The following is a 144179-nucleotide window of genomic DNA, read 5'->3' as shown; positions in this document are numbered from 1 at the left end:
GTAGTCCTAAATTAATTTGCTAAATGCTACCTTAAATACAGGAACCGTAAGTTCTACTTACAACACAATAGGTCTTCTATCCAAATTCTGATCAAAATTTCATTAAAAAGGAACAAACCAGTTCATTTCCATTTTCATAAGGGGTTGATGAGGCTTCCAAAGCATGACTATGCACAAAGCCCACTGTGCTAAGTGGATCTTTGGGCATCAAAACCAACAGGACAAACTCGAGTAAAATGTTTTTAAGAAATCTTACCTATTCTAACTTCCCTGTACTGGATTCCCAGACTTTACCACTTCAACAATAATAAATCCAGCTGATGACAGGACCCCAAAAGCCTGGGTTGTTTAGAGTCAGTTTATAAACTCCATGAAAATCCATGCTGATAAGTTAATTTTGAAGAAACAGAAGCTATAATTCTGACATTTAGCCTTAAGCCTTTATCTTAAACCATATTTTCAGTGCCTACCTCACATTTCTGTTTCTTGGATTAAATTAGAATATGAGGAGAAATGAATCAGGAACACAAAATTTAATGAACTGCTACTTTTTTCAGGAAATCCCTACAGCCTTACCCTCAGAAGTCAACCCATATTCATTGAGTTTCTTGGCCTTAAGGTTAAAGTCTATTTGCCCTCCAACTAATGTATAATTAAGTTTTAAAGTCCCAAACACCCTCCAGAAGCACTGGTAAGTCAGACAGTCGGAGAGAAGGAAGAGGCTGGAGCCGGAGGAGGGTGCAGAGGAGGAGAAATCCAGGCTGAAAACGGACATAGTAAAACCCACGGTGCAAAGCAGAGTGGCTGCTGTGGCTGCAAGGATGCAGAGGGAACCCAAGGCACAGCCCTGTGACATCCTTCTGCTCTGCAGTGATCTCATTTGAAGGCACAGGGAGCAAACAGCAAGGACTGCATAGCAGTGACCTGTAAACACGGAATCATAGAATGCTTTGGGTTAGAAGGGGCCTTAAATATCATCTAGCTCCAATCCCCCGCCATGGAGAGGGACACTGCCCACTAGAAGGTCATGGACAGTTACTTTAGTGAGCAAAGACTTGAGTAAGATCAGGGTCTCAGTTGATGCTGAGTTGGAAACCTATAGATTGCAGATTACTGTATTATGACATAACTCCCTAATTACTTCTGATTATGCTCAATAGAAAAAATAAACCAAGAAAAGCAATCTGGGGGAGGGACAAAACTCTACCAAAGTATCTCAGTAACCAATTAAAAATATTTGCTTTTAACTCCCTTTAAAATATTTAAAAAGAAACAGGAGAACTAAAAAGCTTTAATTCAACTTCAGCCAGTAGCAGTTTATTGCAGGGAAGGGCCTGACTTGTTACGCATGAGGTGCCAGCCAGATGTTCTCCCTGCCCATCAAATGCTCTGCACAGCAGTGCCTGTGTCACAGCAGCACCCCCAAGCTGCTCCTGGGGCCAACATCCCCTGGTACAGGCACGTACAGCCTGTCGCTGCCACACGAGCTTCAGCCCAAGCAGGCAAGGGGCAAAGGTGCATCTGGGCCAAAGGAACTGTGTGTGGGCAAGTCTGCTCACGAGTCAATATCCCTGCATCAGAGGGAGAAACTGAAGTGGCACAGGAATATCTTCCTTCAGCCATCTCTTAACAACAAAGGTTCATCTTAGTTGAGTCTGGCTGGCGAATGTGTTGACAGGGCAGAAGCCTGAGTGAACACAGTTCTTTTTTCATGGCTGCCTCGAAACTTTGCAGTCATACAAGTCATCCTACGCCAAACAAAATCCACCTGCTATTTATGGTCAAACACACACACAGTGTTTCTGCAGAGTTTTAGAAGTGAGAATGGCTGCTGAGGATTGAGCTCATTATTGAAGGAGTGACATACATAACACTTTAGCATTGCTGTGTACCAGTTTTGATTTTCATCCCTTATTTAACTGTCCAAAACAAGCAAGCTTGTTGTTAGTCATTTGGAGTTTCAGTCTGATAAAACACTAAGGAAAACCTGAGAAATGATGAGTGGGATTTCAGCCACTGTAAAATACTTGAAGTATACTCTGTCTTTTGCTGGTCCCTGTACATCACGTCCTGGAAATGCTCGGTTCTATAGGTCTTGCCTAAGATAAACTCATGAAGCTGTGAATACCATAAGGGGTAAGAATCACCTGAACACAATTGCACAACAATTATGCACAATTGCAAAATTACTTATTTCCACAAGTACTTTGAAACACAGAAAATCTTTTTGATGTACACAAAGTGTAAGATGAGGGCAACAATACTAGAGATCTTACAGGTTTTGTGAAATTGTGACAGAGGGCTAAGCAGAATATTTGTTCTCTGCTTCCTGAGTCTTCTCACAGGGACTGCTGGGCAAGTATTCAAAACTGGGCCAGCACAGCAAACTAGGTAGTTTCAATATTAAAACTGGAATTCCAGTTTTGAAGCAGAAATTGCATTACTCAATCCACTAACTAGGACACATGACTTCAGTCAATGCAGTGTCCAGGTAACAGCAAAATTAATCTGAAAAGCAAAGAAGATGAAGGTTCACACCAGCATCTTTTCAAACAAAAATTGTGAATAACTGCCACTGTCCTGGGAAAACTGTCCCATTAGGATTAGGAATCTACTTAGAGTGTTGTCTAACACTGTGATACAATCAGCTTTTTATGAAGTTATGATTCCCAAAGCACACAAAGTCAGTGCATCACACAGGTTACAAGAATTAAATATGATGGAAATGTGCAAGTGGTTGAGGGATATGCAAGGACAGTGACTTGCTGCCAGTGAGTTACACAAACTTGGGAATGGTAATGACTGAGGAGAGGCAAAAAATAAAAGGCAGAAGGCTAGGTGAGGAAGGGACAGCTCTCTAACCCAAGTCCTGTCCATCTTTTCACTGAGATGTTGCTGGCAGAACTTCAACCCGAGATGAATACTGAAGTGACAACACAAAAACTCCAAAACTCTTGGGTTTGTTATAGTCTTTGAGTTTGGCCCATCTCTTACAGAATATCCTTGATATCCTCATAGATATTTATATCCCCTTGCCATGGGCGGTACTTTCTATAAAGTCTCTTTCGACTTACTTGAATGATCAGCCACATGAAATATATTTTTACATTAAAGGAATCAATTCCTTTGAGCTATTTTTCTTCTTGAAAGAAGTATTTCCCCATGAAGAATTTTCTTTGTTCTATTAAAACAAACAAAACCCAAACTCAACAGTTTATTTAGACAAGCCTGAAACAAAGTCAAGTAATTTCAAAACTTAAAAGTACCACCTCTGGTTCTTGTTCTTTTGCCTGAGCTGAATTTCAGTGTTGACAGGGGATTTAACACTGTGTTGGTGCAGTCATAAGTAATAGGAAGTACTGTGGGATAAAAAAAAGCTTATCCTCAGGGAGAAAGTGGGGGAAACAGAATGTGGGAATGCAGTAGTGGTGAAGGAATGGGGAATGAGGAATAAAAGCAAGCAAGCAACCAAGCAAAAACCCACGAATATCAACCAAACTCCTTCCAAAACCAGGAGTCTAACAAAGTCCCAAATCCAGTATGTGCCAAAAAGACCTGGACAGCAACTCGTATGCAACAAAAACAGCGTTTCTGGATCAAATACTGTTGTGGGGGTTTTGCCCCTGTAAATTCTATCTATCTCAGTTTCTTGGTGAATTATTTTTTTTTAATTCAAATTTTGGAATTTTGGGTAGGAAAAAATACTTTCTTTTTCACAGCACCCCTCCATTCTTGTAATTATCTCCATCTCTTTCAAGAAACAGCCAACACCTGCAAAGGCATATACTGCAGAATTGGATTTGCACAGCTGAGAGTAACTTTAGCAAAGAGGTTGTTTTGCAGCTCAGAGTACAGAAAATATGCTGTCAAGACAAACTACAGCTGTTTAAATCATTCCTCTGTGAAGCGATGGTTTCCCGCAGGGAGAAGTCCCAAAAGTATATTTGTGCATCTGCAAATGCCTTCGCTGCTCCTCTGCCCAGCACAGCGTGGAGAGAGCTGAGAAGATGAAGTCATGATTCCACAGCTTGTGGTTTGGCTTGTTTGTTGTTGCTGCTCTTTGAACAAATACTTCAGAAGAGGAAAAAATATTCCTCCCCGTCTCAAGCGCCCCAATAAAACCGGTGTGTTTTAAGTGGCAGTAAGCGTTTGAATACGGCCCAGACTCTCTGGCTGCCAGTGTGCTCCTGATGCTGAGCCCCACATGCTGCAGCACATCACGACCAGATGGATGTAAGGGTAGCTAACAGCAACACTGAGAAAATGCTTAGGGATATTACATCTAGTTTTGCTCCAAGGGACTTTGATGCCTGGACAAGGAAAACCTTCTGGAGATCTGTATGGCTCTGGGCCAAATCCTATTCCAAAATGCCCTAAATTGACCTGGACCTGGCTCCTGACAGCAGATAGTGTAGGGCAGGGATTGCTTCTGCACATCCTTATCCATGGCATGGCTTTAAGCCAGACTGTGCTCTCTTGACTCTGGAGACATAAGATCACAGGTTGGTTTGGGTTGGAAGAGGCCTTAAAATCATCTCATTCCAGCTTCCCTACCATGAGCAGGGACACCTTCCAAGGTGCTTAGAGCCCCATGCAGCCTTCAATACTTCCAGGGACAGGGCATCCACAGCCTCACTGGGCAAAATGTTCCAGTGCCTCAGTGCACTCACAACACCATCATCTCCATTAGAGCAGTCTCAAGACAAAAGTCAGACCTAAAACATCTGAAATATCTGTAATTGCCAAAACAGAAAAGAGAAAACCTAGAAGTTTGGGGGGGGGAGGTTTGTTTGTTTGGTTTTTTTGTTTGTTTTTGTTGTTTTTTTTTTGTTTTTTTTTTGTTTTTTTTTTTTTTTTTTTTTTTTTTTTTTTTTTTTTTTTTGTGTTTTTGTCAGGCAGGGCCAGGACATAGTCTATAGCAGAAAAGTAGGGACAGGAAGAAAAGAAAAATTCAGTCAGGAATAAGGAGTCGGGTAAATTAGGAGAGAAAACACATTCAAGTCTGTGCGCTAGGTGCTAAGGAAGAGGTGCTAAGACCTGTCTGTAACAGTGAAAGAAGAGTCTCTGAAGCCGCAGCTGGAAATTCAAGAGTTACTGTGGGAGTACAGCTGAGCCCTCAGCTTCAGGAGCAGGTGTTCAGGTGTCGACTGCCACTCAGGAGAGCACCCTTGGTCCAGATGCCTCGAGGCAGCTCCTGACAGCACAGGTAGGAAGAAACCCCAAACAGCAAACAAAAATCCCCCCACATTTCACCCCCTGCCCCTAAACTACGCATTTCCAATTTGCAGAAATTACTGCAATCAGGAGAAACAAGCAGGAGCTCTGGTTAGGCCTTGGATTTGGCTGTGCAGAGACATAAGGACGCAGCAGGCAGCACAGCCTGCACTCCCCCAGACACATGCTTGTCAGGATTTGTTTTAGAAGTCACCGATGCAGACCAGGGGCTCTGCCTGTCTTGGCACATCAGCTCTTGGCTGTCAGTGCCAGCTCTCCCAGGCACCTCATCTCCTTGAGCTGCTGCAGCCTGCCCTGACAGAGGGACGAGGAGCATGCCCAGGGCTGTCAGCAGACACCGGGGAGGGATGGGCACTGGTGGCTCTACACTGCCCAGCCTGACCTCCTGTAAGCTCTGGGCTGTGTCCAGCGGACCCAGAGCTGTCCAGGGCTGAGCTGGAAAGGCTGAAGAAACACTGCAGGTCTTCAGGAAAGTGCTGGATTAGGCCAGATTAGCAGCGGGGATTGTGGTTGCACATAATGAATTATGTAAAATGGGCCTGTTAGTGTGAAGCAGATGTACGACCACATGACTTCAGCTGCAGGCACAGCCAGGAATAAAACAGAGTAGATTCAGTTAGAAGGATAAAAAACTGGGGATTTCATATATTTCCCAACATGCACTGTGTCCTACTGCTTTTGCAGTGATATTTAAAAACAACACAATACAGTGATTCCAGCAAGGGAAGCTAGAACAGGTTCCCCACTTACAATTAGGGGAAACCTAATTGTTTTTCCTCTGCCTCTCCATTCACAGTCACACAACTCAGGAAACACCATACGAGTCTCCAGGAACAGCAAGCAGCTACAGCCACTCCTGAAGAGATACTGAAGATACAATCTAATATTTTCCATTTAAACAAAAATGCTTTCACCTAATAGGATTAGCCTCTGCATTTTGATAACATGCTTCCCTTCAGAGTTCAGTTTTCTATCAACTTAAATGAACCCAGCTGCCAATTAAACAACTAACACATAGACAGTCACAAGCCAGCAAGGATAAATATGGGAAAATTAACCACTGGGAAGAAGGAAAGATAGGACATCTGACATGTTCCAAAAAAAATATATAAATGAGATTAATTTAGATTGAAATGTGGTCAACATCCCCTTTGGATAATACACATGAAAATGCTAATTTTGGATAATACAACCCACAGCCAAGTGATATCAGACATTTCTTTCCACAGGCAAACTTCACACAAGCAAGTGCTAATTGATGTAAAAATATACAATATAATAATTTGTCTGCAGAGACTTGATAAAATGGCAAACACAGATGGATACTCTGTACAGACAGGTAAAATCATGTGATTTGAGCATTCAGAGAAGACCCCTTTCCTTCTACTGCCAGTTTTGGTAGATGGCCTGGTCACGGGGACCTCCCCAGTTGCTGACCACTATGAAGACTTTAATTCCTGAGCAGTCTCATAAATGATCCTGCCAAAGCACAGCCACCAGTTCTTGTAAAGCTTTATACTTTAGGTCTGCCCTGCCTAAGTTTAGGCTAAGACACAAAACTGAACATATGTTGATGGACTGTCAGAAGAAAGAAGACACACACCCACCTCCATCCCCACCTTCTGTGAGGCTCCTGCACTAGCCAGTGACAGGGAAAGTGTGAACTTGCTGTGTGTTTGCCAGACACAAGGGACAGGGCTTTAGGGGAATGTCCTGAAACAGTTTTAGCCTTTCTGGAGAGATTCCTCCCTGTGAAAGGATATGCACCCTCCACTAGGAAATTCACTTACTGATCACACCAGAATCCAACTTCTACCTGTCCTTTCAGCACTTATATTCAGTCACTAGAAGAGGTACAGAGACTCCACCGCCAGCCACATGCACACATTCTATTCTTTGGGATTATTGAATTTACTGCTACTGCAAATCTTCTGGATAAGATCAATTTGTAAAGGGAAAACAGCCAAAAAACCTGAGGCTGTTCAGAAGAATACAGAATTTAAACAAATGCTTTCTTTGTTCCATTGCACTTCATGTTAATAGAGATATGGTTTAAACATGATCACACAAGCTTTGCAGTGAGTTTATACCCATTACTTCGCACCGTGCTATGTTAGAAGTGTAACGTAGCAGTAATAAACTAATGCTTCCAACTAGCATGGAAAAGAATGCCAGCATCAACACAGCAGCTGCTTAACAGCCTTCTGGTTATCAGCAATAATCCAATAATACTATATTGCTACCACAGATCTTTGACAATTTTGACACTAGCTCTGCAAAAATAGAAAAAAAAAATCCAAAGGAAAATGTTCAACAGTCTGAGCAAGACAAAGACTTCATAGCTGTCTGTATCAATAAATTGTGACAATAAAGATTCTCTACTCCTTCCAAACCATAGGTTTTGGATTTAGTTTTTGCCTTTCAAATAGACGGCTTTCAGAAAAATGTATTTTATATTTTCAAAGAAACCAGCATCCCCTGTATGAGCATGGAAGAGGAAATAGTATTATGAATGCTACTTAGTTCAGAACCTAGATATTTGTCTGCAAAAAATAATAGTACTTTGATTGAGAAAAGATTTATGAACAAGCAAATCAAATGGCATGGAAGTTGCCTGGAAATGTGCGCTGCAGCATTTTCTATTGCAGAATTCAGAGTTGCCTATGAGCTCTGTACATTTGGGCGATTTTCATTGAAATTCAGTGCACTACGTTGCAGGCAGGGACGTCTGCCAAAGATTTTATTTTTAAGATACAGCAGCTACATGACCCATTTTTGCCTTCCACAACTAGCAACTTCTCCCTCAAAAGAAAAAGGAGACATAAAACCCAGTGCAGATTTGAGTACCTGTGTTTTGCTTACTCCCACAGAGATGATGTAGAAAAGCAGCAAGGATTAACAGTGGATAGCTACTGAGATCTGGCTCTTTTTCTTCCTTGTTCTGTTTTTAATCTCCTCATGTCCAGGAGAAAACGTGAAAGACTACATGCCTGTTATTGCTGAGGCCCTAACAAAACCAGAGATCTTATCTGACAGCATCAGGATGACAATGGCATGTGCCATCCCCTCCAGAGCAGCAGGGTCCTTGGCCGCCCTCATACACAATCCAGTTCCTGCTTTGGCTGTGTGACAGTCAGCTGGTCCCCTCACTGCAGAGATGGCAGAGGTCTCAGGAGCCCGGTTTTTATTTATGTAACACCACAGCGGAGGAGAACAGCCTGTTCCTCGGGCTTCCTATGGCTCACAGTTCCAGGAAGAACTGGACTGCCCACGGGGAGAAAGAAAGCAGTTTGTCCAATTCCTCAAGCTGTGATGGACATGGCGAGGTTGGAAAGTGTGAAGTGGAAAAAAATAAAATATAACTGAAAACCCCAAAGTAGCTGGAGCACAAATAAACACGGCAGTGCTGGGTCTCACTTCACACATCAGTGGGGAAAGAAGATGTGCTTGTTGTGCCTCATTAGGACAAAACTCATTGTGATTTCCCCACTTGAGTCCCCCAGCACACACACAAATCTAACCCACAGCTTTAAAACCAATCGTAGTCATGCCAGACCTTTAAACCCCCTCCAGTGCACCCACTTCATAATAAGGTAGACTAAACCACTGTTTTTATAGTTATAGTTTTTTGTCTGCTTGGAAACTGTCAGATTAATTTTTTCAATCTTCTCTGCACTGCAATCAGTACACTTGTTTGGTTTCTTTTATTTTTAAACTGAAAACTGGGACTCCATGTGTTTGTAACAGCAGGAAGAAGCTAAGCTCATGGAATTTTTTGCAGGAGTATAGGTATGCCTATTTCCACTGCTTCAAAACAGAAATCTCAAATTCTGTGTATCTGCCAAGTTAAATTATTACACCTGATTATTTAACACTGCAGTAGATGAGTACTCCAGACTTTCTAGGCAAAAAGAATGGAAACTTGCACCATGGTTTATAAGGAGTACACAAAAAATATATACAATAAAACTGCCATCAAAAGGTGCAACTGCTTGTGGCTCTTTATGCACACTCTAATAACCCAGAGGACACTCAAGATCAGGAAATAGGCATGAATATATGTGTATTTTAGCAGCTAAGTTTACAGATGATCTGAAAACCAGGAATTTGGGACAGGTTTCTTGCTGTGTGATGCCTGCATTTACCCTCTGTTGCATATACAATATCCTTATTATAATCCTATTAGTTGCTCAAGCACACACGTAAAGGAAGACCTTATTTATGATCCAAATATGTCAAAACATCACATTTTGGAGCAGATTAACAGATTAGATTCTCTGCTGTAGACATGATTTTTACTCAACTAAAGATTAACACTTCCTGATCACTGCTTCTCTTGACTAGAGCTCCAAGAAAAAAATCCAAACAAACAAACAAACAACCAAAAAAACCCCAAACACAAAACAAAACCAAACCAAACAAACAAAAAAAAACCCCAAAACATTTATGTACATTTTTATATATGCACATATATGAAAGCAAAATAAAAGAAAAATTAGGAAGGACACTGCAGTGGATGACTTCCCAGAACTCATTTGGCTGATGTTGTGAAGACTGACAGGACAAGATGAAACACAGGTAATGTAAAGCAGTCCAATTGAAAAGGAGGGACTCCTCCTAACTGAGAAGAAAGAATCAAAATTAATTCACTTGTTACTTTTTCGAGGTTGAGTTCAATCTTTACTATTAATTTCTACCATTTAAGAAATGAGGCTTTCTTTTTGTTGTTTTACCAGAGTACAGCAGCTATGATTTTTTATTGTGGTTTGATTCCAAAAGGGAATTTTCTTAAATAATAGAGAAGTATCCCACCCAAACTCACAGATTTTTCAGTTTCCTGATACAGATCTCAGAGACTCAGTGTTCATCTTTTGTCCTAACTCTCAGAGCAGTCTAATATTCAGGAGCCTTCTGGTGGTTCACACTCTACAATCATAGACAAAGAGGGTCCTTTACTGCCTCAGATGTTGCTGTGTATAAAATAAAAGCTACCTGCACACTCTTGCCCTTTTAATCAGATTTTTCCAGGGCCTTTCTGCTGTGTTTGCCACTACAGTGGTTCAGAGGCGTTCCTAGGAACAACAATGTACAACAGGCACAATGGGTATCTGAGAATCCAGAGAGACCAAACATCACTTGAAGCAGCTCCCTAAAAACATCAAGGGACAAAGATCAGTACAACTAATAATAGTCAAGCTGCTACTGGGATGAAGGGAATCAGACCTTCAGAGAGCTCTAACAATGTTGTCAGGCCTTCTTTACTTCTGAATATCTTTCACAAGGTCAGAGCAATGTAAGGAGGGAAAAAAAAAGGAGGACTCTGATTTGGGTTCAAGATGGGAACTACTAAAAGTCCCAAAATACAGACAAAACAACTTAGTTATTTTAGAGAAGAAATGGCAGCATTTTAAAATATGTCTAAATTCACAAGATCACTGACAAAGAGTCTTTTTGAAAATTTTACTTCAAAAGGTTGGATTAATCTGGATAGAAAGCAAAATCAACCAGTTGTAAGAAATAAATAATTGGCAACCAGTTGTAAGAAAAAAGACTGAAGAATGCTCAACACCCATTTCTCCAACAAATCACTGGGCCAGAAATCCTGGTAATTAATTCTGTGATTGCCCATAAGTTTTTGTATTCCTGAGGATGCAAGCCAAGGAATTTTGTGACTTTGTGCACAGCAGTCTGAAAAGAGAATTCCCCCAGTGTTTATAAAATATCTGTATTAAAATATTTGCTATTTTAAGATAGAATAACGCAACAAAAGTCAATAGCATAGACTGTAGCAGAGGTTACTTTGGTATTTTTGGTATCCAGCAAACAAACCCATCCTTGTTTTGGCTGGCTAAGCCTGGAACTCTCTTGACCAACTACTTGAAATCAAGCACATTAAGGAGTCCTGTGAAAGGTAAAAACAATTCTGTGTCCTGCAATATCTGATATTCCTTCTAGTTCCATACAGTTCTGTTCTCCACAAGTTTCTTACTTGAATTTTAAACAGAATTATGGCAAAACTTTCCATTACCTTCAAATACACCTATAGAATATATTCCTTAAAAATCCTTGTAACTGCTATATAGTAATTTTAGACAGCCACTTAATGCTTTTTGTTATTAAGCAACCTTGAATTTAATGAGCCCACTCAAAGTGTCTAAACACTCAAATTACAGAGCACCAGATCTTTTCCTCAAAACCCCTGCAGTAATCCTACTTTTTTCATATCCTTGGGTGATGGAGTAGTGCTTCACTGTATTTTAACCAGGCACAACAGTCTGAAAAGGCAGATATCACAATGTAATAGTCTCAAATGGATCCAATAAAGTTCCTGCAGTGAAGCTGGTTTAGTTAATGATTACTTTAATCTTATCTATATTTTCTTTCATGTTAAACATTCATTTGCTCTGTGCTACTAAAACAGCAGCAACAAAAAGGATTTTGCTATTTTGTTTTACTTTATTTTCTTCTATGTGCAAAACTCCCATGTTTTCATTACAAGAACACTTCAGCAACAAAATATTTTTTCCCCAGAATTTTTTCTTTTAGCAAGCAGGTTATTGACTATAGCATTGAATTCTGAGAGCATATTGAGTAGTTGACTTTCATCAATTCTGCTCTCAAGTTTCCCATATTCAACTAACAAAGCTGGTGGAACAAACTATCCAGGGAAAATATAAAGACACTTTTCTTCTTTTTCCAGTGAAATTCTGCTGACACAATACACTGATACAGAAAACACCAAAGACACCCAAGGCACAGGATCAGCTACAATAAGAAGACACCCCAGCACCAGAGGAGAAGTGCACACAGAGAAAACATGCAAGAAACTGGAGAGTCAGAGTGCTTATTTTTTCCAGAGGAAACTATGTGTTTTCTGGCTCTCCTAGCTACAAGGGAACTGAGAAAAACCAGTAGGGATGGCCTGTCAGGTAGCAGAGAGGCTGGAGCACACAGGAAGCTCAGCAAGGACTAAAGAGCCAACACCTTCCCTTTCACAGAAGGCTCAGGACGAGCAGGAGCCTGTGCAGAGCTTCCCCGGCTCGCCCTGCTCAGAGGTCACACCAAGGAACCAAAATCTCTCAGAAGCAAGAGCACTGCCTGGATGTGGATTGACAACAGCACAGTGACACGTGTAGCTCTAGGCCAGGCACAGAACCATTCCTGCAGCTGAGTCATAGCACCAGGGAGCTGTGAGTGGGTGTGAAGCAGTTAGAAAACCACAAGCCTACCAGGGGATGACTGTCAGAGATGACTGGTGGTTTTTGCTTTGAACCAGTCTGTGAGGAGTGCAGATATATGAATGCTGCTGTTTCTTTTACAAAGATAATGATTGGAGCCTTCTGGAGATTGTGTCCCTTTGTCTGTGAAGTCACAGTCACTTTACCTGTGAAATATGGGAGGTCAAAATGACTCAACATGAGATGACAGAGTCCACGACCAGCTACTGCCTTTGTGATCAGCATGCAAATATAAAAGCGTTGAACCACGGTAACAAGCACCTATTGAAGTGAGCCCAGACTTTTTTTTATGGAAACACACATTTTAAAACAGAGAACAAATGATGGGTTGTGGCAGCAGCTCTCTGACCACAGAGAGCAAGCACAGACTCTCCGAGGCATTTTCCTGAGGAAGGCTGTGAGAAGATCAGTGAAAAGAATGAGAATAAATTCTTATCTCCACTTGTTGCACCTGCTGTTGTGCGCATGTGGAATGTGTAATGGAGATTTGTTTACCAAAGGGTGATTTCTTAATTAAACACTAGATGGTGTTCAGATGGATTGACCAATTAGGTCAAAGCTGTATTGGACTGGCTGTAAGGGTTACTGAGTTTCTGAATAAATATAGTATAAGATGATATAATAAAGCAATTAATTAGCCTCTGCAATCATGGAGTCAATGCTAATTATTACCCAGCTGGGGGCCTGTGGCCACAATGGGCTACATGAGGAGGGTTGCTCTCCGGACTAGAGAAGGTTCCAAGGAGACCTTATAGTGGCATTTCAGTACCTATAGGGCAGCTACAAGAGAGCTGGAGAGGGACTTTTGACAAGGACATGGAGTGATAGGACAAGGAGGTATAACTTCCAATTGACAAAGAATAGGTTTCAATTCGATGGTAGGAAGAAGGTCGTTACTGTGAGGGTGGTGAGACACTGGAACAGGTTGCCTAAAAAAACTTTTGGATGCCCCATCCCTGAAAACATTCAAGACCAAGTTGGAAGGGGTTCTCGAGCAACCTGATCTAGTGGGTGGCATCCCTGCCTGCCCACAGCAGGAGGCTCGGAAGCAGGTGAGCTTTAAGGCCCCTCCAACCTGATTCTATTTTCTGATTTGCTTGAGCCAGGAGTAGTCGGATACTGCATGTTATATGGCACTGCTCCAAGGCTGAGTTATTGTCCTGCATATGACAGAAGCATACTGAACACTCACAGAATCACAGAATGGTTTGGGTTGGAAGGGACCTCAAAGACCATCTGATTCCATCTCCCCTGCCATGGGTAGAGCCATCTTCCACTAAACCAGGTTGCTCAGAGCCTCATCCAACCTGTCCTTGATACAAAACTTTTAGTGTAAGAAATAGCACCCACCATCCAAAAGCAGTAGATTCACCTGACCTTAGGAAAAAAAGATGGAACCCATCCAACACTATCATTATGGAAAGAGCTATTTGCATTCATATTGGACAGACCAATGCAGTGGATTTCTATCTTCTCTACTTTTAAAACCATACTTTTTGGGTACATCCATTAGAAACCATTCTAATGTTAGAACCATTAGAAAATCATGCTTTTTGGGTAGATCTTGGAAGAACATCTGGATACGCTGTGCATGACTTCATATATTACTTTTACCTTTTTGGGCAAAAAACCCAACTAGACTAGACATTTCATAAAATGTTTTTCATCCATCAGGACTTGCTTGAGATGAGATTTGTTGAAACATATGGCATAACAGTACCTCCTAAACAGAGGTATTTATTAAAGAAAACAGTTATAAATAGAGCTCCAAATAAACAGCTTTCAGTAAGAAAAGCTCTCCAGCTTTACCTCCAGGCTAGATCTTCCTTGGAGCACTGTGTGCCACACAGACACCAACGGCTGAATAGTAGTGCAAAATATTACAGTGTCATTATGGTTTGCTTAAAACTGACTTTATACTGCTCCGGCTCTTCTTTTTCAAAACCAGTCCTTGGCCAAAACAAACTAGCAAAGCAAAAAAAGCCCACTGAGAACAGAATTTTTTTATTCCAAAGAGGGTAACTAGAAAGACGGAGGAGAGGCTGACTGCTGGCATGGAAAATGGCTCAAAGACATCTGTTGAACAGCTGACCTCCACCCACTACACAATGGACTGAAACATCTACAAATTAGCTACTGAAACCCCCAGTTTACAGCTCAGTATTGTTTTAGTGCATTAAAGGGCTGTGGGTTAAACTGCTGGAGTTCAGCAATGAAAGCACAGGGACAGGCCAGAGTACTGGGGGTGCTGACCTCTTTAGTCTCACTATTCCCACCCACCATCCAGAGCTAAAATATTTTGAGAACCCAAGTTCAACAACCGTGCTCCGTACATTTAACATTGCCAATATAAGCAATACTGAAGCATTTCACTGGTGCAATGGGATTCAGGGAGAAACACTGCTAAGGCCTAAGCTGCTCTGGAAACAGGTATGTGCAATGTACAAGAAATGTAAAATGTACATTTGCAACCCAACTTTAGCAACATTCCAATTTTACAAGCACTTTATGCAAATTAAACTGAAGGACTGGGACTGAGGTGCTTGCCTTACCACAGCAGTTTGCCTGCAGTCCCATGACAACATTGCAGCAAGGCAGAGTAATTGATGACTTAGCTTTATCATAGCAACCAAATTCTTCAAATTCTATTTTTTAAAATTTATTCTACTAAAACCAGATAGGGTTTGGAAGGATTGAACACCTGCCACTTTCTCTGTCCTTCACTTATTGCCCATCTGCAGCTGACAGAAGTGTTAAAGGATACAAATAGCAGAGGGAAGAAAAGCAGAGCAGCAAATCTTTTCTTTGATTTGCATAGTTTCTCCAGGCATAAATTCAGCAAAAAGCACAGATTTTCTCTCTAATGGTTTCCCTAGTCTAACAATTTGCAAAAGAAGCTAAGTCTAGAAGAATGGAATCTCTCATCCGCGATATCATGGGCATCTCAAAGGTTTCCACCTTTAATGCAGCATGGACTTCAGTATTAACTTCACACACAGGTGTAAGAGAACTATGATATAAAGCTACCAAATCCCAAATGCCCAGATCAAACGAACACATACTCTTTAACTCATAAGGACATGGATGTAAAGTAGAAAAATTCAGGCCCTCTGTCGGCAAGATGTGCGTTTAGGACTCAAGAGACAAAAGATCATATACCACCTCTTCCTACCTAAGGTGTGACCTACAGCATCTTAAATTAGGCTTCCTCTTCTAACCCATTGGGAAGCCACATCTCCCTACCTTTGCTCTGTTGTAGTGATTACCTAAGTGAGCCTCACTGGCCCCTTTTCTTTTATATACAGACAGTTCTGACTGAAGAATTTTTTTTGTTTCCTTTTTTTTTTTTAATAAAACCTGGAAATAAACATGTATGCCTCCCTCTCATAAGGCTCAGGTTCAGCTTGTGGTCTCTTATCACTAGCACTCTCATTATGAATGATTCAAGGCTGCTCCTGCCACAGAGGTCACTACTCCATCACAGGTCATTTGTCCAGCCTACACTGTGCTTGGCAGTTGTATTTTTAAATTGTATTTTTAAATTGTATTTTTGCATACTTGTAACAACTCACTGCATTAGTTCACTCAGAGCAATGGGACCATCTAGACATCAGGAACATAAACCACTTTAAATATTTGCTATTGCAGAATAACCCCAGTCTGGAGTGCATCCACTATGAAGTAAGTGCCCTGGGTAACTTCAACTGTAAATCTCTTTTATTCTTAAATAATTTGTATTATGACTTACCATCTGATGCTGGGGGCTCTAGAAGAAATGGCATTGAGCCTGAGTGGGCAAAACACAGATACCTAGAGAACTCAAGAACAGGACAGGAACATCTTTCTTTCCCTGCTTTAATGCAATAAATCTCTCTGGCTCTCTAGCTCAGGCCTCTGCTCTGTCCCCAACACAGATAAAAGTGACCTCCATGATCTCATATTGTTCTGACCAAAACAGAGACAAACTCTGTCACTGAAGTGTGATCCAGGGCCTCACAGACAGTCCATATAAACACTTTTGGATCTTATCCTGCCACATCAGTATTTCCATCACCATGGCTTTTAGGCACCACTCTTAAAACTCACACAAAAAGGCTCAGCCCTAGACATGCTCCTTCATGATCTGAAATCTTAATTCAGCACATTTGTTTTGTCCTCTTCTTTTCTTCTGAGCCAGAGTTAAGTTCCTCCAAATAAAGACAAACCTAAAGAAACTCACATTTAGGCATTACTGAGAAATTGCCTTACGAATGCCCATTAAAACTGACAATCCAGATGAAGCCTGACCCAGAAGTCCCTAACTTGCTGATTGCTAGAAGCTAAAAGAGCTGTCCAGGAGAGTTCTTGCTGTTCTTCCCTCAGCACTTAAAAGGCCACTGTACAGGATGAAGACAATTGTATCTCAGCTGAGAGTGTGCTTACTTTGTGTCTCATCATCACTCGAATCTTTTGAGGGAAGAGAAAATGGTCTTTTTGGTCTGTATCTTAGTTCTTCCTGTATTCAAACAGTGTCAAGAAACAGACCAAATTTTCAGCATTGTGGTGGGGAAATGACACCTTTTCATATCCCAGAACCAAAAAGAAACACACATTTCTAGGATCTGTCCCAAATTTTGAATATTCCAATGTTTAAAAATTGGAATAAAATCAGATTCTCATGTTTTCTTACAAGTCACTGTAATTCCACCATTTCAAGAAAAGAAGGCAAAAAAACTTAACACAGACAATCACAATAAAAATAAGAACACTATTCTTTGAAAAGAACAGAATTTCATCAACTCCAGCTTCTCCGAGTGAAGTTGAGTACTCAGCACTATGACAACAACCTCCTGGCACACTGTTCAAGGTCAAAAGAAACTAGTGAGTGCTTGTGCAGTCTCTGAGAAGGGAGCAGATCCCACTCTCACCATCTGGCTGGAGCTCTTTGCAAGACAGGCACTTCCCATACAGAATCTCCAGGTTCTCCATTCGAGGTGGGCAGGCAGAGCACAGCCTGCCTCACTCTGACAATCCCCAGAACCACGCAGACCTTCAATTCATTACACCAAGAACCTGCTGCTGAGGTAATTTCGTCCACTCTATTCATTACCAACCTGTCCCAGAGGATTTTGCCAGGAAGAAGCTGAAGCACAGTGTTTCTGCTCCTGGGTGTTTCATTACTGCACAAGTTCTCACCTGAGTGACTTGCCCCTAAAAGAGATAAACATCTTGTTCAGCTGGAACTTCCTCGATAGCCAGAGCCCTCAGCAGGGCCAATCTTTTGTTCCTGTGACAACTATTGAGAGCATGTGTGGCTAGGAATTTGGATAAATTTTTGATTAAACATTAATGATCACAAGTAACACGCATGTGGGACAGAGTTTGCCTATCTTTTCCCAATAAAGTTCAAGCTTATATATTCAATAAACTGATTTTTTGTCCAGGTATTCTTTCTACTACACACACAGTTAAGACCATATTGTCCTTGCCAAACAACTCTGTTTTTACTACCTGAAAACATCAATCTAATTCTCCATTCAGGGAGCCTTACTACACAATTATGATAAAATTGAGTGTTTTCTTTCCACCCTATAGAGAAAGAATCTCTTGGCCTGTGGCTCCAAATCCACTCTCCTCTGTGTTTCATGGCTGTTTTTTAAACTGTATTTGTTACAGCTATGGAATTGACTTTGTACCTTACAATTACTGCTGGCTTTGACAGTCACTACACACAGTCACTTAGGTTGGCAAATATTCTCTATCTGAAGCTGTAAATACAGATAAGTATTTTATTTTGAGTCCTTTAATATCACCTGCCTGGCACCCAGCAGCAATGCTAGGTATGACAAAAGCATCACAGCAAATAAATCCCTATTTCCCAATATTGCAAGTCATCCTTGTAAGGCTGGTATGCACATTCAAGAGACATTTTATAATTAAGCCGTTACAAAGATAACTATCTGCAACACTTCTCACTATCCAAAGCTTCAAGCAAAACGCCTGTCAGCAAGATGGAAACTCACCTCTGCTTTTTGCAGAGGTACTATTCTTGTTTCCCCTCAAATACATTTTAATATCATAAAACTTTTTTTCTTTTCTTCCTCCGACATAAAAACAACCACCTTCCTTTCTCTACAGGCACTAGGTTCAGACAGATGTAGTTCTAGATGACCTTATGCCCACAAGTCATAGTTTTAAGCAACTATAAGTAACCTATGATATGGAAATAATCTTGCTTTCTACTCTAACGGTTTTAGGGCCATTAGCAGGGGAGGTTTTAGATCCCCATCCAATGTGCAAGCCCAACCAAAACCACATTTTTAAGATTGTGGATGCTTATGTTTCTTTTGGTGTTTAGGAAACTTATTTTGCCACTTTGCCATGAGGTTTTTGGCCTAAACTTTGCAACACATAGTACATCAAAAATCATCCAAGACGTGCCTCCTTCAATCAGCACTACTTCAAGAAACTTGAAACTTTCATTCTGGGCTCCTACATGAATTTTGTATAAATGCAGCAATTGTTATGACCAAAGTATGAACACTGAAACAAACTGCTCCTTCAGACTATTTGCTGTAGTTTGCTTAAAATAAACTTAATTATAATACAATCTTAAAATGCTTAGATCAGTTCAGCCACGCAACTGCACATTCTTCTCAGTTAAGAGAGAACCCCACTGCCTTACGCACACATCACATTAAACACACACCATGCACAAGGCATGTACTGCTGCTCATTGCCCACAGCTCCTCACAAACTGGTTCCACTCCAAATGAAGAATATCCAGAAACACAGTGTTTCTCTGGTATTTACCCCAGCAATCAGTTAATCTCAGAAATTCTGTGATGCATTCCATCTATTCCTTAACACACTATATTAAAATTAAGCAATAAGGCCATGCATGAGTTATTCTTGCAGTGAAGTAAATCCTTCTCTGGGCCTAACTAAAAACTGGAGTGACATCTGCTGTTTCGCATGCAGTTTTAGAAAGATTTTTCATTTAGCAGCTATTTTGATTAAACAGATGCAACATCTTCTTAACACCTAAAACCAGGACATGTGCACTCACATTCCCCTCAGAATTCTGGTCTTCTGAAAACACTCATATAAAGAACTCCTTGAAGGGGTTTTGCATTCACAAAGACATCAAGTGCATACTGCTTTTATAAATTTTATTTGATGCTATAATATTTCAGTACCCAAAGGAGGGTTTTGCACAGCAATTTTTGTTATTAGAAGTCTAAACTAATTTCTCTGCTGCTTTTCTTTGGGGATAAATTCTTTATTTGGAAAGGAAAAAAAAAAAGAAAACTGTATTATTTGATATAGGGCTCAAGTATTCCCCTTTCTTAGCATTTTGTATTATATTCTTCTAATTAGTTAATGTCAAAGGTAAGAAACAGCAAGGGCATCTTCAGCTGTCTTAGCTATTACCCAAATAACCTTATTTCAGCTGAAAACAACTTTCAATTAGAAATGTTCCCAGCTGTAGAACATTAACACATTTGACTGGCCAGACCAAACAGTTTATGGAACAAACCAGAATAATTTATGGACAAATTCACAATTACAAGTAAAGCATCGTGACAGGACAGTTCAAAACCTGATTCAGCTAAGATATCTGGGTCAAACACAAAGCATGGAAGTCAGTGCCATGCTGATCACAACTACATAACACTTCAGTGATACAGGGACAGGCAGTTTCAAGACATGCTTCCTAAGATCATGATTTTGAATACCCAAAAAGAACTCAAGTAAAAACAAAAAAATCTAATTTTCTTTTCCTCACCTCTGCTGGCAATCCCAAAGAAACACATACAGTATGCATACCAGGGTTAAGGTATGCAAAGTCAAGTGAAGAATTTGTCCTACCTTCATTAGTTACAGGAGAAATATTTCCTGGCTTGCTTAAAAATGAAGCAATGGAAAGCAGAAAAAAAGAAAAAGGGCTGGCATAGACAGACAGCCATGTGACCAGCTACCTGCTTAGCAGATATAGTGCTGGTGCAAAGTAAACGTAAATAAATTAAAACTCACTTTTCAGAGTCATCCCATGGACTGCAGCTCACATGATGATGGAGGGGCCATGGGTCAATCCTCTGTCTCTCTCCCATACATGCTGGTGTCCTCAGACCACTCCTGAGGAGACTTCACAGGTGTGGGTAGGTGGTTGTACCGTGGGAGCTCCCTCATGAAGCATTGCTGAGCCTTTCCCCTCTTCAAAGCTACTGGGAAGCAATCTCACCTTCCCAGAAAGTGCCCAAATCTTAGAAGCTCCCCAGTCTTTCAGCACACCATCGACCCTTGCTTCTCCACAGGTGGGATCTATCTCTGAGGGGAGCAGGGCAGCCTTTCACAGCTGCTCTGTGTAACAGCCATCAGGAACCATCAGCTTTATACCACCCTTGTCAAAGAGGAGCCAGGTTTTTCTCTGTCCATGACCTTTTTGAGGTCAGCTCTCTGGCTGGCTCATCTCCAGGGTGCCTATCCCTCCGGAAGCACTCACTGGACAAGGAAAAAAATCCCATTTTCCCAGCACCTTTCCCAGGACTAGGCTTTGCTGACAGCCCCAGTGCTCCTCCCTGGCTCCAGGTTTCATCAAACTCAGTGATTTTTGCACACCCTCCAGCAGCCTTCGTGAGGCCTCTCAAAATGGCTCCCTGTGAGGTACCTCAGGAGCTCATGGGGCAGCGCCTGGCTCCAGCAGCTGCCCCAGGCCTGTGGTGACTCTCCTTAAACACATCTGAAAAAGGGCAAAATGCCACTTTGCAGTGAGGAATTTAGGGGAGAAGAGTGGGAAACACAGCAGGAGAGGCTTATCTGGACACAGAAGGTTTTTCATCCCATTTCCTCCCTGTTGAGTTGAGGCATGAGCAAGTGGCTGGGCTGGCGCGTGGCAGGAGGAATATTAGTTACAAAGATTAATAAATGAGGGTGAAATAGCTTTGGTTCTGGCTCTTAAATGAGTCACAAAGTCTTCCAAGAACTGAAGGTACCACAGTCCCTACAATTCCCTGGAAAAACCATTCAGCCATTGCCTGAATGCACCATCCATCAGCAGGGCCTGCATAGCCCACACGCAAATGGTAACTCAAGGTCCTTCGGAGTCATTGCTGCAGATTAGGGAACTCCGTTTTCCCCAAACCTCACAGTTCTTTTATCAGGGATAACATATTAGTCTACCAATGTCAAAAAGCCTTAGAGACTAGATTTAATGGATTATAAAAAGAAGGTTACCAATCAGGAATAGTTGTTGACATCACAGTGCTGCCACACAAATGCTTAGCAGACATCATGTAATAGTATTTAATTGAGGAAAAAAAAAAAAAAAAAAGCAAGCAGCTAGTATTTAATGTGTACCTGAAGAGAGCTGCTGTTGTCTGGACAGAAAATAACAAGGACACTAGTAATCAGTTTCCAGAAGGCAGACACAAACAGCTGGGGTCTTCCAGGCACATGATAAAAGCTTTAATAAGAACTTTTCATATGCAAGCAGATTTAAAAGCTCAAGTTTATAAAGATGTTTGCAGTAAGGTATGAAAATAAAATGTGTTTAATGATTAGGTCATGCAGCCCAATCCTGGAACCTGTTCCACAATTAATTTTATTGGTGCCTGGAATAATGATATGGCGGCTCGACTTGCAAACACTGTAACTACATTTCTGCTTCCAGCATAGAGAATAAATTTGTATATGCATTTGAGCTTATGATGTGCAAGACTCATTTAAACCAGGCAATGCATACAGACAAAAAGCAAAGGTATTTCTTAATTGAGAATTTAAGATCACAGTGTTACATAGCTGACATGGCTGGAAATGAATGTTCGTACTTTCTGTGCATTATCAGTAGAATTATTAAAGTTTAATTTAATCTCAGGAATCTGTGGAAATCAGACATGACCAAGGTCATGATCAGAAAACACTTGTCTCCTAATACTTACGTAGTGCTAATTTTTCCCACTGAACTTCAAATGCCAAGGGGAACAGGAATAAAACCAGAGTGGCTTCTCAGAGGCATTACAGCTGAGGATATTTCATTCTGTCAGCTTTAAAACACAGGGGAAAACCTAACCGTTTTTGCACCCAAATTTTATTAGAAAACATCAAGTTCAAAAAAGTTACTTTATGCTGCTGTTAGATTAAGTCAAAATTCTTTTTACTTGGATTTTAAAAAGTATCCAAATCTGTACTCCTCCTGTGTTACCCCTTAAAGATGAGGCAACACTAAACACTAAAGGTTCAAGCCTACTGTAGTACAACTGAGGACTGAACCTATATTGTCCATGAACAGCAGAGCAAGTTTCTTATCTGTCCTTTTTAGTCACAGTAGGAGGCAAAAATTCATTGTTATTAAAATTACCTATATATGAAAAAAACTTTAGTTCAGGTATAAATGAATTTTTAGCTACTTACCAAAAATTAAATTTAATTATTTCATTTTTTGAACTGTGACTTTCTTTTTCGGGGAGAATAAAAACCATTGTCAGCTCTGATTCAAGACCTGTGATTTGACCTTTAGACACCAAGACAAAAGAACACTCACAACTACTTCTACTTGAATATTGTTTTAATTTTCACTTCACAGCTGTAGTCACTAAACTCAACATTTTCCACGCTGCATAACAAGCTGCTATTATAGGAAGTAAAACAGTATAATTCAGCACTCTGATCTGGAGAATCATAATTAGATGAAGTATTACCAAGATTCTTCTGTGCCTTAAGATATGCACCATCATTTGGCTTCGTTATTCCTGATGTTTTCATATAGTTCATGGCATATGGGAGGATCAAGATATGAAAACAGCCTTATTAGCTTTCAAGCCAGCTTTCAGCAGCCGCCATTCTCAACCCCTGTAACATTCTTGCACAAGTCCCCAAAGGATGACTTACAGCACTGAAGCAATAATTTCAGGTCATAAAAAGATAAAGAGCTTTAAATAACTCTTATTTTTTTTTTCCCAGTGAGAAAATGATTACTTATGTTCTCAAAATTAAAAGGACTTTGTACAAAAGGTCTGGAAAGATCTGGTTTTAATTACATGTTTCAAAACTGAGTTATACATAACAACTCTACTGCTTATATGCAGTAAAAAAAATATATTAAAAACTTAAGAGACCAAGAAAAAAATAAGCAGACTAGACGACAACTGACTCGGATGTTTTCTGGAAACGCACTATGAATGATTTGTCCCATGTGACTGAAAACAAAGAAGAAGAAAAGTGGCAAAGAAAATGAGCTTAAGTAAGAAAATGTAGCACCCTTTTTGATCTTGCATGCAAGCTGAGAATAAGTTTTGAACATTCAGTCTACAGTCTTATTTAAAGATCAAAACAAGTCTATGCAGCTTAAAGCCTTACTTCATTAAAAGAAGCCATGCACAGTCAAAGAGTGAATTGAATGGTAAGTGGGACATTCTTTCTTGCAGCTTTGCTTAAATGATAGAAACTTCATTACAGACTGCCCTGTATTCCCCAGAAGACAATCAAGGTCCACTTGACAAGAGTTTTTTCCATCCACTGTGCTATTTCTTTTCAAATCTTCTATTACCTACCTGCTACCTTAAGAGCTCCAGGTTGAGTTTCTATAACTTGTTAAATAAATTACATATATGAATTTAAATCTTTCATTGATTTAGAAATAGAAACTGCATATACATATAGTATACAGCGACAAACACTTCAGGACTAAATTAAAAACAAGTGGCTCAGTGTATTTGCTAAGCCTTTTTTACCTACAAAATTAAAAATACTAGTGATACAATTCTGCTGCAATATAAAAGTCTCTTTGAACGTGTAAAGCTTTTGCTGAGACTTCATAAATCCTAACACATAACATGTTTTCTCAGCAAGTGAATCTATTTTTCCCATTCCTTTGAAGATGCAACAGAGCTAACCAACATCCAAAACTTTCCTTAATGCAGAGGGAACAGGTTGAACATTTGAAAATGCTTGAGAGCACAGTAGGTTAACAATTTGAAAAGTATTCAATGGCCAGCTGTTGAACTTAAAATTTCTGTCTACTGTCCACATTCTAACCTATTCAAATATTTTAACACATTATACATTACCCTGCCTTCAATTCAGTATTGCCTTGCTATACAACTCAAAGAGCTAATTTTGATCTTCAATTATGTATGAGAGATCCAAAATCAGGCTGGCTGTCTCCAGAGCTACTTGCAGGCCGCTGCACTTGGCAGCAAAGCAATCCAGAGTCCGGAGGTCAGCAACCTTTACTGAGGGCTCTTTAGGACAGCCCTGTAAAATGGTAGAGCCAGACTGGCCTTGCAAAAAGCTCCAGCTGAGGTCCTCTGTGTTACCATTCACCCCACAGCCGCATTTTGAAACTAAATCTGACCACCTGGAGACACAGGGAGAACCTGAGGGAACAAACCAACAGTGTCCATAAACCACATCTGTCAGAACTTCTTCACCATCATGACTCAGAGAGCGAGCTACAGTCTCCAGGGAACGGCAAAACCCGTCAGCAACCAATTGGTACTGGGTCTGAGAACAACCCAGGTCTTTGAAAGTGCTGGCAGGCAGACTAGAACTCTAAAACAGAAACCAGAACCAGGAAAGCAAAGTTAGAACACTGTTTCACAGAAACAATTTAAAGCATGTATCATACTGCTGCTTTTATTCCCCCTAAAACAGATGGTTCATTTCTAATTAAAAAATGTTTAATTATTATCCCACAATAGGAAAAGTCAAAGCAGAGTTCTGCATGATCATCTTTCCATATAAAAACTCTACATATTTTCAACACTTCAAAACATGCCTAAAGATCAATGAGTACAAATATAGTGTTAAGTTTAAAAGATATAATTAAAACTGAGTGCTTCAAATAGACCCCTTTATTTTATATTAGTAGTTAGTAAAAATGCCACATTAATCTAGAAAGAATTTTACTGTTGCCGTGATTCTACATAAATTCTTGTTTCTTAAGTATATTAAGCATCTTTAAAACCCTTATGTCTTACATACCTTATGTCTTATGTATGAAGCCAGGTGAGTTTCTGTACAGCCCCCTCCTAATAATGCCCAAGGTTCCTTCACTGTTAACTGTAACACGTGTTCTGCAGTTTCACAGACACGCTGAAAATCACATGAAATTCTTGTCAGACATACCACGATTAATAGGATTTGTCCCCATTGAAAAAAAACACTGGAATAAAATCTTCAGTAGTTTCTGGTACAGATTCCATAAACTTGAATTACATGTGGATATAAAGCTGCTGAGAGATTTCCAAGACCTTGTTCACTTAATGAGAAATTATCTTTATTTGTCCGCACTATGGAAAGGCAGAAATAAAAAGCTACATTTTAATCCTTCTTTTTCCAAAATAGGGCTATATATAAAAAGTCAATCAGTATTAATGACATTTCCAGACAAACTGTTCAGTGCAAAACAATGCTTGGCTATCATTGTATGTGTTGCTACTGGCTTTTTGTTAAGCAGTTTTGATTTTTATCTTCTCATAGACCAACTAATGAAAATGAAAATATTTATCCAGCACTGGCCTCAAGAACAGGTAAAAGATGTACCAGTCCCTAAACAACTTCCTGTATTAAAACAGAGGTATTAAATGAACATGAGCACTTCAAGGATTTTGAAATTCTGGAAACATATGAACTTAATTTATGTACTGAAAAAACTATGTTTATAAACTCAATCTATTTAATATTTCTCAGTATTTTTCCATTAAAAACTTGACTTTCCAAGAAAAGACTTGAAGAAAATTTGCCTACCTTCAATTCATCCCATGCTGTTTCACTTCTGTTACAGAGTATCAGGCTGCAGATAACTGTGTCCTCAGGAATTAGATGTAGAAAATGCTTTGAAGCAAAACTCTCAACGCACAAATCTTTCAAACTGCCGTAACAGCCAGGAGACAATGAATGTATGGAAGCTATAGGCTGTGAACCTGTCAATTAAAAAAGGAGAAAACAGTATGTGGTACCATCAGAACAGCTAGCTGATGCATTTCATAAAGCATAAACTTTATTCCTCTTGGCTTTTTAACTTCTATACATTGTTCAATACCTGTCATTTCAATTCACACAGGAAATCACAGAAACCAACACATTTTGAGTGCAAGACTTGGTGGCAATTTGAGATTAAAAAATAATTTTTTCATTTGTCTTGAATCAGTTTGAAAATAAACTGGAATTGGATATCCCTCATGCAGCAAGAAGTAATAACACCTGTGGTATGCCACCATCAGGGTCTGCACAGAAGACTTATTCATCTTGAAAAATGGTTTTTAGACTAGAAAAGAGCAACTCTTGCTCGGCAGCTGAGGTAGAGGAAAATAAGAGACCTTCCTCTGCAACGACACCACCCCAGGTGACGCTCTCCTCACAATGACAACTCCAGGACAATGGTTTAGGCAGAGAACTGGTCTGTTACCTGTCACATGGCCCAGGGGCTCCATCAGAGACAGCCCAGCCCTGTCCACAGCCACGACACCGTTCTCCTTCAGGTACTGCTTCAAGGAGGGATGCATCACCTTCTGGCACACCACAAGGCCCACCTCATCCTTAACCAGTTGCTTCCCCACATTAAGCAACTGATTCAGCTCTGACACTTCCAGAGAAACTCCATGATGGACTGCTATAGTTCCTTCCTCAGGGTTAGAGCCATCACCTGACATGGACACACTGAAAAGTGCAATCTTGATCATGTTTGAACCAGTCCTTTTGACAGCAAGTGGTTTTCCCAGCTGGATTTCTGGCGCTTCTATCAGCAGTCCAGGAAGAACTGCAGAATCCACAACTCTTCTACCTTTCACAGGTATCACCACACACTTCCCTAAAACAGCATTAGTCTCAACATGACATGGAACAGTAAATATAAAAGCCTTTAAAACCAGCGAGGTGAGATGATGAACTTCAGTTTTATTAAGCATGCAAGCAGGTTTGCTTGTTAAAATGCTCTGTACCAAACAAACAAGAGTCTCAACACTGCTGAAATCCACAGACACCCGGCAACCACAGGCCTCAGATTTCAGGTGGTCCATGCACAGACTCAGAAGATGCTTGCTTATTTTAATGACAGTAAAAGGTGCAACGTTCAGGCTCCTGAAATTTTCAATGAAGCCACAGCAAAGAATGGCAGTGAATAAGCCACAGTCACTGAAACGTGACACGTGGTTCCGTACAGAGGCTGTCAGGACACGCAGCACAGGCTGGCTGATGGAAAGGTGCCCCAGGAGGGCTGAGGATTGGGAAGTGGTACAAACACAGCCCCCCACACCATTGTGGAGCTGTTTGAGTCGACCAGCAGGACCGTAGGAAGATTTTAATATCCCACTCAACAGACACAGTGACTGACTCACTGCATCTCTAGTTAAAGGCTCACTAATAAATAACGGAGGCTTTTTAGCTTCAAGGCGAGACATTTTGAAGGCAAGATTTTAATTCTAGCCAAAAAAAACATTTCATTTTTGCTTGGATCTATAATTCATTGCACTTTTATATTTTAAGAGCAGTACATTTTAATTATTTGCAGGTAAGGATTGTTATTTTCAGTGTGAAACAGTGTATATATAACATTCCTGAAACCACTCATCACAGCTCTCTTAAAACGAGGCTTAAATCATGTTGCAAAATGGATAAATAGCAGGAAGCTATTTCATTCCAGACGATCTTTTTTAACTACTGAACGAGACTGAGCAGACTTTTTCGCAACATAGTTTACAAGCATGCTTCCTATATGGACACCTATAAGTGACAGTCCTGCCACAAGCAGAAAGTTCTTTCTACTCCAGGTAGTTTTCTTCATCTTTTCTGGCAACAGTCACAGATGAAAACATTCAAGCTTAGTTACACCTACAATAAAAACCAGAAAGATATTAGAATAATCTTATGAAAATATTGTATAGCTTGACCTATTTTAGTTTTAACCAAAAAAAGTCACAGAAGGACAAATACTGCATCAAAAACGGTTTAGGTTGGAAAAGACCCTTGAAGTCAAGTCCTACTGTTACCCCAGCACTGCCAAGCCACCACTGAACCATGTCCCCAAATGCCACATCTATGCATCCATTAGATGACTCAGCCACCTCCCTGGGCAGCCTGTGCCAGTGTTTGACAACCCTTCCTGTGAAGACAGTTTTCCTAATACCCAATCTAAACCTCCCCTGGTGCAACCTGAGGCCACTTCCTCTTGTCCTAGCACTTGCTACTCTGGAGAAGAGACCGACCCCCACCTTCCAGGTGGTCCTAGAAAACAGTAAGATTGCCCTGAGCCTTCTTTTCCTCAGGCTGAAGACCCCCAGCTCCCTCAGCACTCCTCACAGGACCACTGGCCTTCTCAGGAGTCATTCAGCACCTCAGTATTCTCTCTGAAGGCTGGTGTCCCTCACCAGTGCCGAGCACAGGGGACAATCACTGCCAGCACACGCTGGCTCATGTTCAGGTGCTGTCACCAGCATTCCCAGGAATCTCTCCAGCCACTCTTCCCTGTAACTCAGCATGGATCTGTGACCCCAGCGCAGGACACAGCAGGACACAGGCCTTGTTGAACCTCCACTGGCCTATGCATTCTCATTTTTAACTGAGAAAATCTACTAATACGATTTTACTACAAACACAGAGAGTGCACCAATTATACCTATTTATTAACAACTTCAATTCTGACCACTGGTCTGTACTGTTATCAGCAGGTCTATAAGTAGCAGGCTACCATCAACTTCACTGAATTGCACTGAAGTATCAAAACTACAGTGATAGCCACCTGATTTTACTCAAGAACAAAAGAACTCAACTAGTCAGCAGTGCTTACCAGGCAACAGAAACAACAGCTTTTGATGTTCAAACAAAGGTTTCTTACTTCAAGAGGCCCACAATGAAAGTTTTTCAGTTCTTATAACAGTAAAACTTAATGCTTATTTACATTTCTATGTGAACTCTACAGTATTTACACTCGTACTTCATTTTGTTTCATTCTCTGTTGTAATCACCATCCCTACTAACACAGAATATGTTACTATGTACAGTCACAATTATTTCTGGGCAGTTTTAAGCCTGAAAGGACACTGTTATAGATCCAGTCACATGAGTTTCATTACTGTCCTGAAGTTACTGGAGCTTGCTTTAAAGTATCATAAGACACATAATACCCTCACTTAATTGAGCTCATCATGTGGGATTTAACAGTAGTTTTTGAGATTTATGATGCACTTTTTGGGTCCATGTAGGTACAAAAAATTAACTTAGTTGCAAAGTAGAATAAAACTCTGAAAGACTAACGTTAGAACACCAAGGCTGTATGTTTGAAAATTCTCAATTAATTCATCTTCTGCCTCATAGACACAGATACAACTAGTTAGACAACTTACCCAAAAATCAAAGTACTAATGCTATTTTTCGTTACTTTTGCGAGCACTTTGCATCATGAATGTCAGAATGTCACGTTCTGGAGAAAAATCCTCCGTCTTCACTTGGAAAATAGGACTGGACTTCAAGTAATACCATCCCCAGTGCACTAGCCCCAGGCTAGCTCCCATAACAATCAGAACTTTGTTGTCCTTCCAGAAGGTTTTAAGACCCATTGCAAACTGGCATCTACCTAGGTAAAGATAATTTATTATTTTAAACATATTCTAGAAATCCTTTCTTTTTTTGTTACTCTAAAATAACAACACTGAACAGATGAAGCTGAATGTTAATACCTTTAATTGCAATGCAGCAGATTACTAAAACACTAAACAAAAAGCCTTACTTTGTGAACCAAAAAAAAAAAAAAGCACCTCAATTCAGACATTTTGAAATGTTAATTGCTGCATTTGCTTCGAGCTTTGGCATGCTAAAGCTTAAACACAACAAAATTTTATCTAATTACAAGCACTACTGCCCAGATGGCAAGCATCTGAAGCCCAAAAGCAGGTTCAAAATACACCTTCCCCCCCCTATAGTTAATACAATCCAATGAGTAGCTGAGCTCCTAAAGAAATACAGAACTTTGAAATTGCAGGCAAAGCAAGGTGTGAAGCTCCTGAAACCACTTTACCTTTGTGCAGCTTTGCCTGACCACCTTATAGTATTCAGAAGCGGCACCATTACAAAGAGAGCAATAAATTAATCCTTATATAATAAGAAAGTGGGGGAAAAAATACTTTCCATAGGATTTCGCACGTATACTAATGTTTTATACCAAAATACCTCACTTGTTTGAGCGGCCACAAAGCTGTAACTCGGAGAGGAAAAACTCCCACCCCCGCCCAACTCTATGCCCCTGACAGGTGTAACCCGGCCTTCCAACCACCCCTCCATCGCCACGGAGCCCTCCCAACCCACTCCTCCTCCTTCCCCGCGACCCAGCGACCTTGAAGCGCGGGCGGCTGAGGGGGCAGCGGCGCGCTCGGGTACAGACCGCGGGCACGGCGCACCTGAGGCTTCTCCCGCTCTGGGAGCGAGAGAGAAAGGTGCTACCGAGGAGCCTTGCCGGGGAGGCGAGCACTCACCCACCCCCCACACGTTCAAACGCCCCTCGGCAGGAAGCAGAGACAGCGCAAGAAGCACGGCCCCGGACGTGCCGTGCCGTGCCGTGCCGTGCCGCACCGCCCCTCGGCGCCCGCCATTAGCCGAGCGCAGCGTCACTCGCGGCCCGGCCCGCCTCAGCCGGTGGCGGCCATTTTGCGTGCGGGCAGCGCGGGGCGGACGGCGGCGACGGGCGCGGCCATTTTGGGTAGGGCAGAGGAGCGGCGGGAGGCGGGTGTGGCGTGGGGAGGGGTACGGCTGCCTTGTGCCGCCCGGCTCTTGCGGCCGCGCCTGGGGCTTCGGCCTCGCTTTTCTCCTCGGTTAAACCTCTGAGGGGATGCTCAGAGACCCGGGGCTCTGGCGGCGGTGCCGGTCGGCTCCCACCGAGCCTCCCTCAGGCGCCGTCTCAGCCGCTCTTTCCCGTTCCTCATCCCCGTCCAGCCTGCCCAGGCATAAAAATATATGTATATATCTCTGATTTTTCTTCTTTGCATACCCGCTACTGTAGCCACTCTGCCTTACACCTGCGCCTAGCTGTCTGAAGCTTCCTGTGGGCGGGCAGAAGTGCCCCGGCCAAAACAAGTTCAAATAACTTTGTTCCCTGAACACCGCTTTTCGTTAGCTCATCTGCTTTCCTGTATTCACTTTCCCTGTATTCATTCCTGTAAGTACCAGAAATACTCCTGTGAATACAGTTATACTTCTCCTAAGTTCACTCTTCTCTCTACTCCTGCAGTTGCTGTCAAGAATATCTCGTTTTATATTCATTTGTGAATGAATGGGTTTGTTTTCAATTTCGTTTATAGTTGCAGAGTTTATGACTGTAGCCAAAAGACAAATATTTAATGCCTGATCTCCATGCAGAAAGGAGTATAATTTTTTTAATTGTATGGTAATTTTTCATTGCTAATTATATTCAGCTGTTCCACAAAAGTTAAAAAAGATAATAGAATCTGCTTGTGGCCCTCTGATGCTCCTCAGACCCTCTCCTCCCTCTAGTTCTAGGCAGTTCTGTGGTGACTGGGTCGTGTTTTGGAAACTGAATTGTTGAGCCTTAAAGTTGAATGGACAGTTTATGAATGAAGGAGTATGAATAACAATGAGGAGAAAAGCTGCTGACTGGATGGAAGAGTATTTTTCAAGGGTTAAGTGGAGTAACTGGCAGCAGTGGGCATAGAAATCCTGGATGGCAGATGGGAAGATCGTGGTGTGTCTTTTCAGAACTGTGGATGCTTTACTGGGTGTGTGAGTAGCTGAGCATTGCACTGCTCGTCCCAAGCTTAGGATCCGCTCCCAGAAACTGATAAGTGCTGGATGGGAAAGTTCAGAAAACTCCTCTTTTATGTTGTGATAGTTCATTTCGTACTACAAAAATAGTTAATATCAACTTACCCTACAGAATTCCTTAATTAGCGTTGTTCGTTTCTGCCGCTTTCAGGTGCCCCCTCTCTCCCATCTCTCGGACATGGGCAGTGGGTGAAGCTTGCTGCTGTATCTCCAAGTGTGTGCCAGGAGTTTTCAGTTCCTCCTCCGTCCCGAGCTCTGTATTTCCTTTCCACAGGAAGCTGCTTTGCTAAGGTAAGATGCTGTTCATCAGCTGGCAGAGGACACTTGGGTGACCATGTTTTCTGGCTTCTCCTGAGTACCCACTGCTCCATTTGACTCAAATTTAGGGAAGAAATGTTCTGCCGCGTTATTTTTAAAGCGTGTCTCACTCTAGCTACAGGCAACCTACGTGTTTGATTCTAAATCATGTGTTCGTGCCCAACATTTTAGGTCTTGGAATACTACACATGCCGTATCAGGACGTGTTTTTAGTATAAAAATATATATATATATATATATAGTCTTGTGAGGAGTTTTTCTGCCATATTTGCTTATCTTCATATGTTTTTATGTGGTGTTTACTTTAGAGGTTTGCAACAGAAAAAGCATTCCATGAGACAGAATCTTGCTGTCAAACAGCAGCAGTTGTAACAGATCTGTGTTTTTGGTGTTTGGTGTTTTTTTAAACACAGGAAATGGCAAAGTATTTTGGGGCTAGTTGTTTTTTTTTTTTTTTGCTTGAACAATTGGCGAGTGGTTTTCCTCATCTTCTGATGTCTTAGTATTGAGTATTTTTTCACCTGTGCCACTTCAGTGATTTCCCTGATGGTTCACACATAAAATATTTTCCTTTTTGTTTTCTGTGGATTTGCTTACATTTTGTCTGTCTGCTGTATTTCCTTTGTCTTATCTGTGTGGTCAGTGCAAAGAATGGGATAGTTGGCAAACTCCCAAAGTCAGCTTACTCCCAGTAAGAGCAAACTGAACCAAAGCTAACTTTTCTTGTGCATCCTTTTCCTTTTTATGGTTTTCTTCTATTATTTTGTAAATTGTATGTGGAGGTGATTTCTGCCTGCCAGTAGTTTTCACATGAGTAGTAGCAGATGTGTTGCAACAGTATTATTCTGGAAATTAAACTGGTACCAGAAGGAAATCGGTGATGTCAGGCTAAGCGGAGCTTACTACATGACTGAACTGAACTAGGATGTCTCAAGTGGTCCAGAGCTCTGTCCTTTGCATTGTGTTTCTCAAAATTGCCATCAGTAAAGTTGTCAGGATTTAATCTGATAAAATGGAGACGTTTCCAGGGCTGTTTGGTGCAAGGGAGAATGATAGCGACATGGCACAAGGCATGATGGTATTCCAGCTTCTGTGTGCAGGACTGTTAAGAATCTTAAGATTAAAATCATGTGTGCTACAGAGTGTAGTCTTAAAGTGGGTGTTTATTTATCTTGTTTTGCACTTTTTTGAAGTTAAATAATGATAACAACTGAATTTTGAAACACATAAGCATAGTGCCTGACAGAGACACGTATCCCCAGCCTGACGTGTGTCCTGAAACATCAACAGCTCTATTGCAGTACTTAACTATAACTTGAAGTATGCAATGAGAAATGTGTACACATTCCTCAATTTTTAATATTTGCACTCAGGATCCCAAATTAAGTGATTTAGGTCCTGTTTGGGATAAGCAAGGGAGGAGGATCTCCAAAGTTCACTTTACCTTTTTGCAAGCACCATAAGACTTGGGTTATGCTGCTTTATGTGTGTAGTATAAAATTTTAAATCTACATAACGTGGATGTCTGGATGGACACCAGGTGAGCCAAAAGCTAGAGTTTCTTACTTGAAAGAATTCTTTGTATTTCCTATGTTGGATGCAAAGTGCCTCCGAAGTTATGAGGTTCACTAAAAGAAACCAACACAGGTAGCTAAGTAAATGTCCTTGAAATAAGAGTTTTCCTTGTTTTTCTAAAAGCAGAGTGTAGGGTTTGAAGAACAGTAGTCATGAAGGAATGGGCCACAGATGTAAAATTCGTTCTCGATTGCTGTAGAGATCTGAGTGTTTCTCCAGTGCTGATCACTTTTAATTGGTATTTTTATAGGACCAGCTTACACTGACCTATCATGGCATCCAACAAATTTGTCATTAAGGTAAGTAGAATGTCATAGCTTTAAAAAAATAATAAATCTGTAATACTGCTTAGACCGTGTCTGTTGATACTAAAAGCACATCCTTCAGGCTTCTGGTCATAGAAGCATACTTTACATGAGCTTTTTTCTCCCTCTAGAAGCAAACTAGGAATTGCTGCTGTATCATGGCAGAGTGTGTCTGGGGTCAGCTGAGGATTAAAAGGCTGTAACTAAAAATGATAAGTTGTGCAGTGAGAATTAGAAACTGCATGAATTCTCAATAAAACACTATTTGCTACTTGAAAATCTGAAGTAAAATTTTAGGTGGATTCTTTTCTTACTGTAATCTTGTAATACTATTTATGTACTTCCCAGGTCTAAGGGTTCCTGGTTAAAGGTGTAGCAATATTCTTAAAGTATTAATTTATTTGTTTCTTTTTTTGCCTCTTTTTCCATTTTCGGGGATTGTTTGTTTCACGTGCAGTAAAATGCTATTGAAGTTCATTTTGCAAACAGTCCTAGACTTTTAGTTACGTGCTGAAGAGCAAAACTTTTCAAAACATTCTGCAATAAGCATAACACTTCATAATTCTACTACTGTGACTATACCAACTAATCTATGACTAATTTGTGACTATACCAACTAATTCTACTACTGTGACTATACCAACTAATAAATAAACCCAATTGTGATTAGCACAACATATTATTCTCTTGGAAGTGTTTTTCCAGGAATTTTCATAAGACAACATGTTTTTGTTCTGTGGGTATGCATGGAATTTTTTTGGAGGGCAGCGACAAAATCCTTGCTGACTGATCAGGCTGTGGAAACTGTCAAAGCTTGGTTTCGTGGGTAACCAACCTGTTTAATGAGAAGACCAATCACTTAATTTTTGTGTGCTAAGTGCTCTTTTCCAAGCAAAACTGCTGTCATTTAGTGGGATGTTTGCTTTGTATTTTTACTGTTTAACAGGATTGTAAACCTTCAGAAGGTTAACAGTATCATATTATTCAGTGCTGCTGAGTTGATAGAGGGACTTAGAGGAGAAATATATTTGATTTTGAGCGCATTTTAGCTGATACTCTGAGTCTGTGCACCTCTGGTGTGGATAACAGGAGCTGAGGCTGAAGGCATTGCTTTTCTTTACTGAGAACTCTCAATATCATCAATATTCATGTAAGTGCCCAATAAGAAAAGTGTTGTGAGTTGGAATGTCTTTACTCAATAAAAAGCCTGAAGACTCTTGGTTTCTGACCTGCATCATTACAGCTTCATTATTCAGCAAGGATGTGTAACAGGTATTCAGCATGGACCTTGCAATCACCATGTTTAGCATCCCTGACTGCCTTAGCAAGGGCTAGGTTCTCATTGAGCATGTCTGTAGGTAAGCAGTATCACAGATAAAAGCTTTTGAAAATGCTAATGAAATACAACTTTTTCTTTCTTACAGTATTTGCGAAATGAGAGTAAGTTTTTGCATGTACCAAATGCTGAAAATTAACTTTGCCTTGACCTGATTGAAATTCACTTTGTGCACAGATTAACATATTACTTGTTAGGTCAGGGATTTTGTATGTCAAGTTTTGCTTCTTTAAATTCACTGGATTTGTATTTCATGTGACTATTTTCTAAGACTTTTCAGCTTTCACATAAGTTTTGCACAGATGATCCCCATGCAATAGATTCTCCATTAAAAACAATTCCTACTTGTCTCTGCAGGCAGAGTACAGAAAATACTATATTCTTTATTTTAGATTCCTTGTGCTTAAAGCTGATGGGAGTATTTTACTGAGTCTGAAAATGAAAAGCAAGTCCACAGGAGTGACATGAAGATAGAGCCCCTCTCCTGTGAGGAAAGGCTTAAGAGAATTGGGATTGTTCAGACTGGAGGAGGCTTCAGGGTGACCTAATTGTGGCCTTCCAGTACCTGAAAGGAGCCTACAAGAAAGGTGGAGAGGGGCTATTACTAGAGCATGTAGCGACAGGAAAAGGGGGAATGTTTTTAAACTGAAGGAGAGTAGGGTTAGATTAGGTATCAGGAAGAAATTCTTCATTATGAGGGAATGGTGATACACTGGAACAGGTAGCCAAGAGAAGTTGTGGATGCCCCAAGAGAAGTTGTGGATGCCCCAAGAGAAGTTGTGGATACCCCATTCCTTGAAGTGTTCAAGGCTACTCAGAGCCCCATCCAGTCTGACCTGGTCTAGTGGAGGGTGTCCCTGCCCCTGGCAGAACGATAGAACTGGAGGAGGTATGGTTTCTAAGGTCCCTTTTAACCCAAACCACTCTGTGACTCCATGATTCCATGTTTCAGGTGCCTTGCCTTGTCTTCTATATTCTCTATTTTTAAGCTTTTAGATTTTGTAAACCTGTGTATGTGAATCTTTTGGTAAGAGAATGAAAAGTTCAGGTTATCAGTCTGTCAAATCTTAGCCGACTATCAAGTAATTAAGTAGAAACTCCCTCTGATTTGTTTAACTTTGCTTCTTATTGATGTGTGTTTTTACCAGCGGATCTGTGCACCCTGGTGTAATGGTCGGTGACTTCCAGTGGAGGGAGCAATTGGTCTGTTTTTGAGATACGAGCCTAAGCTTAGCTTTATGGTCCATTAAGAGAGATTAAAATAAACTAATTGATGCAGTAAAATAGCTTTAAACGTTAAAACAGAAACTGCACTTAGGTCCTAAACAGACATTCTTCACCTACCAAGCAGCTGGATGATATGGTCTTGTAATTTGCAATAGATAATACTTTATGCAAGTTAATTTGATCATCAGTTTTCTATTTTATATTGTTATTTCATAAGCAGTGTGTGGTAAAGTACCCTCACCATATGAATTTAATTAATCTTTCTCTGTGTGTTGCTAAAATGTTTTACTGCTGTTCTGAGAAATAAATCTTAACTTTAATTGGTGAGGCTTAAAGCAAAATCTTGAACTCTATATGGATTTCAAAAATAATATCACTAGGGCCTTGTTTAAAACTTTGGACAAAGTAGAAAGAATTCCTCTTCCAGAATTGTGTAAATTGACTTTATTCATGCCAAGTTGCAGAACTAAATATAGTAAATTTTATGGCTGCAATAGAAAATTTTCATTTACTGTTTTCTGCAATTTGTTCATTTGCCAAAGACAGATGAGTAACTTGTTACTACATTTCAATAGCTCAGCTCAAAGGGAAGCTTTTTTTTTTTTTTCTCTGTTTCCTACGTGGAGCACTGTTCTGTCTCAGATTTGTAGGCCTTAGATTAAGATAATTGTAGTTTTAGTATTCCTTCTGGTCATTCAGCTCACTCTGCAATTGATTCTTCAGCATTCTTGCTCCTTGTTACCAATTTAAATTATTGCATGCTGGACATATATGTAACTTTTTTGATCCTTCCTACTAATATTTTGCTTGCTTTAAGTGGCAAGTTCATTTCAAACAGCAAGCACAGCTTCTAGTTTTATATTGGGAACAAAGATGGAAATACTGGATATGATTGGACAGGAGAATGAGAATTGTAGTATGATCAGCTTGTGTACTTTGTTTTTTTACATTGATGTATCTTAATGTAATCATTAAGATACTGACTTACAACCAAAGGCATCCTAATATTGGTCTTTTGAACCTTAGCAGTGCTCCATGAAAGAAAGTATGTGTAGCAAGAACATTGATTATAGAAAGCCATGTTCCTGTCAGTGTCCCAGTATGGACTGACAGCCCTGGCTGGGTCATTTTAGGGTCTGCTCACACACTTGTGGATTGTCTTGGGTGTGGAATAATAACACGAGAATTAATTTTGATATTTGCAATGTTTTCTTTCTTTAGCTACCAGTTGAAATGTAATACAGTAGCAGTACATTGGCAAAGATTTCTCTACCAGTTGTGCCCATCTGGATGATTCTTAGGTGACATCTCAGAGGGCTTGACAGATAAAAGTGCACGTTTCTGTGAAAGTGTCCATTGAGATAGGTGATCAATATTCCTGTATACAGTTAAGCCATAATATTTTTGTAAGAAATTGATCTGTTTTCTTCTTCTTGGGAGTTGCTTGGAGAGAAAAAAAATGGAGATGAGTAGGTTTTCTTACCTGATTTTTTTATTTATTTCTGATCCCATATAGTGAGTGATAAAGGATAACAGATGTGTTTATGTAGTTTACATACTATATTAAGTCCACAGACACATGAGTGCAGTGCTCTTAAGTGGAGAGCGAGGATAAGGAATGTTTGCTGTTTGTATTTAAAGTAAATTTTTATATTATTGTGACTGCTCAGAGTTATGAGACTGATTCTACAGCTGCTTTTTTGTGTACATAGTTGTGAGCATGTTAGCATTCTGAGTTTTGGTTTGAGAATTAATCTTTTTTTAGAGAGTACTTAGTTAAATTAACCAATAAATACAGGATTTCTGATGTTCATTTCATTTACCCTTCACTGCAAAATGAAGATATTTTGTATGTGAAATTCCTGTGGTTGGAGTACTTATTTTGTTTTCAATAGAAACATGCTAAGATTAGGTTTCTGTGATTTAGATAGAGTTTTTAAAAGTATTCTAAATCTAAAACTGAGGTGCTGGTGTTCTCCAAACAGATTAAGGGTTGTTGAGTTTTGCATGTATTGTGTGTTCTTATATTTGCTGTTTGGGTCTTTAAAAATTAAGAAATGGTTATATTAACCATTAAATAGTGGTTTTCTAGGGATTGAACATTCCTGAAGTGGTATTGCTCAGAACAGTTGGAAATACAGGTAGTTGAAATTGGTATTGTCAAGTAGCATTGCACTTCACTCAGCTGTCATATTTGTTTCTGTATAAATGGATAAAATAGGATACTTGTCTAAAAGAGCTTAGAAGTCTTAAACAAGATGATGAAAAAGGGGCAGGAGGGGATGTGATTTAAAATAGGAAGTGCAAACAATAGTAATGGCTAGAAGGACATCTATTTAGTTCTCTTTCTTAATGCTCCAGTAAATTCCCAATTTCATGGGACCAGATATGGAACGGCTAAAGTGATGAGTAAATAAGTTCCAGAAGAAACAAAAGAGGAAGTTGGGAGGTAGAAGGGGGAGAAAAATTAAGTGTACAATATAATTCTAAATCTCCTGGAGTCAATGGATGTTTCCTCACTGACCTCAGAGGATTAATTTTCAAGCCTAGGGAAATGATGAGTGGATGAAGAGTTGAGAGATTAAAGTGTTAGCAGAAGGGGAAAGGAATAGGAAGCCAGAGGGATAAACAACAATAGTGGAAACACTGCTTTCACAGGGATCACTTCAAATAAAGAATAAAAGGATCATTCAACTTGTATTACTTCTTTTGGTAATTCAAATCTGGTTAGTTTTTAAAGTACCACTTGTGCATGAAAATCAGTTTTTTTGCTAAATGTGAGCACTGTACTGCTGTGGCAGTGATATGGCATTGTAAATACCCACCATACTAAGAAGTGTGGGGGTTTTTTTTAAATCTAATTAATTCAAAGATTTAACTTCCATGATACTTGCCATGTGCTTTATTTCTGACCAGCACTGCCAGATTTTACACCTCCACTGTTCGGCTTCATGGAGATCCTGATGGTGCTGCCTGTGTGACCCCAGAGTCCAGCCCTGGAGGAGGAAAGGATGGGAAACTTAGAAGCAGACTTGAATCTCCCTGAGTCCAGCAAAACATAAGGGCTTAGCAGTGATGCTGCATGGGGTCACCAAGTGCCTTTAGGTCCTGGGAGAGGCTTCACCTTATACTGTAGGTGACATTCTTCAATTCTTTCCAGTGGGTTCAGATGGAGGTTAGTAGGCTGGGAGGTAAACAGATCCATGTTTCATGCATTACCTGGTACAAACAGTTTCATGATGGAGAAATGCAGATTTTGCTCTTGATGGTATAATAATGAAAATTTATTATGTTTTTTGGTAATTTTTTATGTAGCCTCTCCTTACTTTGGACAATGTAGATGGATTCTAGTATGTGGGAGCTATCTGAATATTTGATGTAAGAGTGTATTCTGACAGGACTGCGGAGTAAATGGGAGAAGAGTGACTGACACCACATTTTCATTCTTTCCTGATGTTTCATCCATGTAGTTCACAACTTCCTTAAAAGGCATCTATTTTTAATAGCAAAATTATTGCTTTGTTTCAATTCTCAAATAAAAGCTTTGTTTCTGGACATTTTGTGTTCCAGTTTGGGGACATTTTGTGCTCCCTGCAGAGCTTACTCAGCCATGACTTTGCAGTATTTTTCTTGAGTCAGTAGCTAGACTTTTCCTTAAATAATGGTACCACAGCACATGGCCCCGTTTCATTGTTGTGCTGCAGTCATGGCTGTGCACAGGCACCTATGATGCTCAGCTGTTGTGAAAACCCTTTAAACTGCTGATAAAATGATGACTCATGGTCACCTGATGAAAACAGATTCATTACCATGACTCCAGAAAGTTTAGCTCCCATGAAGTGTTTCACTTCCCATACTAGTTCTTCTAAAAGAGATAATGCTGCATTTATTTTCTAACAGTTGACAGCTGCCTAATTAAGTGCAACAGTGTGGTTGGAAAAAATTGGAATTCCAGACTTCTTTTAATAATGGTTTAAAGAACTAAAATCTGTATGAGCTGCGAAGCAGTCACCAATGTTCTTCACAGTGTTACTTGAAGTGTTTTCTAATCAAATTATACATTTTGGATTTAATTTACCACTACCGAATTAAATTATTTTTGCAGTGGATCTGACCCAAACCACACTGGAGTCAATGTGTATTGGATCAGAGCCTGTAGGAGTATATTGGTAGCACGCTGTAAGGACACACTAATTTATTCCATAAATGGTCTTCCTCAGTCCAATTTATCTGTGTTTTTAATGTATTGTGTTTGTATATAATGTCAGTGTGTAAGGAAGTTAGGTTTGAAAAATATGGAAAATAATACAGCCAAATAATAAAATATAAATGGATTTTAATTCCAGTATGAAAGGAGTAAAATGAAATCCTCTGTGTTGCTGACTTGTGATTCCTCAGGGACTGTGAAAGGATGGGTGAATTAAAATAGAAATATGAAAAAAAATCTGTTACATTAGACTTGCAGGTGGATGATTTTATGTTATAAGGCAGAAAAAGGTTCTCAACAAGGATTTGAATATAGGGTAGTGTGGGATGGCTCATTGACTCTTAAATGATCAGGAGTTTGGTGATTTTTGTCCTTATCTAGTTTCCCTCTTTTGACTGGAAATATTTCTGACACACAATGCTTAAGAAAGTCACCATATTAAATTACTCCTAACATATATGATTGAAACTTGCTACAATGACTAATATAAACAGATGTTGGCTAAGTAATTAATGCTTTAAAATTTAACATGCAAACTCCTACATTTTTTTCTTTGTTACTTCTTCACTTCTACTTGGGTTTTTTTCCCATTTATTTTCCAACTGATTCATTTTAAACTTAGATGATGAACATCATGTGTTTATTTTGTGCCAAAAACTTGCCTAGTTTGAAAAAGAATGATCTCATCAGAATTGAAAATTAGCTTCAGATATTAAAAAAAAGATACAAATAAGATGGATTTCTCAGCTGTTTTAATCAGTCATACAAACTTTGTCAACAAATTACATATGGAAGAGTCAGGGCTTGTTTGCATGGTGGTGTTTGTTTTTTCCCTGAATACCTCTCCACCATATTCATTACCACAAGCAATGTTGTAATGGAAAGGCAAAGTGTTGGAGATCTAATAAAGAAATTAAGTACATTAAGAAATAATGTTAAAAACCCTTTGAAATACAAGCCCCAGAATGGAGTGAAGAGGTCTCTTGATTGACAGAGGAGAACTCTTACTGCAGAACACAACTCCAGTACAGTGTGTCTGATTCAGGCCCTTCTGCTATTGTGTGGTGGTGTTTTTTTACAGAATCCATCTGCTTCTGCCTTTGTTTAATGTTGCTTGGCCAAATGACAGAAAGAATAAATACCTTTCAATAAATACAGGGCAGCTGTATGTGTTCGTTTACTCAGAGAGAGATGTGTGAGTGAAGGTGGCTCTTGCCAGGCTGTGGTGTTTGGCCCTTGGCATGTGAAGCTCACCTGTTGTTTATTTCCCTGCTTCAAGGAGTGCAGTGCTTTGAATGAAGCCTACACGAGAGGCAACTTTGCCGTCTTACTACACAACAGAGTTTGCAACTAACTGAAAGCTTTTAACTTGGGAAAGTAGGAAAAAATAGTTTGTGATCTAGATCATGTGCTGACATTTTGAACCAAAGTCTTCACTGCTGTGATTTGAGTTTTTTCCTGTTGGCTGTGTACACTTTGCTAGGGAAGTAGGGTCCATTTATGAAGCCTTAAGGGCAAGTGCCATCTTTCTTGGGTTTCTACTTTTTTGTCTTTGACCTTCACTGGGGTTCTTTGCTGGTTTTGCTATAGGTGTGTTTTACAGACAGATCCTCTTGCAGGACATCCTAAATCTCCAAGTTTCGGCAAAACTGAGATTTTATTCCTTTTTCTGTGTAACTTGCTGTGTACTATGAGATAGCATTCAAGTGTAGAATCACTGTAAAAATATTGCATCAAAGCTGGTTGGAGAATAGTCAGTTGTTAGTCTCGAGGGAGAATGGGAACAGAGATAAGGAAGAATGACACAGTGGTTTCCACCCAAGAAAATGTGTCATAGCCACAGAACATTTTTCTCAGCATTTTCATATCTTTGATGACTGAGGTTTGTAATGTTACTTCAATAATTTTATCCTCATTTTACTCTAAAATGTTATGTGGTAAGTAAGCCAAACTAAGCTCTGTTCTGTGTGCAAGGTCCTCTTTGCACATCCCTGGTTAGTTTCCAGGATTAGTATGATGCCTGGCATATCTGAGACCACTCGGCTGGTGAAACAATAGTTTATATAAGGTATAGTTAAATACAGTCTTTCAAGCTTGAGCCAATATTCTCCTGTTGTAAACTCCGAGTGTCTTTGTTCATTGAATAGCCCAGTGATTTAATAGCACTCATAATGGACCAAATATACAGGGCTGTGGTTTATCCTGCTTTGTATCATACAGATAAAGTCTTAGAGAAGAGCAACATATAGATCTGAACAGAAAATATTTGCTGAACTTAAGAGTTGGGAAAGAGCTAACTCTTGGGCCATTAAAGAGGATCTGTTCAATGCCAAGATCCTAGGATGTGACAGTTAGTAGGGTCGTGCAGAATGTAACTTTCCCTTCTTTATTTTGACATTCCTATTGCATAAAAATAGGAAGGAGAGTCATTTGAGCTGGAAAAGAGTGTGCTGCCCTGCCATAATAAGGTAATCTTCAGCAGTGGAAAACAAACCTACAAAGAGTTATTCATTCCCTCCGTGGTATTGTCTGCAAGTCTCTGGTTCTCATTTGCCTGGGTGTTAAACTGACACAGTCACAATCCATGGTTCAGGAATTTACAAACAACTTGGTTGATAGGATTAAGCCTGACACATCAAAAGTTGAAAATTAATCCCATAATTTAAAAAAGCAATCAAACAACAAAATATTCTCATCTAAAACAATGACTACAGAGTGTTTGAAACATAACATTAAATAGCTGAATAGCAGAAAGCAGTGATTAAATCATTGGCTACCATGTGTGGAATTAAAGAGCAGCATTGGTTTATAGATGTCTTCAGAAAATTGATAGAATTTGTTACTAGGTTTAAATGTTCGTATGTCAATTTATGTGTTGTTAATGTGCTTAATTAAATTGAATTGAATATTTAATTTTGCTTTTATTATTTGGTGGAAATGGGTTGGTGTGTACAGATGACCTCAAAGGACAAAAAAATGTTAAGGAAAATGTGTCTTTGTCTATATCCCTTCACCCTGATAATTGGCAGGAATTTTGATTTGTAGAATATTTGGAGGATACAACTAGGGGTACTTTTTGATTATGAACTGGAAGGAGATTTAATTACAGATGCTTTGCATATTCTACATAGTTCAGAAAACTCTTTGCTAATTTGAAGCCATTTTCTGTAGGGTTATTAGAGATGGTTCATTTGTTGTTGCTATTTTGGAGAGGCCATGTTATTAAGCATGTAGGAACTGTTGGGATTTAATCTGGTTTTATAAATTCCTATTTGAACTATGATACAGATTTTGGGAAGGAAAAATCCAGTGATGAAGAATACAATTAAAAATATTGTAAGTTCAGAAGTGAAATGATACTCGGTATTGCTAGAACCTGCCTTTCTTGTGCAAGCATCAAGGAATCTCACAGTATTTCAACCTGTACACCTAGAAAATCACTTAAAAGTTCTCTTGTTGGTAGCCAGTGCTCTGACAAGGTGAGGTAACTGGTTTTTATGTACCATTAAGAGGCAGCATTCACACTCCAAGCAGAGAACCTGAAGCTGGCAAAATATGATTTCCAGATTTGTAAGTAGGCTAGGGTATTTCAGCTGTTACGAAGCGGTAGGAGTACCAGTGATGATCACAGATTCTTAAAACCTAATAGAATATTTGATCTTCACTGTGGACTACAAATATAAAACTAGTTTAGGAGAGAATACTTCAAAAATCTTATCTACAGAGATACTGGTGACTTTAACTTGATACAAGTGGTAGTTTCATAAAAGGCAGGGTAATAGTACTTAAGAGGACGCCAAGATCGTCTACTCTGTAATACTGCCCAAATCCAAATTATCTCTGCTGCTGCTGGCTGCCATCATATTGGTACTTGGTTTTGAAATACCCCTTCTTTCTCTTTGGACTGCCACACAGATTGGTGCTTAGGCCCTGATCGACAAGTGGCTTGCTCATTTCTCTCATTTGACCATCTGCAAGTCAGTTCAGTGACCCTCAAGATGTTTAGATTAGTTTCCTTGTGTTCTCAGTAATGTGTTGGATCTCCTCAAAGTGTCCATATGCTACTTGTTTAAATGTTAAAATAGTTAGACATTAGTCCAAATCTGTTGAAACAAAATTCAGTTTAAATGCTGTGTTACCTATTACCTTACTAGTGTGGTGACAACCAGCAAGGCTTTGTAGTTTTCTTGTGAGCTGTGTGATGGAGGTTCCTGTGTATTTAGGGTGAGAATTCCAGGTTTTTCCACAAAGTGAAAACATTGTGAAAATTCCCTTCTGTGAGGGCTCATTCTCAGCAGCAAAGATACCCTTTGCTGTTATTGTCATGTTTCCAGCAGCACTGTAAAGAGGCTTAAAAAGTAGACAGGAGTAGGGGAAGGTGTAAAGTGAAAAGTGGCAGGGTCAGGGTACAGGCTGTGGAAGGTCTGTCCTATGGGCTGGGAGCAACTGTGGCATCAGCTGTCACCTGTACAACTGCTGTTGAATTGCAGGGGAGTCTGTATGACTTTTAAAATTGCAGATAAATGCAGATAATAAGCATTAAAATGCAAAAAATTGCCATTAACTTCCTGAGGAACTGATGGCACATGAACAGATGATGGGATTGGAATGAGTACTTTGCTACCTGAAGAAAAAGGCAGTCTTGTACTGAATGCTTGTGTGTTCTGGAGTTTCCCTCTGTGACTTCCACAGGAAGGTTTTGCTGTCTGGCATTGAACAAAATGAATTCTCAGGCCTTCCTTTGTTGTTTGCAGCTATCTTCAACCAATCTATTAATATTTCTGGACTAATGCAAAAGCTGAATATTTACGAATAATTCCACACTGAAGAAATTATGCAGCATAATGCTTTATTTACCAAAAATTATGGGTTCCAGCAGCCAGGCTGCAGGAGGCAGGCTGACAGCCAGTAGAGTTGTGGAAATCCGATAGTGCTGCTTGGGTCTTCCTCCCTGGATCACTTGAGCCAAGGAGCCCCCTCCTCTAAGGAGTGGGCAGTGGGGATAGCACACTGTCATTCTGCCTGGTTACAGAGCCGCACTGCTTCCTCCAGGAAGCTCAGAAGGACCCCTTTCAAGGGTCATTTACAGTTTGTGTTTGCAGTGAATTACCCTTCATACATATTTCTTTTCTATTGGCTCCTCGATCACTTCTCTAATTTGGGAAGTGTACTTTGAAAGACTTTCAGTGACATGTTTATTTTTCTTAAATGCTTATGGAACAGAAACTCAGCCTCATGAGGGATGTGTGTCCCAAATGGAATTAGAATGATCCCACAGTGTTAATTCTATTCATCAGTTACGCTTCTGATTTTTTTCTCTTCTAACGTTAATCCTGTAATTTTAGAGAATAAACTGTTTTGAAGAACTTTACTTTCTGTGCACGTATTAAATTATCAATAGGGTGTAAGCATGGGGAAAACTTAAAAAGTTATTTTTCCTTCCCCCTTCACCTTCCCACATATGCAGATGAACAATAGGACCAGAAATCTGTCTCAAACCTTTGGACAGATGCATTCTTGGTACAACCTTGTACTTTGAATTTTTTTTTTTTTTTTTTTTTTTTTACTGAAATCTTAGGAATTTCAGCCATGGGTAGTGAGGTTCACAGATAAATGCTGGAAGGATGAGGGCCTCTGCTTTCTGTTGCTGGCTGTGGCAGGAAGTGTCAATTAGTGTTAAAAATACTGAGAGTTCATGCACTGAGTGATTGAAGTAAATATCTTTTGTTTATTCTGCATATTGCCTTTTAAAGTTGCATGTTTGATTGCTAGACATAAGGAGTGGGAAGGTGGGGCAGTTTGATGCCCTTTACCTATTGGCAGTTCTTAGCTGTGTGTGAATGGTAAAGCTACTAATTGGTTTCCCTGTAGTACAGGGAGCTTGCATCTTCTTAATGATTTCACAGTGCTCTGTTTCCTCTGAAAGGCTTTGCTTTTTATTAAAAAGAAAAAAAAATGTTGCAGGAGATTTTTCCAGTGATTCCTAAGTAAATTAGTAGCAGCAATTTGTAGTAAAAATCAGCTAAGATTCAGCAGATTAGACGTTTAAGACAATTAGGAACTAGAGCTCCTAGCTCCTAATTGTATATAAATTAGAGTAATTTAATACATTTAATGTGATAAAACAGTAGAAGTGAAATTACCATAGTTTCAGAATGTTTTGGCTTTTAGCAATGATGATGTTTGCTATTTTTAATTTCTAATTTTATTTTCCTTTCTAAGCAATGTAAAGAGAAGAAAACTTCATTTTTGTGAAATATGAGTCCTTTAATTACTTTTAGAAAAGCTTTGTTTCTTTTTTATTTTAATTGATTTCTTGTAGAAAAGGAAGTAAAAACTTTGTATGTAGGTACATGTATGTTGTAATGCTCATTTTCAGAAACTCAAATCTCAGTGCTTCTAATATTTGCAGTCTGGCATTGATTGTAAGCATAATAGGTTATTTCATGCTACTTCTCTTTAGATTCATGGTTATGATACTGAAATGTTAAGACCACACACAGACAAGATCTCCAGCCACTTACGCATGTAAACAGTCTGGCTTTTTACAAAGTGGAAAAATATTTCTTGTGCAGTATTTTTAACATGATCAGCACGTTAAGACTTAATCTGCAACTGTGTCAACATTTCTTTGGCTGTAACCATTAGTTCTGTAGCCTTTTGATAATATGTAAAATGTGAGACTGGTTTGTTTACTACTGGGATTTGTCAGCAATTACTGTCTGCATTTAGCTTAGTGCTTTCAAATATATGATAAATCAAAGAGTTATTTTGCATCATCACTGTGGTTTTAGTAAAACAAAGGACTTTTTTTTTTTCCCCAGCTGGCTTTGGGACCTTCAAAGGGCCATTGGAGCAATAATTTTCAAGTATTGTACTTATACCTGTTTGATACTGGTAGGCACAGGTACAATACATTAAATAACCTTCTGCAGCTCCTGTTTGACAGGAATTTAGCTATAGGACAGGAATGTACATCTCTTTCAGCCTCAGTTATTGTGAGACCTGGCATAGCTTCAGCATAGCTGGCAATTTTTGTTTTGCTTATTTTTGTGTAATTAATGCATATTTTCAGCATTCTTCTTACCATCAGGAACTGCAAGTGCAGTGGTCATGTGCAGTGTTATCTAACTGCCATATCATTTTCATTACAAGTTCTGATAGACAAATTCTTCATATGGATATGTATATATGGAGCTAATTAAGAATAAGAAGGCATAAAAGCATTTTAATGGACAACATATCTGTTCAAGTAATAAATATTTGGGTTTATATAGTGCCTTTATCTGTGTTCTCAAAGATAATTTATTAACATGTTTATGAATTTAGTTTCAATGTACTTTTGTGTTTTTGCAAGTAACAAAAAGAACAAACTCCCAAACTTATCAGACACATGTGCAGAACTTTGGTAACAATATTTTTGTTTAGTTAAAAGTAGGCTGTAAAATCAGTTAAACTTACCGCTGCTCCTCAGAAGATTGCCATTAATTAATTCTGTGATCTCAGGGGCACTTGGTTAAAATATTTCACCTGAGCTTTTTCTGTGACTTCGTACAATTCTGACATGTTTGTTTTTCTATGAGTATTTTACTTAAGATATATAAATAATGGCACATCAATCCATAAGATCGACTTTAGAAATCTCAAAATGCATATACTGTAATATGGATAAGGGAAATTGTTGGGGGAGTTCAGTTTTAGGGATAGTCAGCTGACAGAATAAGCTTTTATATGAAACTCTTAAAAGGCAAACCTGCATTTTTAAAGTCACTATTATAAAGTATTTAATAAATGTGTCAATATTACTGAAGGTGATTAAGAAAGCTGTCAGTTTGCAGATGACTATCTTTTTATTTTTAATACTTAAATGCTCTCTGCTGCTTAAATTCTGTTGCCATTTCTAAGCACCACTCACACCAGATGTTTTGTTAAATTTGAATTAATCTTTTACCCAGTAAAACCCTAAGATACTGTTCTCCTAAACAGTATATTAACAAAGAGAATCGGTGTGTTTCATCATTCCTGTTCTGCTATCTGGTCTAGTTTCATTTCCTCTGATGAAAAAAAGATAAATATAACTTATAAAGTGAGGCAGCAAAATTATCTCTATCAGTTAGTTAAAACTAAATTCTTGACAGCAATTTTGTTTTCCAAAATTTTAAGCATTAAATATTAAATGTAATAACTTAAATTATGAATTTCCTGCTAAGAATTTGTTTAGTGAAATAGTTGAGTTTTTTACTTTTTTTTTCCCCTGCAAAGGTGTTACTTTGGTCATATTTACCAGCTCTGTATCCAAGTCTTTTGCATGGTAACAAATCCCAGGCTTTAAGAAGCAGCAGTAATTTTAAATGGGGTTTTGTGATGAGCCCTTTGCCCTTGGTTTGGATCTCTCCCCACCAAGTTACAGTTTTTAGATTCACTTTCCGTTTAGGAAAACCCTCTACTGACAGGGAATCTCCTGTGATCTTGGTGGCTCCTGCTGCACTGGTGATGAGAAGGGGGGAGATTGAGCCTCTCCAGTTTGAAAGTAAGGAAGAGAAAGGGTGGGATGATTTATTTAAACAAAATAAAAATTAAAAAAAAAAAAAACAAAAAAAAACAAAAAAAAAAACAACAAAAAAAAAAACCAAAAAAAACCAAAAAAAAAAACAAAAAAAAAAACAAAAACAAAAAAAAAAAAACAAAAACAAAAAAAACCCAAAAAACACCTGCTGAAGATCCTTGTTATTTATGGAGCAGAACCTGGGGGTAGTTGGCATGGGAGTGGTCTACAGGGATATTCAGTAGTTTGTGTGAAGAACACAGACTGATGATTGGAGAGCAGTGGAGCAGGAATGAGGGGAAAATGGATGTGGATGTCAGTGCTGGAACAGGGATGTGCAGGCAGTGTCAAGCTGAGAACTGGACTAAAGGTATAGAGAAGGTTGGGAACAAGACAAAGTATGGAGCAGCAGGAGTAAAACAGGAATTCATAGTGGCTTGATAATGAGATGAAGATTAGGAGTAATAAATGATACTCAAACTGATGAAAAACCTCGAGTGGCAAGATTAATTGGTTGAAAAGCTGTTTTCAGCCACTTGGAGCAGGGAGGAGATCAGGAATATCCAGATGTCGGAAGGTGTAAATTCTGAGGGATGATGGGCACATGTTTATGTTTCATGCTCCCCTTTGCACCCCGAAAGGAGAACCTAAGGCCCCTGAGGTGTCACAGAGTGGCAAAATGTTTTCCAAAGAAAGGCTGATGGTTTACTGCACGTTAATTGTATTGATTCGGTCAGGGGAGATGTCTGTGGGCTTCCAATCCTGCCTGTTTCCCTGTGGGAGTCAATGTGTCACCAGATGGCAGATTTTCCTTAATCAGTTTTCCACCTGCCCTTTCCAAGGTCATATTCAGAGACCGTTTAACTTCCTAAGTGTACTTGCAGTCATCAAGGAGCGTTCCTGGTGTCCTTGGCCTTTCTGGAAGTCTTTCTGTAGCATATTGTGATTGTGTTTTATTATAGCACTGCTTCACTCTGCCCATTTTCATACAGTCATATAAAACATTTCATACAAAAAGGGTGAATTTCTCATGATGGCTTTTAAACACTTGCACATTTACCTGAATTTTTGGAGAAATACTTGGTTGATAAAATTGAAGTTTTGTTGTGGGTTGTTGTTACTCTTCAGTATTTCTCTGAAGACCTAATGAAGGGAGGTTGAAGAGCATATTGAAAAACTTTAAGGACAGCAAGATTTGGAGCATCTAGCACTCCTACCATGTTGTAGTCATTAATAATAATGAATTAAAATGTTTACACACCCTGATCTCTATTGTTCTCTTTGATGTTAATTACATTACAGCAGATCACGAGTTCATTCTTTTTATCCGGCAAATAAGGAAATATTTCCTCTTCATTTATCTGTGTCCCTTAGCAACACAGTAGGTCTTATGAATTGTTGAATAACATGTGGTTTTGCTGCCTTTGCTATATACAAATGCTTGTCTTTCCATCTTTTTAAAAAGCCCTGAGTGGAACTTGGTTAATAATTTCAAGCAAAAAATAATACAAAGATATAAATATATAGCCATAGGTGACTACAACAAAGCTTAATAGTGTTCTTGGAGATGCTAAAGCCATGTTTTTTTTTTCTTTTTGTCTTGCTCTTATTAATGTGACTCAGATTAAATGGATGGTGTGATCACTTGTTCCTGTCTCTGTGGTTCTTGACATCCAGGAGCTGTAATCTGTTATGTGCTGTCATCTCTGTTCCTTCATTCCTTTTACCAAAGACAGTTGTGCAGCTAGCATGCTATCAAGTTAAAAAATGAGCTGTTGCTTTCCAAAGGGTAATTCCCTCTCAATCTGTAAAGTAGGTATGGTTTTTTGGTTTGTTTTTTTCCCCTGTTGAATTTAATGGTAAAAAAAATGTAGGTTTCTAAACTTAATTTATCCAGGGTACATGTTTCTATGTGGCTCTTAAAAAAGATGCAGACTTGTAGGAAGTGAAATCTCAGCCATAGCTGTTCTAGCTCTGCAAGTATTGTTAAAGTTCCTTAGTTGGCACTGTCTTTGGTAGGTGATTTTTGCAGCATGTGAGGCTTCATCCTTTGGATTCACTCCTGTGGTTTTCACACTTAAAATTGTATGACAGGATTGATTTTGTAACTAGTGAAATCACATTATATTTGTAGCATCTGCTGTCAGCAGACAAATATTTGAATATAGTAGCAGTAGCTACAAATATTTTAATATAAAATTCCTGACTTCTGCTAGGCATTGCTTAGGTTCCATCCAGAAATGTTATTGCTGTGTACAAAGAGGCCTTTCTCCTTGTGAGCGTGATCTCTTGAACACAGTGGATTTCCAGTAGAGTGGGTACAGGTCAGGATTGTACCAGGAAGGAAAGAAACTTTTTGCCCTGTAATATGATCTGTCAGTTGGAGAAATGCTTCACAGGTCTGTTCATCTGCTGCCTGCACAGGGTAAATCCTACTGCTGCACTGCCTTTAGAAGAGAGGGGAAGTCTATTTCCTACAAATCATCGGAAAAATTCATGTCTGAAGGTCTTCAGCAAAATGTATGTGGAGTTTTGCTGTTGAAGCTTATTGCAAAGTTTTTAAATGTTGAGAGTTGCACGTTTTCTGGGATTATTGTTAATTTTATTTGACCGTTTGAAAAATTTAATCAGGAATGTTAAACTTCTACTGGAACTACAAGCCTAAAGATACTGAAGGATAAGTTTTGTCCACAAGTACAACAATTGACAGTCTCTGTCTGTAAACTTGTTCTGCATCTATGCAGAGCTGTTACAATAGCAGAATCTGACCATGTATTTTAAAAATCGGTTCTTTTCCATTGCTTCTACTATTGGTAATATCCTTTGTTTTAGTGAGATGGATCATTAAGAACATTTTTTTAAAAATAGTTTTTTCTGAAGCATCTGTATCCAGAAGTACATACAGAAATCTTTATTATCGTAAAAGAAATTGTGAGAACAAGGTAATTAAACATAATGCAGACTGTAGTCTTAAAATCTGCTTCTGTACAATGCCAAATGGATCTTTAATTCTGCTGTTTCTATATGAGTGAAAGTGCTGTTGGCAAATAAGGTTTATAGCTATAGATTCACGTAGAATTTTCTTCTAAAATTCCAGTTCTAACATTCTTTCTTATGATATTGAACTGTAAGGATATTTAAAGCAGTTACTACTTAATTTCCCATGCATATTGAGTGACAGCACTGTTTGAAAACCCCTGGCAAAGAGACCTAAATACAAATCTTGTAAAATCAAAATTTCAGTGGACTCTGGCAGGTTACATTTCTTTCATACTTCTGTGTTTCCTTTGAAAGAAAAACTTTCCCAGATGGTCATTGCAGGGTGCTGAATGAAACAGTAGTTTTATGTAAGCATGTAAGTTCATAGCCCTGACAGAATTCCTTATTTGGGTGCTGGATTCTTTGCAGAGGTTTTTTTTTTTCATTTTTATCTTTACACTGTTAAATGAAGGCAAGTTGAGGGTAAGATTATCTGCAAGGTCACAGAGAAACTTAAGGCATGATGGGCAAAGGATCCTTTCCAGGTTGGAACTAGAAATAAACACAGAAAGAGAAGGATAGGGCCATACTGATAGTTATAAATTAAGTGTCAAGGTCTCAAATCTGGGAAGGGATCATCAGAATTTATAAAGTTCTATTTAAATAGTCCATTCTCCTCACTTCAGACATCTGTTACTGGTTATTGTTTGAGTGACCACCATGTACATTATACACAAAGGAATGTGTTTTTTGTAATATCTCTGCTAATGTGGCAGATAAAATCCCAGTGTTTGATAGCAGTGCCAAAGGGCAAAGAGGTGCTGAACAATATTCCTCATCTTTACCATAACTTTCCTTCCTGGAAAAACAGGATTTGACAGAGGGAAAATGAAGACCGAGATAAGGAGAAGTGGAAAGAGGCTTGGGAACTGAGCATGATATATACCAGAACTTGAGCAAGCAGGGGGAAAAGTCTTCTCTTGGGCTGATGCACCAATTTTTTTTTTAATTTTTTTTTTGGTTGATTACAAATAGGAGTTACATCTGCATGCTATGGCAATAAATTGAAAGGACTAGCAAGCTAAGGAACAGTTGTTTTTGTTGGCATGGAGTGTAATCTGGGCCTAGTTTTTACATCTCTAGTAACTGATTGTTGCTTTGTGTAAAGTAAAATGCACTGGTGGTTTCATTAATGCAAATGCTGCATCAGTCTCAAAATTTCATTTTTCAAAGGAGCAGTATTGGAACTGATGATAATGATTTGCTTACTCCTCAGGAGAGATGAAGCAGCTGACAGTGATGATTCTCTCATTTTTATTGATTATGGGCATTAAGTTTCAGTACAGCAAGCAGGGAAGTTTGTGGCCTTTAAACTATTTCTTTCACCCTTGGAGAACTAAGCAGGTAGATACAGGTTATAGAAAATTAGGTGCGCTGCAGACATGTTAAGTAATTCAGTTTTAATTTTCAATTTTAACATCTTGCTGGGCAGACAAACATTGCAATTAAGCAAGATTTAATTCAGCCAGGTGACAGATAACCAATAATAGATGGCATAGCTGAATGTATTGAGCTGCTTTGTGCTGTCTGTTTTACTGTAGCTTTTGCCTGTTTAGAAGATGCATTAAGGAGGAATTTTGACCTTGGCAGGTGTGGAGAAAGTCTTGAATTTAAATTCAGGAAAATTTTCATGGAAGAATTAGGTAACCTACAGGAGTTTTGTGCAATAGGGTTACAGGTGGAGCAGGGAGAAAAAGAACCTGGTGAATGTACAAATATATGTAATTTTTGATAGAAAATTATAAAAATAAGAATTTTAAGGGACTGTTTTACAGAAAGTAGGTTTTTTTTTTCCCCAGCAGTTTAATTAATTATAGGGGGAATCTGAAAGACAAGTGAAGTTCAGTCAGCCTCCTAAAGGACAAGGCATTAGCTTAAGCATGCACACAATAGGACAGGATGCTAAGATGCATTTGTAGAGTTTTGCTATTTACTAATATGTTAAAAAGCTGACCTTTTTGAAACACGTGCATTAAGTTTGGAAACTAATTTTCCGGTGTTATCATGTTCTCAGCTGCATAAGAAACAAGAGGTATTAATATAGTTTATGAATTTATTTAGTTTTAGTTAATTTGTACTCTGCACTGGAATAAATACACAGAAAGCCACCTTTTAGAATATGTGTGAAGAATAAATTTCGGCAGATGTTGCTTGTGTTAAACTATCCTTGCTCTACATATGTGAGAGTGCCTTGAGTGATAGGAATAGTAATTTGTCAATGCAGTGTCTGACATCTGTGTTGGGCAAATTAGCACAAACTCCAGTGGGGCAGAATGAATGGATATGGGGATCAGTGGAACACACTGGGAAAAAGTCAGAACACCCATTGTAAACAGAAGTCACATGCATCACAATCTTCTGGCACCTTTACAGGAGAGAGTGAGTGTTAGGACAGGGAAATATGGTTGCCATAACCCTTTCAGATCATCCAGAACGGATGGACAAGGGCCTTCACCAAATGCTGTTAGGTGAGCTGAAGGAGAAGGTCTGTGCACAGATCCCTGGCTGAAGGATGGAGGCAATACTGGAGCTGAACAGAGAGCTCTGCGCAGATGCTGGATTTGTACTGGACCTGAGCAGGGAGCCGAGGTATGAAAGGTTAAAATGCAGCTGTACAAAAAGTCCCCAGTATTGAATGACATGATGGTGAACTAGAACATATGATTCTTAGTACACTGTGGTAGGATTTGAAAATATTCAAGCAGTTCTATAAACCAATTCACAAATTTTGGGAGAAAACAATCACTGATGACTTCCAAATAGAGATGCAGCCTATGAGATATAAAACCCAGGGCCTCATGTTGACAAAAATTTAATGCATCTGCTGAGGAAAGTATCATTATTTGCTTATGTTTTTAACCTCTTCTGTAGACTTCTTGTTGCTGTAAGAGCATACGGGTCAGTATGGACCCATTATAATGTTTTATATATTTAATGTCTACATTTTGTTGCATAAAATCAATGCTATTTATCATTTTCAGTGATTTTAATGTTTTCCACATGTATGAGGATTGGTGCTAATTATCACTGGAATTTTTCTAAGCATAATTGTGGGAAATATTTCCCACATATTTCCAATTAGTAACATAATCCATGGGAAACTTGGGGGGAAAAAATAATACAAAGACCTTGAAATGTAAAACTTAAACTTTTTAAAAAGGCATTTGCAAATAGGAGTTTAAATGCTAGGTACTGGTTGTCCTTTTTGATTGTACTAAAATTACATCCTTTTTTCTTTAAGGCAACAGCTTTTTTTTGATCCCACTGAAAAAGAGAAATGTTTTTTTTTTTTGAGAATAAACCAGTCCTTCTTGCCATTCCACCCCTCTCATCTGTAAAATGGAGCTTCTCTTAAATTTTGGGACCCATGTTGTTTCTATTACTCTTCATAATAGGTGAAAATGAGAAATGTGTTACCCATGAGGTCTGTATATTGTATTTTTCCTTGTGTGTTCATGATGTGATTGACCACATGTGAATATAATACCTATCAGTGCACTTAGTGTGAAAAGGAATTATAGAAACTGAGAAAGCCAGTTAGAGACTGAGCTCTTCTTATGTAAAGTACTGAATTTGTTTCTTTAAATGTTTATTTTCATGTTAGAAACAATCATACTTTGTTTGGATCTTCCTTTCCCCTATTGGAAGAGACTGGAGTCAATTAAGTGATTTAAATAAATTTTTAGAAGAAAAATGAACTTCCCAACCTCAGAACTTCCCAACCTCAGAAACTGTGTTGTGGGAAGAGGAATATTTGCAGAAGGATTCACTTTTATGAATTAGAAACCTTTGGTGTGCCTGCTGGGGGCATGTAAATAAATATTGATTAACCTGTGCAATGTAATGCTGTATTCACCTGCCTCCCTTAGAGGTCAGGGATGGGTTCCTGGGGCCTCCTGAAGGCCCATGGTTGGAGCAGAGTCAGGTGCATTTTTTGAGCTGCATCTGATTTAAATTAAGGTCTTGTTATCCACCACCTGCTTCTCACTGCCCTGCTCTCCTCCCAGAGGTTACCAGTTAAGTTTGTTAGGAGAGATACATGAATAGTCACTCCCTGTTTATTCCTGTCAGACTTGGTAGATGGTGGGATGCATTTTAAAACAGATGTTGAATCAAAACTGTTTCAGGTAGGGGACAGTTCTACCTGCTCCGCTCTGGTTGGTGCTGACCTGTGGGAGATGTAAGATAGAGGCAGTCTGGAGCAAGGACAGACAAATGGGAAAGAGCTTCCTTTGCAAGTCATGTTTTAGTCCCAGGAGCCTTTGTGGTGACAGGCACTCCAACAGGTACTTTCCACAATCCATTCTTGCCTTTCACCAACTCCTCAGTGTTCAACTATGTTCATATTTTACATATTTTTATAAATTGCTTGTTGCTCCTATTATTTTTTCTTTTTATTTAAGCACAAAGTCTATTTGTTATATATCTGTTCAATGCCAGATGAAATGAATTTTTTTCCTTCGGCATTAAGAAAAAATTATATCCCTTTGCTTGTCAACTGGTAATTCCTTGAGGTTTTTGCTGATCTGTTCCCATTTTGATATATGATGTATTCTCCACCATTGGATTCTGCTTTTTCAGCAGTAAGATTTAGCACATCACTTGTGCTTTTGGAGGACTCATCTGTTTCTTCCCTTGTACCTCTGTAGATAAAGCATTGAATATTTTGTTGAATTTTCCTCTTCTTCTGCCCTGTGTTGACTTAATATGCTCCCACTTAATAGAAGGATTTTGTCCAAAGGGTGTCACTTTTGTAATATGCCTTTTTCAGCATGAGTCACTTTTTTCTTATGCTGTTTCTGAAAAAGCTTTCTTGCTGTTCTGAAACTTTCCTGACTGGGTTTAGACAAATTAGTTAAAACATAGAGTTTAAAATATTTCTTTTACGTACTTGGAAAATGCAGTGTTTCAACCATTTCAGTAAATTTAACAATATTAAGAAGTTTGGCTTGCTACACTTTTTTAGCAAATAAAAATACTTTTGCTCTATGTATTTGTCTTAAAATCTGATCATGTGCAATTAATTTATCTTTAATCTGTTAAATTATTTTGGCATAAAGATTTAGCATCTGCAAGTATTTTACATTAAAACATGGGCTGCAGATGTTGGGCTTGGTTTTGTGTTGCCTCCTGCTTCCCCATTCAGTAGCTGTGTGCTGCGGTAGGTAGCATTGTCAGGAGAGGCAGGGAAGGAAGGGAATTTCAGCGCAGGTGAGACCTCATCTCTTAGAATAAAAAGGAATCTGAAATAATTACACGTGGAACAATTTCCTGCATGGGACCTGCCCTCACTTCCCCGTTCTGTTTTTGTGAGAGGGAAGTCAGCCCATCCCTGCAGCTGTTGGACAAATAACTCAAATATATTTGTGGGTGCATCATGTGCTGGAGAACTGCTGCTCCTTCATCTCAGCAATGGGCACCTTACCTTGTGAAACAAACACTGTGGTTTGTCTCTGCTTCACCTTATAGGAAGCTTGTAAATTGTGTTTTCGTGCTATCTGATGTCTGGTTTTATTTCCTCTGACAGAGTTTACATCAGAAGATACTGAGGGTGGTGTCTCCACCTATTTTTTATTGCACTTCATTTTTTGGTATATGCAGTAACTCATAAAATCAGGTGGTACATAGCTAATTTCTTCAGCCCTCTTGTATGGTGGCTTTTTTCATGCTGAACAAATCCATCAGTAGCTTGCCAACACATACTTGGTGATTTTTTTTTTTTGATGCTTTAAAGTCTGGCAGATTAATTTTAAAAAACATGTATTATTTAAATTACATTACATTGTATTAAATTACAGCATGTAAAGTATGTATGGGAAAACCTGTGAAAATCATTTAACAAGTTGAATGTCTGAAAAAGGCCCTCAAACCTTTTTATTACTGGCTGTAATTTCTTAAAAAAAAATATGTTGTCATGTTACAGTTGTCAATCTTTAGGAGTTCTGGAAGCTTTAGTAGTCATTGCAGTTGTTTTGATACCTATTGCTGTAGGACCTGATCATTACAAACTGAATAATTCAGCCATGCAGAGTGTTTTGTACAAGGTGTGTACAAGTTCCTTTTTTTTTCCACCTGGGGAAGAAACAAAATCCCAGAACTGACTTTGTAGCACCTGAAAGAATGTCCCCAACTCCAGTTTAGTACAGCAATGACAAGGCAATTCTTCTCATGAATTACCAAATTCATAATAGCAAAATTTTATCATTCTTATTAAAGATAGCTCAGGGTAAGAGCTCGGTAAGGTAATAATCTTTATCTGTACCCACTTACCAATGATCAGGTGATACGCAATAATATGGTATCTTGTGGCACTCTGTTGGTGTGGCAGAGCCCTAGGAACTGTCTTTAAAAATTAACAATTAAGAATTTATTGCATTTGGGTAGATTGTGAATATTTTCACCTCCTCAGTTGATATGGCCATTCACGTTCCCCAGCCTGAAGTGGGATAAATGCAGGTTGTTGCAGACATGGATATTTCATCATCGCTTCCTCACAATGATTCAAAAAATACCATAATTTTTAGAATAATACTTTACAACAAGAGGGTGAAAGCAGCTTGTTGGAATCTCAAATTATCTTTTTATTATCTTGAGCAAATACTCTGCTGCTATTTCTGTTTTTCTGAATCAGTCCTGACACAGGCAGGGACATGGTATATCCTTTCAAAATGATGGTGAAATTGCACTGTTACTTGGAGACTTAGCCCCAAGGAAAAACTTGCTTTTTGCAATTGTTTTAGCTCCAACTACATGACTCCTTTCAATATGTGGGCTACAAAACCTCCTACAGAATTGGGATCAGACCAGCACAGATTGACAACCTAAATTAAGCTTAATTCTCTCATGCAATTTAGGCCTCTTTTTCAACATTGTACCTGATAGAGCAGTTCTCCAAGACCAGTTCAGATGTTTAGATTAAGTAATTACTTCTTAGCCTAGCTGTGGGTGATGAACTGAAGGCTCTGTTTGCACTGCAGCATTTTTAATGTTGCTAAAAACATGCAGCTCCTTCACCTCGGCAGGTACTTGGTTTTCTGAAGGAGTTGTGTTCATTAATTTATTTTAATCTGTTGATTTGGGTGGATCACTATCAATTATATGCTTTAACAACAGTGTGTTTGTCCTTAATTTGAAAGTCTCCAGTATCATATACGGCTCCATCAGATCTGAAACTCCTTAGTGTTTTTTATGTTTTCCTAAGAGTTGAATCACTCACAAGTATTTCTTGTTTTCTTTTCCCTATCATTTCTTAAGTTTAATATCCTGTCCATCTGCATCTGTTAAGAGTCTAAAATGCTGCCTTGATGTTGCATCCTAGTTTCATGAGTTGTCAGGCCACATTTATCTGAGGGTTGTTCTAAAGGCTTGTTCTCTGCTTACACCTCTTTGCTTGGCATGGGAACCTCTCAATGTGATCTTAATGTGCCTATAGCTTATTGATTGAATTTTCAGATAACTGCTTCTTCTCTTCCACTAAAACACCAGAAAATTAAACACTTCTCCTTTCAGGAATTCCTCATACATAAACTGTTGTTCTAAAAAAAGTAAGCCAACCACTTGTGAAAGATTACTTAGATATAACTTGTATGCAGGTTGTAAAAGGGGAATTTTCTCCCTGCTTTTGGAAAGTCTGACTGCATTTTAGATTGTCCAATTCCTGCTGAATCTGTGTATAATTTAGTACAGCTATCTTTGAGGATAGATGTTCTATTTAGAACCCATTATAGCATTGCCCTTGATCTGCTGCTCCCTTTTTACTGTTGCAGTGACCGCATAGATCTTTGAAAGCAGGAAATTTAAAAGATGTAGGTGATGTTAGCTGATGGCTATAATCTTTCTTTAATAAGAAGGATTTATTTGTTGAAACTGTTCTATGACTTCAGGATACAAATTTATGACAAAGTACAAGCTTTGTACAATTTCCAGAACCAAGCAGCTCTTATCCAGAAAAAAGGTCAAAAGTGGAATATATCCATTTTCCCCTCTGATATTTGCATAATATTTCTTGAGCATTTTGAAGAGTGGACTTGTTACATGATTTCCTAGAGGAATTCTGCTTTTGGCTTTTTCTGGAGGCCTCTCTCATCTGTTCTGCTCTGGTTTTGTATCAGCTGTTGAGAAATTTTGCTAGAATCGCCAACTGCTCTTGTTAGGTGAGCTCCTGATTAATCTTATGACAGCAAAACTGTTTACTGGTGACCCCTTGGTGCCTAAACCCCCCTGAAATAGAGAGATGGAGAAAGATCTTGCTTTGAGCATTAACCAGGGGAGCACTATTTCTGTGCAATTTTGCTGTCTGGTGAAAAAAATTATATTATTTTTCCCCCCTCTTCTCCCTCTGATTTGTTGATTTTTTTCCTCTAGAAAGATGACACCCCCCTCAAAAAAATACAATAAAAAAAAAAAACCCTGGAGATTCTCGAGAAAAATATGTGGAAAAGTCATACACATATCAAATTGTAACTTTATCTACTTAAAAGAATGAGAAATGTACAGTGTTAGCTGTCACCAAAATTCCTTTATCCCCTGATAGCCGTCAGCAGTGGTGGTGGCATAAATACCTATCCTAACTCCTGTGTTTATACAGGTTGAGGCATTTAAGTGTTGGAACAGTGTCCCTATGGTTTGGGAAACTGTGTATTACCTCAAATCATTTTGGTCCTAGACATGCTTGTAAGTGAAAGTTAAATTAATACTATATAATGACAAATACATCTTTTGTGCTGTATGCTCACTTGCTTAAGTGATTTTTGCCTCTTGCTATTGCTGTGTAAGAGGAAAAAGTCAAAATATTGCAGATCATTGGTGCTAATAGTATAAACAATAGGAAAACATATAATTTTCTTTGAGATCTGAAAGATAAAGGAGGAGAATAAACTTCTAATAAGCCTGGAGAATGTAAATTTTTTTATAATACAGTTGGCACAGTGTACAGACCAATGATTAATTGGTCATAATTATACTCAATGCTGTAGATATTAGAACTTGCATGACTCAGTGCAGAACACTTAATTGATTTTCAGAAAGAACTTAGAGAGGATGGAAAATATTCAAATTTTCCTGTTTACTTTAAGACAAGATATTTCACATAAGCTTATGTGTGGTTTATTTTATTTTTTTCCCACAAAATCTCTTGGCTGTGCTTTTGCATTCTGGAGACCAATGATACATCCTATCAATTTTGTCACAATGCCAGAAAGGGCTTCCAATGACATTTTTTGAGTGGTCATTGGGATCAAATCTATCTTTTCGTTTTAACTATAGACATCATCTAACAGTGGAGTAAAATTCTCTGTGTAACAACAGAGTAGCACTGTGCTCAGGGAAGAGGGAACAGTAGAAATTAACAGTCCCTGTATGTTCATCGTGGAGCAGTTCTGGAGTTTTGCGTGTGTGGGGGATGCAGCTCGGCTTCTTCCCGCCCATCCCAAAACCTGGCCAAATTCTCATGTTTCTGTTCCAACTCAGCTTCAGTGAGTTCTGACCCTCCAGTCCACATCTGTAATCACAGCAATGTATGTATCTTGGGAGGCTGGTTCTGCACATGTCTGCTGTAATGATGCAGCACATTTGGAGTGCTGTAACTGAGTACAAACCCACCCTGCTCATGCCCAGCATCCCAAGGACTGTCTGGTCATAAAGACTGGTTTTATGCTGTTCACATGATGCAGTTTAAAGAAACAAGAGTACCCATGTAGGAAGCCCACTGATTGTAAAAATGGGTATAGCAATAAAAAGTATTTATTTGAGTTTATTTATTCATTGTGGAATTTTCAACAATAGTTCACCATCTAGTATGTGCTTCTTTCAAGGTTTCAGCAGGTTATGGGCAGATGACTTTGCTTGAATGACCACTTTGTGTTGGGTTTTGCTCTGTTTCCATTACATGTCTGGTTATATTTTCAATTTGCAGAGTCTATGAAGTGTTTGATGTATTTGTATAAACAATTTGATTTCTGAAAAGATGTTCTGAATTAAATGCCATAGCTGTACAACAATACACTAACAATATTCTGAGATCATTTAAAGCTCTTTGTTTAGTAACACAATGAATGTCATTAGACTGTTATAGTAAGAATGTGAACACTAAAAACAGCTTGTAAAAATGAAGATTTTTTGAAATCTAGAATTATGGGGGATATTAACTTGGAGCATCTGCTTCTGTCTTTAATTTTTGAGTGAAATGTTTTCCTATTGATTCTTGACAAATGTGTTTCCCATCAAATCAGGCATTCAAGTTTCAGTTTTGACAATCACACCTCAAAAAACAATTTTCAGTGCAAATTTGGAGATGGATATTGAAAGCGTGAAATTAAAAGTTGCTGTTCTTTTTGTTTGCCTTTCAGTTGTGGTACTTAGGAGTCACAAGTTGCATCTTGCAGCCACACTGACTGGAAACACTTCCACTAAAATAAAAGCAAGTCTTTTCATGGAATTGCATGTCATCAGAATAAAAATAAAAATAGAAACTTCTATAAGAGCATCAGATCTGCTAATATAAACTGTGTATGTTTTCCCTCCACTTGCCTCTGTTCCCTGACATTATTTGTATTGGCATTTAGTCTGTACTTGTCCTTTGCTGCTGGAGCAGCCCAAGTTGTATTGAGCTGCTCAGTATAAGCATCATCCTCAGAGCTGTACCCTGTGAAGGCACATGAAGCATAGCTCAACTCAGGTGTAGCTCAGGAATGCAGGGGAGCCTGCATGGGAGCTGTCGCTCAGATCACGTCCAGGACTTAACAAAAATAGGAGGTAGTGAGGCTCGGGAAGAAGGGCTGTGCTCATGTTCTCTGACTCCCCCTTTTCCTCTTTGCCTGTGCCAGTTATGCTTCCCTGTGTCCTGTTGTAAAGCTGTCCTGATTGTGTGGCAAAACTGTTGGCTTGTGGCTAGTGAAATATTTCCAGGTCTACAGAGTGCTCCAAAGCTCAGAGGGATAGAAATCTTCCATTGGGAAACCTTGAATATTACAAGGGTTTATGCACTATTTATATCTGTTTTTTCTTTGAAGCACTACAAATGTTTGGTGTGTTTGTAAAATTTTCAAGATAATTTTAACTGTTCAATTGTATAGTTTTGAATGTGGTTAGTTATTTTCTTTTTTTCTCAATTGTTTCAAGATTGGCAACTGAGACAAACATTGCCACTCAGAAGAAAATAATTAAAAACATTCTGTCTCCTTGAAAAACAGGTCTATACTTTGTATCTGTATCTATGTATAAAGTTTTGTAGTCAATAGAAAATTATACCAGTTAACATGGAGCATTTGATAATTAGAATTTTCTTGATGTACTTGTTTATTGTTATTAGTGCTGAACCATGAATAATGTACTGGCTTTCACTTTATAATCTGCAGCGTCTGCTGACTTTGAAGTTCAGTAGTCAATTTAAAGTTTGCTGGAGCTGACTAATGATTCACCAGAGATTTTTGTGAGATATTTTGTCATCCATTTAAAGCTTGGAAAAGTCTGCTGTTGCAGCCATCTGGCAATTCTTGGTTCTCTGGAGGAAAGAGAAGCCTTTTGATACAATAGATCAAAGCATTCTGCTCTTTCAGTGACTGATACCTATAAGTAACTTAGAAGTTTCTCAATGTATTTCACAATGCCTGTCTCGTTTGCCAAACTTTTGTATTCTAACTACAATACAATATTGGCCACGAATTACATTTTAATTATATTTGAATCATTATTTAGAGACGTCTGTTTGCAGTTGATTTACAGATCCAAGTGTTTTATTAACCAAGAGGTTTTAAATTTACCAAATAGACTGTTGTGATTAATAAAATTGATGCTAAATCTTGTTGCTCTTAGAGCTAATGGTGTAGGTAAAGGTACTCTCAGCAACTGTACTTGTGCTACACCATAAGCCTGAGATATAGGTGTACCTATCAAGGAATTTCAGAAGTAGCTGATGTGTCTTGGCATGTAGCCTATATCATCCTAATAACTGTATATAGTCTTTAGTAATAGGTGAGCCTTATTATTTAACCACTCAAAGTACAGATGACAGATGTGTTAAGTACCAGATATCCACTGACAAGTCCTTCAAACTTGCTGTTCTTTACATTAGGTAGCTTGGAGAAAGGAGAAGACTTCTAAGACGCTGAATTTTTAAGTACTCAATAAATTTAAAGCACCAACTAAATAATTAATGTGGTACCAAATTTTCAGAAATAGTATCATGTGAGTTTGATGAAGGAATAGCTAATTTATCACACACTAAAATTTGCTTGAATTCAGATTTAAAAGCGGCATTTAGATAGCAGAAGAAAATTCCACATACTTGTGCTTGTCATATGAACATTTCAGTGAGCTATCCAGGATAGATCTGCTGCTCTTGTTCCTTGCTAAGTCCACAATGATAAATTTGTAATTCCATACTCCATGAACTTCCATGATTTAATGTTCTGCCTGCTGTAACTCTGAATCAGATGCATGTGCTTACCTGATTGTTTATCTCCCTGTCTGCTCAACATGTGCTTCCTAGCAGCTACAGTTCAACATGTTTTTTCTTTTTTTTTTTTTTTTCTCCCAGTGTAGGAACTTTGCTGTCTTGGTGGATGTTCATATTTTCCCTCAAGGCTCCAGTAAAGACACCAGCTGGTTTTCAGATCATGAGAAAGAGGTACAACAAATATCAATTCTACTTCAAAAGTATATGGCTGCAGGGAAAAGGTTGAATTGCCTTGAACTGTTCAGGATTTTTCAGCATTAGGAGAATATTGTTAGTGATACCTAACCATCAGCAGTTGCCATGGGACCCCTAAGTATACCATATGTGCTTTTTGGGTCACCAGTGACCGCTTTAAATTTGCTTTTTAATTTTTAAACTCTTTGTGTGTGTACATTCATTCATGCATGCCTGTATGCTGTGTGGATTCTTCTGACTTAACTTTTCATTTAAAAATATGTTTCTCATGAATGCTTGTAAATTATCTTGACTGATATAAACCAGATTGTGGCAGGTATCATTTTGTTGGTGAAAAATCTTCCTATTAATTTTTTTTCCTCATTCTGAGAAGTGTAAATGATGTTGCATTTAGAGGATGCAAGAAAACATAAATATGCAAGATAAACCGTAGTAGAACTGTTGCCTCTTATGAAAAGAAACTTCCATTATTTTTAAGTATGTCATGTATATCATGATGAAATTGTGGAAAATCAGAACAGCAAAATTCTGCCTGTAACTTTGATCAGATTGTAGAGAAACCACAGAAGATCTTGTGCTGCGTTGCCGGCGGGAGCTTTCCCCTATGTATGGGAACTTGAGAAGTTCCCTGTTGAAAAGGAAGGCAGGACGTGTTTGGGATGCCTGTGGACTTTCCCGCAAGTCTCCCTTACGGTCATTTTCAGCAGATAGCTTCTCTAATAATGCCATCATTAACTTGTCACTGCACAGCATCCCCAGACATCTCAGAGTCATACATTTCAGTGAAATTAAAAGAAACAATGCGGTAATATCCTGAGGGAGCAAAAGCAGAGTATTTTGCAGCATATAGTTTGTCTGATTTGTGCTTTATTAAACAGAGAAATAAGAAAACAGGGAAAATCAGTTTTTTTATGGCTAAATGAATGCTCATTACCTTTTCTATTTATAACCAGTTTTACTCTCCTGGTTATCTGAGTTTTAAACGTTCTCAAAATGTATTTTGTAAGACTGCCAAAACAAAAGAGATTAATTTCAGGAAATTAGCTCATGATTGATTTAATAAAGAGGCATGACAGGACAGCATTCGGTGCATTTCTGTGACTGCATGTTTTGAGAGAAGTACAAAGGTTGCATATTTTCAGCAACTGAGAAGTGCGAGTCAAATAGCTTTGCAATTCACTTCCTGAAAGTTCTGTGCAGAATCTTTGTGTGAGGGGAGAAAAGGTCCTAAAGAAAGATTATTCCAACGTATTTTTTATGAGAGCTTTTACATGTTCATCACAAGCGGTTTTCTGCATTTTTGTTATTTCTAAACTCTGAAAAATGCTCGTGGTGGTGCGGCCCTCTCTGCCTGTCTGTGGGAAATGTGGATGCCTCTGTAACAAGCACAATTCCTGCTGATCCCCTGCTTGCCCTGGCTGAAAATCATGGGCTTGAGCTCAAGGATCCTGGTGATGCTGTCCCAGGGGCCCTTTGGCTGCTGGCTCCTTGGAGCGCATGCTGTGGAGGGCAGGATGGAACAGCACCAGTGCCCAAAGCATGGCCCTGGTGTGAGGAAATACAGCTGGGTATTGGAATGACCACCATGGCACGCTGCTGTGGCCAGTTGGATATAGAGGATTCTTGGGATTGCTGTGAGATGCTGCAGTTTTTCAGTTTTTCCCCTCTTTCTGCCCTTCCAAATTCCCTACCCTTTCTTTCATACCCCTTTTTCCCTGGAATGGCAAAGTCAAAGTTTTCTCTTTGCTCTCTGAGGTCTACATGGTTCTTTGTGGGGAGCTGTTTAAATCATGTTTCCATAAGGCTAACAAGTAAAATATGTTCCATGTACATGAAGGAAGTGCAAGGTAATGTTACTGCTGTGGAAGGAACCAAAGACACACCATGTTTCTGCTGCTTTCGAGACCTTCTCGTTCTAACCCCAACACAAGCCCATGAAGGAATGTGTAATGGGAGCACTTTAATGAGTTAAACAGAAGGATAAGCAAATACAGAAATTTATAATTGTGCTCTACAAGCAGAAAGGAAAATGGATTTCTTACTGAAAAGACAAAATACTGGCTGTGATTGACTAATGTATATGCCCTGCTTTCATTTAGAGCAATGCATTAAAATTTTGTTGTTCTGGGTACTTTCTACATTAATCAAAAGGAAATTCCAAGGCAAGATAGTTTAGATACTACTTACATAATTTTATCTATTACCCTAACACATTATAGAGGTAAAATTATATTTTTGTGTGCTGCAAAGTATCATTGCTGTGAGCACATAGTTATGAACAATGGAAAATGAGAATACTGAGGGGAAAGTCTCAAGTGTGTGTGTGTGTATTAAGCTTAAAACTTACTCTGGTGTTCAAGAGATGAATTTTTGCTTTTTACTCCAAGTATTTTTTTTTCTGGGCAATTCTGGCAGAAGGTTTTGTTCTTCCTGAGTTCTATGTGATTTTATTGTGCTTTGTTGAAGAAAGTATGAAAGATATGAACAGTTATGTTTAGGAGCAGAAAAATCTAAATTAATTAGAGCAATTAAGTTGCTGTGACCTAATTTGCTCCATCTTATCCACCCTCCCCAATCCCCCTCTCTCCCCCAAATTACTCACAATTGGAGCAAAATATCTATTGTGGTTTATCAGGATTCTTGTAGAGAAATAGTGTGTTGACAATTCCTGAGAGGATTTTTGCTAAAATTTTGCTTAAATACCTAGTGTTGTGATACATTTTTAACATGTATTTTTTCCTACTTTGCATGCATATGAAACTAATTTCTGATTTTAAAAAGTTAGTATTGTAATATAATGTATTTCATCTGCCAAGTAAGAATTTCATAATGTATTTCTTCTTTTGTTCTTTAGAAAAATTGTTTGAGTCCCCTCCTTGTTCCCATCCATTTCCTAATTCATGTGCTTCTCCTCTCAGTGTTTTTCCTCTTAATGGAAGAGGGGGTAATTTTGTATTGGTTTCTGCTGTGTGCCTGTGGGCGTTTCTGTAAGTTTAGATCAAACCAGGCCAGTGGTTTCTCTTTCAGGAGGTCTGCAAGCTGCTAGAAGAAGTTGTTGCTTCAAGGATCAAACACTACTTGGAGGCACCTAAACAACGTGGTCAGTGGAAATCCATGCAACAAGGATCATCTGGGCCTTTGTTTCTTACTGGTAAAAGGAACTATTTAACTTAGTGTGCAATAAAGTGTCGTGGAAAATACTGTTCTTTATTTTTTCTGTGAGAAATTTGCTATCAGGAAGGCCTGAAATAGTTGATATTTTGGTCTGGAATTACTTCAGCTATGTTAGTGAAAAAATTAAGTGGATTTTAATTTTCTGTGTTGCTTAAAAGTGAACATAATGCTGGTATTACTAGTCTGAGAGCCTATCATTAGAACTAAACAAAAAAAAAAAAAAAACAAAACCAAAAACTTACACAATCCTTAGTCCTGCAAAATTGATTGAAATCTTCCTGGTTAGTTAAATCTTCTTTCCACTCACCCATTTAGTTTGCAATTTTTAAATAGAGAGATATTATCTTTAGTTCTCCTTTTACTTTTGGCAATCTGTTCAGTCTTAAAAAGTTGGTGTGATGTGATAAATGACATTTGTCATTTCACCAGTGCTACTGCAGGCCTGGCAGCAGCATCCATGACCCTGGAAGTGCAGAGATTAAGAGCCTTCACTCATTTGGAACTTGTTTTTTGTATGTGTGAGGGTGCTGAGGCCAGCGGGTGCCATTTCAGTACATTACATTTTAAACTAAAGATCTCTGTGGCTTGGGCCTTGCTGTTAGATCAGCTTTGGAGCTCAATGGCTGCCAGTTTTTGTTTAATACCATATCATTGTTGGCATAATGCTGGGGTTTACAATTGATAGGCTTATCTGTTGGTCTTATATCATATCAGCAATTTATCTTTAAATAGTTCTTAGGCAAAAAAATACTGGTGTTTGTTACTAGCCTGGAGCAGGTCATAAACTTGTCTCAGAAAAGAGGGGCTGCAGTAGTAAAGTTCTGTGCTGACCATGCTTTGTCACTTTTCCTTAAATACAGGTGAGATCTCTACTGGAGTATGGCTTCTGCAATGCATGTGATTACATACATTAGATCATCATTATGCTCATAAATTTCACAATTCAACATGTATTATATGAACAGTTTCAATAGGGAACAAATTCTTTGCCTCTTAAAATGCTTTCCATTGTTAAAAAAGGTGTGTTCATATAGAATGCTGGTTGGTGGTTGGAGCTTTACATGCTATTGTCAATAATGATAAAACACAGGTTATATACTGTATGGTTGGCTTATTATTGCAAACTTTTAGGCATATATGGGAGCCAGGTTCTTCTGGCATGACATGGGCTTTTTCCCACCCCTCAAGAACACAATACCACATAAGCAAGAAGTGCTTCAGGCCACTAAAGGATTTCCAAAACCTTTTCTTCCTTGCAAGTCGTAACTACATTTTATCCCTTTAAAATATTGTTATTGTTTGTCAAGCACATGAACTTTCAGACCCCTGTACTTTTCTGATTGTGCGTGAACATTACAGATGGTGAGATTGGAATTTTTAAGATCTGTTGAGGTTTTTCTGTGTTTTCTTTTATGAAGGGATGTTTTTTATTATTTATTTTTTAAAGTTTCCTGCCTCAGTAAAAAGTAGATTTTGAAAAAATTATGATTTTATAAGGTGAAATTGCCAGACTGACAGGTTGTTTTTATATATGTGGGTAGATGCAACACTAATTTAAGTGTGTTTGTTAGAATTTAGGGTCTTCTTTTTTCTTTCATATCATGAACTTTTCAGTAAAAATACTGGTATGCTGTCTTAGGGTTGGGAGCTGATCTTCTGCTTGACTCTTCCCCTTGTTTCCTGAAAATTAAAAACTTAGGGATATGCATTTGAGGAGGTCATCAGTAATATCAGTGACAGTTTTTGACTAAAGGATATTTACTTTGGATGAGGCAGAGTGACTGTTCCATCAGTTTTCTGTGGTTAATCTCACTGTCATTAATTAACAATAAAGAACTAAAGGAAGAAAACAGGCTGTGATAACGAACATTCATGTTCAGCTTCACTTCCAAAGCCAACTCTTTCTTTTTCTCTCAGCCTGCTTTGCTCAAGGCTGTAATTTGTAAGAAAGGAGTGCTTTGTTCAAGCCCAAGAATCAAGTTTCTTCAAGTTCCATTGGAGTCTGTTCTTACCTGGGAAGGAAATAACAGAATAGGTGGGTGTTCACTGGGTCCTGCCTCTAAGGATGACCCTTTGAGGTGAGCCACAGGGACAGGGGGCTGCACCAGCTACCTCTTGTATTGTGCCCTCCTCTCTGGGATCATGGTTTCTGTTTGTGGGCTGCAGGGAGATGGGTTTGTGTTGTTCACACAGATGAAGTGCCATATTGCAGGCCACTGCTTGGCTGGCAGGGTTTTGTACCACACAAAGGAATGCAGGAGCCCGGTGTGCTCCATGGAGGTGCTGCTGGGGAAAGGCTTCAGCTGCAGCTCTTGCTGTGTTTGGAGCTTAGGAAGAGTTTCTGAGTTCTTCAAGCTCTGTGTGGTTTCTTTTGCTCCAAGTTATTCAAGTCAGTGTGGAGTTGCGCTGCTGTAAACCCCCTTCTCTTGTAAGGAGGTGTGTATCTACAGAGGGATCCTTCACAGGATTATTAACTGCTTGCTTATTCTTTCCAGTGCTCCAGGTCAGTAGTCCACCCCTGCCTGTAGCTGCATCGTTTCAAGTCAATTTTAACTAGTCTTCTGTACACACTGAAGAATTTATTCAAAATTTCTTGAAAAGAGAATTATTAGATCAGTATTAATAAGATTTTATATAGCCTTTAATGTCAAGGCATGTTGTATTAGGTTTCATTTCAGAACTAGAAACCAAGCTACCTTAAGACTTGTTAAGTCTTCTACTTCCTTACTACTATAACAATTTGAAGAGAAAATTTTCACCTATCACAGCTTCTTTTTAGTATTAACATTATATTATGTTTAATATTAATACTGATACTACCTTCCATTTTTTGTGACACTTAATGTAAATATCCATGCAAGTTACTTGTTAATTTACATTTCTTTTCCATTTGAGTTACACCCACACTGCAGTGTGTGGTGGGTCTCATACCAGCTCATTAGGAAATCTGTGGGTGTTACACACAGGAGAAGAAAGAAAGAAGGAAAGAATGGAAAAATGAGAGAAAGTAGCCAAGACAAGCAAGTTCTTCCTATTCTTCCTTCTGTCTGAACAATTTCCACACCCTTCCCAAATGGCCAGTATAAAAAATTTGCCAAAGTAAGCTTTAATTTAGTCCTTGGACATAGGCTTTGGTATAAACTCTCTGTTCCTTGTGTTTAATTAATGTCCAAATGTGTTTGACTTTGGTTTATTTTATTTTTTTAAAGAGAAATTTAAAATGGGGTGGATTTGCAAGGGCTGAATTTTGCCTGCATCCAATCTGCATGGTCAAAATCATGCAAGAAGGGAATCAGCCAGGTATGGCTTGTGATTGCATTATTTGAAGTTTCATGTTCTACAGAAGGTGTCTGATTTTGATCAAGAGCAGTGAGAATGAAGAGGAGACTACAGAGGTCTGAATAGAGGTATTAAATACAGGAGAAATGGCAAAGGGAGAACTGAAAACAATAAGGAAGAAGGTGAGGTTTACAACGGCACGGAGGAAACAATAAGGAGAAGTGAAAAAAAAAAGTGGCTGATAGAAATATCAATGTTAGAAATGGAAGGAAGGAAGAAGGTATATTGTAAGCTGACCTTCTTCCCCCTCTTGAGGGAGGAAAAAGTTAACTATGTTGTTCCTACAAGTAATTTTCAGATCTACTTTCATTCCTTCCCTAGCATCCTTGCTGTTTTTCTTGGCTTGAAGGTGGGACATTTTTGCTCTGATTTCAGATCTTTTTATTGTACAGTCTCTTCTACAGTGAAAATAATTAGAGAGCATGCTGTCACATGGCACAGTGAGCTCCCAGCTTGATTTTATCTGCTTTCTCTGGGACTCTGTGTACTTTTTAATGTATTTTTAACTTTCTCCTCTCATGAAATGGAGGTTACTGTGATCATGTTTCCTGAGTCCATCTTTTCACCCAGTTGCTTTTTGCAAATGTGACTGTACTTTATTAACAGGTAGAAGTCTCAGACTTGAATTTCTCAGACATTAGCTTCTTATAAGCTTAATAAAATGACAAACTGGAGGAGGTACAAGAGGTGTTATGAGTAGTTCAGCCATACAAAGATCTGGAGTCAAAGTTCATGTCTAATTTAGTATAAAGAAAAACACATAAGATGCAATTTCATAAGAAAATACATCTCTCTTGCTTATGAAATGATTTTTTTGGCTCCTGCAAGCACACAAAAATATACAATAAATCATGATGGTAAATATTCCAAACTCTTTTGGCCTTGCATTTTAATTTGAACATGATAATGTTTTTAAGGGAAACACCCTTTTCAGACTGCCCAGTTTGCTTTAGGAGTTGCTGTAGGACATGAATTGTGTGAAATGCTTGTAGGCTATGTCCCACTTTATAATCCTGTAACAGCAAAACTGATTCATTCCCACCCTTCCAGCTCAGCTGTTAACTCATGCTCCTCTGCTGTGAAACTGTTTGGTTGGCTTTGAACTAGAATCTTTTAACTTGCCTTGCTTGAACAGCAACTCGACAACACTTCGATGGGTGCTGCCACAGGGGTCTGGGGAGGAATCTTTCCAATGAACTTGAGATTTGGAGTTGTACATTTTAATATCTGTCTCTCAGAAGAATTACATTGCAGCTCTCTGCAATGGACTAATTTATGATTTGTGGCCAAGTCCTGCAGATCTGTGTGAACTTTAAACTTACATTCATCTGTCTGTGACAACAGAGCACCCTGAAGTATGCAGTAACTTATGCAATAACTTATGAAAAATGTTTTGGTTAGTATTTTGTACTTAATAGTTCCTGGTTTTGCTTTAGATTACTTCCCTCCCCCCTGCCCCCCCCCCCAATTTTCTACAGCCAGATAATGGGGAATAAGAGTATCTTTTTTTCACCAAAGCATTCTTCTTCTAGAAGAACAAGAATATATATCTGAACCCTTTTTTTTGTCATTTTGTTTTTATCTCAGGGTAAGGGGTATTTGACAAGAACAAAAGAAATGTCCGTACTTACACACTCTTGGGGTGTTTTCTTTATTTGTGATTTTTTTCCTATCTTACCTTAGATTGTAATACAATAGAGCTGGGAAGAATGCCAAGAAGGGCAACAGAGATGATCTAAGATGAGGAAATGCAATACAGGGAACAGTTAAGTGTGCCTGGACTCTTCAGCCTGGAAAATATATCAATTATGGGGAATACAACCAAGATCTATGAAATAATTTCTTGTCTCATTCTCTTCCAGTTTGAGAACAAGGGCGTATCAAATGAATGGAAATGCTGTGGTGGTTATGAGAGCTGTGGAACTCTTTGGCAAAGGATAACAGATATGATAAAGGCTTGTGCTGCATCTACAGCAACATGGGAGAGTATTCCAGGGAGGGTGCAGAATTTCCTCTGTTGCGCTAAAGGCCTGAGCTGAGAGGGTTTGGAGCCTGGCAGAGTATCAGGGAAGTAACTATGTGCACTTGGCTATTGTATTTCAGGGTCCCCTTTAGGCATTTTACAGCCAAGGTAGGTCTTTGGTCTTCTCCTGTGTGGCCTTTCTTACCATTGTGCCCCTCTGAAAAGGAGGCTCATTCAGTCAGAGTCAGTGGGTGTCAGAGGCTGTGAGGAACTTCTGCACTGCCTAGACTGAAGAATCTGCCTTTGGAAGGATCTTCTGTGGTGACACTGATACTGGCAGAGGCCTCAGCAATGGCTCTCCCTGTCTTACATGGGATGTTTGCAGTTGCAGCATCAGCTGGGTTGAATATGTTCTCCATATTTTACTTCTTCCCTGGTGGCAGCTCCTCATAAAATTATTTATGGTCTTGGGTAAGAAATGAAATGTTGTATTTATTTTAAAGATGTCCTTAATAAAGTGTTTTATATAGGTAGTATTGGATTGAAAAAAACAACAGGACAGTTGTTTAATTTGGTGTATTCTTGTAAAAAGGAAGAATTTGATGTTGGTTTTGAAACAGTCTCGACCTCTACCCTTAAAATACTCCCTGCCTTAATGCATTGTATCACTTTCTCTTGCTTTCATCTTATTTCCATTTGTTTGTCTCTTCTTCTCATATGACTTTTTTCATTTTATGAAAAGAAAAAATAGTATGGAAATGAGTCCTAGTTATGTGTGTGTGCAAAAAGAAGTGTTTGCATGCACAAACAGCTACTCTCTTACATATCTGTATGAGCTATAAAGGTCTTCCTTTATCATCCAAATATTTCTGCAGAATGATTTTGCTGTTAGTACTTAAGTTTATGCAATGACACATATATTAATGCAAATTTAAAGTTTATCTTTGGAGTTTTCTTTCTATAGTTAGGCAAAAAATCAGCATCCATTAATCATGTGTCTTTACAAAGTGGAGTGGTGTGTCTCAGTTTCTCAGAGTTGGCTGGAAGTTAATAGATAATTTATCTCTATCAGTTAAAAATGAAGTTTAGGGTACTAGTTTGATGCAGGTGTTTCAAGTTAGGCAAGATGAACCCCACCTTTAATTTCTGATTTGATACTCACCTGAGAATATCAAAGTGACTCTCATCTAGGCCAGGGAATGTACCCTTGGAAAGAGTCCTTGGCATGCTTGTTCCAAGTGGGAATTCAGTGTTTTTGGAGGGCACATGAAGCCAATTTGAAAACCTGTCCCTAAGCACTATTTCTTACTTGATTGCCTTACTCTTCTTTGCCACATCTTTTCCTCTTGGAGGTGCTCTTCGTGTGTGCTCTCTGTAGGTTTTACAGCTTCTCCAGTCCCTTGGAATCAGGAATACAGAGGATGGATTCTCAGTGTCCAGCTCATGGACTTCTTTTAGCACTAGGCACAGCTGGAAGAGGTTTGGTTTGGGGTTTTTTGAGTGCTCACTGTTTTGGTTGAAATGTTTTGATTCTAAAAATTAACTAGGTTTAATAGCTTATTTTGTCTTTAGTTCAACTTTGCGTTAAATGAGATTTAAAAAAAAAAAAAGATTGATTCTTACTTTGAAATTAACTATTGAGTTCCTTTTAAAAAAAAAAGTGCTCTTTATTAAATGTTTTAAAGAAAGCAATATTGTTTTGGTTAAAATGTAAGCAAGAAGGAATAGGGATTTGAAATAAAACCTAAAAGAAATGTGATTTCCCTAGAAATGTTCAGAGGAATTTACTTAATTGCAACCAGAAGTTTGACCTGGAAGTGTAACGCTTTGACCTTTTAGCTGTCTGGCTTCCTAAATGTGTTGTTTTGCTCTCTTTAAACTGTGAGAAAATCTCTTTTATACATCTTTAACCCTTGCCTTACATTAAAGTCTCAGTAAAAATCTGCAAGCAATCACCAGCAAAAGAAAAATCATCATGATATTTTAAGAAAAAAAAAATATCTGTAGCTATGTATTGAGCATTGAAGTCCTTTTTATTTTCATTTTAACTGGAAGTAATTGGGGATATAATTTCACTGTTAAATATGAGTAGGAATTTTTTTTAAACTTTCCATGCTACCATATTACACAATAATACTCTCCTTTGTTCTTAAGTTTCATTATCATATGACCAAGGTAGAAATTACAGCTTTTAAAATTGCAAACATTTTTGTGGGTTTATTCATATTTGGAAATTTTTTATAAGTCTTTATGGGAATCTGTCAAGATAGAAATGGAGGGCCAATTCCTGAGAAAAATTATGCCTCTTTTTCTCTATGTTAGTAGCTTAGTGAAAGCAGTTCTGGATGGTTTGATTCACCACTGAGTACCAGGTATGTTGTGGTTACTACACACAAAGTATTTCTGTGGACTACAAAGGCACAGTGGCAGACCACAAACAAAACTAACCCCACAAAGCTTTGCAGAGCCCATGCCTTAATTTAGTAAAAAAAAAAAAAAAAAAAAAAAAAAAAAAAAAAAAAAAAAAAAAAAAAAGAGAGAGATAATTAAATAAAAAATTAGTAGTGTAGCAAATAATAAAGACTCTTACTTGAAAATGGGAGGAAGAAAGTTCAGTGTAATCTTGGCTCTGTTGTGGACTTAGAACTTGATGTATCCATGAACTTCAGACAGATCAGAGATGTTCTAATGCACAGCAAATTACACATATTCAGGGAGAAACATTCCATATTCACTGTACAAATCCATGTTTAAATGCCAAAATTTACTTTAGAGGGAATAGTAGATGATAGTTTTGTATTTGTTTACTGAGTATCTTTCTCTTATTCCTTTAATTAGGATATTTAGTTTTGTGGGGTTTTTTTATGTGCCCATATATGGGTCATAGAATATGGGCAATCCCTGTGTTTTGTCTGCTGTTTTCTTGCCATGGCAAAAGATAGGATTGTGGAATTTGGTCTTTTGCATAAAAGACCTTAAGTTTGCCATTTAGTTTTGAGGAAGAGGGTGTTCTGTGTACTTTGGTTTTTTTTACTTGGCATCTGTTGAGGTGATGTCAGAAATAACGGCTGCTGAGCTCTGCCATTCAGGTGGTCCCTTATAACACCGTGTTCTTGAGTGAGCTAAAATGATTGGTTTTATACAAACCATTTTGCAGTCAGTCTCCAGCTCTTTGCACCAGAGCCAGAGCTGAGCTGGTGGCATTGGGCAGATGCTCCCAATCATGGTTGTTCTTGGTCTCTTTTAGTGGTATCCTCTTTGCATCAGAGCTTGTGAGAGCCAAAGGACATCCAGACTTATTTGGAAATAGAGCCTTTCAGCAGCTGATTTAGTTAAGGTCTGTTTACCAGCATTTAAAAAGAGAAAATACAGAAGGCTCTATTGTGGTACTTTCCACCTATTTGCTACGCCCCAGAATTTCCTTCTGTTCAGAGTTGTTGCAAATCTATCAAGAGTCTGTTGTGTGAAAAGACAAAAACCTGTGAACCCCTGGCACAACTTGCTTTATTCAGACAACAGCATGAAACTGCAGGTTCAAGTCCACACATGTCTTTTAGAGCTCACGTTCTTTTGAAGTGTCCTCTAGATGTTAGGGTAGGAAAGGAGTTATGACCATCAACATCTACCTCTTAGCTCCACTAGGATATCCTAACAGGAATCCTCAAAAAAATTAAATGGAAGAATATTTTTTGCTATATATCAAGATCACCTTTGAAGAAGCTATGTTTTCATCTTTAAGCCACTTCTTTAAAGTTCTGCGGAATATACCTGCTCCATGTTGGTCTTTCCCTCTCGTTCTCTCCCATCATGTCTGCAGTGGCAGTGTTGGGCTTTTTCACCAAGCCCAGAGATGCTGTAGCCCTGTGATACAATATATTCCTGACATTTTTAGTGACCCTTGCCTAGAGACCTTGTTATTGGTGGAAGATGAAAGGCTTGGCAGCTGTGGAAGCTCTAGGGTTAAACCCCTTTCCTCTTGGGGGTAGAAGTTTTGCAGAAGTTATTTCCTCTTGCCAGGGGAAAAAAAATGGTGCCTGGAGACCTGTGAAAGGTTTGATTGACTTTATTTGAAAAATCTTTCAGCGTCCTAATATTGGCACCAGTGATTTTGCTGTTCTAATGAACACTTAAGGGGAACCACTCATGTCTGATAAATTCCAAGAGGCTCATTTCCACATTTTGGTTGAGTTTTTGTGCTTGAAGAAACTTTGTTTTGTAGAGATTCCTCACCCTTAAAATACAAAATCCTCCATTTCAAGTACTTCATGGTATCAAAAAATTTCCTGCAGCTCATGGATTTCTTCAAAGAAAAACCACAGAGCCAGGCTGAAAGGACATACTTTGTGAAAGAGGCACATGCTGTATTATGCATTCCCTAGTGTGCTGTGAGTCAAACTTGGGTCCATCACAGTGTCTGTATCTCATTTGAGCCAGAATCTGCCGTCCTTTATCACTGTGAGTTCAGTGATGTGAGTGGTTGGGCCATTTGGGAAGAGCTGTGTCTGGCCAGTCTGTGGGACGTACTTGTCCTGATGTGCAAAAGTGGCACTAGCCAATTGAACTGAACCCCATCGCAGTGCAGGCACTTGGAAGAGACTTGGGCTTCTCCTGGGTTGCTGACTTGTCAGACAGTGTTTACCGCAGGGTTTGTGTTCCAGCTCCCTCTGCCTTTTGGCTGGTAGCAACAGATGCCTTTCTCAGCCTTTTTCTTGGTTGTTGTGCTCATTCCAGTGGTTAAAGAAGTCCAGGCGCGTGGCTTTCTCTGGAATACAAGTTTAGATGTTCAAAACAGGGAGCATTCCTAAATAGCTTTCAGTTCATGCCCATCATGTGCAATTAATAATGTGGTTATTGAGTCTGAGATCAACAAAGGGGTGAAGTGAAATCTCATGTCCTGTTAGAAAACAGTTGTCTGTGGTAAAGGTGCGCTGGCCATCAAATCTATTGCTCTATATCTATCTGCTTGAATGCCTTGGCAGGTGCTGCTGGCTGTTACTGCTCATACATTATAGATGGATATGGATTTTCCAGGAATGGATCAGCCTTCCTCTCCATTCTTAAGTAGTATTGCAGGGAAGAGGGTCTTTTTCCTTCAGAGCTGGTGTGTTCCCAGGACCTCCATCAGAGGCATTACTCATCTTGCAGCCAGATGGTCTCAGATGTGCTTTTCCTTATTCTTTCCTCCAGAGCAGCATTCTGCTCTCTGAGTAGAACTCAGCCAACCTGAGAAATGCCTTATCCTGGATGCAGTTTGGCCAGGATAATTCTGATTTTGCAGTGAATTCCACACCTCTCCTCCTAGACAAGAGCCCTACAACCCTGCCATAGGATTTCTCAAAATGGCTCGGGCCAGTTTTGCAGTTTGTGGCTCATACTCTGAATGGTTTGGACAGTGGGCTGTGTCTAGGCTATCCAGGTTCTGATGGCAGGGAGGGTTCTTCCACCTTCTTTGAGCTGAAGGCAGACTGTATGGAAAGAATGGATGCTATCCTGACATGTTTGCCCGTTCTTTGCTGTATGAAACTTTGAGGTGGGAGAAGATGCTTCTTGTTTAAAAAAATATGAAGTGGATTCCAGAAGAGGCTTTGGAAATCTCAGCAGCTTTTTGTATGTGATGTTGTGCATCTGCTGTCCCTATCTTAGACTTAGCTTTAAACTTAAATGCCAGTATTTCATCTGAATCTCTTCTAAACTAGAATTGGCAGCCTACTCTGCAGCACATGGTATGGAATTGGGGATTTTTGGGAAGGAAAGCTGCACAGTTAAGAGTAGGTTTAGAATGAAATGTTCCTTTTTTATTTCATTTACAAACGATCAGGACTTTTGATTCTGTGGTGAATAATTTTAAGTGGAGAAATATGAGTGTTAAAAAGCAGTGTAATAATATGTCTGTAGAGCACTTTGAAGATGAAAAGATCTATATACTGTAAACATTATTACTGGTATAGCCTAATCTGTGTGGAAAAATTAAGCATAAGCTAAGTGTAGATTTTTTTTTAATGTACAGTTTAGTGTTTCAGAAAGTCTAATGTACTCCTGTATTTGCTTTCACATTGTAACATTAGAAGTTTATCCTCTTCTATTTTTAATGTGTGTTGCAATGATTTACTTTATTGTTACTTTCCAAAAGCAGAGTCAGTCCTAATCCACAACAACCTTTCAGAAATGTGAAGTGACTAGGCGGGGAGAGAAAATAGGTATGATATAAAAATACCATGTGATGAGAATTGGGTGCCTGTCAGATGTGGAAATATTTTGGGGGCAGTTGGCCTTAGGCTTGTGCTGTGGCTTTGGACAAGCCTGGAGTGAAGCAGGGAGCCAGGCAGGTGCCAGGTGGTGCTGGGGAGTGAACACCTGCCAGGCTGCTCCAGATAACTCAGCAGCTCAGAGGCATTTTCCCAGGCTCCCAGCTGAATGGTCCATAAGAGCCGTGGGAGAGGGCTTCTCACTACTCCACACTGCACCACAGCCACCTCTTGGCAGCCTTCTAGAAGCTCAAGGCAGCCTGGCTGTGTCTCCTTTGGAAAACAAGTGTCGCTAGTTAGCCTTACGGGAGAGCTGGTGCCTGATACTTCCTCTCAGTGCCGTGGGACTCTGAAGTACAACAAACAGGGCCAATTACTGTTCCCTTAAAAGGCAGTGCTCACTGGTGCCTATTTCAGCTGAACATGAACTGTGGCTTTTCTAGAACCACTTCTGTGCAGTCTCCTTTTGGGTTTCAGTGTCTGTTTATTTCCTTGGGGTTGATTTGTTTGCTTTTCTGTTTGTTTTTGGACCCTGGATCTGATGATTTAGAATGCTCAGTTTTGAAACAAGAAAAACAAAACTTCAGGTCACTAAATACAATTTTATTTCTGCCTGTGTTCTGGTAATCCACAAAGGGAACTTTGTCTGTGTTGCATGGTGAAGGAGAAATTGAAGATGGGATCAACTAGGTTTGCTAAATCCAGGATGTGTGCACTTTCTGCATTGCTGGAAGAAAAACTGTCTATAGCTTGAGGTTCAAACTTCTGCGTTGTGCTCAAAAGAAGTTAGTGATGGAGCATTTGGTGCATATCAGTTGGTCTGTTCTTCCCTGAGATCATTAAAAGATTTAAACTCATGCTGAGTAACTGTGTAGAAAGCTTAAAAAGCTGTGAGTTGCATGGGCTTCTTGGGTAAGAAGGTTTTCTTGGGGGTCTTATTTTTAAGTTTCTTTCTTCATGAAGCAGAATAGTTAATTGGATAATATATTTCCCCACAAGGAAGTTGAAAGAGGATATCACCATTTTTATTGTTCTACAGTAACTCTGACAGCTTTAAAACTGGGGGAGTTTTTCAAACTCCAACTGACCACAGAGTAGCTCTTATGTCACATGCAAGAGGGTTTCCAAACATTTAATGAGTGTAGCTGTGTGATACTTTCAAAATGCAGGTATCTGAAATGTAGCACATCTTAATATTTTCTCAGGCTTAGCACCAAGTAACAGCAAGTATTTGTTCAGGCCTTTTCAGCAAAGTAGTAAATAATCATGGAAACTAAAATGATTTTTTAGTGTTAGTCCCTCTGGGCTGAGCTTACCAGCTCAGGTGCAATTCTCTGTGAAGGCTTTATAAGACTTTCAGACTTGAGCTGATGCTGCAGAAATAATTTGTAGAGGTGTCTTGATCTCTTACATAATTATTTATTTTGTCAGATCTGTTCTCTTCCACAGAACAGTAGCTGGCTGAATCAAGGGCCTCTAAGGAGAATTTGAAACTCTGTTCAGTCAATCACATGTGCTTAAACACTTAACCTGTCAGAGAATACCAGAACAGCAAGAAAAATAAACAGATATAGATGTCACCAATCTGTAAAAGAATTTCAAGAATAAAGCATCCTGCTTTTCCTGTGAAAAACAAACATTCACACTTTTTCATTTTAGATTCCTTTCAAAAAAACCCCAAAACATATGGAATATTGCTGAAAAATGGAAGTGGAAAGAAAAACTTTTAATATTTACTGTATGAAGATTTGTTTTCTGAGTTGTACTTTTAGGAATGCTACTTTCTTAGCTTTTCAAGGTCACAAGTGGAGTATGTAGTTATCACACTAATAACTTATCTATATACAGGGCAAATTCTTTGATTTGACTAAGCCTACTAACAGTGATAAAGAAGTGTAGATGCCAAACTGGAAATACCTAAAAGTAATTTTCCTTAATTGTTCCTTTAAGTAAACAGTTAATAAAGCTGATGGATTGCATCCAAATTTTTCTCTAGAGCTCATCATTTTTAAGGGATGGTTCAGCTTGTTACATCTTGACTCGATCGCTAAAAGGAAGTCCAATTTGGGGTGTCTTCCTGAGGGGAAGGAAAAAAGATGGCTGATAAATTTCAAAGGGATTGATTGTGATTGATAACTGTAGTTCTTAATGAGAGCTGAGGCTCAAGGGCACTTGATGGTGAGCACCAGGAGATCTTGTAGAAGTAGGAGAGAAGGGGACCCTTCAGGAGGACATGCATTTATACTTAGAAATAGGACATGCCTTGGCACTTGCTCTGTAGGGATTGAGACTGGAACAAGCAAGCTTTCCTTCTTTTTAAATGGTTAGATTATAAAAACAGCATTAGCACTTAATATTCTAACTTACCTGTGCTAATTGCACCTAGGGTAGCTGACTGTCTTCAAAGCATCAATAATTTAAGTTTTGCGAACCCCATCCACGTTAGGGGAAATGTCATCAACCCTCTTTCACACTTTGATTTCAGTGAGGTGCACAGGGAGACTGGGGAGGATGAGTCACAGATGTCAGAATTTTGCACTTTCAGTGGGAGTCAGGTTGCTAAATACCTTCATGAATGAAGTGCTAACTGATTTACCAGGGTCATTTGGGAATTTAAGTAGAACAAAAGTAAAAGGTGATGTCCTAATACTCTCTCAACCATAATATAATCTTTTCTGTCCGTTTCCTACACTGCTGATGCACAAGGATTTCTGTCATTCTTGGGAATAGTAGGTGGAAAAAGCCTCTGGAGGTTACAGATACCTGCTGAGTCAGCCAGGCCAGCTCGGGCTGCTGTACATACTGAAGAGTTCAAATGTGGCCGTTTCTCACCTCATTCAATGGAACTGTAGAATTGAGCCCCTTGCATGTTTGGGTTTCTTTGTAGTTACCTTTTTTTCCCTGCCGGATCTGCCACCTTCCTCTAGAAGGCAGTTAAGTAAATGGATATCTGTACTGTTCCTACAACATTCTACAAATGTGTCTGAAAGCATTGACACTGCACTATTAAGTGACCATGACTCCACACTATTAAGTAAATGACACCTCTGATCAATTAATTAATTTAATTTCTGTGGTTGGATTCCAGAACTTGGTGGTTATTAATTTATCTAGATTTTTGCCCTGTTTCAGGCACTAATTTCTTGAGACTTCAGTATGAGAATTTGGCAGTTTCTTTTGAAAAATATTCCATTAAAGTTACCTTTTCCTTTGTATCGTTGAGCTGCTGCTGCTTCCTCTCTATCCAGTCTTAGCAGATGTGCAGCACTTTGAGACCAGAATGCCCAAGATACCCTTACACTTAATATTATCCCTTTGTTTTATGTTGCAGCCAACAGTTTGCACATTACTGCCTACTTTATGAAGAGATGGGTTAATCTCCGTTGTGCTCTAGGGAAACATTATCGTGGTAAGAAATCAGTTTCTTACAGAGTTACTTAGAGGAGAAAGAAAGGGAACATAACTAAGACACTGTCAGATTTTCATCTACTTAAATTAAAATTGCTGTCAGAGCTTGGGTTTTTTGGTCGGATTTTTTTGGTTTGCATTTTAAAAGGAAGGTTTCCTGAAAACAACAAGAAAAAAATAAAAAAAGAGAAGTGATTCTTGAGATAAGATGGATTTTTTTTTTAAAACTTAATTTTAAATTTGTGTATGCCTTGCCCCAGGGTAATCAGCTAAGCCTCACCAAATTCTGTAAGTATGACAAGACTCAGCATTTTCCTGAGTCTCTGCAGGGTGAATCAAGCAGAGGTTTCAGCATGAATCACTCCATTATTGCTCGAGTGTCTTGTGACATCAATATGCAGTACAAGTGTATGCAGGAAAGGCTTTCATTCACCACACACCTACAAAATCCTGACGTAGGTGATGTCATTGGACCAGGTCTTCTCTTCATGTTTTCTCAAGCCAGGATGCTCTGGAAGGAAGAGGGAGATCAATCCTCTCCTGCCAACACCAATGCAAAGGAGCTGTAATGATCACTGCCCTCTGCGCTGACCTCTTGGCATTAAACAAAAAAAAAGCAAAGTCCTTAACAATCCTGAATAATTGAATGGATATTTTAAATTAATTGATTGTTTTTGTAGGATTCATTATATTCATAAATGTTTAAATCTGTCTTCAAATGCCAACTGGTTGTTTTCTACGTCCATATTGGCTGAAGAGATCATTGTTGACTTTAAATATTTTGTCAAATTTGTCCTTTTAGAACAGAATTTCCAAGTGTCTGCATTGGAATCTCAATATTGTTTGCTGTCTATTAAATTTGAACCGTTCCAAAGCATCAATGAATACCTAAAGATACCTGCATTTTGCTAGCCAGCAGATAAGATTGTTATAAAATGTAACAATAAAAGTATATTACTGGAAGCAACTTGCCCTCCTCTTCAGTTCTACAAAAAACTGTGAGATCAACCTGATAGGTTTTTTTCTGCAAGCCTTGTCTCCTTCTTGTCCCACAAAAAATAGAGTGTTATGGCTTCGTTCTGAAATACAACAAATGTCAAAAATTTTTAATTCTCTTTTTATAAAAACAAAACCCAGCAACAAAAAAAAATCAGAGCTGAAAATATGAGGATACTGATCTGAAAATAATTCCATATGTAAACAAGAAAATAGCTAGCTGTGCTCTTCCCATGGCATTGCCAGGTACTGAATAAAACTTTGTCTCATCTGTTCTAATCTGAGAGCCCTTCAATTTTTAATCCTTTGTGAATAGAAACTTTGTTGTGTTCGTAACAAGCCATGTGATCATGAGTAAAATGTCTAATTCAGTAGTAGTTAACCACTTTGTTTAATGATTTTGAAAATCTCTATAACCCAAGTGTGAAACTCTCTGCCCTGGCCTTATGCTGAGGTTTGATGCCAAGCCCTGGCTGAATGTTGTTCTGGGCTACAAACCTAATGTACAGCTTTTGTGATGAAAAGGTTCATCACCAGAACAGCACAAAAGAAATCCTTGTTAAGTGGTTTGTCTGTTGGTTCTGTCTGGTCTTCCAGTCTGGGGGTGCAGGTGGACTAATTTGCAGCCATGACTGTCCTCTTGGGAACTCAGTTTATTCTGCTTATTGATTTTTTGGAATGCTTTATAAAAACAAAAGGAGGGGTGGCATGTTGAAGAGAGTAGGTGAAAAGCTTGAGAGGTACATTAAATGAGTTAGTGTGAAATTAAAAATTAAGTAATTTTGTGTACTAAAATAACATGTATATTGTTGTTATGAGTGGTTTTGAAAGTGGTTATTTTTGTAATCCTCTTTTCAATTCTTTTTGTGTAGAGCTCCGTGTGTTTCCAGAGAAATTTATCGTTTGTGTCAGTAAACTTGACTTTGATCCAAGTGCTTGGACATGTGACAGTGTTGGATTGGTAGGTACAAAACTCTTCTATAAATTTTGGGTTTTTTAATAGAAATGAAGCAAATATTTATATATACAGATGTAGTTATTTAAGTATTTGTTACTGTCATCTTGGCACCAGAAATCACTTGAATAGTTGGGCCAAAGTATGGGCATCTTAAAATGAGCCTAAGGGAGGCAAAAATGGGAATTTTGAAAGCTCAGCATTTTCTGAGCCTTATAAGTCTTAGAGAAAAAGACCATGTGTTTAGAAAGCTGGATATGATTTTAGCACCTTGATTTAAGGATCTTTTTTTCTTTTATATTTTGTCCTTGTAACATTTTGTTTTCCAAAATTATAATGTAGCTGTTTGTAATGTCCCCAGGTTTCTTGTACATTTTTTTAGCACTTGTTCTGCACAGCAACTCAAGCGGATCAGTGCTGGCCCTGCTGGGGAAAAAAATCCCCAAACATTTATGGAGGAAAAGGCACTGGTGTGTGGTTAAATACCATAAGCAATTCTCCTAAAATATTTCATCCTGAAGGCTTCATCTGGGTCAAAGGCTTCTGAATTTTATCCTGCAGTTAAGTGCTGATTGTCTCAGGAGTGCTCACATGGGCCCAGGTGCCACTCTGTGGCTCACACTGAGGGTCACGATTACACCCTGAGGTCTGGATGGATTTTAGTAGTTGATCTCACATGTAATAAAGTGTATTTGACCCTTGAAAAAACGTGTTTTCTTTCACTCACTCAACTCCTTTTTTTTTTTTTTTCCCATTACCAGGCAGGGTATTCATATTTGTAATGCTAAATGCAGATTTTCTTGTTTCCATTCCTAGCTTGGTACATACCCTTAAGTGTCAAAGAATCAAGCCAATGATTTTTGCACTCTCAGAAAGAAACCTATCTCCCTGCTCTAGAAGTACTTTGCTCTTTGGAGAATTATTACTTTTTCAGTATTGTCTTGAAAACTACTTAATGCTTGAAGTAGAAAATTTTATCTCTTTATTTTGACTGAGAAATAATTGTGGGGCTTTTTCTTGCTTAAGTAACTCTTACGAGAGATCCAATTCCCTCATTTGGTATTTTTCATCTTTCCATAAAATAAGAGCTGAGAAGTTTTCTTTAGCTTTTCTTGTGATCTTGTGTGGGAAGAAGGTGGCAAATTTAAAAATTCAATGTTAGGGAATTTAGCTTTACTATTTCAAAATTGGATCTTGATCTGTGGAAACTCCTTGTTGTTTAAAAGGCAAGTTTAAATGCTTTTATATTTAAAAAGAAAACATATCTTAGTGAGCTGATAACCTAATCAACAATCAAGTCTTGGGAGTTTGCTTTGTGCACAGCCCTGGCTGGGATGGTCAGTGTAGTGTGTTGGGAGGAGGGAATGAGAAAAAGTTAGCCCTGAGCATCTTCCCTGATTTTAAGAACTTAGCAAGATGGGAGCAGACCCTCAGCTAATGTTTTGGAGCATCTGTTTAATTCTTACCACTCTCACTTAAAGGGTCCACTCCAGACTGTTTTGTTGTTCCAGGATTCCTAATGCGTGTTAGGACCACATTAGTCACATACTCCAGCTGAGTACTTCACCAAACTGGGAGAGTGTTTGATTGCCACTGAAAGTTTTTCAAGTTTTTGGCACTCCAAAAGAAAGGCAAAGAATCTGTGCTTCGTGTGTGTCTGGTTTTCTCCATGCAGTTGAGCCCTGAGTAGGCTGGAACTCTAAACTCTGCCCTACAAAAGACCACCCAGAAGACCTTTCTGTTGATACACTCTGCAGATTCTGTCATGGGCTGAAAATGAGGCTGTGTTTTGTTTTCTTCTGTATGTTGTTTGGGTTTGAATAATGCCACAGTGTTGGATACAAGTTCTTTTAAACCTTTCATGAACTCACACCCTTGGATTTGAGGGCCTGTTTGTGTTTTACAAAAGCAGTTAACCATACATTAATGGAGACTTTGTCACTTTCCTGTGTTACTGTGACTGTGATTGACCTAGTCAAGACTTAGTGATTATGCATTTTTTTAAACTGTTGTTACACTGTTTTATGGCCTGGGTCAAGCTTTCATTCCTGAGCTCTTTCAAGAAAAATCAGGTTCAGTGTTCCCCTTTCCCATTACTTGGAACCAGTTTTATCTCAGCCTGGTGCAGGTTTCCTTCACTGACCCCAGCTCTCATCCTTCACCTGTCTTCAGCCCTTCATTCTTTGCCTTTTCACTGCTTTTTAGGCAGTTCTGTGTATCTCTGAAATAGGCTGTGCTTAAACCAGAAGTTTCAAGGGATATAGCATCTATGAAATGAAATTTTAATGTCCTTCACCTTAGGAAAGATTATAATTAGGTTGCTTTTGAGATATTCACAAGCACAAACATCAGCATCAGTTGCTGGGAGAACCAATTTTAATCCTTCTGTAATGCCTCATGTAAGACTAAGGTTAGGGTGGATTAGACACTCTGTCAAATTAGCTTTAAGGATAAACTAATAAAATATTTTAGAGCACCTCTAAGGAGCAGTGATGAAATAAACCAGGAAAATCTATCAATATGTAATTTTTAGGATGTATTTATAAATGGGTGTGTGTGGTTATGTTTAAAACTTAGGCTACAGGCAGTAATAAGCATTTTGGAAGAAGGGAAATCTCTAGTAAAGAAACAATATAGCAAGTTATTGAAATTACACAAGCAAATTAAAAGTCTTAAGGGAAGATATGCAAGAATAGGCTGAGTGATTAATACTAAGTTTAAACATAAAACCATTGTTTCCTGTTTTACCAAACTATGTTTGTAATCTTGAATAGTTTTATCTTGAAAAAGAAGACAGTTTTGGGAACATGGCAAAAGAGGAAACTCAAGGAAATATATAAGAGCTCTGGAGAGATTAGTCATCTTTGTCAATGACGACATTTTCTTGATTATTATTATGTAGAGAGTTAAAATGGAAAATTGGAAATGGGTTATCTGGGGAAGCAGTGGAAATGGGTGGAAGGCTTATGAGCATTTGAAAATGTGCAAACAATGGAGTATTCATTGATAACTACATTGGCTTTATACCAGAATCTATGGAGGAAGCATTTCTAGGGAAAGCATGAAGGAGGTTAAGCTAAAGATGATATTAAAGTGGAAATTTGAAATTACTCTTTGAGTAAAATCAGAAAAGATAGTGAGGAGTAGGAGATTCTATCTTGATTAAAAAGATCTCAGGTTTTCCACTGAACTTTGTTAAGTTACAGAGAACATTAGACAAAAGTAGGATTCTGTTCCAGCAGAATATTGTTCTTTAAAAACCAAACCAACCCAAACAAACCCTTCACGATACACACAGAGAAAAAAGTGCTAAAGATGTGCCCAATGCTTTTTTAAATCCCCAGTAGGGAAATAAACTACTTCATCTTCTTCATACATGTCTGATTTATAAATTGTGTCATTGTAATACTTTTCAGGAGTATTAGAGAATTCTCATTCTTAAAACTCTTAAGAGTCTTAGTGACAGGGTCTGCTTGGGTTTTGATTATGCTGGGAAGAGACTTCTGGTTCTTTCATACAAACATGAAACGTAGCTGTAATTAACAGATATGTCCCACTGGAGTGTATACTGCTAGAATAGTGTGTCTGTTGGAATGTAGAATTAAAACTTCAGAAAGCAGCAATTTGTAAAGATTAGTACAGGACTTAATGTGGAATTTAGTTGTCATAAATGCTTTAAAGACTTATTGTTAAGTGATATCAGATTGGGTAGGGGAAGAAGGAAATGCTATGAAATAGAATTGCACAATTCACACCATAAGTACAAATATATATCTCTCTATATACATATACATATATCTATATATGTGTGTGTGTGTATAAAATATTACAGTGAAGCTGCTGTGCTGGTGGCTACTACTGAAAAGGTCACTCCACATCCCCTCTACATCCAGCCACATATTCCTTTCCTTTCTGGGTACAATGGACCAAGTGATTCTTCAGCTGAGAATGAATTAGTTCATTGACTTGATCTAGGAGAAAATTATTTATTTGTGAAGTTTCTCTGGTTTTCATTGGAGGATTAGTTTTCCATCATGTCAGTTCACTGAACCAACTCATCCTGTACCCACAGATTTGCCAACTGTGATGCAAAAAAATATTGCAGGAGCACACAGCCAGGATTTGGATGAATGGAGCCGAAGCAACCTTTAGGTAGCAGCTGAGAGTTACCTGGGCTTGGAAGTAACATCCACTACATTTTAATGTTACATTTCTTGTAATATTTGTCTTGTTGCTAGCTTTTTTATATCACTGTCCTTTTTGAATTTTATAAAATCTAGTTTTCTGGGATTTTAGATAATGTGCTGAATTCTTTTCAGTCATTATAGGAAACAGGAAAAAAACATTAAGACGTAGTTGGTAAATATGACCAGGGTTCACTACTTCTTTCAAAAAGGTAGAGAGGGGAAACTGCAGACTAATGAACTTTGTCCAAATACCACATTAGTGGAACAGGCAGAGAATTGCTTGGGTGAGTTTTCGCTTTCGACTCTTCAAACTTCTGTCACTTTTTTTTACTTATCCTTCATGTTTTGTACTCCTCCTGCCTTTTCTTCCTTGGGCATTCCTATCTTCAGTGTTTGTCAGTGCTGGGGTCATTCAGTGATCCCTCTGAAAACAAGGGGTGGTTTTGGTTTGAATTTTTGTTGTTTGCATGCTTCACTTTCAGCCAGATCCCTTCAGTGTTGATCCTTGGCAGGACCACGTGTTGGGTAAGAGTGAGACTTCCCTTTCATTGTTGGTGAAGCTTTCAATTAGCTTCAGTCATTAGGCTGCTGTCTCTGAGAAACTGCATCTCAGAGGAACGATCCTGAAGTCTTTGACTTGGTCATAAAAAGAAAATTACAGCAATATTCCCTTTTGTCCTGACTGTCTGCCTCTTCTCCTTGGAGATCCCTACTCCCGCAGCAGCGTTTGCCAGAAGGGCTGCATGCCTGCATCTCGTCTTTCTGGGTATCACAGTCTTGTGGATTTGTGCACACCGAGCTTCCCTGGATGGGAGCAGCTGGGGCGTATGTGTGCTCCCTTCTGCCAGCTCTGAGTGGGGCAGGAACCTCCTGCAGAAGGGGAGGGAGGAGACCTGAGAGCAGTGATGCTGGGAATTGCCTCAGTGAGATTTGTCTGAACTTGTTGCAGTTTCTTCTCTTAGCTTACAAACGGATTTATTTTCTGCATGGCAAACGTTTCACAGCTGTCTGCTGCATTAACTATCCAGAGAAGTGGGCAAATGATGAAATGAAAACTGACACAATTATTTCAATTAGTCAAGACCAGAGAAGGCTTTGGAGAATTTCAGAGAAACCTCCCAGAGCTGCCTCTCTAGGCACTAGGGCTGTAAATGAAAATCATCTGTTGATAAATGCACAGTATTTTTACTGAAAAGAGCAATTGCCGTGTTCATGCAAACTGCTGAGTGAATTAACTGTGCGATGGCTGGAAAAAGGCCAAGATACTGCTGCAAGGAATTGATTGGAAAACCTTTGTTCTGTAGCTTAATTTATCTGAAAAGCAGACAGAATATTAGAGTTTGTATGGAATGAAATAAAAAGTAATATTTATTGCCTTAAAGCTAACAAGTGGAATACGCCCTCAATAAAAGTGTACCTCATTATGCAAAATCAGGTGAAGCAGAGCAGAAATATAGATGGTCCTGTTGCTGCAGTATAAATGATTAAGGTACTAAAATGATTTCCATATGAAGCAATCCTCAAAAAGCAGGCACAAATTGAGTAATCTTTTACTCATTTTGGTAGTTGCTTTTTATATGAGTGCTCCAGTTGATTTAAATCTAACTACTTAGCAGCGTTCATAAGATCCCATTTGTCAAAGCCTTGTGGTTATTTAAGATATTATCATCTGTCATCATCCTTTCACCTCCCTCATTTTCCTCTCCCCTCTCACTGTTGCTGTCACAGGTGGTTCATGTGGATTTGACCTGATTATCTGCTCTTTCCTCTCTGCAGGCTTGGAGAGGATGGGCACCTCTGGCAGTGGGGCGGGGGGAAGGCTGGCAGGGATCACTTTAAAGCTGCAGGGAGCTAAAGATTTTATTTAGCTGTGGTGCATCTGCAAGATTTTGATGGCTCTAGAATTTGAAAAGGTTTAACTTACTTAAGGTTTTGATAATAATTCTTGATATTCCTGTTGGGCAAGGAATATTTGACAGGATTTTAAAAAATTGTTTTAGGAGCAATCTGTTCCTCAGTCTACAGAAGAAATCTCTTAGAACTACTAGGATGTTCATAACTTGACTGAACAGGAAACTGAGATATATGATGGTAAAGTTCATGGCAGGATTTTTGAACAATATTTAATGATTTGAAATTATTTGGAGGAACAGATCCCCAGTGTGGGCTCAGAAGTCTTGGGGGTTTTCAGGGTGGTGGTACTGGTGTTGGTTTTGGAAACAAAGCTAAGATATTAAATTGTTGAACAGTAATTATTTCCTGAGCTGTGCAGTTCTTGTTTTACATATTTTGGGTTTGTATAACTGGTGAGGTCAAGAGTATTAGTTATTCTTTACAACGTCTTCTCCAGGTGTTACTGCATATTATGATTGCATAAAAGAACAAAAGAGCATAAAGTTGATGTGTTTTTTTCCCAGATTTTTTTTCCCGTAAGTATCAAAGTGTTGGGCGTCTGAATCACACTGTATACATCATGTGCTCCAAGGAGTATTCTCTTATGTCATATAACCTATGCTATGTCTGGAAAGGCAAGTGGAAAGTTTGCTTCAGTGTTGCTGGTGGGTGATGCTGAGGGACATCTGCACTTGCTGACCCCATACCCAGTGAGGTTTGGTGGGCACATAGAGAATCCTTACGCCAGGCTGTGAAAAGCTGTAGTACAGGATTACAGGAGGGCCTGTCTCAGATATTCTCTCTTGATTTGTAAGCTGGAGAAAGGGGACGAGCATAAATACAAAATATAAAATTGCTATTCCCTTATTTATAAAAATCTCTTTCAAGTATGAAATGTGTGTCTTGCATGCATATCCTCTTTCATAATTACTGGAGTCAGGAACCTAAAAATTGATGGAAATGGCTGGCTGAAGATGCATGCTTATAGGACATTGGTTTCCTTTAAGGTAGAAATATACTGTTAATATGCTTTAGATTTTTCTTTAGTGTCATTGAGAGACATTATTTTGGTTGAAAAGCTGTTGTCTATTCCTCCATTTCTTATCAGTGGACACTTTCTCTGAAGATAGAATCTGAGTCTTGTAGCATCAGTATATAAAATCAGAATGATTAATAGCTCAATTACTTAACATTAATTTTAGCAGTTCTTGCCTTCAAGCAAATGCACACAGCCTGTGTCACGTGCTGCTCAGTATGTAAATAAATCAGTTGTTTCGGGAGCACTTCTGTGCCTTTAGAAAGTATGATGGGGTATTTTCTCTCTGTGTTACACATAGGTCTGATTCATAAAAAGGCTCCCCTGCAGCTTGTTGAGTTTTAGGAAAAAATCGCATTTCATTTGTTCTCTGCCATTTACAGCAGGATTCTTCTCTCTTCTTTAATGGGTGCTCAAATGCAAATCTAGAGAGCTCTGAATTTCTTACACTCGGAAGAGTCTGGGATTCCTCCTATATGTGAAATACAGTTAAAATCTAAACCAAATACTTCAAAAGGAAGAAGGCATTTTCCTCATAGAAGTCATATGCCTTAAGCTAATCTGGTGATGCCTGGGGGACCTTTGGAATGTTTGTGATTGCCAAGACTTATGTATTGAGTGAGAAACTTGGGTTTGCACCTTGTGTTTTGAGAAAGTGGAATGTGTATCACAGGGGCTTGTAACAGATTGGGCCAATGCTTGGACTAACTAGTACAGAACATAGTCTCCTGACGAGCAGAACTGAAAATCCATGGTGTCACATGAAAGGAATTTTGGTGGTAGATAATGAAGACTATACTGATCCAGGAGTTTGATTTTGCCTTTGTGCTAGGTCATGGGAGGGTTGAACAGTTCTGCTCCTCGTAGACAGATGCAGTTTGCTCTGATTGTTACATTCTTTTCAAGCATGAAACTGGAGTATTTTTGAAAACCACCAGCATTCCTTAAAAATACTTATTTCAAAGGCAACACCAGTATTCCAGTGTAATGTGGAATGGTCCTTAATGGTTTTTACTGGAATTTACTGACTTTTAGAGCAGGACAGTCAACTTTAAAATGTAGAGCAATATTCCACAGCTCTAATCAAGGAACTCTGTTTCAGGTTGCGAATAATATCCATTTCTGTACTTGGAGAACTTCTGCAAGTGTTTTATGATGTGGTTGGAGTTCATAAGTAGAACTGCCGGGACTGATGCATTACTATATTGGAAATGCAAAGAAATTTGCATCTTGAAACTGTGGGAAGCTTTTCCATCATGTGGGCTGGGAGAGGGCAAGAGATGAGACCCAAAGTCCTGTCTCTGTCACTTGTTTATCCATTAGATTGTAATGTCTGATTCATCCTTCCCTCAGAAGCCTCCTCACTTGCTTTAAGGAGCCCTTTTTGTTTATCAGATTGGAAGGAGTCCTGTCTGACCTCTGATCTGCCCGTCATCTGTCAGGACACCTCTGGAACCTAAAGGTTATCTTTGTTGGTTGAGCTCATGATACAGCTTAGAATGACACTAAGAGAAATCATCCAATTGCAAGCTTACATAAAGCTCCCCTAAATAAGTGTTTCTGTCTTATCACTAATTTTATTGTGTGTGCCCTGGATAATACTTTAGTTCATAGCTTTGCCTTTATTATTATATTTATAGTCCCCTGCCATTTTCCACCATGATATAAAAATTGATTTCTTGAACCCGCTGATGTATTCTATTAAGTATTTTTGATGAGCCACATTGATAAATACATCTTAAAAACTGTGTTTTGTATTATGGGGTTGGGAACCAGACATGAAATTTAATTATCTCTTAGTCTTACTTTATTGGTACATAAGCTTGTGGCACTGAGAAGAGTGATAGACAACTAGCAAGCATGATACCAGAGAGGCAGGAAAGGGGGGCAGCAGTGTTCACTTGGAAAATTTTCTTTCAACCCAGTATTAGACAGGAAAAAAAGAAAGAAGAGAGTATTGGTATGAGTATATTGTCATGCTGGAAAGGCCAAAACTTTCACTCTGCTTCAGGGTAATGAGTTCCTTTTCAGGATAAGGGTTCCTCACAAGTGCCCATCCATGGATGGTTCTTTAATAGATACTTAATGCCGTGCTGCTGAGTTCAGCTGTCCTGGAGAGAGTTGGAGACAGCAGTGAATGCTACTTTTACAGTTCTGAGGGTTTCTTTTTCAGCTTGAGTGTGTTGTAAGTGGAGTAAGATAGCAAAAAAAAAAAAAAAAAAAAAAATCTTCAATTTGATAAACCTTACAGGAAGTACATTCTGTGCCTACCAGTGTGCCTGATGTTTCTCTTTAGGTTTTGATAGACATTTTTCTTCCCCCAGACATCTCTTTGGAGAAGTATTAAGGATCTTGAAATCAGGTTTGGGGAGGCCAGTGTCATGAGCAGGTAGGCAGGTAAAACTTTGTAAGCTGCACTTTTACAGGCCCTTCTCTGCAGTTTGAGTGACAAAGAGGACTGAGCTTACCCTGGGATTTTAAGAGCACATATTTCTAATGAAACTTGGCAGTTCAAGGGCTAGAGAAGCATTTTAATCTTTTGTGCCCACCCAGTCTCTATACAAATGTAAATATGTCTGTCTTTAACAATTTGCCAAGAAATGTGGTTTTAATTTGTTAGCAGCAATCACACTCCCTGCAGCTCTTTCAGAGTCGAGTTGCAAGTCTGGCGGTGCTTTGACGTTTTTCTCTGTCATGGTGTCATTGTTTATATGATGTCTGCTTCTGCTGTCCTCCCTTTTATGCCTGGAATATTTTTCTTTAATTATTTCACTGTCTAAAAGGAATCTGGGATTACTAGACAGGATGAGAGCAGATTAGCTTTTTTTCTTTCTTTAGCAAGTCCAGAAGTTCCCATAGGAAATAAATAGTATTCAAAAACAGACAGTGTGTTTTATTTTTTTTAATTAACTAAAATTATTAAGTCTAATAAAGAAAATGAAGGAAGTATCACCAATAATGGCTTTGTGTCTTAGTAGTATATGGAGTGCCCACTGTTGTTATTTATGACTCCCTCTGCCTTCTATTGTGGACTTATTCCAGCCTTAGGGAGTTTACATCACTACTAATAGCAAAAGGCTCTCTGGTTCCCACAGAGTCTTTCAGAGCCTGACTCATATGCCTTGTGTTAATTGTTCAGCTCTCAAAATACAGCACTTACAGGGTGTGGTTCCGAGGGGAAAATCTACTGTACTTAGAGGGCATGTTCAGAAGTGTTTCACATATAAATCATTTTGATTTTTACTTTTTTTGATGCCTTAACCCTTTCTGTCACTGCTTTGTGTGGTAAGTTATTTGAAAGCAAAACAGAAGGTCGATGACAGCGCAGTGAGGGAATGTGTTAGCCCTGCAACTTGGGGCCATTAGCTCCAACCTGACTCAACTCACAAGTGCTGTCATTCGTGCCTCTCTGCAGGGTCTGCTCCTCACAGCCTGGCAGGACCATCCCAGTCCTGCAGGGTCCAGAGTCAGATGCAAGTCAGAGCTGGGGATTATGCCTTATCTGCAGTAGGGAGTACATGGGGGCAGGAGCTATCCCCAGTCCTTCCCTGGATTTTGTGCCAAGGGCTCCTTTCCCTGCATTACTTACCACAGTGACAAGAGTTGCCTTAGTGGGCTGCTGATCCTGGCCTGCTTGGCGTGCTGGGGGCTGAAGAAGATTTAACAGAACTAACCTAACCCGTTTCCACCCTGCAGGAACTCAGATGGACTCTGGCTCTCTGGCCAAGTACAAGTGCTCTCCAGCTGCTTTGATGCAGGATGATTGTGCAAGACCCTTCAGCCTCCAAATTGTGTGGCTGTTACTGGAAATCAGAATAGTTTCTACAGACTTTGCAGTCTCTGCCTTCTCTTAAGATTAGCATAATGCTCGAGTATCTTAGTAGTATTTCTGCCTTTAATAGCTTACAAAGTATGAAAATATATTTAGTCAAATTAGGGGAATCTACCTCCAGCAAGAATAGAAGCAGCAATTAATCCCTCAGATTAAACTAGGTAAGCTTGATTTCTGAGGCTGGGAATCACATTGCATGTATGCTCTATGTGTTTTCTGCTTGCTGTAAACACACTTGTTGCACCACAAGTGGACAGAACTTGGTGCATGGCTCAGTGTGCACATTTGTGTAACTTGTCTCTGAAAGGAAGGCTCAGAACAGCTGTAGCTTTTCTAAGTGGCAAATTGGCTTTACTTCTTTGCCTGACTACCCTTCTTCTGCTTGCAAAATAGGAAGCTGTTTTCATTGGCTATTTCTTCTGGAAAGAGCATGGAGGTCCCCCATGACCTCTCCTCTAAAACAGAAATAAAAATGGGCAGGGCTTACTCTCCCCTAAGTGACAGGCTCCCGAGGGGTGTTCCAGGCAGGGGTCATGTACAGGTTGTGGTCTTGTGCCTCTGCTGGCTGTCTCTGTGTCCCTCAGTTCTTCCACACCACCTGGTTCCAGTGCCTTACCAAGGAATGGGCTAGAGCAGCACTCCCTGCTTTTGGGGAGCCCTGTCAGAGGCTGCATCATGGAGGCTGAGGGAGAAAAGTGCTCTCAAAGACAAGGATGTGCACAAAGCCTCTTCTCCTCTTGACTTCACCACTTCTTTTTCCTCTCCTCCGTAGCCTCAGAGATAATACTTTTTTTGGAGTGTGCAGTAGCTAATGGTGAAATCATCAAACACCCTTTCTCTGACTAAGATTGTTTCATTGTGAAAGGAAGTGCTCACAGCCTGAAGAAAAAGAGCATTTTCCTTCCCTCCCACTCGCCCCAACCTCATATTATATAAAAGGATGGTGCTGCTGTTAGCTGAGACCAGAAAGAATTCCCCTGTTGTCCTGTAGTAGCCAACCACTACAAGTTGTGAGCGTTTAAATGTTAGAATTAAAAGTTTTAACCCTTGCCTTGTTCAATGAGCAAATAACACTGTGTATGTTTTTTTGTAAGTATGGAAAATTATGGGAATTCCTCTGAGAATAAGTGTATAGACCACTGCGCCAGTCAGTCTCTTCAGGAAAAAAACTGACAAGCACGCTCCTGTCTGCAAGAGAGATTGCTGGTATTTGTCACAGTTTGAGCCACAAAGATGTCAAATATTTGCCAACAGTTTCCTCAGATGGTTTGGAAAGCTACATCCTTTACATTGCAGTCTTGTTTGCTTGTGGTGTATTTTAGCATACAAAATATGTTGCTTGGGAGTCAGGGGGACGGAACTGACTAGACTCCCAAATATTAAAAGATTAAAAATAATTGTTTCTTTTAGACTGCTCAGATCAAAATAATAAAGAACAGCTGTAAATCTTAGTATTAGAAATTGAGCTTTCTGTTGAATAATCATAGCTTGATGTGTCATGCTTTAAACCTGTACTTTCTTTTGGAGCAGAAAGAAGAACTTTCCAATGGGACATCTGAATATTTTACTGAATCTGCTGAGAACAAGAAGCTTAAGATTAGTCTGAGTGAACAAATAAAGCAAGACATCCTGAGAAAAATGTATACCGCTATTCTTTCTAAGCCTTTGAATTTATAATTGGTAAAATTTGGTTTGGTAGAATCTAGCTCATGAAATAAAATTTTAAATAATATAAAATTTTAAATAATATAAACTACTTTACAAAAGGTTGTTTTAAATTACTGAAAGATTACTACTGTAGTGTGGATAAGCACATAAAATGATTGTTGTTTTTTACAGCATGGAGAAAGCTATTACAACCCACATAGATATCACACGTAGCATTAGGCAGAGTCAAAACAGGCTGTTTTTCCTTGAATGAAGCTCTGAGCCAAAATAAATCGTGATGCTTGAATCGGGTGTAAAACACTTCACAAATATTTTTTTGTTGTTCATTTTGAGACTCTGGATCAATAGTCAAAGTTAAAGAGTATCCCTGGTGGAGTGGATGGGGAGGATGAGCTGATCAGCTGAACTTGTCACTGCTCCATGTGGTACCAGGACTCCATCCCAACTTGTGTAAGATGCCATCAGCCCCAAATCACCTGTGAAATCAGGGATTTGCTGTGAACCCTGGCAACTTTTCTTTTTACCACTGTTGTCTCATCTGTGTTGTCTTTAGCAATGAGATTAGCTTTGGAGGTATGCAGCTCTCCCTGTTTGGGATGAGCCCTCTTTGAGAGGAGTTAGATGTGCTGTCCTGGGAACTGCTCGGCAGCAGCGGGGCAGCAAAAAGTGGTATCAGCTTGGGGCCATCTCTAACAATGTGTTTAGACTCAAAATGCAGCTTCAGGACTTGGGCATAAAGTTCATCTTATGGGCTCTGTGAAATCCAGATCCATAGGTAACGCACTGCTGAGGAGTGTTTGTGTACTGACACTCCATCAGGTCCCTTGTGATCCCATTTTCCTGTATAATTCCTTTCAGAATATCATCTACTTGCATTACCTAAGTCCTTGCCAGATGAATGGACTTGATACTAGATGAGTAGTGGTTAACTTTAAAGCAATGCTTTGAAATGTCCTGGGAAAAATTCCAGAGGAACATTCTAAAATAGAGATTAGGAGCTCTCACACAGAGGCACACTCACTGCTTCTCCCCACCTGCCCCCTCTGTCCTATAGCTATGCATTATACATGTGGATGTATGGGAACGGTTTGCAATCATTTAGGCACTTAGGAAATGCTATTTTATCTAGCCAGTTCAAAAAGGAATTCAATATACTTCTGCTCTGTTGACCTTTAACATCTGTAATGAATCCAGTTCTGCCTCTTGGAAAAGAGTGTGAACTCATTCCTTCATGGCTTAGCCATTAATAAATAGGGTTCTTCCATAGCACAGTGGAAAATCAGATGGATAACGCTTGATACTATCCACACTAGACAAACATTGCTGCTTGTCAGGATGATACACAGGGATTTTTTCCATGCTCAGAAAGAGGGTGGCCCAAGTGGTGTTTCAGAGTTGGAAAAACAGTAAATGGGATCAGTAAAGGTTCTTTTTTAATTTAAAAAACAAAATTCCTTTTTATTGCAGTGTGAAGAGGACAAAACCAAGGAGAAGTAGTGCAAGCAAACCTCAAATCAGCAAGGACTCCAAGAAAGTGTGTCTTGGCTGGGCAGACTCACAGACAGAGAACAGAAAGAGTGACTGTGAGACTTACCTCAGTGCTCAGTCTGCTGTGAAACGTAGGAGCCCCAGCCTGCTGAAGGACTGCACAAACACAGCTGAAAGCAGCTTGGGGCTTCCTGTGTTAGAGCAGAGAAATTATGTTAATCAGAGACAGCCAGAAGATGTTCGCAGCCAGCAAAAACCTCACTCTCTAGAGTGGTCAGAGGCGAGTCTTCTAAGTGAGGGCCCTCCTTGCAGCTCTGAGTCAGCTCTGCCAGCTCCAAAGCAAAGTCAGAGAGTGACCAAAACACAGGCTCAGCTCGAGACCTGTGGTTCAGAGGAAAAGTTGAAGCATTTCACAAAAGTGTCCTCTGAAGGGACTCCTTTAACTTCTATCAATACAGAAATGAGTGTGTGTGATGGTAATTTTTTGGGTCCATTCCTGGAGGAGAAGACACCTCTTAATTTCAGGTTGTTTTCAAAGCAAGACATGACAAAGACTGTGGTTGACCAGAAGTCATTGACTTTGAGAAAAAAACCCTCCTGGTCTCTTTTTGTGGGCATCAGTGGAGTGCAGACAAGCCAAAATGAGCCAAGCACAGCCCCTGAAGAGCTGCCTGCAGTGCCAACATCATGTCTAGAACTGCACCCTGTGTCTTCAGAGAAGATTTCCCAAAAAAGAAAAAAAGAAGTGGAAAATGGTCTTGGGAAGTTAAAACTGCGAAGGCTTAAGAAGTCAAAATCTGAAATACTGCCTTGATAGCATGGGTGGTCAGCCAAGGTTGTGCCTAAGCAAAGAGCAGGAAGCAATTCAAAATGATGGAAAACAATAAAATACAAAATGAAAATTAGAGAACACATTAGAAAATATAGTTAACTAAGGATCTTAGTCATTTGGCACTGTAATAAAGGTAATCCTTTTAAGTCTTTAGGAATTAGTCACGATTATCGCACAAGTCAGCATCATATTTATAGAAAGAAAAATCTCTTATAAAGTAATATTTGCTAAGCAAAATTTTAGATTTATTCATATTCAGTGCTATTAAAAAGTCATATCAGCTGCTAACAGCAAAAGTTAAACCCCCTGTTAGCAGCTGCAGTTATTTGATATCTTGCTTGTTTCTGAGCATGTAGTTTGTTTTAGTAAAAAATTAACCCTTTCTCTGTATTAGAAAGTTTGTGGTTTACTCACATGATCTTTACAGCAATAAAGCAAATTAATTTTATTTCAAATAACTCTTTAACCAGGATTAATAGCTAATGATTTGAGGCCCACTTTTTCAGAGAAGTTTAAAAATAACTAGTTTCTGCTTGTGTAGTTTTGATATGAACATTTAATTCTAGCACATCTTGTGGATACAAGTCATGCATTCAGTCTTGTGGAAAAATGAAGGTTTCTTCTATATATTTAGATTTATATATTTATACCTGGGTGTGCAAACATCGTTCTTGGGTGAAGTTCACATATAAACATGCATACACATCTTCATGGATACATGTTTCAAAATCAGGCCTTGCTTGTGTGCAAGGGCAACACGCTGGTTTTCATGTGGAAGTAATACCAGAGTTAAATCTTATTTTAAGAAAAATTTTAATTTCACTGTTCTTGTTCATACTGCTTCTTAAATTTAAATGCTAATGAGCTAAGGAAATGTGCCTTTTTTATTTCATGCTTATCTTTTTTAAATGTGTAGAATAAATGTATAAGCTGTTTTCTTTCATCATTCTTAAGCTCAGTGTGACCAGAGCCCCTGAGCCAGCAGTGCCCTGGCATCCAGTAGGGCCAGCCATGTCCTTGGCATGCAGCAGGCCCAGGAGGGGACTGTCCCACTCTGCTCTGGCCTCGAGGGCTGGGGACAGTTGTGGGCACTAGAATGTAAAAATAGATATAAAGGTGTTTGAGAACATCCAAAGGAGTGCACAAGGGTGGTGAAGGCCTTGAGGGGAAGCCGTGTGAGGAGCAGCACTGGGTCTGTTCAGCCTGGAGAGGAGGAGACTGAGGGGAGACCTCTTTGCAGCTACAGCTTCCTGGTGAGGGGAACAGGAGGGCCAGGCACTGATCTCTTCTGTGTGGTGACAGTGACAGGAACTGAGGGAATGGCCTGAAGTTGTGTCAGGGCAGGTTTAGGTTGGATATCAGGAAGAGGTTTTCTACCCACAACGTGGTTGGGCACTGAGTAGGCTCCCCAGAGGAGTAGTCACTGCACCAAGCCTAGCGGAGCTCAAGAAGCATTTTATAACAACGCTCCCATGCACAGGTGAGATTGTTGGGGTGTCCTTTGCAGGGCCAGGAGCTGGACTTCGATGATCCTCGTGAATCCCTTCCAGCTTAGCATTATTCTGTGCTCTATGATTTTGTGTGAAGTAATTTAGAAAAATCTCAGTGACATTTACTTACGACTGTGATCTCCTCATTGATGTTAAGGAGATGATTCACATCCAGGAGCATTAGAGTTGGTGGTGTAACCCAGGTCCTGATGAGAGTTAGCAGCTCTGCAGCTGACAGCAAGACACTGCTGATTGTACAGCTTCCTCCTGCTGGAGGTGATTTCTGCTCTTGCTGCAAATGAAGAAGATTCTGCATGTGTCTGGAGGACATGTTCTCTTTTTTCTTTTAGCTCTTTGGGTGATGTTTCTCAGTGCTTTGCAGTCAGGTTGCAAATTCTTACACAGGTCCAGGCTCTGCTAAAAGGTCTTTCCCAGTACCAGCAAAACCAAGGCTGCAAAGAACCTGGTTTGGAGGAAGAGCCTGAGGTATGTTCCCTGTTGTCTTTTTCATGCACTGGAAATACTGGGCCAGGAAGGGAGTCAAAAGCACCTTTTCTGATGGACTTGAAAGAGGTATAGGGATATAAGTATCAGAAAAATTCGAGTAGTTAGAATAATTTGATAGTTTATATTAAAGTCTTAGCATACATAATTCAAGTATCAGAAACCAGAGGGCAACCACATATAGTTTTTATCATCCCATACTGTTATTATGTGTGTATATACATATATATATGTATGTATGTATGTATTAACCTTATAATTACAATTTTGTTTTAATCTTGACTGAATAACATACCTGCCTGCACCCTTTCAAATGAGGGTCATACATTTAGAGGGGGCTTAGGTAGGTTAAACCATTGTCTGTGTAGCTAAGAACACTTGATTTTTCCTTTAGGATATTTTGTTATGTTAGTTAAAATGCTGGTTTTATCTCTTTTCTGATGCCTGGGAACATCCCTTTTTCAAAGTGGTCATGCAACAGTGAGAGATGTAAGGTGACTGAGGATGTTAGAGGCTGGAGAGTCAGAACAAAGACAGCTGAGCATTCTCACAAGTCCACAGTGGCATCATTCTTTTTGTCCTTACTGTCTTGGTAAGTTCTAGGCTCTTAGGAGCTGTGTATTTTTGAGCTTTGTTACTATCAAAAGCTGTGTCTTGGATCCTCTCAGAAATGCAGCTATTTAGGGAAAAGGCTTTGAATTCAGGGTAATTTCTGGAGTTTAGAAGGTGTTGCTGCTCAAAACTGCTGCTTTCTTTTGTCTGTGCAGCAGGACTTTTATACCAGCTTCTCTTTTGCAAACCTGGTGGTGCAGGGACACCAGGCTTGTGTCCATGTCTCTCTCATCTCTCTGCTTCAAGCCCAGGGTTATTTTCTCAGACTTCACTTTTTTCTTTATCACCCATCCACCTGCACCCAGAGGATTGGCACAGGTGTGGTCTGACATGCTCTAGGACCACAAACCTGATTTCCTAAATGAGGTTTAGGGAGAAAAAAGGGAACTGGAAACTGAGCTGGAGTAAAATTAGTTTGCAAGTCTTGGCTTTCTATTACCAAATTGTTTCTGAGCAGCACTAGCATACCTTTCTGTAAAAGTAATTAATATTTAATATCTGTTCCCTTTTGAAATTGCCATTGAAGCACAGAAACAATATCTTTGGTTCATTTTTTATCCTAAACCAGACAGCTTTGGTGGATTATTATTTTTAGTGAATCATCTGGTTCATTTGGTCTATGCTTTTGCTGATAATGAAACAGTTGTTTCCTAGTGAAACACTTTCTAATGTGTGCAGATGATCTTTTCCATTATCCTTTACATCAAAGCAGTTAAAAATATTTGTTTAGTGGACTTTTTTGGTTAAACATATATCAAAAGCTAGACCAGCCTTCTATATAATCATTTATAAAGAGGAAGCAGCTCATGTGAAATCTCTCTTGCCCAGTGTTGGTTGGTAGGAAGGTTTTTAGTATCCCAAGATCTTGTGGGTACTAAGCTTTGTGCTGGTTCTGGTGTTGCCTGCCAGGTAAGCACCCAGACCTTCCCTCCTACAGAAGATTTTGACCAAGTGAAGTGTTAAGTAGCTTCTGAAGGTGTTTCTTTGGTCAGTGTGACCTTCCTTCCCTCTCCCTGCTCAGCATGTGGATTGCACTGGATGATGTAATTGGCATTTGCATCATCATCTCATTGTCTATTGACTTGAAAATGGTTTCTTCCTAAAGAAAAAAAAAAAAAAATCGGGGAAATATTTTTCTGTTTGCAGTTTGAATAAGAAAGATGTGAAGTATAGACTTGCCCAGATTGCATGGTATGAGTAGTTATCTCCTTGGCTTTATCAGTATCCAGGGAAAGGTTCTTTATTCAAACAGGCTGCAGCAAACAGAGGCAATAACTCTAGGCCTTTTTGCCAGCAGTGGGAAGTGTGGGTTGGCCTCAGAAATTAGCTTTAATAAAAGGCACTTCTTTGCTTTGTGCTTTTTTTCTCCTTTAATAAACATAAACTTGCTGGCAGTAACCCAGGTGAAGGAGAAGATGTGGGCTGCGGGAATGGCCGCGCATTGAGCCTTTCATCAGAGGATTATCAAAGCGCTCAGCAGCTGAACCTGGAGGGAGCTGGAAGTGCTTATTCTGACAGCTGGGGCAGCACTGAGGGAAGAGCTGTTTCCAAGGTAATGCAAACTGGTTAAGGAATAGCAAATTCTTTCATCAACTCACACAAGTCCTTTTGTCCACCTGTTTCACCCAGATAATTAAAATCGAGCCTGGTAAAGCATGACCTCGTCCTTTACAGTGGCAATTAGGTGACATTTTTAGGTAGGGACTTTTTGTTTGTTTGGTGTTGCCTCATGCTGAGAAATCCTAATAGTTTTGGAAGTGATGGAGTGTCACAAGGCATTTCAGCTGTAACCTGGAATTTGTTCGGGAAATTAGCCACAACTGTCCTACCTTCTTTACTATCCACTTAAATTATTCCAGAGCTGGGAATCTGTTCCTTTGAGAGCTGACAGTGCACTTTTTGTAAAGGACAATTTCAGTGATTTGCTCCCATTCTGTCCAAGTTAAATCTTTTAGTACAGCAGCAGGAATTGGTACTCTAGCTCCATAACTTCCTTACTTTCTGGCATAATAATTATCTTTTTTATTTATGCATCAGATCTTTAAAGAAACCTATCTTGAGCTCTAATTCTAGAGCTGGGCATACCCCTTTTTAATATTAATATGATCTCACAGTGTTAGAATTAAAGGAATAGAGATTTATTTCTCCACCCTGTAGGGAAACTGGTTGAAACAATTTGCACATCACAGAAAGCGCTCGCTGGCAGATCTCGGCTGGGACTCCAGTCTGACGCCGTCTGATCCCACATGGCCCTGCTGCTGCCTGGTGCCAGGAAAGCACTGCTGAACCATCCAGAACCTGCACCCCTCTCCTCCTCCTCTGCCCCAGAAACTGCAGTTCATCCTTGCACAGCTTTTTCACTGGGTTTTCCCTCTATTGGGATAAATTACTGACCTTGGCAAGCAAGCTCAGTGTGCACTGGCAAACAGTAGCTACGATGGCCATTGCTGTCAATGCTGAAAGAAGAGGAAGCCAAAAAACTCTTAAATAAACTCAAATATTCTTGCTTCTGTTAGAAGAGGATGGGGAGGTTATGCAATCACTTCCATCTTCTGGGGAGGAAAAGGCTGAATTTGGTACTTCCCTTGTCAGAACTTCTCCTCTTGACAGGCACTCCTAAAAACTGTGAAGGCTCTGCCTTGTGACTCTGCAGATGGCAGAGCAGCACTCTGGACCTGGGATAGCTGGGAGGCAGGGCTGGATCCAGCCTGAGGGCTGGCAGATAAGGAGCAGAAGCCCGCAGTCTTCAAGGAGCAGCAGGGAGCATAACCCTGTACATTTCAGCTTGGCAGGGAGCTGATTAATAACATTAACTCTTGTTGTGCAGGTGTCAGCTGGTGTGAGAACAGGGGGTGTGTCTGTGCAAGGGAAAATGGTTTCACCAGGGCATGGCTGGAGATGCCGTCACACGTTTGGGCCCCAGCCTGGTTCACGTTCCCCTGGCCTGAGGGGCTTCAGGTCCCAGCGCTCCCAGCTGCCCTTGGCTCCTGCCAGTACTGCAGAGGGAGCCGTTCCCAAGGCTGGCATTCCCAGTGACATGAATGTATTGGTGTGAAGACTGATGTAACCTGCACCATCAGCACCTTTCCCAGGTACCTCTACATAAGATGGGCCCTTTCCATGCGGAGGTGCAGAGCTTTGATGTGGCTGTGTTCAGCTCAGGTTGAACCAAACCCAGATTCGGCAGGTTCCATTAGTTGAAGGTAGAGCAAGGCTCAGAGTGCTAAGGGGAGCCATTTCATTTCATCATATAATTTCATTTCATTTCATTTCATTTCATTTCATTTCATTTCATTTCATTTCATTTCATTTCATTTCTTGTATGCTTAAATGGCAGCTCAGGTAGCACACATTTTTCAATGCTTAGATGAAGAAGGATCCAAAGAACAAACTTCAGTAGCAGTGGGAAACTTCTCCTGACTAAACAGAATGTATCTTCCCTGAGTAGTAAAAGTGTGAACTGGCAAAGCATGATTTCCACAAAAATAAATGTGCTCTGTTATTCTAAGAGGGAAGCCCTAAACTTCATGTTTCTATTTATTTTCATGGCAACGGAAACCGACTTCATGGACCAGCCCCCAGCCTGGTGGTGGATCTGGGCTTTGAGGGACTGTCCTTGTGTTACAGTCACCAGTGTAAGTTCTGGAGTTACCACTGAGATAGGAGGATTAATTAAAAATACCATCCTGACAATTGTGTAGAATTATCTGACTGCCCCCTGTACAACTTGCGTGATTCTAATTTTCTAACACCATGGGATAGTGACAAAGTGAGGAAAATCCATGGGGAAATGGGGAAAAGCACGGTGTGTGTGGAGGAGCTCTGCAGTAACAAAACAGAGCACAGGAAAGGCTGTTTTGAAGCTTGAGGAACCCAGGTTTTGCTTTCATTGAGTCTTCAGAGACCTAAACAGCTTTTTCACTACATACACGCCTTGTTAAATGATTAAGTCTGTAAATCGAAATGGCCTCAGTAGGTTTTCAAGAAGCCTGACAACTAAGTGTTCCCAGAAAAAGCAAATGCCCTATTTTAATTATTTTTTGCTTAATGGAAGGCAGACACTTACAAATTCCTACAAATTGAGGTATGTTTGAGCCCTTTGGAAGAAGTGGCTGGTTTCTGTATCCTTGAATTTGAGACCCATGTGAACAGTAGACAGCAGGAAGATCGTTAATTCAACATTAAAAGTACAGGAAAACAGTCAGGGAACAGCCCAGCTTTGCCCTTTAGAGGCAGGTAGAAGATGCCATTATCTTTAAGTAGCTTTTTGGACATGACTTGTTTGCTTTATTGCAGATTTAGAAGTCAGGGAACAAAGGGAAATAAATACTTGTGGGATTTGTTTGATGAGGAATTATTGAAGTGGTCAGCTGAAGCCAATGGTGTTGGACTTCCCCTTCAGGAGGCAGTAAACTAAACAGGCTCCAGTACCTGCCCTGTGTGGTGTGTGAGTGTGAAGAGTAAAAGCAGCACCCAGCTAAAGTAGAGTAGCCACAATGGAAATCTTCTAAAGCAAGTTTAAAATAAAAATATAATACTAATTAGATTTTATCAATTTTTTTTGACAGCTGTAAAAAAAGTACAGAAGAAAATATTTCTCTCTCAGGTTTTGTTAGTATTCAGTGTATTCATATCGCAGCAATCTGTATATAAAATACCTGTTTATTATTACAAACAAATACAGAAGCAAAGGCCTAACCTTGCAGTCGGTTGGTTTAACTATTTTTCAATGAACTTGTTACACAGTTAATTGTTCCTTCAGCTTTGCAGTAGCCCCTTAGCAGAACAGTTTTGCAGCTTCATCAGAACATGGTAAAACCAGAGGAGACTCTGAGCCAGCCAGCCCCTGCACATAGGTGGGAGGGGCAGCATTAGTTCAGCATTCAAAGCCATAGTGTTGAATACTTTCAGAGTTTATTTTATGCTTTACAAAGCGCTTTTTGCCCATTAGAAATCAGCATCATCTATGGATCCCTTCCCATCCAGGTCAGCACTTTGGATCTTGCCTAGCTACTTAGATTTGGTTCCTATCTGGGGGAAGCTCATTGGCCCGTGCAGGGTAAACTCGTTGCACAGGTGCAGCCACACCACCCTCTCTCAGAACACTGAGGGACATTGGCCAAGAGGCAGTGAGAACAAGGGACATGCTGCTTTCAATCCTCCTCAGTGCCACCGGGAGCCAGAGGGGAACGTGTAATCATCTAACAAAAAACTGACTCCACCAAAGGCAGGGGCAGGTCCTGGAAACCTCCAGCAGCACCTGCCCTGGCTTTTGCACAACTGACTGGCCAGGAGCACCTCCGAGCTCAATAATCTCCACGCTCTTTTATGTTTTCATACAAAAAATTTAATAAATATTACTTTTCAAGATTTATTGCCAGGAACAACACATCAAAGATGCATTTTCATATAACACTAATATCACAATACAAGGTATCTTCATGATCTCAATGGTTAACCACTGAGATGACTATCTTTATAAGCCTTTTGATCTTAAACATCGTAATAGCACTTTGATTTCCTCACTTGTTAAGGCGGGCAGTGTAATCTATGGCAAACCTACACAGTGATCTTACTGGACATTCTACTGTTCAAGTATTCAACAACTAGCTTATTAGAATACTCCCTAAATGCAGTAGATTACAAAAAAAGTCAAATCTACAAGTGGTTCAGTATTACATATTCATGGTGAGAAAAAAATAATTAGAATTTACAAAATAAGATTGCTGTGTTTCCAACTTCACACACTAATTTGATATTTTTAATTACATGCAACCACTCACATTTCATCTACATAAAATAATAGCTCAGTTTTGTTCCCTTAAACTGCTTCTTAGCAGATTATCTGCCTGTCACTCGGTTTTCAAGTCTAAAGCAGCAAAAAAAATTTCTAGTCTAATTCTCTAAACTGCCTCAGTCAGTACTTACAAATAGTCTTGAAGTGATACTATGGAAGGTGTTTCAAACGTTTGACATTGTACAAAAACCAGCATCAAGGCATGAAAGCCCATCCTATTAAAAATAAACTATTTTAGAACACCTTAGTTTTGGCATATAGGCAACATGTAACAAGAAAATAAATTCAAAATAGAGAAGCCACGAGCTTACAATGCTATCAAAAACCTTCAACTCTAAACACATACATATAAATAAAAAGGAATGATATTTTAAGGCTCTTGATTATTAAGTTAATAAATCAAATATACACAGTGATTAATAAAAAAAGAATTATTTACATATCTATACAAACTTCTATTTTTGACACATTTTCCTCTTTAAATTCTTCATTTACCAGCAACTGCTGACAAGTTCCCCCCACCCGCCCCCAACAAAAATACAATAAAAAAATAAATAATAAACTTATTTTTGATAATTGCTGTGGTTCCGAGCTGCAAAGGCACTTTCAAATACAGAACTAGTTGTACGTCACCATAAAACCAATATACAAAAAATTCAAATTCAATAAATATAAATAAAATGTATTATTCTAAAGAAACTGTATAAATTGGAACATCTGGCAGAAAAAAAAAATGAACACTAAGGAAGAGTAATAAGGCTATGTAATACCTTATGGAACATTTCCATGATGGATCAGCTGCAGCTGAATTTACAGGAGGGCACTTTTGACTAGTTTTGCATAGATGTGAAATGCAGCACTTGGTATTCCAGCCAACCACAGCAACTATCATTGCCAGTGTAAGCCAGCTTGTCCAAACTTAAATTAACACAGGGATTCTAAGTAAATAATAGCCTTAGACTCAAATATTACACAACAGTTTAAGAACTACAAGCTCTTGAGTGCCTTTATAATGATACTCAAAGGCCCTGCATGGCAGCACCCCACCATCTGCTATACAATGTACTCCATCCGATTTAGGCTTTGTGCACTTTCCAAGTCTCTGTTGTCCTGTTTATTTGTCCAGTTTGGGTGTTTTGTAGAGGTGCTGTTGGGGGGCTTTTCATCTCTGTCTACCAAAGTGTAGGCTGGCTGCTTGGCAAATCGGGCCTTCTGCTGGTGCTTGTCCATGTCATCCTCCTCCACCTCAGAGTTGTGTGTCCTTATTTTGGCGATTTTAGAGTTTTTGTTTTCATAGTCTTTAATGGGGACAGTATTTGCTCCGTGTTTCTCAATGGGGTTTTTGATCTGGTTCAGCTGCTCCCTTACATTGTTGGTGGTGTTGTCGTCAGAGGCCGTGTGGGTGTGGCTGCTCTGCTTTCGGCGCTTTCGGATGCACCAGTAAAACACGGTGACCAGGCAACAGATCCAGGCTACTGTCAGCACCGAGCTTAGCAAGGGCACCAGGAAATCTGGAAGAGACAGGAGACAGTTAGTCCTGCTGCAAACCACGGGGGACACTTTGGGATGTCTCAAAAGAAAACAAATCTTGGTTCTTATGCCTTGTTACTTCCCATATTTCTCCACAAGGAGCATGGAAGTCTAGCAGCCCTTTTGCCAGGTTAGACCACTGGTTTGGCAAACTTTGGAAAGTTTTTTAGTGTTTTTAGCAATAAAAAGACCTTGGGTGCAAAGCCTCCCCACTGTTCCTGATGAACAGGGACTTGCTGAAAGTCTCCAAAGGGAGGAAAGGCTCTTCCCCTTGGCAGGGGTGCTGCAGGCAGGGCAAGGAGCAGGAGCTGGGGGCCAAGGAGCAGCTCACCCGTTTTGCTCTTGGCCGGCCGCCGCTGCACCCTGACTTCGGCGACAGCAGCGATGAGGGTGTTGTTCCCGTCGCGCTTACTGACTAGGTCGATGATCTTATCTGTGATGTCTTTGATGGGGTTTTCATCCTCCCCAATGTCTTCTGCAGACTGCAGGAGGAGGCACACAATTAACACCAAGCACCACATCAGATGCACAGGGGAATCTGCTATTTATAAACCTTCACAGGCAGTGAAGGCTCTTGCTGCTGTTCATATTATAACAAAACAGAATCAAAGGCCTGCTGTGGGCAGAAACTAGTGACTCAGAATTCTTGTTCTCATCCTTAAAAAGACCAAAACCCCCCCGCCCAAAAGCAAGAGTGTAACAGAGAAATGTTTTACTCCCCCTATTACAGTTGCCCCTGCATGGCAGCTTTCAGGTACACACATTTAACCAGAATTCCTTTCCTGTTCTTAAAGGGTATCAGGATGGAAACTAAACCACAAGAAGTGCCAACAAAGCCAGGAATTAATATTTTTATGAAATCCACATGTTGCACACATAACCAAGCAATTAACTACTAAGACATTTAAAATATTCCAGGAATACTTACAATAGCAACATGGATTTCATTATTTGCCAAGTGGGAAGGCTCACAGGTAATATAGATGGAATATTCAACAGAAACATTCTTCAGAATATTCAGATTCCTCAGTTCACTGCAAACATGCTCTGTGGTAAGGCCCTGGAGGATACAAAAAATACATTGGTTTTTTTAAAATACATATGCACACGAACACACAGATATAAGATTTGTTTGGGATTTTTTTGTTTGCCCTGAAGTAAGAGTTCTCAAGAAAAGGAGGTGGAATTCCCTCCAACCTAGCTTTTTTTCTTCTCTAGTCAAAAAAGCATTTAGGCTGCAAGGCTATATTAAATCCTTCTCTGCTTTTTGTTTTCTTTGATAAGGAGGCGGAGTCAGCTTTTGCTGCAGTTTTCCCTATGGAAAACATCATTCCATGCTCTGAGAATGAGTCTGTGTGTGCCACAGCCCAGCGAGCTGCTGTTACTTACCGGGGCCATCATTTCTTTGTTAAAGGTGAAGGTGATGTTGGCACAGTTGTCCTGGTAGTAGGAATCTGAGTTGCACTTGGTCCTCACAGGCTGCTGGTTGGAGGGCCAGCATTCCCCCACGGCAGCACACGGGTGGGTGAAGCAGTGGTCATCCCGCACAGGGACACAGGTGTGGCCAGTGGGGCACTCGCTGGGGCCCTTGCCATGCAGGACACAAGGCCGAGGGCCACACCAGACCTAGGAGAGGATGAATACTGGTGAGAATCCACTGGCTAGAGGACAGAAGATGGTGTAAGCCAAACCACAGCACAGCTGTACCTTAGAACAGGTGACTTTTCCATTCAGACACTGACAGGTATTGCAGTCATCATCCCACTTAGTCCCATCTGGCATGACTCGAACACTGGTAATGCAAGGCCTTCCTGTAACTGAAGAGAGATTGAACAGGATTATAAGCTAAAAATGGGAAACAAAAGCCTTTTTGAAGTTCATCTAAACTTCCCACTAAGTTGCTTCTTCAATAAGGATACTTGCTTTAAGAAACAACAGATAGTATGCCCCAAAACCAACCCCATCCAACCACAAACCCATCAATGTGCAATTATACAGATCTTGCTACAAGTGCTAGGATCAGCTCTGGCATCTGGAATACCTTCTTGGCATCCTGGACCACTGCGACCCGGGGGGCAAATGCAACGGTACCCATTAATTTCATCTACACATGTAGCTCCAAAGGCACAGGGCGAGGACTGGCATTCATTGATGTCTATGATGGGAAGGAGAGGAAACAGAACAGTTACTCCATAGTATCCTTTTGTTTTGTCAGGAAAAAAGCAAACATGGGATAGAATTGCCTACTGGAACTTTATGTTCATTTTCTAGTGTCTACTGGGACATAGATTCCTGCTTGCAGCACCAGTATAACCTCAGAAAAGTCCTTTGACGTTTCTGCTGTGTGGCACTAACAAAGATCAAAACCTGACCCCTGTGGCTACTCGAGCTTTCCAGGGCAAGGACACATTCCTTCCTACAGAGACACACTTCCTCTCCCTTCTGATGTGCTCCAGTTTTGTCCCCACTAGATTCTTCAACTGATGTCAATGTTAAACCCTTCCCAGCTCTATTGCTGCTGTGGGACTTCTATTCCATGGCTGTTATTAAAAAAAGTGTCCTCCTACCTGTAATTATTATTAAATTACAGGGAAGCGCATACATCACCTCAGGGCTTGGAGGTGGATTATTAATTGACAAGGTTTTTGGCTGGCACACTTTCATCTCAAGCAGAAGCCTGGGCCATACAAACACAAGGGAAGGCTGTCCCAAAGGGCATTTTACCCACTCGGCTGAACCAAGAGCTCTAGCTGAATGACTTTAAATTTCTTTTGTTTTCAGTGCGATTCCTGCCTTCTCCAAATCTGCTACAGATCCAGGTACGGATAGAGAAGACACAAGACACCTATCACTCATCTGATCTACTACTTAACTTAATTAAGATGATTGTCTTGCAACGAGATTCAAGCGAGACAAAATCTGAGGCAGAGAGCCATCTGAACACTCACTGATCCTGCAGTCAGGCCCGGCAAAGCCTGGAGCACACTCACAGCGGTACCAGTTCTCTCCATCCACACAAGTGCCACTGTTGTAACTGTGGAGAATTATCACAGGCATTAAAAACTGCTACAGATAAAAGGAACCCAGAATTCTAAAGCAATTAAAAAAGCAAATAATAAACATAGCAAACTTACCAAGGATGAGGACTGCAGTCATTTGTGTCTGTAAAGCAAAGACAGACAGCATTAAACATGTAGACTTTGGCTAATACAGCTCTACTGGCAGTAAAGAATGATCAAACTTCCCCTAATGCCCAAGTTATACTTAACTCAACTTTAACAAAAATATGCTGAAATTCTCTACTAAATTGATTCCAGGCTTGTACCACAAAATTTGTTAACTACATTGTGGAACACATGTACGCAGGAAGAGATCCTTGTAAAGAATCTAACGGGGGGGGGGTGAAAAAAGTGGAAGCAGACAGAGCTGCTTGTAGAAAAAGAATGCAGAAGAAAACAAGACAACATCTGTCTCCACTTAGCTCATTTGCAACTTTCTCATGCCCAGGTCAAGGCTGTATCACATAAAGTCATTAAAAACAAAGATTCAGGTGATGCTAAAGCCTTCATCAAACAAGCTTTCCCTTCTGGATTCAATCTTGACTCCAAGGGCGACAGGATGAGCTCATGTTCACATCATGCAACACTCTGGAAGAGTTCAAGCAGAGCTGACTTACTCTGGGTGCATGTGGGTCCTTCCCAGCCCTCCTTGCAGACACAAGTGAAGGAGTCCCCGCTGACTACACAGGTACCACCGTTGTGACAGGGGTTTGGCAGGCAGCTGCTGTTCCTCGCTGTAACACAAACAACATTTGCCACTCAGTTGTTAGAAAGCCGTCAAGCCTGAGCCAAGAGGAACAGCTGAAGTCAGAGCTGCAGCACTGCATCTGCTTCCTGGCGATTGTGCAGGCTATTTACCTATGTTACAAGTGGCTCCTTCCCATCCTGCAGGACACATGCACTTGAAAGTGTCCCCCTCGTCACAGCACGTCCCCCCGTTGTTGCATGTTGCCTCATCACACTGGCTGTCACCTGTGGAAAACCCAAACTATCCTTAATGCTGGTGCTCCCTTAGGGCAATGAGTTCAAGCAGCCTATTAGAGCATGTCTGTTATGTTTTGGAAATGCTGAACTTACGGGAGTGGCAAGTTTTTCCTTTCCATCCATTTTTACATTCACAGAAGAAGTCATTGACCAAGTCTCGGCAAGTTCCTCCATTCTGGCAAGGGTTTTTACTGCAGTCATTAATATCTGGATATGTTAAGGAGAGAAAACAAGCTCAGCGATGTTTACAGAACTGACAAACACAATGCTTGAAAGGAGCATAACCCATTCCTAATTCTGGCCTGTGTTTCAATTGTGGAATAAATACTTAAAGTCAGTATTTTAAAGTTTTAAGCACTGTCACATAGAAGAAGACTCTTTCACCCCAGTCCTCCAATTTGTTTTCATTTTGTTTGTAATCTTGTTTCAGTAAAAAAAGCAGTGAAAAGGCCTATTACATAAACTACCGTGTTAGAAAGGGGAAGGGAGCAGAGCTCTCAACTCTTCTTCTGTTCCTGAGATTGACAAAATGCAAGTATGATATGCAGACAGGCCATAAAGTGGCATCTACTGATACAAAGGTTTTCTTCCTGGAATTCTCCAAAGGATAGAGCAGAAAACTCAACAGTGAGAGAGCCAGGTTCTAAACCCAGTCCAACTTTGTAACTTGGGCTTAGTTTCAATACAAAAGATTGGGACTTGGTAGGAGGACCTGGTCCTCCATGGCCTTTGAAGCAGAGTTTATTGACATAGGTCACTGTTATCTTAAGACAGTACCAGCCATTCTTTCCCAATGTTTTCCCAAGAGATCTTTATATGTGCTGAAGGATGGATAACTTACTTGTTTCACAATATGTTCCTTCCCATCCATCACTACAAATACATTTGTAGGAGTTGATGCCATCAATGCAAGTGCCACCATTTTTACAGGGGTTGCTTTCACAGTCATTGATATCTGCAACAGTTGGGAAGAAAGAAGAGGATTAAAAAAAGAGGGGAAAAAAAGTCAAACTAAAAGTACAGCTACTAGGAGTCATTATCTTACTGCACACTGTTTTGGTGCTACTTCCATTTTTAATAATACCCTTTGGAAAGGAAGGGTTACAAGCAAGATGACAAATGGGTAAAAAACTGCACAAGGTGATGAACCTGTCATTATTAAAAAAAAAATAAAATTCAGGAGTCCCTAAGATCCACATTAAACCCTGCTATTAACTCCCTCAGACCTTGTACACATAAGGTTTTTAACAACATACAATTCAAGGCCAGATGGGTCATTGCTGTGAACCTTCCCCAAGGCCTTCCACTCTGCCTCACCCAAGAGTGATCTGAAAACTTACAGCAGTTCCAAGGTTCACTAAGTCACAATGAAGAAACCTTAAAGAGGTCTGGGAGGGAAGGATGGAATCTTTTCCCAGTAAGAGTGGGGGACAGTAAAATACATTCTCTTTTTTGCTCTTACTCTCATGACAGTAGGTGCCAGTGAATCCTTTGTTGCATTCACAGGTGAATTTTCCACCCGCTTGGCTCTTGCACTTCCCGTGAGGACCACAAACATTGGAAGAGATGTAGCGAACCCCTTCAGGTGTGCTGTTGGAAGCCACTGCCACCGTGCAGCTGTCAATTACTGCAGAAAAGCAGAGACCAGCATGAGAATTACCCATGGAACCCAATTCCTCAAGAGCAACACTTTCACTTCCAGCCATGGATGTTTAGAAGACACTCGTGCCATTGAATCATTTAGGTTGGAAAAGACCTTTAAGATCATCGAGCAAAACCATAAACATATGACTACAAATATGTTTGCTGCTTTAAAATAACATTGGACTCTGCCAACTACACATAAAATAATCACAGCATCTTATCTGATGATTACTGGAACACATCCATGGCCTGGAATAAATGCATCAGGCTATTTGCTACCTGTGCTTTCTGTCCACAATGACATAATGCTGTCTTTCAAGACCTGATACTTAAAATATCACACATCTTTTCACACAGAGAGAGGCCTAAGGCAGAGGGCAAAATTCAGCCTCTTTATAGCAGAGCTATTCCAGTGACTCCCCTGCTGGAGCTGTGTTAGGGCTCCAGTGACACCGGGGCAGAATTATTGCCAGACATTGCCCTTTACCCGCAAGGGAACACGAACCTTCACATGGAGTGGTGCGGCAGTGATCCTTCAGGTGGGAGCAGTTCTTCCCTTCATAATCCTCGGGGCAGTTACAGAAATAGTCCATGGCAAGATTGAAGCACTGGGCACCGTTCTGGCACGGATTTGGCTCGCAATAATCTATGTCCAGCTGTAAGTAGTGCACAGAGAGGGAAGGGAAATGGGAAGGGGGGGAAGGGAGTGAGGGAAAGCTGAGTGAAAGAGGTTTATCATGGCTTTCCCTCACCACGACAGGCTGACATTGTGGAATCCGACCTTTTTATCTGCTGCCTCAAAGAATCATTCATAGCACACAGAGTTTAGTCCCGCTCACCACTATTCTGGCAGACAACTCTCGATACTGAACTGCCAAAGTTAATAGTGAGAGCTCCACAAAGCCTGACGTGCAAACTCTGCAGTCTGCCTAACAAATAGAATCCTCCCCAGCCTGTCAGGGGTTTGTTGGTTTCTTCCCACCCCTCCCCACAATATACATTAATCAAGCACTTTCTTGGCAGACTGGCAGCGATATCAAGTACAACTTTATACTATGCTTCACTGGATGCAAGGCATTCCGTGCTCAGATCCGGAGCGTCGGAACAAACGACACTGGCTGAGGGCCTGCCTTTCACCCAGCCTTCTTACCTGACAGAGGTTTCCTGAGAAACCAGCGGGACACAGACATTGGAATCCATTGATTTCATCCTGGCAGTGACCCCCATTCATGCAAGGGTTACTTGCACATTCATTGATGTCTTTCTCACAGTGATCTCCTGCATAGCCAGGTGAACAGATACACCGATAACCATTAACCAAGTCCTGGGAAAGAACAAAAAAAAGTTTCAGAGTTAACGTTGTTCCTCCCTTGATATATTCTTATTAAGAAAAAAAATTTTTAAAAAGTTAAAAAAAATACCATCTTATTATGTTCAAAATATTTAGAGGGGAAAAAACAAATACACACACAGACCACCCAGTCCCAGTTTACATTCTTAATTTCCAGGCAGGATACATTAATCCACAGGTTGAAGGGTAGTGCCTACAGTTCCAGTAGGTAGTTTGCACAACCACCAGCTCGTTCACTGGTGACACTGGCAGTGAAAATGAGTCATTTACTGAAGTTATATTTTTTTTGCCCTTACTGTTCTACAGACATATCTCAACATGCTGTAGCATGACATAGGCCCTCCCCCAACTTAGACATGACCATTTGTACCAGCTATTTGCTATTTTCCAAACTTTTTGTGCTTCAACTCAAATGTTTTAGTTATTATTGCAAGTCTTGGGGAAACCAAAGTAAAACAAGAACGACTTACCCGACAGGATCCTCCATTCTGACATTGTCCACGACAGTCATTAATATCTGCAATAAAATTAGCATGGTTAGAAGGCAAAAATATATTTACACTAGATAGAGAGTTCAGGTCTCTCTAAAACTGCAGCTAGATAAACTTTTTGTCAAGTTTCCTGCATGCCTTCCTTGAGATAAGGTTATTATAATGGGTGGGAAACCTTTTGTGATACTTCTAGGAGAGGCAGCAAAACTTCACATCATTGTTTTAGTCCCTTTATCAGAATATAGCTATGGTACAGGCTAATGACTTTGATAAAATTGTGTATTTTCATTCTGCACCAACTACTCCCTTTCTAAAAACATCAACTGCTGGGGCTCTGCCCAGTGTTTAAATTGAGCTCAGAACTCAGGGGCACACACACATATGCCCAAAGAACTGGCCTTTAACAAACCCAAGAGTATGGACACTTACTTATATCACAGTTGTGGCCAGACCAGCCAGTAATGCAGTCACAGTAGTAGCTGCCAATCAGGTTCCTGCAAGAGTTGGCATTGACACAGGGCTTGCCCTCACATTCATTGGCATCTGGAAAACCAAGGGGAGCATTCAGGGGGGAAGGGAGAAGCTCACGCCCCAGCAATAACCAGCAGTTCCTCCAGAGCTAAGAGGAACTTGCAGCGTACAGCCGGGATTAACGTGACTTGAAGGAACAGAAGTCAATCATCAGCCTCTGAAGGCTCTTTCAGGTTCTCTGCAATTAGAACATACAGGCTACGCTAATTATTTCACAATTACCCAGCCACTCATTACAAGCAACTTGCCCCCACACACGTATCTCAGCTGAGCATTCTGAAAGAGGAATGCTGCAGCCTGGTCATTGGGATGAGTGTGTTGTGTAAAGAATGCAGCCAGCTCGCTCTCAGTGAAATCATCCCCATTTTGGAACCCAGCTGTGAGCTCCTGGGTCTGGAGGAGTTGATATGGTTGAGGAGATACAGCAACTTTCTCACAGGGTTAAGGGAAAGAAGCACATGTGGGGGCGGGACCAGGAGGTACAACAGGCAGCCTCCCCACTTCAGGGCAGTTCTGGTTTGAAGGATGCCTCTGGTTAACTATTTCTTTCAAGTGCCAGCAGGCAGAAGCAAGGTGATGGAAGCCACACTGCTCTTGGACACTGTACTAGACCTCAGTCCTGCAAAGAGACACTGAATGTCTTCGATGTGCCAAAATACATCCACAGGCTTCAGAAACGTGACTGTGAGTAATGCAGGACCACAATCCCTTTTGCATTTATCTTTTTCAGCCCTGGAACAACACTGGATGAAGAGAAAGCAGTTCTTACCTAGCTGGCACGTTTTGCCAGTCCACTGAGGTGGGCAAATACACTTAAATCCATCAACTAGATCTTGGCAAGTTCCTCCGTGACCACAGGGATTTGGAGAACAATCATCAATATCTGTAATGCAGAATAAGGAGAGGCTTAGCTCCACTACCAGATTGGCAGTGGCAGTAACTGACAAGTCTGACAAATGGTTGCTGCTACTCAGGTTTTCCCTGAGGAACAGAAGAACAACAACAGGACTTCTACTTGGAATTTACAGGTTATCTTTCATAGCAGCAAAAGCCTCATTTAAAGAGAGGAGTAATGTGAAAAGGGGGTTCAAAGCACTGGGGAAAAAAGGCCCTGTGGCCTTTTTGCAAGTGGAAGTCCTATTTGGCTCCAGCAAGTCCCTCAAAACAGCATTTTTAACAAGGGGAAGAGAGTGAACAGGGGTGTAAATGGCTGCTGGGAAGCAATGTTCAGACTGGGAAAGGTTAAGTAGTCTGCCCTGTAAGGTTATGAGGGATTGGAAAGACTGATCAAAACCAGCAAAATGGCACATTTTTAATAAACACTGAAAAGGTCTCACTATCAGTGCAAGTTGGTCCAGCCCAGCCAGGAGCACACACACATTCGAATCCCGTGGATGTCTCCAGGCAGCTTCCCCCGTTGTGACAAGGGTCGGAGAGGCAGGCGTGCTCCGCTGCACAGGGACAGAAGGACATCAGGGCAGAGGCTACAGCAATGCCACCACAAGCCACCCCTGCTCCCTCCACATGCTTCTGCTCTGGACACACCATCAGCACTCTTGCTGCACTGTGCTCCTGCAAGAACCAGGAATTTCCTAGCTTGCAGAAAGTCTTGTTCCACATTAAGCTCACCAGCACACTGACTGGCACCTGCTGGAGCCATGGCCAGATAGGGTGGCTCACAGTGACCTCCCCAGTGAGCAGAAGGCTGATGTTCAGAGACACCAAACATCCATGATAAAGCATGAGAATAGGAAAGGCTGCATGTTTGTACCCAGCCCTGACTGGGTACACTACAAATTGAGTTTTCTTCCATCTCATAATGTGCATCCAAAATTAGCCACCAAAAGCTGGCAAGAATTAACTGTCAGGCAGCAGCTCCATCCAACACTTACCAATTTCACAGTTCTGTCCTGAGTAGCCCTCAGGGCAGGAACACTGGTATTTGTCAGGGCCAGTGTTGCTGCAGGTACCACCATTCAAGCAGGGCGGGTGAGTTCCACAGTAGTTCAGATCTGCAAGAGGGGAGGAGCATTAAAGACAGGCTGGAAAGTTACAGGAACATCACCACGTGCTTTGTTCTGCTATCCCAGAGCCTTTACAGAATGTATGCCCAGAGAGGAGTGGGACAGGACAGGGACAAGCTAAGGACAGATGCTAACCATGCTGGCATAGCAGTGGGGACAAGGGCAGGCAGCTGAGGGCCAGGACACTGCCAGCACGTTTCGGCAGCTTGCTGAGCCCCGTGTGCACTCCCCGCCAGCGCTGACATCCCAGTGTGACACGGCCCTCTGGGATTAGCATACCTTTGTCACAGAGCTGACCACCCCAGTTGGTTTCACAGAGGCACTGCCATGGTTCAATGCAAGTGCCATGGACACATCCCGGGTGTGGAATGCACTTATCACAGTACTGGCCTTGCCATCCATACTGACACCTTCAGTTAAAGAGGAAAAAAAAAGGAAAAAAAAAATCAGAACAGGGAAACAAACCCAAACCCATCGCAGTTGCTGTATGTAGATATGAGTGTGCAACGCCAAAGCTTGAAGAAAGGTTGGGAAGTGGGGGAGAAGGGCAGGATGAGGGGAGGGGAGAAGCTATTCAAGGATTGTTTGATGGTTTCTTGTAAACAAACATTTTGGTAGTTTTGCCAAGGTCTCTGTAGCCAGCCTCCTGACAAAAGAATAACTGTTCTGAGAAAACCAGCATGAGGCCATTTAGCACAATAACACTCTTTTGGAGCCTCATATAAATGTGGCAGAGAGGGTGGGTGTGCACTACAAATCAATCTCTGGACTTTGACAGGGCGCTTTATAAATTGAGGGGGGAAGAAAAAGTCAGTGGAAACAATAGTTATCCAGAGATCCTCATGAATACAAGGTTCCAGGCGTTTCAGCTATGCTGTGTTTGCAGGAAGACAAACAAAACATAACCAGCAACTCTGAGCCCTTGGCAAGGCAGTGGCAAAACATGGAGAGTTCCCTGCCCTCTCAGAAGCCACCCTTATTCTGAATGGAGAGAGACATACAGAGCCAGTACGGACTGGGCCACAGTCAGGGATGGAAGAAAGCAGCACAGCAGGATTTTACACGTGTTCAAAGATCAGCTGTCGGTGTGCTTCTGAGTTTGATTTATGCTAATAACCTCTTTTCAGGGAACAACTAAATCATGTCCAATTCTGAGAAACACTGATGTCTGAAGAATTTAGTACTATTTGAATTCTTTTTTGTCACCATCAATGAGCTACCTGAATTCCCTACTTAAAAGGAAGATGTTCTTTTCAAGTAAAGCCCCCTTAAGGGAAAGCTTATTTTGGTTTTCATTTAGTTCTCACTAGCAAGACAGATGAAGGATCCTACAGATTAAAGTGGATCTATAGATAGGAACAAGCAAAACAAGTTGAAAATTAAAAGCAAGGACTTTTTGAGGTACTGTATTTCATTAACAGGTCCTGAGAGTAATTGATCAGCAGCAATTAAGCACTAAGCTGTCACTAAATTATGAAAACAAACCTCAGCTCTACAGAAGTCAGCTAAGCTTTCTATTTGTAAAACCCCCCACTATTCTTCTGCTGGCAATTTCTTCTCATGGGAAAAAGCCAGAAGGATCTATCCAATGGATAATCACACACAGCCAGTGGTAAGTCTGACTTCCCTTCTAAAAATCTCAGGTGACAAACTGCATCCTAATTAACTTTTTTTCTTTAATAGCTATCAAAATAGCAGCCTTTTCAAAGTCAATGGGAAATTCTTATTAGTGTGTGCGTTAAAAAAAGCCAGTCAGGGCATAGAACATGAAAAAAACCCAGAGAAGGCAAAACAACCTCCCTCAAGTAGCTCTTGGAAAATCCTTCTGTACAGGACATATAATGACAATGCACAAAGATCAAAATTTAGGACCAGACCCTTTTAATTTGTATTGCAGTCAAAGCAACTTGCCTGTGAGCTTGCATGCAGTCCAAACTAAGGGACCTCACCTGCAAAAGCAGGTATCCAAATTCAGGATTGATTTTACTCCCATCAAATCAAAGTGGTTGTGGGTTTTGTTTTCTTTAGGACAAGTGTAAAGAAAGCAAAATCATTAAAAAACCCCACACCACACAGGAAAAAAAACCAGGAGCTTTACAGCCAAAGGTACTACTTCAAACATCACTTCAAAACATAACAAACAAAATTGGATAAGGCTGTGGGCATTTAGGGAAAGAAAAAATGGCATATCAATTCCAGAGAAAGATTCACAGTAATAACTCGTGTTTAATAACATGCATACAGCAGTTTCTCATGAGAAATTTAAAGTTAACTTTCCTTGTATAGTGATTCATGAGTAAAAAAATGTTTAGTTGGCTGGCCTGCATTGAAGAAAGTGACTGGCAGCAAAAGGGAAAAGGATATTTTAAGAACATTTGAAAGTTGTCTGTTGTACCAGAACACAGAGCAGATTCTGCTCAGATGTTATTTTTAAACCCTGTTGCATTTGTAGCATACAAGCTATATGACTCATCAAAACTTAAAAGAAAATAAAATCTTGTTTCTGTGTTCACTTTAAAGATAGTGGTCTAACTTGGCAAGCAGAAGTTATCTGAAAGCACCAGAAGGACAGCATTGTTTCAAGACTATGCAAATCAAGTGTGGGAAAGTTGCACCTTAAGTAAATAAGAGCACTAGTGCATGTCTGGGCAGTGAGTGGGAGGCAACAGACTTAGAAAGAGAAAGGGAAGAAAAAAAAATCTGGAAACAAAGCCTGTTGTTCTGACTAGGAGACAGCAACCCCTACAAGGCATGTTTATTCTGATGACAGCAGCACAAATCACTGGTAGCCCTGACTGATATGTTCCTCTCACCATCTGGCCCCCCCATACTTCCTACTGCTTGTTAGGCTTTTTTTTTAATTAAAAAAGATTTAGATTTGGTTCTCTGGGGGTTAACCAGTTTATATCAGTGCTGTTGAACATTAAAATCACAGGACAAGTGACAACAGTCCATCCCCTGGCTGGACTTTCACTTTGCCACGGTTCTGTGAGGATGAGAGATTACTTCCTACCTCACTTTCAGACGGTTCCTTGGTAATTTTTTTGTTTTGTTTTGTTTTGAAGCATGAATTACAGAAGCAGAAAAAATGAATGAGTCCCTATGGCTGTTTAGGCTGAATTCTAATAGAATAGTCTGTCAGACACTCCAGATTCAGTTCCTGTTGGAACTCTAGTCCACTTCATGCAAAGGTTTCCAGCAACAGAGGATCCACCAATATGCTTGTTAGTAAGAAAAATTACTTTCTATTCCTTCAAACTTCTGAGTCTTATTCAGGAATACCCAAAATTCACTTTTAACCCTTCCTACACAGGATCAATATGAACATTTTTGTAACCTCAGAAGCTCTCAGTTGTAAACAGAAATGATAAAGGGTTACATGCAGCAACTTGGAACCTGTCTGTTGATAAAGAATACCAACGTTTAATATCTACTACCACTCTAAGGGTAAGGGACAAGACTTTCCTGTGCTGTAAATATGTGCTGCATTTTTTAAGGCATTCCAGATATTTAATTGTTGGGTTATGGATAAAATCTGCTTTCCATTGTCTCCTTGCCAGGACAGAAGGGACTTCAAAGCACAGCAACAAAATTTGGCATTCATCAGAGCCCACTGACAAGATTTCATCCCAGCCATTAACCTCTCAGCACTCGGAGCCAGGCTTACAATGGGAAAGGAACCCAGAGATTTAACTAATCCCATTCTAAAGAATGCTTGACTTTTGCCTACTGATGGAAGAAACCAGGGGGTGGGAGGGAAGAAGGGGGAAACACTGAAAGGGAGAAGAAGACAGAAAAGCCACACTTTACTGCAAGCTTGGAATTTAAGAAAACCTATTAATCAGGCTTCTGGAAAAAACATAGTCACCAAACATTTGCACTATTTGTGCAGAAACAATTAGTTAGTGCTCATTAGGCAGCATTCACATGATTTATCCCATAGCCCTCTCTCCCTCAGTGCCACCACTTCACAAACCCAAAGCTTCTTAAAATTATCAGTGCATTAAGACTGGCCCCCACCCTTATTCTGGGCAAGTCATCATGAATAATGTGTCTTGCTTAAACCCACAACATCCAAAACGCCCTCCCTCACCAGTCCTATTTTATTTAGCATCACTTATTTAATTAGTTGGGGAGGGGTGGGGGGAAAGCAAGGAGGGATAGGAAGCATTTACCTGCACTCTCCTGGAATTGTGCAAGAACCATGCTGGGGGCTACATCCCTGACGACAAATAGCTGTTAAAACAACAAAAAAGGAGAGTATCAGCACACTGCCCGCTTCTGGTGCCTTCACACTCGTGGGAACATTTTAATCTCTAACCAGCACTGTAATCCTGCTGAATCCAAGGTTTTAACCAGTATCTCCTATCAAGTCTACTGGAAGGAAAATCAATGTAGGTGTTTCCCGGGGATAGGAAATCTATCAGCTTTTCCTTTCTATAGGAAATCTGTTCCTCTGACTTTGCAGAGGAATCGTTCCTAGAGCTGTTCAAAGAGCTGTTTTCATGTGGGAGAAACCATTGTGCCTTGCAGAGCTCAGGTCACTTGGAGTCTACAGGCTTCCTTTCTCTGTCTTTTGCAGGTGATCTGGGCCACTCTCCCTGGCTTTACACCTAATTCAAAGCAGCTTTTAACTACTCTGGATTTAGTTTTGGCTGTATCTCTGAACAGATAGGATACCAAGATGAGCAACAATTCAAATTGCAGGTAAACTCAGTCATTGAGACAGGTTGATAGTCCGTTCCTGAGTCCTGCTTTCTCCTTCCCCAATTACCTAGGTAGCAGCCATTTGCTAGTAAACATGTTGAACATGATCTCAGGTGGAACAAACAAGCCTGGGACTTTTCAAACACCAAAGCTTTGCACTTGCCAGGTCAGCTCTAAAACAAGTCTCGCCTTCCTGCTTGTCTTGAAGTTCTGCACCAAAGGGGAAATCCTTTTTGAAGTCAGCAGCAGAACTCCCATTGAAGTCAGTGGGCTGGGTTTTCTTCCCAAGGGCAAAGATGTGGATAATCAGAGAAAGAACACATCTGCTAAGTGCCCAGTACTCTCTCCAAGACTTTAAGGCAAGGCAGAAACTACTCGTCTGTCTCCTGCCCCCAGCTCTTACTGTAAAGAGCTGGTCACTGTCCCATCAGTCCTCAGCCCCCTGTCTGCACTATCTGACCCCTGAATGCAACCTGGATAGGCTGCCCTCAAATCCCTCCCAGTCCCACTGGTCTGCAGGTTGAGCATTTGTCACAAACCTTTGTTGCACTCTGGTCCCATCCAGCCTTCCAAGCAGGTCTTGTTGCCATTCTGGTCGCAGGTGTGGTGTGTGAAGAAGTCATCTCTGGGTCGGCAGAACTTGTTGCAGCCGAAGCCATAGTAATGTTCTGCACATGTCACGCGGATCTGGTACTCAAAGTGCGCAACTCCCGCGTTGTGTTTGAGAGTCTGCCACTGGCGGCTGGGATTGATCATGCCAGAGTGGGAAGCCTTCTCAATAATGCGGTCGGGGTCTGCAGGCACAAAAGATGTCAGAGTTAAACTTTCCTTTAGGTCTTGTCATTGACTCCCACATCACAGCTCTCCAGTTTCACAGTCAAGACTCTCTGAGGCAGCCAGTTGGTTTTATTAACTTTCTGTTTCAGACAGACAGATAAGGCTGCCCTGGAGCTACAAACCATTAACTGAAACACACATACAGCATTATCAAACTGAACCAAGCTTGAAATCAAAAGGGACTGTTCAGTTACTGCCCATCACTTACCCCTTTTGCAGTGTAAGGGCATCCACTAAGAATTCATACAGTTCATGACTAAAGAAAATTCAGCTCCAACAGACTGGTACAAAATGTGTTTTCCCCTGCTCCTTCGTTAATGGCACTAGTTTTGTTTTCAACTGGAGCATTTACAAAAACAGCATACTACAATAGCCAATAAAGCCATGTCTACTGGCTGAACATAGGCACTGCAGAAGGTTTGCAGCCTTTTCCTTATGTGCAAACACTGAATTGAAAACTACCAACTCCAGCATTCAGACAACATCGGCAATCTCACCAGATTTTGGCTGAGAAATACCATGGAAGTCCTGTCTTCAGACAGCAGCTGAGAGTACAAAGTCAAGATGACCAGAGCTCAAAGAAGAGGACTCATACTACTGCATATATAGATCCCCTTCCTCTCTACAGAGCATTTCAAAGTTTAGGTTTGCACTTGACATTTAGTTCTGGCAGAAGTGTTCTGGCTTTCAGAGCCATACAACTGTCTAAATTATGGCTTGAAATAATATTTCACATTTGCTTGGAACATTGTATATATCTGTGGATTTCACTTTGTAGTCCAGGTCTTGTGACTTAAACGATCTGACACTGCCTTACGACCTCCTGCTACCCAGCACTCGACTGCTGAGTGAAAGTTTATCATAAAACAGCCAAAATATCCTTGCAGACTGAGTTCAAAACCAACAGTGAGTACATGGGAGCATAATCCAGCGACAGGAGAATTTGAGGTAGGAAATTGGCAGCTTGCCAATGATGTGTTAGCAGTGTGTGAAGTATCGGCACCTCTGAGCATTAAGAATTAAAATGTACTGATGTGCTGCTTGTTCTTCCAACAACTACTAAAGAACCTTCTGGGATTTTACATAAGACAGAGCTGAAGACTAATGAAGTTGTTACTAAAGCCATAAGATCACACATGGGCAGTTTTTAATCTAAGATACTTTTAAATGTTTTGCTAAGGACCTTTGAGTTGCAGCTTTCAAAACAGAACTTCCCGACAGGATTCTCAAGCCTCAGATACCCATTATGGATCCACCACTACGTCCTGCCTGCTTGTCTGCAGCTTGGAATGAAGTCAAAGCTCTTGCTGCATAACCACACAAGAGTGTCAATACTCAGATGTTGTGAGCAGCTGCCCATTTTTGGGGGTATTTGTGACTTGAGACTACAGCATTCATTATGTGTTTACAGTGTGAAATAAAGGGCAACAACTTCTTAGTCACCTTCTGGTATTTCTGGTACTATAATATTTTTCCATTTAAGTCAGTTTTTATTATTCATTGGCACTAAGCCCCCAACTCCACAACTATGTGTCAGACTTTCAAATGCAGGCAGGCCTTTATTAATTTAAATCCCATTCACAGGTAACGTGGATGCCTAAGGACCTTTCCATACTGGTACATCCAGAGCAATATCACATTCTGTGCTGTGCAGGTGTAAGGCTCTTAGATCTCATCAGCAAGATTATTGACTAATTCTAAGAGGTACTAAAGCAGATGCATATCTGCTCATCTTGAATGGGGCTAGTCTGGCAATTACAGTTCCACTCATGCATGCTGGAGATGCCTCTGCTGCACTTGCCAAGATTACACTCCATCCACAGCACAGCTGGAAAGCAAAGGCACTTCCCCAAACACCGAGTGTGCATAAAGACATCCTGCTCCTTGTGAGTAGAACAACTTTATCCTCTCCTGTAAGTGGCAGAAGAAAAGCAGAACGACGCTCAATTTAGTTTTGCAAGCCAGCCCCCCCACCTCCACCCCCACCCTTGTTCTTGCTTTTCCAGTCTTTTCCTGTTCCCCTTGGGAACATACCACTGACAACTATTTCAGTCCTTGGCACCAGAAAAGGAGTTGCCTTGAAAATGTGCTCTTTCCTTCTGCCTCTGCTCTTTCATTCCTCTCCTATCTGCCAGCTCATCAGGAAGCTTGTCCTTGCTGTATGTGTATGACCTCTCACTCCAGCCATCAGCTCTTTGGACACCTTAACCACAGCCTGAACTCAAATGGAAACAACCTTTTAAGTCCACTGGATTTCATTTTTTTTGCAGGTGCTCAGATGAAACCCAGCTGCAGTTTCCCTCTGGATCATGGATAAAATGTCTTCCACTGGATACACATTTTAAAGCTACCCCCATCCACATGAATTCAAACGTATTCTCACAGGTTTAAGCTCCCTTTCCATTAGCCATCACCCACAGTTTTCACAATGAAGCGCTGGCATGTTCCTTCTTGTACAAGATCTCCTCCACCCTTGCCTATTCCCACCTGTCAGTGTGCACTTACACAAGGGTGCTGACCCAGACTCCAGGGGAGGCATTGCAACAACCCTGCCATTCTTAGCCCGCACCAACCACGGTTTCAGTTTTATAGGAAGCAATCCCAACACAGCAGAATGGTTAAGTAAATAAAAAGCAGCAGTCAGCCAGGCTTGAGACAAAGGGATCTTCTGAACTCTACTGCCTTCATCTGACTCAGAACCCCATGCTTTGATAGAAAGGTTAGAGGAAGCATTAACCCATTAGAAACTGATGAAGTGGAAGAGAGAGGCTTTCTGTACATCTCGGGCTTCCGCTCCGCACTTCACTGTCAAGAGACTCTGTTGGTTTTATTCACTTCTTGTGGCTACACTTCAAAGCTATAAATCCCTCTTTTTATTCAGTGGGCAAGTGTATCAAAGGTTTTAGACACAAGGAAATGAGATATTTTGACTGCCCACCTTTGCCTTTCAGTGCTCCAGTGTCTGGAAATTATAACTATGCAGCATCAGGAAGCAAAAACAACAACAGAAAAAGCCCAGACTTCTCTGAGCAGTTTGGGTGGCCAAGGACAGCACAGTTATTTTTGAAAGTCTTTGTTTCAGACAGCTTCCAGCCACGGCTTGGTTTACATTTTGAAGTCTCTTATGCCTGCCTGGAATTCACATGCAACTGATACCAGTAATTTACAATAGCTCTTTGACATAATTTGAGATGCAATGTCAGCCCATTAGCTTTATGTATGAAGCAACAGTAGCAAGATGGCAACCAGACAAGAACCAGAGTAAGAAAACCATTTGAGTTGAATCTTGGCTCCAACAAAGCACGATTCTCATCAACTTCAACAGGGCCAGAATTTAACTGCAAGCCACTCTTGGAAGTGAGACAAGAGAGAGTATGTGGTAAAGCGAACGTAGGAGGAGTGGAATGTAGGGGGGGGGGAAGGAAGCATCCACTTGAGGATCTTCTAACAACTGCATTGATCAGAGGATGCTTTCAGAGCTACTGAAAAGTCACACAAGGCCTACTAAACCCACTTTTATTGTTGAGAGCTCTCACGGGGTCTTTACGATTCAGTGGCAATTCAGGCAAAAGAAAATCCTGGACATCAAAAAACCCCACTCTTCTCATTATATGATGACAATTGTTTAGTTCTAATCATTTTCTTAACTAGTTCTTCAAGCCTTACTCTGCAGCTCTGGGAAAGCTGACTAAGTCAAGCCGTGCAGCACAAAGGAGAAGTTTTGTGCAGTGCAGCGACTGAAGTGACCTACAGATGGATAAGAGACATTAAAGCTGGAGCAGGAATGCAGATCAGGAACATATGCAAGAGCATGTCTGCACTTGGTCAAATGCACTGCTGAGAAATGAGGCAATTTTGTCTGAAGACAATTGTACTTCCAGAACATGAAAGCAAAGAAAGGGTTCATTGTGTAGCTTTGGAAATGCAGCTGTTTAATGAAAAAAGATGAGCTCTAACAATAGTAAAAGTGGCACAGACCCAGTCTGAAACAACTCCCAGACCCTACTATAAACAAGACTTTCATTTTGAATTCAGGCACCTTCCATTTTTAATATTTCACTGCTGCTGCAGCATCTACTTTATTCTCCTCCATATAACACTCTATATCCAAGAAATCCCCCAGCCACTGCTCCATGACTGTGCTCAGGTAGAGTCTGAAATCTCAGGTACTGCAGCAGTGCTGAATGAGGCTGGTTGTGGCTACCCCTGACAGGCCACAAGATTTATCTCAAGTAACAACTGCTTTTCTGGAATGAAGAATTAATAGGACGCACCATGTACATTAAAAAAATATAAGGAGCAGATCTGCACACAGTAGTTCCTAAGCTATGCACTCTTCACCAATTAAAACATAAAAGCACAGCACTGTGCACACTTCTCCAAAGCCTTTCTCTCACGAGGCGTGAAGCCCATTTCATTCCTCCATGGCTGCCACCTTGGCATTCCAAAGCAGACTGCAAGAAGCTGCTGTAAGATTTCTGTAAGATGGACCACTGTGCTGCTGCTTCCTTGCTGAAGAAAAAGGCCTGTTGTGTCAACAAAAGCTTTATGAGTTCAGATTCACACTCTCTCCTGTGGCTTTTACCACACACACACTGTTAAAGCCCTAGGTTCAAGTAGAGCTGATTTTGCCTACCTCCTTAAGTAACAGCAGGCAAAAAGCACAACAGCTCATGTGCCAGAAGACCTTGTGCAGCTTCCTCTAGCCACGGGAAAAGCTGAACAGAATGGTTCTGAAACCAACCAGAGACATTCCAGGAGAAAGATCCCCACCCTTGATTTTCAGCCAGCTCTACCAGGTGGCATCTAGTAAATATTTTTTCAGCCCCTGCATATAAACCCCCAGCCATCCAACTCCCAAGGAAGAACTTGTAGTAACTCCTCTTTCTCATCTACAGTCATTAGATGGATGGATATCAAGTCTTAGGCAGATTTTAAGTTGTTTTCTTTTTTTAAAGCAGTAAACTCAGTTTTGAGAAGTGCTTAGTTTATAGAGAGGTCTCAGGTGAACAAGACTTAGGCTTCTGAATATTGGTCCCAATTAAAAAGACCAAAACAAGACCAGAAAACCCAACAAAGAAACCTGAAGAAATCCCTTGGCTTTTACTCTCCCAGAGGAGAAAGAAGGAATTAACAGCATCTATTTTTAGGCATCACACCATTGGTGCCTAGGTGAGCAAGCTACTCACCCTCTGCAAGCAATGGGAGTGAGACAGGCTGCTGCAGATCCTGGAGGAACTGCTCCAAGCTGTTTGGGGGAGAGCTTTTCCCTCTCCTTGTGCTCTAAGTCACAGCAAGCTGGTGAGGCTTCCAGAGGCCTTTCAGTGCCCGGGAAACAGAGGTGTCAGAACTAAATAAGCCAGAGAAAGGAATACTTACTTGTGGAGTTATCATTGTAATCCCATGCCTCAACAAGCAGTGTGTAGGATCTCTGCAAAAGAGAAATATGAGTTAATTTCAAAGCCACACATGACTAAGGGAAAGAAAAACAAAAAACCTGCCTGCAATTTTAATTAAAATGAAAAATTCTGGTCTCTGCCCCAAAGCAGATACTTGAACACAGAAATAGGTAAAAGATTATGCTTGAGACAAACATGATCTTCTTGAAACTCCGTAAGCTACCTTATCCAGTCTGACTTAGAAGACCTTTCACCTTGGATAGCTCATCTTTGTCATCATTAAAGCATCTTATGTACTTAACCAGGAAGTACAGCCTTTGACACTGCACTCCAGACGATATGTGCGACAATTGCACATGGAAGACAGCACCAGGATGGCACAGCAGCATCAAAAAACCCCAAACCAAACCCCCACTCTCAAAAACTGCTTCAGAAGAATTTTAGTTACGGAAAAATAGTCTCGATGTCCCTTCCCCCAGCCACCCTGAAAGCAAGAAGTGTTGCTAAGATTACTGTGCCCTGCCTTGACAGCGCAATCTCCAGGGACTTTGCTTTTCAGCACCCCCTTTGAAAGCTTTGTCTGCATGAGGGCCATGGCAGCTCCCACAAGTATCAGGTAACGGAGGAAGGACTGATGGATATGGGAAGGGGGTGGGGTGAGAGAGAAGCATTGTAAAACACGGCTAAGATCAGCCTCCTTGGAAGAGCAGGGAAAAGGAAGCCGCGCTATCCACCCATGTCCCTTTTACAGATGCTCCAAGCTGCCAATGAGCTCTGTAGCACTCCAGCAATAATAATCATAAGCATAAACTGACTGAAGTGACTCCATGGGCTGGAAAGATGCCAGCTATTACATCTAAGCCACCTTTATCTTCAATCCTAACTTGAGAACAAGACCCATTAAAACATCTCCTCCTCCTCCAGCTCTACCCCGAGATATTATTATCCAGGCTGTATCCTTCAAAGTTGCCATTTAGCCAGCCATATCCAAACTTACACAATGATTAAAAACCAAAACAAAACACCTCCTCTCCAGAAGGAGGGAAAAAAAAAAAAAAAAAAGCTGAGGGAAAATAAGCAAAAAATATGACTTCCAAAGTAAAAAATATACTAACTACAGATAAGGCAATAAATGTAACATCTTTCTGGAGAGCAGAACAACACTACAAAAAAAAAAAAAAAACTGTGAAGAGTTTTGATGCTTTGTCATAGCAATTGTGCATTTGGAAGGTTTATTTCTCCTTAATTGTGTCCATGTTCAGTCACAGGCTGCTCATTTGTGGTCTGAGTGCCTCTCTGTAACAGAGGCCAAAATACAGTTCTGAGAGTGAGCTGCTACAAGGTGCACAGGGGTAAGGCAGAACCCAGAGTTCTGAAGAGGAGAGGAAACAAAAAAGGAGGAAAAAAAAAAAAAAAAAAGAGAAGAATTGGAGCAGACTGCTTTCTCACGACTGGACACAGCATGAGGCTCTGAATGAAAACCCAGTTTGTGATGGACACTGGCTTGCTGTATAGCCTAAACATGTTTCATATTCAAAGCAGACCAGGATTCCATTCTGTTCACTGATAACTGTGGGAAAATGCTTCCAAAAGTAAGCAAAGCTGGGCAAGCCAGGACATGCACCCAAACTTCTATGCAGAGCCTCCATTGGCCTGAACCATTTTTGGTTAATATTTCATGAAAAGTTATTTGTTACTTGTTTCTATTCTAGAGCAAGTCTGACAACTTGCAAGAAACTCTGAAAATCAAATAAACCAAAGTACATCTCGATCATCTAACACTGCTTAAAACAGATTTAAGAAGTCCTTGCACAAGTCAGTGGTGAAAAAAAAAAAAAAGAACCAAAACAAACAAACAAAACCAGAATAGAACTCCCGAGCCATATTAGAGATGCAGATTGCACTATCTTGAGTGCTTCCTCAGTGGTTTAATTACCAACATTAAGCAGCACAAGCTGAACATGTTACTGCAAGCTTGACAAAAAATATTATGATATAGAGAATGAATTATGACAACTACCACTACTTCCAATAAAGTTAAGGATGTTTTCCTTTCGGCCTTGCATAATTGTTTTGGAAGATATTTTGTCTAAACTCATAGCAACAGTTCCCTGCTGGTTCTCAGGACTGTTTACCAACACACCTAGCCCTTAAGGAAAGGAAAGGCTGAATCCTAACTGTGAGTGCTACTGTTGCTAGATACTTGTGTGACCACTTTCCACTACCACACAGAAGTTTAGTTAAGAGAGAGGAGATGCTTCAGCTGAACTGGATGTAAACAAAAGGCAGCGGGAACAGACCTACCCTGGCAATTCCCTTGTTTCTAACTGCCCCCTCTCATTTTGTCTAAATGTATTAAATGAAGAGTCTCTGTCCTGAAAAGGGGTGATACAAAGAATGGCATTTGATCCCTTGGCTCTGTCCCTCTCAGCATGGGAAAAAGACCAAAAAGACCCAAGACTTTGTGTTCAGAATGGGACACTTTTAAACAAAAGCCACACAGACACCCAGAGCCTCACACCAGTAGCAAACCCTCTTCAACAATCCAGCTATCACATACCTCTAGCTAATTCCCTCAGCCCCCACCCAAAAAAGCAGTTCTGTGCAAAGCCGCACTGTTGAGATTTTTTTAGAAGTGCATATCATCCCCACTCTATAGATCAAGGATTCAGATATCTCAGGAATGACTGCTTACAGTGTGGAGGTTTAGATTTTCCCATGCCCATAGATGACCTCTGCCCATCTTTGAATAAATATATATATCCAGACACAAGAATTCCACATTGTGCACCTTATTCCATCAAAACGATGTCCTAGGCGACAAGGCAGCAGTGAACTCTCCAGAGTCACACCCAATTAGCCACTGTAAACCTGAGCTTGACCAGAAGGCAGGGATTCTGGCTTAAAAGGAAAGACAGCTTGAAAGTAGCAGCAAGTCCTTAAACTTTGCAGATCAGCCCAGAGGACTGAAAGGCAGCATGGCCAGAATTTCAGCAGAACTTCTGTGAGTGAAGCTAGGAGAGGATGGAAATGGTCAAGTTCACACTCCAAGAAACAAAGCATCAGTGTGCAAGAGCTGTTTTCCTCAATGACAAGACACTGTGTCTTGATCCACTGATGGTACAGCTCAAGAGACTGTGCAGACCCAAAACCCATCAGTAATTGTCCCTTTTAAGGATCTCAAAGGACAATGCAACCTCCTTTCTGGTTATTTAAATGAATCCTGGCAGCTGCAGGTAAACAGGTGTTTAAAGCTCTCTGCTTGATTACCTTCTTCCCTCCCTTCATCCAGACATCCACCCAAAGGAGGTGCTTTTGTCCTCTGGCTTCTAAAGGCACTCTGCAAGTCAGTGGGCCAGAGCAAGATTAAAATATCCTGCTCCTCAGCTGAAGCACTGCCTCTGTTTTCAAAGGGCTTGCAACTCGTCTAACTCCTTTCCCTCCTACCACTGTGGTTAGAGCATGCAAGAGCTTTGCTGAGCATGTGAAACCATGACTAGACAAATGCAGTGGGAAGTTTTGCATTCAGAGCGCTGTGCCTGCTCCTCCTCTGCCAAACAAGGAGAGCAGGTTAAGCTCAGCCACCTTCTCCTCACGCTCTGCACAGCTGTGAACACCAGCTTGGGAATGGTGCTCACACACACCCTGTCTGCACCCAGGGCAGATGCTGAGGACACTGGCACAGCAGGCCCCAGGAGTCCAGCTGTGACATATGCAAGAGGGAAACTGAGGCATGTTCCAGCATGCCCAGGGGCCAGGAAGGAGGGCATCTCTGAGCAGGGTTAAAGCTAGCTACAAACCCACTTCCTCTGAACAGCATCAGGACTGTCACTTGGGTACCCTGTCACTCCACGATGACACTACGCAGATGCATCACCACATTGTGCCATGGTTGGTCAACTTTGACAACTGAATATCCTTCAAAGGAGTTAAAGGCAACTGGCTCCTCACCCAGAGGATATGCAAACATACTCCAGAAAAGGAGGAAAACCACCTAACCCTCTTAACCTTTTGTGAAATGGAACATCATCAGGAAGCTGTTCCTTGGGACAGCCTACGTAAGGACAGGGCAACACCCTACAAAGCTGTTACTCCCTCAACCCCGTGTATATAAACACAGCCCAAGCCGTGGCAATCTCTCTCACGCCTCAAGCCTATGGCCAAGAGTTCGGCTGAACCCCAAGCAGGCAGCCCAGCCAAGAGCCTCATCAGAATATGCCCACACCAAAACACAGCATGCTGCTCCTTTAGGCTTCATTCTGAGCATCTCCTTTGTTGCTCTAAGTGCCAGTAAACCCTGCACTGCCACAGAAAGGAGACATGAAAATGAATTGAACCATATCAGCAGCTCCAGGAGCGACCTGCCCCCCATCCTGCCTTGGCAAGGGAAGGCAGCAGCCGAAGTCAAGACCTTCACCGCACCAGCACAGCCACCCTCCTGCCAAATGATGAAGGACACAAAAGTACCGCTATCCAAACTATGCATACGCTTAAGCATCCAGTAAACCAGGCTGATCTCGGATCTGGCAAGCCTGCTGGAATAATGAGTATCCTGTGAATACATAATGTGCTGAAGTTGCCATTGTGTGAAGTAAGTCCATGGTTTGTCTGGGAGCCGAGCAATGCTGAGTCTACTGCTGCTTCCTGTTGCTTGTCCTGTATTAGCATTATTTTTGGATAGGCCCCATTATGTTCTGTAATCCTCACTGCAGTCAGTATGGCCACACTATTGTTCTTGGTTAATATTAGCAGTCAATGCCTCTGTCTGGGTGGCCGGACTACAATGTATTCCAATCATAAAACTAGCATGCATTAACTGGACAATGTACTGAGCTCAGGGGGAGACTTGGGGTCTTCCCTCCACCCCTTCTTTAAAAAAAAAAAAGAAAAAAGAGGTAAAAAAAAAAGTATAGCAGATTCTTTTTTCATCTTTTTTTAAAACTAATGATTTCAAGTGATCTCAGCTACCAGAGTGCTTCATACAACAGCAGCATTTTAATCAGCACCTTATCTAGTTACAGAGTTATTTTCTCACGGAGCCCCACTTGTCAAAGAGCAGAAGATAGGCCAAAATGTCAATGGTTGCTTTCAACCTTCCCCAACAAGCAGATTACCTGCCCTTATCAGTCCCCCTACCTGTTTAAAGCATCCCACTGATAATTAAATGCACCAGTTACAAAAGGGTGGCAAGGTTAATAGACAGAATACCTAGTAGCCAGCCAAGCAAAACAGTCAGGTTCACATGGAGCAAGCCTGAACAAGAAGCCTTTCTACTTATTTACCTAAGTACCTAAGAACTGGGTTGAGCTGGTAAAGGACTCTGGATGTTTGACTATTTACAAACCACTTTAACCACTTCTATCCACTTTTTGCAGTTTCTTCTGAACACTACGAGAATAATGAGTGTAATTTACGCTGCAGAATAGTGACCACAAGAACCATGAGCTCCACAGACTAACAAGAAACAAATGCAACAGCTTCTAGTTTTGACATCTTTCCTTGTGTTAAGACACAGGGGTTACCAGTTAAATTATTAGAACTGAGTCAATTAACACATAAAACTTCTGTTCATCTATAGAAATTCAAAGGCAAGCTTAGTTTCAGTTTTCAAAACCAATCCTGTCATTTGTGTTATCTACAGATACCTCTCCTTATCTATAGAGAAGTACTTTTAAGAACTGTAGCTTAAGGCTTTTGCTTCGCAGAGCATCGCAATTGCATTAGGAGTGAAGTTGGAATAAACCCACATTCACCAGCTTTAGAACCAGGAGACTTGTATTCCAGCCTCCAGCCCACTGGGAAGCAATGTTTCCTTGAGTGAACTGCAACTTTAAGCATAAAGCATCAATTTTATGCAATTCATTTTCAGCCATGCTGACTTCCAGCTGCATAAACAAGCTGACATTGCTAGATGTGTATGGCCTGAGAAAGTTTAGGAATAACCTTCAGTATCAAGCCCAATCCAGCTGCCACTGAAGTTAAACTGGAGCAGGCCTTTATTATAACAAGAACAAAAATTCTAAGAACAGGCAAGATGAGGATTTATTTTTAGACATATTATGTTAATATAGTCAAATGGATTTACCATGAAGATGAAGCTCTGAACTGGCTCAAACATAAAAAAAAAAAAAAACTCCTTAAACATGTAAGAAGTCCAAAACCTCTGAATGGCTGCATCACTTCTCTCCAGTCCTGGGAAAAAAACAGCCCTGTGATGCTAGTTATGCTTCAGATGTCACTTAATACTCCCAGCTCTGTTTTGAATAGTAATCCTAGGTAAAGCATTACACTTGGAGTGCTAAGATTTATTCTTATATTATTAATCAACAATAAATTACAGAGTATGGATTTGATTAATATGCATTTTGTTATTATAAGAATTTCTTCTGATCTGCCCATGCTTCAAGATGACTTATCATGCATTGTTCAAGAAAAGCTTGAAAAATAATCTAGCATTTGCTTCTACAAGTTTTCAAGAAGTTAACTGGAGGGAGAGAAGAAACAAAATCAAAAGCCAAATTTTAGTCTTATGACTGACATACTGAGCTTAAAAGAAAAAAGAAAAGGAGGTGGATGCAGTGATATTTTTTTCTCAGATTCAAAAGGCTGTTACTTTAATATCAGGTGCAGATTAGTATTTTGGACACATCTTGTGTCAAGAGAGAGGGAAAAAGTTCACAAAGCTTAAAAAACACTAAAGCTCTTTTACTATGTCTCTCTAGCCACAGAAAACAATGCCTACTCAGAAAACATATTTTACATCTTCAGGAATCAGGACCACTAAGATTTGTCATGAAAAAGGCGCTAGGCTGACTATTTTATTTTTTTAGGTTGACTATTTTTATTTTAAAGTTGAAATAAGATGTTCAAAACTCTTTTAAATTGTACTTTATGCTAAACTCACTGAGATGCTGGAGGGTTTTTTTCCACCTTAGTAGTTTCCTGGTGTGTTGGTGCAAGTGGCCCCAATATTAAGTAATTACAAGGAGCATAATTTTGGAATAAACAAGCTGTTTGAAATTGGAGCTATGCATACCAAAGGAATTACCAAGTTTGACCTTCTTACTCAGTCTCGCCAAACCCCCAGAAGATCTTTCTTTACATAAAAGCAAAGTGTAGTGTTAAGTTTTGCTTAGTTAATTGATGCTCAGCTCCCTCAAGGTGCAGCACACATCACACTTGGGGTTCTTTAAGAAAGGCCAAAGGTTTGATTCATGTGAGAGAAGAGCATGTGTCTGCCTTGGAATCAAACTTGTTCAGACAGAACACTTTGACAAGTGGAACATGGAAATGCTTTTGTTCCATACTTTTTTTATATGGCTTCATAAAGCCAAGCTTGCCTGTCAAGAAAGTCAATGAAGTCTCAAAATGAATGCAAGAAGCAAGCCTAGGTGCATTTTACTTTTTTTAATCATCATCACTATTGTTTCAATGCACTGAAGAACTACCAGTACTGCAGGGGTAGCTTTCTGATCTACTCCAGTTCCTTTATGCTGGGCTGCTGCCCTGTTTCCTAGCAACTTACTCAAACCTCCCATCACTTAAATTAATTTATGGCCCACTGTCTCCACACCCATTACTCACAGGGGAATGTATCAAAACTGACAAGAGCAAACTCCATAAGTTATTAATAAGACTCTGACACTTCAAATCTACATTACAACTGCAAGCTCCCTCTAACAATACTTTTAAAGCAACCCATTCTCTCCCCTTCCTCTCCTGCATGATGAATAAAGGCCTCTAATGCAATGCAACTATTTTTCACAAATGGCATAAGGGGGCAGCTTGACATGGGAAGAGGCTTTTTCTTTTTTTTTTTTTTTTTTAAGTAGTCAAGGCAACAAGACTTCTGAATGTTACTACTGATTGATTCAAGCTGGAACATCCAAGAAAAGCCTCCCTTGGAGAGTAGAACACAATCCAGAGAAGGGCATGAATTTTCAAGTGCAATATGATTAACATTTTGGTCTAGCTCTTATTATCTCTACTATAATTTTCAGCTGAATGTAGTCAAAGATACCTCTCGTGATCAGCCACATGAGTAAATGCAATGCTAATCTCAAGCTCTTACTGAAGTCAACAGTATTCAGCCACCTAAAGATTTTTTTAAGTTCTGAAATTTCAGCATCAGATTAGAGCCTAAATTAGAGACTAAATTAAGTTTACTACTTTATCCGTAGAGCTTTGAAAATGCCTGAAATGATTTGTGTACACAATTTTAGTACAAATGAGAGCTTTGCCACATTAGATATTCTTTTGTTCAAATGCCATTTGGAAGTCACAATGGCTAGCATAAAAGCTGTGTCCTGTGGAAGCCAAAGCTGGGAAGCAGGCTTGATAATTGCACATGGACTATCATCAGAGTCTCAAAAAGTGCATTTCTGCCTAGGAAAATGCAAAAGCTTATTCCAAAATTCCAGGCTTATGAACCAAGTGTCTCAAGTTGTTGAGTTTTACCCATTTCAAAGGTTGCGCTGGAGTTTTGCTGCTCCTGCTCCAGGATTCCAGTGCTGAATGAGATTCAGTGGGACAATAGAAGCATTTATTTTACTAAGATGCAGGCAAGCTTAAGAGACTTCTCTCAGGGTCCCTACCCCCAAACCCACCCTCTACACACAGATTTCCCTTCCCAGTCCTATGAAGAGAGAGGCTGCTAGAAGGAACATGTTTGGTTTTCATGCCATTTTTATATGCATACCTATAGATTCAAGGCAGTAAGATTACTGGGTGCTAGTTTAAAAAAATCCTTGATGTACCTGACTTCTCTGACAAAAGTCAAAATCTGCAACACAAGCACTACAGCCATTGGCAGAGCTTCAAATACCTCAGATTTTTACAAAGCCCTTTATCCCTTTGATGGCATATTTGATAACAGTTTTATCTCATTTCATGTTAGAGAAAAAAAAAAGAGAAAGAAAAGAGAAAGAAATAAAGGACAGGCTTGTACTTCCAACAGAAAATACTTTAGTTAACTCTGCTATTGTACTTCGTAATACTATCTCCTTAAAAACGGAGACTTAATTTCTGCCTTGTGCCTCTTCAGCCCTCGATATTCCACAAGTCCCGAATGACAGAGGAGGCAGGTAGGAGGCAGTACAGGACACTTGAACACACGACTGCCTGCAGCACTTGGCAGCAGGACCACAAAGTGGGTGTCTACACCACAACTGGAGAAGGAATGCTTTTGGGGCGGGCTTTCCTCCCCCCAGAAGAAATCCAGGCCCTCCCAGCAACCAGTCCTTATCTGACTATGAAGGGATAAGCTTTGGAGGGTGCTTCCACCTTGCCAGCAGCGATAGTGGCAGAGGATAGGAAATGAGATTCACCCCTCCCCCCCTGCATGCACATTCAGGGCCCTCCTCCCCTCCCAAAATGACCTTAGGCATCTAGGTTAGGATGACTGGATTTACAAAAGTGCTGAGCATCAACATACCCCAAGGCAGTTGGTAGGAAATTGTCTGCTCAGCGCCTTTGGAGAAGGGGTGTGTGTGGCAGAGGGGAAACAGTTTTGTTTCCTAGGTGATCTCAAAATACAAGTTTTAGGAGCAGAAATTTGGGAGCGTTCAGCATTCGTACCACCGCATCCCAGAGAGGCACCTCAAAAGCCAGACAGGAGCCCCCCAGATCGGTCACCCCCAGGTTTTGTTCGCCTGCATGAGGCATTGCCGGGCACAAAAACCGTGCACCTCCTGCCATCCGAGGCCATGGCACTCGTCCATGTCCATAGATCCTGGGGCCCTGGAGCCTGCCTCTGTGGGTCTGGCCTGAGTGATGGTCGTTTTGGAAAGATGGTCCTCACTTTCTCTGCAGGGAGCTGAGGGCTCTCTGCAGAGCTGACCATCAAAGCTTCAACCCTCCTGAGCACCCCAGAAGAAACAAGCAGCAGCGATGTCTGAGTATTTTTTCCAGCCAACAACAAAGCAGGATCACCAATGAAGGAAGGGATCACCCATCCTCCAGCTCTCTGCTCTACGGGGCTGACCAGTATTTACTAGAGTGGACAACGCTGGAAAAGTGCCTGGCAAAAAGCCCCACCTCCTTAAGCCGCTGAGTTTTGCACACAACTAGAGGGAAGCCAGAATCTCTGGACCACAAGAGGCAGATAGGCAGGAAAAGGTGCGCTGTGGGGAGGAGTGGGTGAAGTGCGCCAAAAGCTAAAGCCACGCTTTTCTCAGTCTTTAGCTTCTGGAGTCCACAAGCATCCCCAAACTTCCCAGGGAAGCTGGCAGCTACTTCACCAAGAACAGCAACAGCAGCTCCCATCCACACCGAACAGTGCAGTGAGATTTCCCCTTGGGAGAAGCAGGAAGCCTTCCCAAACACGCTCCAGGGAAGGAGGCCAGCTATGACACACACTTTTCACACGGGATCCCTGTACAGCCCCTAACCCACTGCTCTTCTGGCTTAAGCCCAAGACTTCACTGGTTAAGAAAAAAAAAAAAAAAAAAAGAAATAAAATGAACTTTTGACCTTCTGAGTCTCAAGAGACTTATTCATGCTGTAAAGTGCAGAGATACTGGGTTTGCTTCCCTGACCCATTTAGATCCCCCTCACTGCACATCTGACTTTCAAATTTAACAGGCTGTGCATTGTGAGCCCCAGGGAACAAAAACAAAAACACCACTACATTTTACTCATTTCTGTGCTGCGGATTCCCAATGCTCTTGCCAAGATGCCTGCTCCCTCCCAAATCCTGATCCCTCTTCCCTTGGCACAAGAAGTTGGAGTTCAGCTCACTAAGGACATCTCAAGCACCATCCAACAGACCCAGAGCCAGAGCAGCTCAAGCAACTCACCGGCCAGGCGAAGCTGAAGGGGATAACGATCCGGTTCTTTTCATTATTCCGGTTGTACTTTAAATTGAAGGTATTTCCTCCGATGACAGGAGTGGATTTGGATCCGAAGCTGCAAGGACCACCAGCAGTGACCCGCGATTGATACTCCTTCAGGCAAACTTTAAAATAGGTGTCACACTCATCTCTGGTACATTTTTTATCTCCTGGGTTTCGGGTGCCATCGCAGCAATTTCCATTTTGCAGTTCACCATTCACATTTTGCATGGATAAAATCTCCAACTCAAACTGTCCCGATGCTAAAGTCACCTGTTAATCCCAAGAAAGAACCGAAGGAAAAAAAAAACCAAACCAAAACAAACAAAAAAAAAAAAAAAAAAAAGAAAAAAAAAAAAGAAAAAGAAACAAGAGACAGACAGTTACCTAACTTTTTCCCCAAACACAATCTACAACTCTGAAGACAGGAAAAAGTCATTTTAAGTGTGCTTTCAAGAAGCACATGCATAACATTAAAAATAAAACAAAGCCAACCACTCCAAGCTTTTCCCTATCAGACATCCACGGGAAGGGGTCATAAATCAGCCCAACTAAATAACGCCACTAATGCCAAAAAACAACCTTAAATGCCAGCTCCGAAAAAAATAGCGTGAGGAAGGCTTCTAAATGGTTAGGAAATTAAACTAAACTAAACCAGGAGTGCATACGGGAGGAGCAAACCCAGCCAAAACGATGTAGCTCATAATGCACTGTCTGGAAAGGCACCCAACCACCCCTCTGCCTCCTCCGGGGTGCAGCTGAGTCGGGGACGGCTGGAGCTGCCCAGCTGAGACTCAGACCCCGCTCATTAATCACGCCAGCAATGCTGCTATTAAGTTTATTAAAAAAAAAAAAAAAAGTATTAGGGAAAAAAAAAGGGGGGGGGGGGGAAGTGATTTTTTTGGGGAAAATAAAAGCGATTTGCAGTAATCGCGTTTCTCTTTCCCAGGAATTAAGCCTTGCTGCAAGGAGCACTCCCGCGTTTGCCATCTCCAGAGAGAAGTTAGGGCAGCAGCTCCGCTCCGGCCGGAGGAGCCGTGCAGAAGCTCCCGTCCGGGATCTCCCAAACCCATCTCCCGCAAGCGCCGCAGAAGCGCGCCAAGCCGGCCGGAGCGGCCCGCGCCGTGCCCCGGTACGTACCTCGGCCCGCAGTGCCAGGAGCAGGGTGAGGATGGAGCACGCCGCCGCGGCTGCCCGCCGGGGCGCACGCATGCCGCCGTCGCACTGCCCGCCCGCCCGCCCGCAGGGCCGCCGCCGCCGCCGCTCGCTCCGGGTCGGAACGGGACGGGACAGGACGGGGAGGGACAGGAGGGAGGAGGAGGAGGAGAAGAAGGAGGCGGAGGAGCTGGTGGAGGAGGAGGTGCCGCTGCTGCTGCTGCTGCCGCCGCCGCCGCCCCGCTCTAATATACCGCGGCGCACCCGCGCCGGACAACGCCGCTTTTCAAGCGCTTTCAATAGCGCCCCGCTCTTCAATGCAAAGCAGCCCGGCCTCCTTTTATCCGCCTTATTCTCTCGCCTCCCCTCTTTTCTTCCCTTTTCTTCTCTCTGTCTCTCCTTTTTTTTTTTTTTTTTTGGTTTTTTTTTTGTTTGTTTTTGTTTTATTATGGCGATTATTATCCCAGTCCTTTTATTTCTTGCGGCGGAACCCCTCGCCCCCCCGAGACACACACACACGCACGCGCGCGCACACACACACACACACACACACGCACGCACGCACACTCACTCACTCTCACACACACACACACACACACACACGCAAGCACATGCAGCACACGCACCGCCCCGCAGCCGCCCGCCCGTCTGGGACCGCCGCCGCCGCTCCGCTTCATCTAGCCCAGGGCAGCAGGCGCATGCGCTCATCCATATGCATGAGGGGGACAGCAGGAGGAGGGAGCAGAGGAGGGGAATGGCACGGGCAGGGGAAGGCAGGTACCGGCGGGAGGAGGCG

General features: G+C 40.3%; 3 protein-coding genes across 6 annotated transcripts; 1 reads left to right on the top strand and 2 right to left on the bottom strand.

Moving 5' to 3' along the window:
- Positions 1 to 23001: 23001 nt before the first annotated feature.
- On the bottom strand, positions 23002 to 28086 carry LOC128786158 (molecular chaperone MKKS-like). Its single transcript, XM_053939224.1, has 4 exons — positions 26863 to 28086; positions 26202 to 26377; positions 25437 to 25547; positions 23002 to 25004 (listed from the first exon to the last, which is right to left on the bottom strand). Exons 1-4 carry the CDS (start codon positions 27851 to 27853, stop codon positions 24564 to 24566), a joined length of 1719 nt encoding a protein of 572 aa, XP_053795199.1. The 5' UTR covers positions 27854 to 28086; the 3' UTR covers positions 23002 to 24563.
- A 2970-nt stretch (positions 28087 to 31056) lies between these two features.
- SLX4IP (SLX4 interacting protein) lies at positions 31057 to 101373 on the top strand. Of its 4 annotated transcripts, XM_053939226.1 has the most exons (10): positions 31072 to 31143; positions 31444 to 31599; positions 32374 to 32513; positions 34366 to 34414; positions 65310 to 65399; positions 68451 to 68574; positions 83476 to 83553; positions 85421 to 85509; positions 97982 to 98091; positions 99587 to 101373. In XM_053939226.1, the coding sequence occupies exons 4-10, from the start codon at positions 34388 to 34390 to the stop codon at positions 100419 to 100421; spliced, it is 1353 nt and encodes a 450-aa protein (XP_053795201.1). In that variant the 5' UTR covers positions 31072 to 31143; positions 31444 to 31599; positions 32374 to 32513; positions 34366 to 34387; the 3' UTR covers positions 100422 to 101373. The 4 variants fall into 4 exon arrangements, with proteins under 4 accessions (XP_053795203.1, XP_053795201.1, XP_053795200.1 ...); XM_053939228.1 differs by lacking the exon at positions 31444 to 31599 and having other exon boundaries at positions 31057 to 31143; XM_053939225.1 differs by lacking the exon at positions 31072 to 31143 and having other exon boundaries at positions 31166 to 31599.
- Positions 101374 to 108402: 7029 nt separating this feature from the next.
- JAG1 (jagged canonical Notch ligand 1) lies at positions 108403 to 143445 on the bottom strand. The gene is made up of 26 exons (XM_053939223.1): positions 143369 to 143445; positions 142196 to 142501; positions 131380 to 131431; positions 125703 to 125957; positions 124632 to 124692; positions 120736 to 120866; positions 120325 to 120444; positions 119770 to 119883; positions 119202 to 119315; positions 118331 to 118444; positions 117881 to 117927; positions 117210 to 117383; positions 116565 to 116715; positions 115878 to 116042; positions 115257 to 115370; positions 114509 to 114622; positions 114290 to 114403; positions 114049 to 114165; positions 113507 to 113534; positions 113321 to 113406; positions 112414 to 112527; positions 112080 to 112189; positions 111762 to 111998; positions 111301 to 111432; positions 110704 to 110854; positions 108403 to 110353 (listed from the first exon to the last, which is right to left on the bottom strand). Exons 1-26 carry the CDS (start codon positions 143438 to 143440, stop codon positions 109896 to 109898), a joined length of 3651 nt encoding a protein of 1216 aa, XP_053795198.1. The 5' UTR covers positions 143441 to 143445; the 3' UTR covers positions 108403 to 109895.
- Positions 143446 to 144179: the final 734 nt, after the last annotated feature.

The sequence above is a fragment of the Vidua chalybeata genome, chromosome 3, assembly GCF_026979565.1.
Source record: "Vidua chalybeata isolate OUT-0048 chromosome 3, bVidCha1 merged haplotype, whole genome shotgun sequence".
Taxonomy (NCBI): Eukaryota; Metazoa; Chordata; class Aves; order Passeriformes; family Viduidae; genus Vidua; species Vidua chalybeata.
The sequence above is the reverse complement of the archived record's forward strand: the minus strand, read 5'-3'. Positions and strand labels throughout refer to the sequence as shown.

Coding starts and splice junctions, on each gene's coding strand:
- LOC128786158 (XM_053939224.1), bottom strand. CDS start 27,853: ATGTCTCGCCTTGAAGCTAAAAAGCCTCCGTTATTTATTAGTGAGCCT. Junction 26,378..26,862: donor GCCCCTGGGCCATGTGACAG/GTAACAGACCAG, acceptor TTTAATTGACAG/GTTCACAGCCTATAGCTTCC. Junction 25,005..25,436: donor CTTCATACATAAGACATAAG/GTATGTAAGACA, acceptor TTTCTGTTTTAG/AGTTCTAGTCTGCCTGCCAG.
- SLX4IP (XM_053939228.1), top strand. CDS start 34,388: ATGGCATCCAACAAATTTGTCATTAAG. Junction 65,400..68,450: donor TTTCAGATCATGAGAAAGAG/GTACAACAAATA, acceptor TTTCTCTTTCAG/GAGGTCTGCAAGCTGCTAGA. Junction 98,092..99,586: donor CAAGACATCCTGAGAAAAAT/GTATACCGCTAT, acceptor TTTTTATTGCAG/TGTGAAGAGGACAAAACCAA.
- JAG1 (XM_053939223.1), bottom strand. CDS start 143,440: ATGCGTGCGCCCCGGCGGGCAGCCGCGGCGGCGTGCTCCATCCTCACC. Junction 114,623..115,256: donor AGGAACATATTGTGAAACAA/GTAAGTTATCCA, acceptor TAACATATCCAG/ATATTAATGACTGCAGTAAA. Junction 114,404..114,508: donor AGGAAAAACTTGCCACTCCC/GTAAGTTCAGCA, acceptor GGTTTTCCACAG/GTGACAGCCAGTGTGATGAG.